The 138,842-nt window shown below is 45.6% G+C and overlaps 6 protein-coding genes across 14 annotated transcripts; 1 reads left to right on the forward strand and 5 right to left on the reverse strand.

Annotated features, from left to right (window-relative positions):
• Positions 1 to 1,020: 1,020 nt before the first annotated feature.
• Positions 1,021 to 15,765, reverse strand: LOC311145313 (116 kDa U5 small nuclear ribonucleoprotein component). Of its 2 annotated transcripts, none has more exons than XM_084181547.1 (26): positions 15,634 to 15,765; positions 15,049 to 15,176; positions 14,752 to 14,914; positions 14,560 to 14,638; positions 14,382 to 14,457; positions 14,203 to 14,268; positions 14,011 to 14,046; positions 13,818 to 13,908; positions 13,596 to 13,678; positions 13,217 to 13,383; positions 12,840 to 12,964; positions 12,592 to 12,655; positions 12,399 to 12,489; positions 8,726 to 8,861; positions 7,530 to 7,657; positions 6,888 to 7,081; positions 6,061 to 6,415; positions 5,822 to 5,904; positions 5,420 to 5,506; positions 4,891 to 5,017; positions 4,242 to 4,329; positions 4,035 to 4,153; positions 3,533 to 3,627; positions 3,180 to 3,333; positions 1,838 to 1,945; positions 1,021 to 1,705 (listed from the first exon to the last, which is right to left on the reverse strand). In XM_084181547.1, the coding sequence occupies exons 2-26, from the start codon at positions 15,148 to 15,150 to the stop codon at positions 1,610 to 1,612; spliced, it is 2,913 nt and encodes a 970-aa protein (XP_084037673.1). In that variant the 5' UTR covers positions 15,151 to 15,176; positions 15,634 to 15,765; the 3' UTR covers positions 1,021 to 1,609. The 2 variants fall into 2 exon arrangements, with proteins under 2 accessions (XP_084037673.1, XP_084037672.1); XM_084181546.1 differs by having other exon boundaries at positions 15,049 to 15,161; positions 15,634 to 15,762.
• A 5,663-nt stretch (positions 15,766 to 21,428) lies between these two features.
• LOC311150374 (putative phosphatase phospho1) lies at positions 21,429 to 25,025 on the reverse strand. 3 transcript variants are annotated; one of them, XM_084187812.1, is made up of 2 exons: positions 24,703 to 24,843; positions 21,429 to 23,278 (listed from the first exon to the last, which is right to left on the reverse strand). In XM_084187812.1, the coding sequence occupies exon 2, from the start codon at positions 23,232 to 23,234 to the stop codon at positions 22,464 to 22,466; it is 771 nt and encodes a 256-aa protein (XP_084043938.1). In that variant the 5' UTR covers positions 23,235 to 23,278; positions 24,703 to 24,843; the 3' UTR covers positions 21,429 to 22,463. The 3 variants fall into 3 exon arrangements, 2 of the variants coding, with proteins under 2 accessions (XP_084043938.1, XP_084043937.1); XM_084187811.1 differs by having other exon boundaries at positions 21,429 to 23,419; XR_014615105.1 differs by lacking the exon at positions 21,429 to 23,278 and adding an exon at positions 24,237 to 24,309 and having other exon boundaries at positions 24,703 to 25,025.
• Positions 25,026 to 27,704: 2,679 nt separating this feature from the next.
• On the reverse strand, positions 27,705 to 50,626 carry LOC311145737 (zinc finger protein 652-like). 2 transcript variants are annotated; one of them, XM_084182023.1, is made up of 6 exons: positions 50,371 to 50,626; positions 39,482 to 40,988; positions 38,800 to 38,947; positions 36,983 to 37,098; positions 32,987 to 33,131; positions 27,705 to 31,679 (listed from the first exon to the last, which is right to left on the reverse strand). In XM_084182023.1, exons 2-6 carry the CDS (start codon positions 40,436 to 40,438, stop codon positions 31,069 to 31,071), a joined length of 1,977 nt encoding a protein of 658 aa, XP_084038149.1. In that variant the 5' UTR covers positions 40,439 to 40,988; positions 50,371 to 50,626; the 3' UTR covers positions 27,705 to 31,068. The 2 variants fall into 2 exon arrangements, with proteins under 2 accessions (XP_084038149.1, XP_084038150.1); XM_084182024.1 differs by having other exon boundaries at positions 39,482 to 40,977; positions 50,371 to 50,547.
• Positions 50,627 to 51,725: 1,099 nt separating this feature from the next.
• On the reverse strand, positions 51,726 to 56,905 carry LOC311145766 (prohibitin 1-like). Of its 2 annotated transcripts, none has more exons than XM_084182069.1 (7): positions 56,838 to 56,905; positions 56,108 to 56,202; positions 55,778 to 55,939; positions 55,436 to 55,578; positions 53,508 to 53,624; positions 53,196 to 53,291; positions 51,726 to 53,011 (listed from the first exon to the last, which is right to left on the reverse strand). In XM_084182069.1, the coding sequence occupies exons 2-7, from the start codon at positions 56,190 to 56,192 to the stop codon at positions 52,799 to 52,801; spliced, it is 816 nt and encodes a 271-aa protein (XP_084038195.1). In that variant the 5' UTR covers positions 56,193 to 56,202; positions 56,838 to 56,905; the 3' UTR covers positions 51,726 to 52,798. The 2 variants fall into 2 exon arrangements, with proteins under 2 accessions (XP_084038195.1, XP_084038194.1); XM_084182068.1 differs by having other exon boundaries at positions 56,834 to 56,905.
• Positions 56,906 to 58,255: 1,350 nt separating this feature from the next.
• On the forward strand, positions 58,256 to 64,430 carry LOC311145687 (uncharacterized protein). Of its 4 annotated transcripts, none has more exons than XM_084181946.1 (6): positions 58,256 to 58,359; positions 59,024 to 59,225; positions 60,003 to 60,106; positions 60,200 to 63,046; positions 63,325 to 63,533; positions 63,822 to 64,430. In XM_084181946.1, the coding sequence occupies exons 2-6, from the start codon at positions 59,042 to 59,044 to the stop codon at positions 63,925 to 63,927; spliced, it is 3,450 nt and encodes a 1,149-aa protein (XP_084038072.1). In that variant the 5' UTR covers positions 58,256 to 58,359; positions 59,024 to 59,041; the 3' UTR covers positions 63,928 to 64,430. The 4 variants fall into 4 exon arrangements, with proteins under 4 accessions (XP_084038072.1, XP_084038070.1, XP_084038073.1 ...); XM_084181944.1 differs by having other exon boundaries at positions 58,266 to 58,359; positions 59,021 to 59,225; XM_084181947.1 differs by having other exon boundaries at positions 58,287 to 58,364.
• A 5,685-nt stretch (positions 64,431 to 70,115) lies between these two features.
• On the reverse strand, positions 70,116 to 116,203 carry LOC311145754 (synaptic vesicle membrane protein VAT-1 homolog). Its single transcript, XM_084182041.1, has 6 exons — positions 115,480 to 116,203; positions 107,380 to 107,587; positions 87,902 to 88,072; positions 86,452 to 86,541; positions 74,722 to 74,963; positions 70,116 to 70,457 (listed from the first exon to the last, which is right to left on the reverse strand). Exons 1-6 carry the CDS (start codon positions 115,897 to 115,899, stop codon positions 70,164 to 70,166), a joined length of 1,425 nt encoding a protein of 474 aa, XP_084038167.1. The 5' UTR covers positions 115,900 to 116,203; the 3' UTR covers positions 70,116 to 70,163.
• Positions 116,204 to 138,842: the final 22,639 nt, after the last annotated feature.

The following is a 138,842-nucleotide window of genomic DNA, read 5'->3' on the forward strand; positions in this document are numbered from 1 at the left end:
ACAATTGACATTCAGTCAAAATGTCAAAGCTACTCTTTTAGCCCTCCCGGTCCTGTCCTGTCCCCACCATGCGTCTCCCCGTGTCCATTCTAGTAATTATGATGTGTGTACAGCTGAGATGTCGGAGTGCTCTCTAGGTGTGACAGCCACAGTGTTAGCCATACACCAAGCCATCAAGACACAACGGAATAATCCATTATTAGTCAAGTGTACTGTATCAAGCCCTGCTTCCTAACGCACATATAGTTATATTTAAGCTATTACGCAAATATGTCTTAGCCAAATTGTGTCTCTGAGCCAATTCCTTGTGAACTCAGACTTTAGTTAGGTCACAGTGGAAAAGCTTTGGGAATCATTGACGTCATACTTACTCTAACATTTATCATCAGGGCACCAAGGCAGAGGCTCAGTTAGGAATAAAACCATCAGTCTGTCCATTTGTTTTACCTTCTTTCTCCATGGTCAATTCCTCTTTCCCCCACCATGCTACCTTTCCCTGTGGCTCTTTCTCAATTCATCGTTCCTCATCTCCTTCTCAAAAACCCATTGAAGAAGGACCTAGGGGTTGGACCTTGGACCTTCTCCTCCAATACAGCTGAGGAGGAGACAAGGAGATAGAACGTGAGGGATCACAGAAAGACTAATTAAAGATAGAGGCTTTGCGCTCCATCACAGGGCAGCACACTTGTGGTGCATGTGACCCTGGTCTCGCCATCTTCCGTGCCTGCCTCTCCCCATCCAGAGGCCTGTCCATCAGTCACAGCCCACACAGCACCCCAAACAGACATGCCAATCACTCACACGGACGCCTGTGCTCCAACATGGCGCTCCGCACTGTACACACCCACTTCTGCTGGACTCCTTCCCCATATACATACAGTGCAATAACACATCAAGATTATGACGTATATACAGTAACGTCAGAAAAGGACCCTTAATGTGAACCAAACTAAACACCTGGAAGGAAGTGAAGAATAGAAAGTTACCTCGGTTGGTTATGGATCCAAATAAAACAGATTTCACAGGTAGATTCGTTTTTATTCAAAACAGGCTTACACCAGACGCAAGACATCCAATTTCATAATAAAAAAACAATCAAGCCTGCTTTCAAGTCATCTTACATCTACAAAACATTTGGGAATTTATACATGTAAAAAAATAAACAAGACATTGATGAGACGGGAAACACCTCAGCAGTATTATTAATTGTGCTGATGACGAGGTGTCAGATGTTGCTATCCCACATCACGCCAACCCCTACAACTGTAGATTATATCATAATAAAAGTCCCTCCCTAGAAGGAGAGCATGGGTGGGCAAAGTCTTAACAGGAGATCGCAGGGTCTGTTGGGTTCCATATCAATGCTTCGTTGATGAACTTAAGTCATTGATGATGGTAAGTGACCTCACCTGGTTAACAAAGTCTACATAACTCACCAACATAAAGGCAGGAAACAAAACTGGCAGACCCTGCTTCCCTCTGCGACAACGTTCACCCACCTCAGTGGGGTTTTGAGTCCCATACAGTGTGGTGTGGTGTGGTGATGTTGGTTGTGGTGCTGGTGGAGGAGGGTAGTACTTGGGTCATTGTCTCCCCTTCTCCTGACACCTCACATGGGGTAGTTGAGCACCACGTCCTGCTTGGCCAGCTCCAACAACATAGGGTCGTCGAAGAACTTGCTGATGCTCACATCCTCACTCAGACCCTGCATGGAAACAAGGGACAGTCAGTCACATTGTCGTGATGCTTTTTGGCCTGACCCTGCGCAACAGTGCATACTTAATAAAGCACACCTTCCCTCACAGACATGGTGAGGGGGGTGGGGCAGCATACGTACCTTGCGCCGGCGGGTCTTGATCATGAACTCTCTGGCCAGGTGAGGGGCAGGCTGGGGCTCCAGCGGCCTGATAACAATGCTCTTGTCCAGGGGGTCGCCAGGCACAATCTAGGAGGAGAGGAGAGTAGAAACAGGGGTCACGAGAGGGTTGAAAAGAAAAAGACGAAGGTCAGATTGAGAAATTCCACATCTAGTCTACAGCTTCACATTATCATACACACACTGACATCTAGACATACAGAAGCAGAAACCTGAGCAGAGACTTCTAATAATAAAGTCACCACCACAGTCCTTAAACCTTTCACCACTCAAATACGTGATTTATTCTCTACTAGTCAGCCGGCGTTCTCCATGTTACCGAGTCAGGGGGATGTCTGTGCCCTACAGCCAGCCAAAACTAACACGGCAGCGCCTTCTCACTTCACTCCGTCTCTGACGCGCTCTTCATCACTGCAACGCTAGCACATCTAGTTCTGAGTAGAATGGCGTTTTAAAATGATTACTTAAACCTATCATCTTCACTGGCACCTCAATCCCGCTTTCATGGGTACATGTCACATGACTGTTGGAGGGAGAGCAAGGAGGGAGGGAGGGGCTGAATCTCTTGGCCACAAATCAGGCGAGGGGCTATTTTGTGACCAACTCTGCAATCCCTCACTCCTTCCTCCATATGGGGCTGCGTTCCAATCCCAAATGGCACCCTATTCCCTATTTAGCCCTATGGGTCCTGGTCAATATTAGTGCACTAGCCTATATAGGGAATAGGATGCCATTTGGGCCACTTCCTAGGACTGTGCCATAACAAAACCCCAGGCCTGCGGGGGGAAAGATTGAATGGGAGGAAAATCAATGGAGCGTCTGCAGCCCAATCAACAGATGGAGCAGGGCCGCTAAATGGTGTCACACGACACGGTGGTTCTCCACACCACACTGGGAGGGAGTGATGATCACGCTACTGAGAGGGAGAGGAATAGCCTGCGTTTCAGTTTACAGAAGAGGAGAGACTGGAAGCAGGCTGGGGCAAATGAGGGCGAGGGGAGCAATTTAATTTTGCTTGATACAGCCAAAGAGAAGGAGAGAGACACACACAACACAGGGTGAAAGACAGAGACAACTGTAGTGTACACAATAGCTGCTGACTCAACACCCTCCTAGTCAGCATCAAAACCAATTTACTCAGTGGCAGGCATGAGCACGAGGTTCGTGACTCTGTCATCTCATTGTGTCCGAGTGTGTGTGCATGTGTATGTTAACACAGCTGGTGGGCATAAAGAAAGAGGGCACACATGTCTGTGTGTGTGTGTGTGTGTGTGCGCACGTGTGTCTGTCCGTGTGATCCTACCTGCCAGTGGTGGAAGACGGACAGGGAGAAAGCCTGTCCCTGTGTGTGTGTTCTCAGGTCAGTCTCGAAGCCAAACGAGTCGATGGCTGGGATGAAGGCCTTGATGGTATAGAGGGGAGACCCGGGGATGGGGGCGTCCTGGGTCACATGACCTCTGTAGCACAATACAAAACACAGCAGATAGAATTGTAACAAATAAAATAACAAAAACCACCACATCTGAGCAATCAGCACAATATTTCACATTCAACTTTCCAGGTGAAGGTTTAAAAATGTCAGTCAAGAAGTTATGGGTGGGGTAATTGGGATGGTACAGAGTAGACTGATAGTTATTTAGTGGTTTGTGGGCTCACCTCCGTCTGGCCAGTACGGTGTACACAGCAGACACACAGTCAGCTGGGGCCTGGACCTCTACGAAGTAATAGGGCTCCATCAACCTGGGGGTGGCCTGGGAGGGACAGGAGCGGGACAATAATTGGGACAGCCATCAGGAGAACCAGAGAGTGGGAGGGGGCAGGAGGGAGAGCCAGTGGCAGAGAAGATAGAGGTCAGGGGAGGAAAGAACTGTGGAGAAAGTCAGAGAGAAGAGAAGCTGAGAGGCGGGCAATGACGGAGGGATGCAAGGAACCAAAAAAAGAGAAAAGAAACCCTTGAAAGAGGGACACTATCACACGTCAATACAACAAAAAGAACAAGTCAGAAGAAACCAGCACTTTAATCAAGGTAATGGAACTCAGGAGAAAAACTCAGGAGGAAAAGGATAGGAAACAAGAGATGGAGCTAGAGTTAATGAAAGAGATGGAAGAAAGGAAAGGGAGAGGGAGGGAGGTAGAGAGAGAGGAGGGAGCATCTCACCATGAGGAAGGCAGAGTACACCACTCTCCTGGCTGTGGGGATGACCTGTCCTCCTCCTCTGTGTAGAGGCTCCTGTGCTATGACCGCATCCAGAATCTTAAACTTCACGTTTCTGATAGCTAGGGAGGGGATATATAGCTGTTAGGTGATTAGGTGTGTGTGTGTGTGTGTGTGTGTGAGTGAGAGATAGAGTGGTAAGACACTTACGTTCGTCACACAGGGGCCCCTCCCTGGTGCCCCACTGGAAGCCCTGGACGATGCTGTCCTTAACTGAGCCCAGCAGAGCCTTGTCCACCTACACACAACAACACGCCGTCAACTTACTGGAGACATATCACCCATGCAAAGCTACACACGTCTGTATATAAATGGACACAAAATTGCCTTCATTACACCCTACAGTGTGATTCAGTGTCATAACAATCAAAGATCAATATGGAGAGATTGATTGTTCTCATTGAGCATACATTTTCTTGACTTCCAGGTGGCATAACACTAACACAAGACAGAGGTTGTTGCGCCCAATGACCGGGCACTGCTGTCCGTGCCATTCAATGGGTCAATGTCACCATGATCACGCCGGTGTCAACAGAGGGCCAACACTCGTCCAGAACACTCGTCCAGAAATCACTCCAACACGCACTGACAGTCTGTTTACAGTTAGGCCTAGAGACAGGCAGGCTGACCCACAAAGCAGCCCAGTCTGACCCCAGAGCCTCACCTCAGAGCCTGGCCTGGCCAACCTACCCCAGCCTGACCCAAAGACCACCAGCCATCCACACCCCATCTCCCCTAGCCCATCCCTACCCAACTCTCCACATCCCAACCCAGCCTGACCCCAGAGCCCTGGTCTCACCTCAGAAGGCAGGGTGTCATCTACCAGGATGTTAGGCCCGGTGGTATCGGGCCCAAAAGCCCAGATAGACCTGGCAGCCAGCAGATCCCAGTCATACTTGGTCTGGAAAAACTCTCCTAGCTTCTTCCTGGAACCAGAGATTAAACAACAGGAAGGATTAGTGAGTGGTGTCCGTGGGGATGAGGGGGGGGTGACAGGAAGAGGAACAGAGGGGACAGAGTTTGTTTAATGGGTTGTCAAGTTAAAGTGTGTCACTGCCTTGGCACTGTGGCTCACGTTGGCAATGCCAGGCCCAGATGGGTTCACAGATGAGCAGCATACAGCGGGCCTGACACTGTCCACTTCCAAAACACACACACACAGGGCTACAGCTGTGGATAGGAGGATAGGCCTCAAGGTATGGTCAAGACAGGTGTTCTGTGATGGCTGGTGTCTGTTTGGGTTGAGACACTGATATGTGGACAGCTAGAAGGATACAGCAGGTGAACTCTTTGTATGAATAGGAGGTGTGCAGGTGTGTGTCCCGTACCTGTTCCATGTGATCTGCACCACCTCGTTCTCTATGTCCTCAGCCAGGCCCTTCTCCAGAGGCTCGGCAATCATGGTGATCTTATTCCTGTCAATCAAAACACACAACCGCCAGTCAAACAGACACAGCACTCCGTCTCCCATCCAGCTGGTCTAGACCCAGCACGCTAATATCACACCTCAACATGAAACAGAATGCGTCCCATATGGTACCCTATTCCCTATATAGTGCACTACTTCTGGCCAGAGCCTTATGAGGGCTGGTCAAAACCCTCTGGCCACTGGTCAAAAGTAGTGCACTATAAAAGGAAATAGGGTGCTATTTGGGATTCACACACTAGTCGTTTAGTGTACTGTAGGCTAGTTCAATGGTGACCCATGGGAGATAATGGTGGACGCTTACTTCTTGTTTGGCGTCTCGGCAAAGCACTTGAGAGACGATGTCTCCACTACTGTCTCACAGAAAGTCACCACGGGGTCAGCCACCTGGGAGAAAGAGGAAAGGGAGACTCAGTACTGAAAAAACTAATCAAGGAATAACACTAGACAAAGGGTATTTTGTTCAAGATGTTACAATTATAATACAGGAAGATGAGTTTGTTCCAATTGGGTGAAGGGACATGTGAGAGAGTGAGAACTGACCTTGATGTCGATCTCAGAGTACATCTTCCGCAGGTCGTGCATGACACAGTCCAGGTAGAGTTCCCCAGTACCCAAGATAACATGTTCCCCTGACTCCTCCACCTTGGTGGTGAGGGAGGGGTAGCTCTTGTTGACCTTCCTCAGTCCGTCCAACATCTTGGGCAGCTCTGACGGGTTGACTGGCTCCACAGCGATCTTGATGACAGACGCCGTGTTGAACTTTAGCGGCCGGAAGATCTGGGCTTCCTCGTTCCCTCTGGGCTCGGTGATGGTGGCTGTCTTGACGATGGGCTGGTCACAGCCCTCAATGAGAACCCAGTTACCAGCAGGCACACGGTTCACCTCTATCTGGTACCTGTGGTTTAGAACATGAAGGGGTTGGAGCTAGAACTGTTGGTGTAAAGGACCGACAACTTCTCATACTGAACACTTAGAGATGTCATATATTGACGTCTCAGGGGGAGTTGGGATAAGCAAAAAACACATTTCCAATTCACACGTGTATAATACACACTTGTACATGTGTGAAATAGGACAAATATAAGCACCCACCAAATTATTATAATAATAATATTGAGGACCAGAAACTAGAGAAGAAACCCAATAGGGGTGTTTGACTAATGAATACATAACCGACAACTTGTTATAATGAACATTCAGGCTTCACCCCAAATGGCACCCTATTGCCTATATAGTGCGTTACTTTTGACCAGGGCCCATAAAGCTCTGGTCCAAATTAGTGCACCATGTACGAAATAGAGTGCCATTTGGGACGCAGGCCAAATGATGTGTCCACGAGGTGGCATATTAACAATGATACCCATTACCTGGCGACGTTGATCCAGAGGCGTCCCACCGTGCAGACCTGTGAGTCCTCCTCGTCCTCCAGAGTGTAGTTCTCTCCCAGCACCTTGACTGGCTGGCCCGCCTGGATGGTACCGCTCAGCACTCGGCCAAACGCATGGAACTGCACCCCGTCCTCCGTACTGTACATCTTAGTGGTGTGGCACATCAGAGGACCCTGATGGGAGGAGGAGAGAAGAGGGGAAAGAGAACGAGCAATAAAGGAAGGATATAGGGAGAGAGGAAAGAGGGTAAAAGGAAATAGAAAAGGTTAATAACTACGTTTATCTAACAGAGCAGTGTGACAATTCAAAAGCAACTATTTGTTACATCTCAAGCCTCTCACTTCATTATTGGCTAGAGGATCTCTAAAGGGCATTTGGAATGTTTGTGATCAATGCCCTTCATTGTCCTGGCTTCTTCCATCTATAGTTTTTTTTTAATAACTCACTTCACTCCCAGTCAATTCCAATCACCCGCTTGCTTAATTGCGGTTCCAGTTGCAATGAGGCTATTGATTAACACTGGAAACAGATTCCACCTATTAGAAACCAGTCTTCTTCTAGCCTCTTCTCACCCCCAGCCCACATCCCCAGGGCTTGTGTTTCCCACTCTGTCACACTCACATCAGGGTCGCATTCTGCCATGGCCTCCCCCAGGTCTGAGTCCAGTCCTCCAGTGTAGCTGTGCTCTATCTTGTTCTTGGCGCCCCCCTGTGGTGAGGGGATGTGCTGCACGCACATGTCCACAAAGCCTGCAGGAAACATAACATTGTGCGCAATTACACCACTGATTATCCAAGGCTGTATGCAGCTACTAGTAGAAAGAGGAGGAAGGGAAGCGCTACTAAGGTACACAATAGTAAATGTTGGTAGACAGAAGGTGCTCTTTGGTCAAAGGGGTGAATTGGTCATCGAAAAGAAAGGAGGACCAAGGCACTCTTCATATAATTAATTTAAATGCCTTTATTAGTATGGCATGTTTAATAGAAACAATATATTTTTTTTAATACGACGCGTTTCGGCTGCATGGCCTTCGTCAGGGAGTACAAAGAAATAATACAATGTCCTCTTTTGAACAGTTTTTCCAATTAGCCCTAATTTGAAGAGGGAGTGGTTACAAAGTTGATTGGACACACCTAGTAAGCAATACTATAGACATTAAAAAGAGAAATACTGTAACTATGTTATCATACAAATACAACTCCAAATTAGAAGTATCAGAATACTTAGAAAGGTAGTTCTAACCTTTACATATGACAGGGAAAAGTGTCAAAAATAAGAAAGCAATATATTCCATAGTACACTAGAAACCAGCAAAACAATTTATTTACTTTGTCATTTAGCAGACGCTCTTATCCAGAGCGACTTACAGGAGCAATTAGGGTTAAGTGCCTTGCTCAAGGGCACATCGACCGATTTTTCACCTAGTCGGCTCGGGGATTAGAACCAGCGACCTTTCGGTTACTGGCACAACGCTCTTACCCACTAAGCTACCTGCCGCCCTAACATGAACAACAGTCTAAACATAGCTGAGGGCAATTGAGCACAATGTCCACTAGATGACAGCAAATGGACCTATCACTATATGCAGATACACTGGCCAGAGAGGTAATAGCTTAACCACATACTGTACGTTTGCATACACGATGACTCACTGTAAGAGCCTATAATGAGAACACATACAATAGAATTAGGCAGAAGATAAACATGTCTCAACTGTAAATTACCTCTGTGAATAAGATTAAACATGAGATATAGTTATTGAGCCGTATATGAGGAGGCAGTAGAGGTTAGAGAGGAAACGAGGGTGGCGTACGTACCGGTGAACTCGCCAAAGAAGCGTTTACAGACCAGCCTGAGTAGAGGTCTGATGTTGAGCTTCAGCTCCTCTTTGACCAGATGGATCCCCAGCTCATCCAGCACCCGAGGCAGAGACGTGTCACAATCACCCACCACCTGGGAGAGAGAGAGAAGGGAGGGAGGGAGAGAGAGAGAGAGAGGGCATAAGTCATAGGTGTAGTGTAATGACGAGATGTGCTAGCGCTACTTATGGAATAAATCAAATCAAATCAAATTTTATTGGTCACATGCGCCGAATACAACAGGTGCAGTCATTACAGTGAAATGCTTACTTACAGCCCTTAACCAACAGTGCATTTATTTTAAACAAAAAAGTAAGAATAAAACAACAACAAAAAAGTGTTGAGAAAAAAAGAGCAGAAGTAAAATAAAGTGACAGTAGGGAGGCTATATATACAGGGGGATACCGTTGCATTGTCAATGTGCGGGGGCACCGGCTAGTTGAGGTAGTTGAGGTAATATGTACATGTGGGTAGAGTTAAAGTGACTATGCATAAATACTTAACAGAGTAGCAGCAGCGTAAAAAGGATGGGGTGGGGGGGCAGTGCAAATAGTCCGGGTAGCCATGATTAGCTGTTCAGGAGTCTTATGGCTTGGGGGTAGAAGCTGTTGAGAAGTCTTTTGGACCTAGACTTGGCACTCCGGTACCGCTTGCCGTGCGGTAGCAGAGAGAACAGTCTATGACTAGGGTGGCTGGAGTCTTTGACAATTTTGAGGGCCTTCCTCTGACACCGCCTGGTATAGAGGTCCTGGATGGCAGGGAGCTTTGCCCCAGTGATGTACTGGGCCGTACGCACTACCCTCTGTAGTGCCTTGCGGTCAGAGGCCAAGCAGTTGCCATACCAGGCGGTGATGCAACCAGTCAGGATGCTCTCGATGGTGCAGCTGTAGAATTTTTTGAGGATCTGAGGACCCATGCCAAATCTTTTTAGTCTCCTGAGGGGGAATAGGCTTTGTCGTGCCCTCTTCACGACTGTCTTGGTGTGTTTGGACCATGATAGTTCGTTGGTGATGTGGACACCAAGGAACTTGAAGCTCTCAACCTGTTCCACTACAGCCTCGTCGATGAGAATGGGGGCGTGCTCAGTCCTCTTTTTTTTCCTGTAGTCCACAATCATCTCCTTTGTCTTGGTCACATTGAGGGAGAGGTTGTTGTCCTGGCACCACACGGCCAGATCTCTGACCTCCTCCCTATAGGCTGTCTCATCGTTGTTGGTGATCAGGCCTACCACTGTTGTGTCGTCGGCAAACTTAATGATGGTGTTGGAGTCGTGCCTGGCCATGCAGTCATGGGTGAACAGAGAGTACAGGAGGGGACTAAGCACGCACCCCTGAGGGGCCCCCGTGTTGAGGATCAGTGTGGCAGATGTGTTGTTACCTACCCTTACCACCTGGGGGCGGCCCGTCAGGAAGTCCAGGATCCAGTTGCAGAGGGAGGTGTTTAGTCCCAGGATCCTTAGCTTAGTGATGAGCTTAGAGGGCACTATGGTGTTGAATGCTGAGCTGTAGTCAATGAATAGCATTCTCACGTAGGTGTTCCTCTTGTCCAGGTGGGAAAGGGCAGTGTGGAGTGCGATAGAGATTGCATCATCTGTGGATCTGTTGGGGCGGTATGCAAATTGGAGTGGGTCTAGGGTTTCTGGGATTATGCTGTTGATGTGAGCCATGACCAGTCTTTCAAAGCACTTCATGGCTACAGACGTCAGTGCTACGGGTCGGTAGTCATTTAGGCAGGTTATCTTAGAGTTCTTGGGCACGGGGACTATGGTGGTCTGCTTGAAACATGTTGGTATTACAGACTCAGTCAGGGACATGTTGAAAATGTCAGTGAAGACACTTGCCAGTTGGTCAGCACATGGTCGGAGTACACGTCCTGGTAATCCGTCTGGCCCTGCGGCCTTGTGAATGTTGACCTGCTTAAAAGTCTTACTCACATCGGCTACGGAGAGCGTGATCACATAGTCGTCCGGAACAGCTGGTGCTCTCATGCATGCTTCAGTGTTGCTTGCCTCGAAGCGAGCATAGAAGTGGTTTAGCTCGTCTGGTAGGCTTGTGTCACTGGGCAGCTCGCGGCTGTGCTTCCCTTTGTAGTCTGTAATAGTTTTCAAGCCCTGCCACATCCGACGAGCGTCAGAGCCAGTGTAGTATGATTCAATCTTAGACCTGTATTGACTCTTTGCCTGTTTGATGGTTCGTCGGAGGTCATAGCGGGATTTCTTATAAGCGTCTGGGTTAGAGTCCCGTTCCTTGAAAGCGGCAGCTCTACCCTTTAGCTCAGTGCGGATGTTTCCTGTAATCCATGGCTTTTGGTTGGGGTATGTACGTACGGTCACTGTGGGGACGACATCATCGATGCACTTATTGATGAAGCCAGTGACTGATGTGGTGTACTCCTCAATGCTGTCTGAAGAATCCCGGAACATGTTCCAGTCTGTGCTAGCAAAACAGTCCTGTAGCTTAGCATCTGCGTCATCTGACCACTTTTTTATTAGCCGAATCACTGGTGCTTCCTGCTTCAGTTTTTGCTTATAAGCAGGAATCAGGAGGATAGAGTTATGGTCAGATTTGCCAAATGGAGGGCGAGGGAGAGCTTTGTATGCGTCTCTGTGTGTGGAGTAAAGGTGGTCTAGAGTTTTTTCCCCTCTGGTTGCACATTTAACATGCTGGTAGAAATGAGGTAGAACGGATTTAAGTTTCCCTGCATTAAAGTCCCCGGCTACTAGGAGCGCTGCATCTGGATGAGCGTTTTCCTGTTGATTAATGGCCTTGTACAACTCATTCAGTGCAATCTTAATGCCAGCATTGGTTTGTGGTGGTAAATAGACAGCTATGAAAAATATAGATGAAAACTCTCTTGGTAAATAGTGTGGTCTACAGCTTATCATAAGATACTCTACCTCAGGCGAGCAAAACCTCGAGACTTCCTTAGTATTTGATTTTGTGCACCAGCTGTTGTTTACAAATATACAGAGACCGCCACCCCTCGTCTTACAGGAGTCTGCCGTTCTGTCCTGCCGATGTAGCGTATAGCCTGCTAGCTGAATGTTGTCATTGTTGTCGTTCAGCCACGACTCCGTGAAACATAAGATATTACAGTTTTTAATGTCCCGTTGGTAGGATAACCGTAATCTTAAATCGTCAATTTTATTCTCAAAAGATTGAACATTGGCTAATAGGATTGATGGGAGAGGCAGTTTACTCGTTCGCCGCCGGATCCTTACAAGGCACCCGGATCTCTTCTCTCCGGGTGGTCTTCTGGGTAAAGTCATGTAGTCCAAACAAGAAAATGTGATGGCATATCCCATAAAAGGCCGCAACAACACTTTTTAGTTCATGGTGCGCCTATTTGTTTCAAAAGCTGACGTGTTTCGATCTCGATCGGCCTTTCTCAAAGCTTCCCTTTTCTGACAAAGACCGATCGAGGTCGCAATGCGTCAGCTTTTAAATAAGAGCACCGTGAACTGAAAAAAAAACTGCTGCGGTCTTTTATGGGAGATGCAATCACCTTTTCCTTTTTTGGACTCAGGGATACTGTGTTTGAGGGAACAGACATGTCTACACAAAAGTGCTAATCTGTGCATGTAGCGTATAAGACTTGTTTTCTAGGAGATGATTGGTTAAAGGGGTCTTACCTGGGATAGGATCTTGTACAGAGGCTCCAGCACAAACTCCACAAAGCTACGCTGGGAGTTACTAGTGGGTGCTTTCTTAGTGAATTTGCGCCTGTGGAAAGAAGGCAAAACAGGGTTATTTCTGCATTACAGACAAAAAGTCTAAATGACCCTAAATGAAAAGTCTAAATGCTCCTAAATGAAAGCCACTTACGTTTTGGGGTTGAAGTAAATGTCTCCCCACAGCCTCTTGGCAAACTCTGTGTAGTTGATGTCACCTGCAACACCAGAGAGAAGGGTTAACGGTGTAATTTGTAACAGTTATTCGCAGGGTTAAAACGAGAACCTACCAGGTCTAGTCAAGTCAGAAATGTGTTTACAGTTAGACATATCAAGAGGTGTGGGAGAAAGTGACCAGTGTGTGGAACTGTGCTTGTTTTCTGGGGGGAGGGGTCGTCTCACCATAGGTGTCGGAGTAGATCTTGGCGAAGGAGCCCAGGGTGAAGCAGACACAGTACTGAGAGCTGGCGAAACACACGTTCCCCAGGAGAGGAGACACCACCAGGTTCTCATCTGTAGAGTAGGTGCTGAGGGAAAGGGGAGAGAGGAGCCACGGTCAATGACACACACTGGACACTACAACAGGCTACTCTCAATGCTAGAAGTTTTGTTTTCACATTCATGGTTTCACTCTGCAATGGAATCTTCTTTACAAATGCTCAGTGCTCTGCTTGCTACACGTAGTAATCTCATCTGAAATTATTCCGATATTTCCTTTCCTCCACACCCCTCAGTGTTAGCCCCTAGCCATGGTTATCAGGCTCTCCCCACGCCAGTACCTGAGCATGGCGTTGACCTCGTCCACTATGTGGCGCAGTTTGTAGTAGGCGTCTGTAGGGGGCAGCTTGAGCTCCACGATGAGGCGGTCCACCTTGTTGATGCAGATGGTGATGGCCAGACGCTCCTGGACTGCGTGCTTGATCAGACGCTCTGTGTTCAACATCACCTAAAGACACACAGCGGGGCAGAGGCCTGGGTTAGGGGAGGAATGGTACATTTGACTTTTTGGGGCCAAGCCACAGAGGTGGAAACACAAAAGCCTGAGTCTTTAGGCCAAACACTGAAGCAAAGTATGATAATGGAAGTGCGACACAAGATGCAGAGGTGAATGGGGATTTGAGCTAAAAATAAAAAAGTATTAAAAGTAAGTGGACTCACTCCTTCTGCTGCGTCGATGAAAAGTACGATGCCGTCGGAGAGTCGGATGCCTGCTGTCACCTCATCTGAAAAGTTCACGTGGCCTGCAGGGATGACAAAGGGTATGAGGTTCCGCTCTGCCTTTCTAAAGCAGCCAACCTAACATCACACAGTGAGGCAGTAAATTATATAAATCAACCACCCTTGATTACTCTTTTAATCTCCCCTACGTTTCCTGCATACCTGGTGTGTCCATGATGTTGAAGAGGAAGGATTTGCCTCTGGAGTCTGGAAGTACCATTGTGACGGGGGTGCTCTTGATACCAACCCCTCTCTGTGGAGGCACCCCATAGGAGTCAACACAATGCACTTATATGGGAGATACACAATTCTGCATCAACTTGTCATAGCTCTGAATACAATAACAACAACTTACCTCCTGCTCAGTGAAGAGGATATCTGTGTAACGGAGCTGAAGCACCAAAGAAAAACACAGTGAATTAATGGCTCATTTACAGTATACAAGAGAGTATTTCAGATTACAACTGGTTAGAGGATTTCTCCAAATTAGGATGAAAGGTGAGCAGCAAGTTTGGGGCAGTGTAGTCTAGCTGGAGAGTAAACTCACATCCATGTCGTCTCTCTTCCTGATCTCTGGGTGTGTCTGTTCAATCAGGCAGTCCACGAAACATGTCTGCAGACAAGAAACAAATTCATTAAATCACAATAAGGCAAATAGTCTAGCTACTAACAGCTATGATCTAGCCTGGTCTGTTACTAAAGCAGGTCAAATGCTGAGTGTTTGACCTTGCCGTGATGCAGGTGGCCACACAGAGTGACGTTACGGATCAGCTCTGGACTGTCCATCAGGTCAGCCAGGAACCTGCACAGAGGAGGAAAGGTTAAACATCAACCATTTGTGAGAATAGACAGAGAGACAGACAGACGCAGGTCTAGTTTACAACAGTGAAACTGGTGAACGTACTCCATGTCATAAACAGTGGAAGGCAGCTCCTGTTCCATCAGAGTGAACTGCTTGTTCCTTACAGGCTTGATGATGGGTTCTGATTGGGATGGAGAGAAAATGGGAATCAGTTTAATACTACCATTTCTGAATGAATGCATCCATGTGCTTGAGTGTGTATTATTGAAACTGTGTGTATGTGTAGTGTCTGACCTGTGAGGGGCTGTGCGTCCTCTTCCTGGACTAAAGTTTCCACCTCCGGCCCATACACTTCCTCTGCTGTAGGATAGTATTTCTTATCCTCGTGCAGAACTACCTCCATCCCTGGGACATCTTCATCAGCATCAGCCGGCTCATCATCATCATCCTCATCAGCCTTCACAGAGCAGAGAGGGACACAAGCATGTCATGAATTGACCAGACATTATAAACACCCCTACTTAATTTTGGTTAGGCTGTGTTGTAATGTGCATTAATGTCTATGCGGTCTGTTGATTTCAGTAAACAAACCTCATCCACATCTCTGTTGTCTGCCTCCAGATCGTCATCCTCGTCAGAGTCTAGTTCTGGACCAATGTAGTTCCCAAACTCGTCATACAGATCCGTCTCCATTGTGAAAGGGACTGAGTAAGGGGAAACTATAATGGATTAGCATTTTAATTGCATCACCCACCCGCACATGATTTAGTTTTCTGCAAAGAGTACCTTCTACAAACCAATGAATGTTGTCTACTCCAATTCTGCAATTAGTTAGCTGTGTTATTGATTCAGATGTTTATGTACAACGTTTCAGGTACATACACACAGGAACTGCACGTTAATGTTAGCTAGATACTGCACGCATTGGCAGGTAAATTGAGATAATAATGAAAAATAAACCCATCAAACTCACACCTCAAAAACAATGCTTCGCTTTGAAAAGGCCGAACATGTGCAACTTCATAAACAGATAGCTAATAGTTACAGTAATCTCTTAGCTAGCTAGTTAGCGGCTAAATGAATGACATCCAACGTCCAGGCTGCGTTGTGGTTGATGTTTCGCTTTTCTACCATAAAGTAGCTAGCTTGTTTTGGAGAGTATGTCAGCACACTTACCTTTATGTGCAAAATGAGCGGTAGTTTCAAATTTGTATCGCTATTTTCCTAGTTACTTTAACTATTCACAATGTTTTTCTCTCCTGTTTCCAACCCATGCACATGTAGGACCCCTCAATTCAAACGCACGTCGAGCGTAGGTGACGCGCAAATGTAGACTATCTTCATATTGCCTGATTGTATATTTTCGTTAAAGTACAAATGCATTAAAAATATATATATAAAAACAATGTATCGATGGTTATTTATTTTAGCAAATAATGTAATATTTACAGTCCACAAATATTTTATTTGCTAATATATTTGGAAGAAAATGTTAATGCGCGCGAAGTTTCTAGTCTAGGCGATATTTTTTTGTGCAGGCGCATATTTTACATAAGCAACAAGCGGATCTTTTTTTCTCTCAATTTATTTATCTCTTATTTTTGAAATTATAATTTCTTTTTTGAAATCGTTTTATTAGTTAATTACATATATTTTATTTTTCATCTCCAAGGATGTCAAGAACAAGATTGTAGACCTACACAAGGCTGGAATGGGCTACAAGACCATCGCAAAGCAGCTTGGTGAGAAGGTGACAAAAGTTGGTGTGATTATTTGCAAATGGAAGAAACACAAAATAACTGTCAATCTCCCTCGGCCTGGGGCTCCATGCAATATCTCACCTCGTGGAGTTGCAATGATCATGAGAATGGTGAGGAATCAGCCCAGAACTACACGGGAGGATCTTGTCAATGATCTCAAGGCAGCTGGGACCATAGTCACCAAGAAAAAAATTGGTAACACACTACGTCGTGAAGGACTGAAATCCTGCAGCGCCCGCAAGGTCTCCCTGCTCAAGAAAGCACATATACAGGCCCGTCTGAAGTTTGCCAATGAACATCTGAATGATTCAGAGGAGAACTGGGTGAAAGTGTTGTGGTCAGATGAGACCAAAATCGATATATTTGGCATCAACTCAACTCGCCGTGTTTGGAGGAGGAGGAATGATGCCTATGGGCGATGGACAGGGACGATGGACAGGGCCATGTACCGTCAAATCTTGGGTGAGAACCTCATTCCCTCAGCCAGGGCATTGAAAATGGGTCGTGCATGGGTATTCCAGCATGACAATGACCCAAAACACACGGCCAAGGCAACAAAGGAGTGGCTCAAGAAGAAGCACATTAAGGTCCTGGAGTGGCCTAGCCAGTCTCCAGACCTTAATCCCATAGAAAATCTGTGGAGGGAGCTGAAGGTTCGAGTTGCTTAACGTCAGCCTCGAAACCTTAATGACTTGGAGAAGATCTGCAAAGAGGAGTGGGACAAAATCCCTCCTGAGATGTGTGCAAACCTGGTGGCCAACTACAATAAACGTCTGACCTCTGTGATTGCCACCAAGGGTTTTGCCATCAAGTACTAAGTCATGTTTTGCAGAGGGGTCAAATACTTATTTCCCTCATTAAAATGTAAATCAATTTATAACATTTTTGACATGCGTTTTTCTGGATTTTGTTGTTGTTATTCTGTCTCTCACTGTTCAAATAATCCTACCATTAAAATGATAGACTGATCATGACTTTGACAGTGGGCAAACGTACCAAATCAGCAGGGGATCAAATACTTTTTTCCCTCACTGTATATATATATATATATTATACAAAGGACAGTTGGGCTAGGGGGTACAATATCACATTACGCAAAGACCTTAAGGGACATACACACATTCATAATTCTAACAGCTTTTTTGTTGGGAGAGTATTTAATTGTCTTAAAATATAGTTCAATGTATTTTTGTAAGGTAAGAAAATGTCGTGTTTTGTTTGTAAATTTACATTTGTGAATAAGCATCAGTTGTCAGAGCACCTTATCGATCACTGCACCTGTACATAGCCCATCTGAAATTAGCCCACCCAACTACCTCATCCCTATATTGTTATTTATTTTGCTCTTTTGCACCCCAGTATCTCTATTTGCACATAATCTTTTGCACATCTAGCATTCCAGTGTTAATACTATTGTAATTATTTTGCACTATAGCCTATTTATTGCCTTACCTCCATAACTTGCTACATTTGCACACACTGTATATATATTTTCTGTTGTATTTTTGACTTTATGTTTTTTTACCCCATATGTAACTCTGTGTTGTTTTTATTGCACTGCTTTGCTTTATCTTGGCCAGGTCGCAGTTGTAAATGAGAACCTGTTCTCAACTGGCTTACCTGGTTAAATAAAGGTGAAATAAAAAAATAAAAAAATATGGCCAAAATAATAATTACATTAATTACATACAAATGTTCTACTTATTTCTATCATAGGTAAAGAATCAAAGCAATACATCTCTCCATAATAGTGTAAAATCTTCATAAATATGTTCAATTATTAATCCACTGATTTCTTGCCACATATTCCTTACATGAATACAATGCCAAAAAAGATGCAATTACAATTACCCAGGATCCATATTTCTGTACTGAAAGCCAATGCATGTGTTAGATGGATTTGTAGGCTTATATCCCAAGTGGCGCAGTTGTCTAAGGCACTGCATCGCAGTGTTAGCTGTGCCACTAGAGATCCTGGTTCGAATCCAGGCTCTGTCGTAGCCGGCCGCGACCGGGAGACCCATGGGGCGGCGCAATTGGCCCAGCGTCGTCCAGGGTAGGGGAGGGAATGGCCGGCAGGGATGTAGAGCATGGCGTTTGCAACGCCAGGGTTGTGGGTTCGATTCCCATGGGGGGCCAGTATAAAAAATTTATGCATTCACTAACTGTAAGTCGCTCTGGATAAGAGTGTCTGCTAAATGACTTAAATGTTATGCTTTAAAGGCCCAGTGAACAAAAAATTCAGTTTTTCCTGTGTTTTGTATCATACTGTATAACAGCTGATGAAACTAACACTGTAAAAAATATTTTATCAGTAGCTAGGTTTCCATCCAATTTGAGACAGATTTTCATGCAAATATTTTAAAATCTGCATAAAACAATATGAGCATGTTCCTACTAGAGATGTGTTTCCATCAAACTGACTTTTTGCGGAAAAAAGGCTGTGCGTGATGACATAGTGCACATTAAAATAACTTTTGCCATTAAATTCACATGTACCGAATGAAAAATACAAGTGAAATGGGTTTCCATCGCATTTTCATCTCTACTGATGATTTTTGTCACAAAAACGGTTGCGTTATATAGCAAATGTGCCCACTCTGGTCTTGGCACATGCACACTTGCCAACAGCTCACAGATACAGTGTGGTTGGATACCTACATAATGAGATTATTACCTGGGGCGGCAGGTAGCTTAGTGGTTAAGAGCGTTATGCCAGAAACCGAAAGGTCGCTGGTTCTAATCCCCGAGCCGACTAGGTGAAAAATCTGCCGATGTGCCCTTGAGCAAGGCACTTAACCCTAATTGCTCATGTAAGTCGCTCTGGATAAGAGCGTCTGCTAAATGACTGAAAAAAAAAAAAAAAAAAAAAATATTAATTAATTATGAGAGGGATATTATTTGTATTTGTCCAACGGCAGCACAGCATCGATCATCATGTCACAAGAATAAGACCCTTGATATCTATTGGAAAGGAGCATCAAGCTCATCACCGTGCACGTTCACCACCCTGTGAAATTAATCATAATTTATTTAATCTGTAGCCTAATAAACTGCATGCTTTCCCGAGTTGTAGTGGGAGGACCGCACAATATATACTGCTCAAAAAAATAAAAGGGAACACTAAAATAACACATCCTAGATCTGAATGAATGAAACAATCTTATTAAATACTTTTTTCTCTACATAGTTGAATGTGCTGACAACAAAATCACACAAAAATTATCAATGGAAATCAAATTTATCAACCCATGGAGGTCTGGATTTGGAGTCACCCTCAAAATTAAAGTGGAAAACCACACTACAGGCTGATCTACTTTGATGTATTGTCCTTAAAACAAGTCAAAATGAGGCTTAGTAGTGTGTGTGGCCTCCACGTGCCTGAATGACCTCCCTACAACGCCTGGGCATGCTCCTGATGAGGTGGCGGATGGTCTCCTGAGGGATCTCCTCCCAGACCTGGACTAAAGCATCCGCCAACTCCTAGACAGTCTGTGGTGCAACGTGGCGTTGGTGGATGGAGCGAGACATGATGTCCCAGATGTGCTCAATTGGATTCAGGTCTGGGGAATGGGCGGGCCAGTCCATAGCATCAATGACTTCCTCTTGCAGGAACTGCTGACACACTCCAGCCACATGAGGTCTAGCATTGTCTTGCATTAGGAGTAACCCAGGGCCAACCGCACCAGCATATGGTCTCACAAGGGGTCTGAGGATCTCATCTCGGTACCTAATGGCAGTCAGGCTACCTCTGGCGAGCACATGGAGGGCTGTGCGGCCCCCCAAAGAAATGCCACCCCACACCATGACTGACCCACGGCCAAACCGGTCATGCTGGAGGATGTTGCAGGCAGCAGAACGTTCTCCACGGCGTCTCCAGACTCTGTCACGTCTGTCACGTGCTCAGTGTGAACCTGCTTTCATCTGTGAAGAGCACAGGGCGCCAGTGGCGAATTTGCCAATCTTGGTGTTCTCTGGCAAATGCCAAACGTCCTGCACGGTGTTGGGCTGTAAGCACCACCCCCACCTGTGGACGTCGGGCCCTCATACCACCCTCATGGAGTCTGTTTCTGACCGTTTGAGCAGACACATGCACATTTGTGGCCTGCTGGAGGTCATTTTGCAGGGCTCTGGCAGTGCTCCTCCTGCTCCTCCTTGCACAAAGGCAGAGGTAGCAGTCCTACTGCTGGGTTGTTGCCCTCCTACGGCCTCCTCCACGTCTCCTGATGTACTGGCCTGTCTCCTGGTAGCGCCTCCATGCTCTGGACACTACGCTGACAGACACAGCAAACCTTCTTGCCACAGCTCGCATTGATGTGCCATCCTGGATGAGCTGCACTATCTGAGCCACTTGTGTGGGTTGTAGACTCCGTCTCATGCTACCACTAGAGTGAAAGCACCGCCAGTATTCAAAAGTGACCAAAACATCAGCCAGGAAGCATAGGAACTGAGAAGTGGTCTGTGGTCACCAACTGCAAAACCAGTCCTTTATTGGGGGTGTCTTGCTAATTGCCTATAATTTCCACCTGTTGTCTATTCCATTTGCACAACAGCATGTGAAATTTATTGTCAATCAGTGTTGCTTCCTAAGTGGACAGTTTGAATGACTTGGAGGTACATTGTGTTGTTTAAGTGTTCCCTTTATTTTTTTGAGCAGTGTATAAACGCGTGACTCCAAGTTTACTTAGATATAATGGTTATTATATCAATATTTGCACATAAAGGCATTTCCACCGCCATTTCTCGCATAATTAATTTTACCGACACAGAAAGATCCCACCATGTCGAACGAACAAATTGTCTGTCTGCATTTTAAAAATTGTACCGGCATTTCATGTTTCCATCAGCCCGGTGGTGACTTTTTTCATACATCAGGTAATTAATCCACATGAAATGGTTGGATGGAAACGTGGTTAGTTAGGCTACTCCTCTGTAATTCAGTAGGCCTTGTAATATGTCGAAACAAAGTATGCATCTTATCAGTGATTGCACAGAATAAATTCATAATCTCTTTGGTGTTATGGTGAAGAGAGGAAGGGGTGTGGCATTGTGGTGGGAAATTATCTAAATGGTGTTCAAGTCTATTGTGCTGCTGCCTTACTAAAGAAACACTGTTTCCAGTGGAACGTATGTGTAGAGAGAAACATAGTGGGGTGCAATTATAGGGTGTTAGGATAGGACATAATTAAAGTACAGACTCAAGTTTAGTTCATGGCTTTATTTTCCTGCTGGTAGTGGAACATGTTGGTACAAGTACATGGTACATATTAAAAACAGACATACATAAATAATAATACATACATATGTTTTAAAATGACACAATATTTAGTTATATAGCTATGTCATATGGTACAGGACATTTTTAGTTCCATTTCAATTTATTTCCCAAAACGTTAAAACTGGTCCCCAGTTGCAATCTGTAGATCTGCCAGTAGATGGCGATGTTGTCACATTCATTTTTTCCCAGATCAGCCATCAATTCTCTATTTCACAAAGAACACGTAAACAACACCATTTATTATTGAAAATAAGATTTAAGAATTACACTGGAATAGCCACCCATTCATTTAGCATCGACAATGCCATTGGGTGGACTGGAGAGGGCTATAGTCAGAGTACGGGCCACTAATTAATAGGATCTGCTGCGCTACTGACCAAGTTTGATTGTTAATAAACCAACTAAGCTCAGTGTCAACAAAGGAATACAGGTAATTTATCAGTCCTACATGCATCACTGCAGAACGCCCAATTCAGGCAATGATTTATGTTTGTTCCTCTTCCTTCTCAAATCAAGAGTAAGAGGATCAATCCCTTTAAAAGCTTGACTGACAAAATACTGGCCTGATTGGTAGGGTATCAACCAAGGCATAGGTCTCTGTAATGACTAACAGAGTTGATTCTGTTATTGGGTTGGTGTCTCTGATTGACCTTTAGCCCAGTGTGAGAGGAGGTGGGCTGATAGACTACAGTATTTCTAGCTCTATGGCTGAGTCAGAGTAAGACAGATGGACTGACTGGAAGGGTGACACTGTCTGTCGCAGGCAATATATCAAAGGACTGTTCAATTGGCATGCTCTATTCTTGAGCGGAGAGTGTTTTTTCATTGATGTGTGTCAGTATGTGGTTTTGTGGGTATTTGATTTGCCATTTGTGTACGAGTGTGTGTGTGTGTGTGTGTGTCTCTGAATATTTGTGTGTGTGTGAGCAGGCGGTTTACCCCCGCGCCCCCCCCGCCCCCTAGCTTCATCATTTCTCCTCTGCGTGCTTCCTGAGTCGCTCCACCACATCATCCCCACTGGCCCAGGGCACAGTGACAGCCTTGAACTCCCCCGGCCTGGCCTCGTGGATCTCAGTGATCAGCCGGTGCATGGGGTAGTCCCGCCGGGCGAACGCAGTGTCTCTGGGGCCCAGGATCAGAGATGGGCAGAAGTCGTTGGCCCCATCGCCCACGTAGAATACCCTCTGGAACGGCCGCCCGCGCTCCTGCGTCCGTCGCATCACATAGTCCCTCAAGATCACCTGCTTGCACATGTTCTCTGGGCAGCGCAGGCAGCTGTGGGAGTGGAAGGGGCGCAGCACCAGCCGGCCATCCTTGTCGAAGGTGGCAGGGTTGGTGAAGATCTTGACGAAGAGCTGGCGGGCCCCAACGCGGCGGAGCCAGGACTCGATGAAGAAGGTGTTGGCATCAGACACCAGCACCACCTCAAAGTCCTGCGGGGGGCAGTGGCGGAGGAACTGGAACAGGGCCAGCATGCCGGGAGAGGCGGGGATCTTCTCGATGACGGAGCGGATGGCGCTCTCGTTCACGCCCTTCTCTGCCATGTAGGCCAGCACGCGCTGCATGTACTCGTTGTAGTGGCCTGGCCGGTAGGTGTCCTTCAGCCAGGTGGGGAGGTTCTGGCCTGGGGCCGCCTGCACCACCACGTCATCACTGCTTTCATCCACAATGGTCTCGTCAAAGTCGAAGAAGATGAGGAAACGCCTGTCAGAGGGGGGCGTTGCTGAGTTGGCGGCCATGTTGTTTGAGGAGCGTCTGGAACGTGGGGGGGGAACGTCCTCGCCTGGGGGAGAGCCAAAGCAGTTCATGATTGGCTTTGCCACAACCCCTTACTGAGAGGAGTGGTACCAAAATCCCGCTCTTTTGCACCTTTTGGTCTCTCGTTCACGACGACGCAGGTCGGAAAACACACAAGGTAGGGGTTCTGGGAAGAATTCGTGTATAATAGGACAGGGAGGAGGAGGAGGAGAGGATGAAGCAGAGTAAAAAGAACAGATTGAAGAGGAAAAGACAAAAAATCCAAACATTGAGAAAAAAATGTTTTCAATGCACCTGAATTAGAAAGATTAGAGGTGGTATGACAAAGAATAATTGTGCCAATATCAGCGTGGGTTGCATTTCTGCTTGGTAGCCACCCAACATATGTACTAAAACATCAAGCACATTTCTACCCCTGAAACCACATTAAGTCCAAGTATGTCCCAAGTCCCTAGTGTTCGAGTTGAGTCCTTTATAGTCATGAGTTGAGTCACAAGTCGCTTGCAGTGCTAAGCTGCCATCTAACCATTTATTTTATATACTAAATGCTGTTACATTGTTGCACATTGTAGGGATATCTAGATCATTTAGCTCTAACATTTGCTGTTGTAGCTAGTATGTTAAATTCTTCAACAAAGAGAGATTTTCGAAGTCACTATTGGTCGAGTCCGAGTCCCCACTGGTCGGGTCCGAGTCACGTCCGAGTCCTGGACTAGAGTACTACAACACTGATTTTTATCATTTGAAATGTCATAATCTAAAGTCACATTGTTATGTAAGTGATAACTGTGCAGCTGCAGCACATTGAATCGGGAAATGTAATAAAACCAAGTAACACACGATGAGTCAACAGCATGCAAAATAAACTGATATCTTAAATCAAGACATTTTCAACGCCAAACTACATGTAATGCGAGCAGCAAGGAATCAGTTAAAGTGAAAGAACGGAACATACTGTACTGACCTTCAATGTTCCGTGCTGTAGGTTCCTAGAACACTATCAACCAATAAATGGGATCTGTAAAGTGAGGAGGATAATTCAGGTACAGGAAAACCCTGTAAATAACCCAAGATACGGACACTGTTCAATGTTGTAATTATCTACAATGGCAGAAAGTGCAGCGCGCGATGCAGCACTTATAGTAGGCTAATAATGTAATGTAACCATCATCATACAATATCAGGTTACAGACAATATAGTACAGTTGCGCATTATATTATGCCATTTCACAGGAATATAAATTATCCTATAACAATTTGTTCCAAAAACCGAGTAGACTGATGAACATCTACTAGATAAATTAGCCTTTATGCAAATGTTTCCTAATCCACGAGTGAACGCGCTGTATTTACGCACTGGAAAACGACCTCAGGCACTCGCTTTTTAAGGTTAGTTTACTAAATAATTAATCTTATTTGCACAGCAAATGAACCATAGCAAAAATGTACCAGTAAGAATGTATGTCCACAAACAGTATACCCGATGCCACTGTTGTCCCGCGCGGTATCCCTAAAGTTGGCTATGTTCTTGAATTGGTCACCGGCATGCTGTACTTTGTCCAGTCTTGAACTTAACCATTACTTGGTTACGTATGAGTTTGATTGTCGAGGAACAGGGTGCTTTCAGCTCGTTTTATTGGCTGTCAAAACCACTGAGCTAGCTACCGCTATGACGTCATAGGCTACACAACACCGGCCAATTTCGCGCCCACCTCCAAGATCCTGTGTAAGTGATCCCATAGTGCAGTAGACAGGCTGGAGAGGTTGGTTGATTCTGGTTTGAATATCACTCAGCACAGCCTCCACAGAGAACATGGAGAGATTCCGTTTGTTGTGTTCTCTCAATGTATGCATAACAAAACTGCTTTGTGGTATGTACACAAGATCTGTTATGTGACATCATTTACAGCCTTTTTGCTGTGTGAGCAAACCACACATCCCTAATTGACCCAAGTGTGACACCAAGAACACAGAGCACAATGTTCAAATGTATGACAAAATAAACTATGGTTTACAAGTGGTTTAGAAAAAGGTGAAAGCAAGACATTTGCACCCCTGCATGCTCAGCCACTTCAACCCAGCAGGCTACCCTCCCTCATGTCTTTATCTCCTCTCAGACACAGCCTCCTTTCCTCCTGCCTCTCTGCCACAAGAGCCAATATTGCCTAGTAGTTGGGAGGTGACTATTTCTGAACGCAGATGGGAGTGCAGACATATCTGGTGTTGTGTTATCACCCAGCCCTCTCCCACTCACAGTGCAAGTGAATGAAGCTGACCACCCCCTCACATATTCACAGACAGCATCAGTGCTGTGGTGAGTCAGTCACTCACACCTTCCCCTGCCACTCCCAGCAACCACATAACATAAATGAGGACCATGTTTCTTAGAGCTTGATGAGAGCTTGGTTGTCCTATGGTTATTTTGTATACAACCTTCCCACAACTTTCTGGGAATGGTGCTTTGTATATGTAAAAAATATGGCACACTAGCTCCATCCTGGTGGTGCAGTGGACTAATTCCATGGATAGAGAACAGAAGATTATAGCTTCGGATCTCAAAGATGCCATGTCATAATAAAAAATAAATGTGTTTGCATGATTAAAGCCTAAGGAAACAAATGTCCATGTGTCCTATCTGTGCTTGGAGTACAAAAAAAAGTTAACCCAAAACAAGCTAGTAGTGTTAAAAGTCTTAATGAAACATTCATTTAAACGTTTAAGATGGTGACTAAACCAGCCGTGTTGCTTGCAAAATAAATGTACATATACATGCTATTCAATCATTTCATCCAAACTGCTCATGCGCGCGCTAAAATAGAACTTGCCTCTAATTTAGACACTTGACGCGCCACCTCTCCCATCTACTCATGTTTTTTTAAAGAGCATACTAACCCACGTGGGTGATTGAAAGATGAACGAGGTCCACACTCCAGTCCAGTTGGTGGAGGTAACACACCTTAAAGTTGGTTGCCAACCGCCATATAAAATCCACAGAAGAAAAAGAAGAAGAAAGCTGAATGAGGAGAGAAAACGTACTAAAATCTAACTAGGTTTCCCATTTTATCTTTGGATTAATTGTCAGAGTAGAGAGCACATGATTTTGTATGACTCAAAATGGGTCAAAATTCTACAAAGATCCAGCTAAAAAAAAGGACCATATGCATTTAATCTCCCAGGACAAATAAGCTAGCAGCAGCAAGCTAGCTAAATGTCCATGAATGTTTCATTTGTGTTTTGACCTGTCAAATTAATTGGTATTTTAACCTGGGTGTCATGAACGCATCTGGTGGGGATAGACAAAATCAACATGCGCACGATGGCGCACACACGCACAAAGACTGTTTGGTCAAGGTGCAAGGAAGTTATTCAACAACCTCTAAATAACCAATAATTTCCATTCTCAGAGCGTTAATAAAACCTCCCAGAAAAAACTTTGAAGGAACCAGAGTAAAATGCTCCCAGAACCTCCCTGCAGCCATAAAATGTACATTCCCAGAATAGGCTAAATGTTTACTTCCGTTCTCAGAACATTAAAAAAACATTCAGTTTGACCGTTTAGGAAACGTATGGCTTTGTTCCCAGAACCCATTACGAAACCAAAAACACACATTCCCACAACTTCCAAGGAACCAAATGTGCTAGCTGGGCGCTCTAACTCTTTCTCCCTCATCTGCATAGAACACAAACACTGATTCACATCCTCTATTCTAACCCTATGATGTCAACAAGGCACTGTGATGCGAGATTTCAGTATCAGTAATTAACTTCCTCTCACATCAAGTTCTTGAAAATAAACTTTGTTAGGTCTTGCTCAAATAGTCTGCTCTGGCTACAGGGTCTCTACAGGATTACAAGTAAACATCTGCAAGCACTTGAACACAGACACGAACACTCATGAAGACAAAAACAGACACTAGACACGGACAGCTAGACACACTCACTCTAGGGACTAATGGGTGGGGTGTCCTTCAACCTGGTTGATGTGGCGTGGACTCACCTCTTTGGCACGTGCACTTTATGATCTTCACTTCCCCTTTCCTGAATCAGACAGACATTTCAAACTCTCATGAATACATACACACAAACCTTGCAGCCAACCATACTGCTGTAAGAATACTTACTGTTCCCATTGAGAGCTACTTTAAATAGCTTGATTGTTTTGCAGATCAAGTGTTGTCATATGATTTATGTGGCGTCCTCCATGACAAGGTAAACCTTCACTCCGATTCAATGCTTGGTGTAGTTTGGCATGACAACTAAAGAACAAGCAAGGTACAGTAAAAGTTGTTGTGACAGGGTAGGAACCAGTGTTGGTCAGAGTTTCCCAGGGGACCCTTATTACATTTGAACGTTACATTCATGGCGTTTAAGAATAAATTGCAGCCTCTTGCGATATGCATATTGCACATGTCAATATTGCAATTTCGATAATAATTTCAATAGTGTGCAGCCCTAGCTGAGACTGTGAAATTTTATTCCATTAGCTGTGAGAACAGGATACCATTACTGCAAAGATCATTTTCAAATGCACATGAAGTTACCAATACCACATAGGATATGACAGAGAAGAACACATGACAGCACACAAATATGTGATAATTATGGCTACTCATTTTTTACTTCTGAAAGTTAGCAGTCTGTTAAATGTACATTATCAAAAAAGGCCCAACATTTAAACTTCTCCTCAATCTCCAAAAACAAATATACAACCCCCCCCCCCCCCCCTCCCACCACAATTTTGTACCAGATACTCACAATAATAAAATATGCAATGCTACATTAAGTGGTTAAAAATACATGAGGGGAAAAAGTATATAGATATTTTTTTTAAAGAACAGGATTTTAGTCAAAAGTGCATTCTATATAACAAAGATGAAAGGAGGAGAATCATACAGCAAATCGGAAGAGAAAATGTTACACAACAAAGAGGAAACTGGATGAGGCAGACAAACACCTCAGCTCAATAACATGAATGTATTTCAGATCAGATGAAGCAGGGAGGGGCTAGTGTAAAATCACCAAAGCAGGAGGAACAACACTACTCCGTCTCTCTTTCGGAGTCCATATTAGAGGCAAAGTCTATTTCCTTACAGGAAAAAATAAACTAAACAAATATATGAACTAAACAAAAAAAGAAATGTCCTTATGCCATGGTCCCTTCCACACTATCCACCTCCAGATTGATTCTCCTCCTTTTCCTTGCCCAAACAGCCACTCACCAAACCAATCACCACCTCCCTCCCTTCTCCATGCACCCGACACATCACTCACTCCCACAATGCATTGTCAGTCCCTCCCTTCACTGCGCCTCACTCACGCAGCAGTAAAGTGCAGAGGATACACACAAATGAAAAGGCTTTTCAAAACGAATGTAAAAAAAGCCTCGTACTGAAACATCTTGAAAAACAGTAGGTAACGCATGGTTAAGCTGATAGAGGCCCAACTAACAGACCCACAGTAATCGCAGAACGGTTGTAGCTCTCTAGAGGGTGGGTCTCTCTGTCCACTGTTAAACCAAATTAAATGGGCCAAATACCATCAACTCAAGGTGGTACAGGGTCTTGCTAATGGTCTGCGATTGTTCCTCTTCAGTTTCTCATATACATAGTAGTCATCTCAGCCTGATCCACTACTATGTTATACCTATTATGTGTTAATCCACAGAAACATGTAAGACATATTCTTGTGTCTACAAATCCCCCCCCAGAACCCTGTTCAACAGATGGAATGGCTTTAGCAGGGTGTGCATAGAGGGAGAGACCCAGAGAGGTGAACGACAGAAAGAGAATATGGCCGGGGCCAGACTATGTAAAAGCAGCTTTTGTTACAACAGCACCAGAGGGGTTCCATTTTGCCATTACTGAGACAAACACACACCTTAATGTTGCTCCTCAACACTCAGTCTGATAACAGTACCAGACAGGGTGAAGGGGGGCGGACAACATCCTCCAACCCACTCCCAACCATCCGACACGCCAGAATCTCTCTCTGTCATTCATCAATACTAACAACCTGACTGTCAGAATACCATACATTGGGACAGCGGAACATTCACACACACAAAAAAAGGTTACATTTACAAATGTGATTTCTTTGAGTAAATGTACAACTTGAGTAAATGTATCTATACAAGACATTTAAATGCATGTTAGAAATATCCTCCAACCTTTCCTATGACTATCACTCAACAGTATGTTTAGAGCGAGATGAGAACAATTCTTCAGTCTGAAACTGAATGTAGCATATTTCCAGAAAATATTACTAGAAAATAACATATTTGATTGCTAAACCGTTAGCCCATATCACTCCATCTAGACAACATTCAACATGTTTTGATTCATCATTATTTGCCAAAGTGTGTGATAGGGCCTCAATGTTTGTGTAACCTTATACAGTATAAGTAAAACTAAGAGAACAAACCGTTACATTACAGAAAAAGCGTCCTGCTCCACACCAAGCTGTGGAATATAGGCTGGTTGGAAAAACACATCTTTTTCAGTTAAGAGTTGTGCTGAAAAAGTCAGAACTTCTGAATCTTGTGTTTTAATGACCTTTTACAGGGTGACCGGCATTATCTCAGCAGCAGCAGGAGAGAGAGAGGAGTGAGCAATAGATAGAGAGAGAGAGAGAGAGAGAGAGAGAGAGAGAGATAGAGAGCGAGATAGAGAGCGAGAAGAGACACGCGAGGTGCAGGTTGGGTCGTATGCGATGACCCGTCACAGTGGCAGTATTTAACTGTTTTGATGACAGAAGACCAAAAAAAACAGCAGAATCCCTTGTCAAGCATTTTGTGTGAAGCGAAAGGAAAAAGAGACCAGTGATGACATACTGCTTTTTGAAGTGTGTGTCTGTGTGTATACAGGACGGCACGTTCAGGTTCATCAGGGTTGTTCTGTTGGGAACGTCTGACCTTACCAGCTCTAAGATAAGGCTGTAAGTCAGTCAAGAAGACATATCCCAGAACTGCATCACAACAATGCAACCAATCCCACACTGTTAAATTACACTGAGAAACTCCAGATGTAATGAAATCTAGCCTGTGTATAGAACTGTGTGTAGTACTGCACTGGAAAGCACCAATTAACCAGAATTAGAATCGCTGTTGCAGCAGACTAGTAGTAGCACTAACAGGTGTTTTCTAACCTCCCCACTGTGACCTATGGCAGTGATTCCTGACCTACTGCTGGTAGAACCAGTATGGAATGCCTCAGGAGACAGTGGGAGGCCTAGTTGGAACCAGGATGGTAACCATTCAACAAGACCTTGGTGACCCCATGGTTCAACGGGTCAGCCTTAGGATCAGGACTTACAACTCCCCCGAACTGTGCAACCGTTGTTTAAGTCAGTCGACATGAAGGACTAAGTTGATTAAATGGATCTGTTCTGATCCGCTACCTGGATAATGAACTACTAGTAGAATAATTACATCAGCAGCCGTCAGTAGAGAGGATACAATGTACACAAACGAGGGATAACTCACATACCGGTACACACACAGCCTTCTACCATGGGAGGCAGGTTGTCTAAGAATTCAGGATTTACTAAGAATATTTTCTCAAGAAAATATCTTAGCAAGAGGTTGTAAAATCTGTGTCAGTTGACTTGGGTCTCTAGCTAAGTGGGTCACTCACTTATCTAAAGTGTAGACTGAAAGTGTACCTGTCTGTATCCCTCACACTCTCCCACACACTGGTGTGTCTTGTTCATATCAGTCTTTGAGAGGCCGCTCTACACCAGTGGCCAGGTACAGGGAGAGTTGGGGTGGGGGTATGGAGGTGTGACAGGCAGGCCTGCAGCCCAGGGCCCACATAGGGTTCAGTGATGCTGGGGGGCCCCGGGGCCCTTGTCCTGCGGTGCCATGTAGCGCAGGTAGCTGCTGTCCTCCTGCCCACAGTGGTTGAGGGGCTCGCTCTTGAAGAGGGCGGGGGGAGGGGAGACAGGGGGCACAGGCAAGTGGTGGTGGTGGGGGAGAGGGGGCGCTTGCAGGGGCGTGCCGGGGTGGTGCTGCTGCTGTTGCGACGTGTGGTGGTGAGGGAGATGGTGAGAGGGGGACAAGTGCAGGTGGGAGAAGGTGGCGTGTCCCACGGGGGTGCGTGGGGGAAGAGCCCCCCCTGCCGGGCTGAGGCCCAGAGGGGCGGAGGTGGTGGCAGCTGAGGGGGCAAGGCCCGGGCCGGGGCCAGAGGAGGAGGAGGCATTGGCAGAGAGGTGGAGAGGTAGGGGGAGGCCGCTGGCCTGCAGGGTCACAGGGCTGGTGACCCGGAAGCACTTCTCCTTGTGGGCCTTGAGCATGTTGGAGAAGCGGAAGCGCTGGCTGCACAAATCGCAGGGGTAGGGCTTCTCTCCTGTGTGGGTGCGGCGGTGGCGCTTCATGTTGGGCCGGCTGGTGAAGCTCTTCCCACAGATCTCACAGATGAACGGCTTCTCTCCTGCAGGGGACCAGGGACAGAGAGAAAGGAGAGAGAGAGAGGTGATAGATAGGAGTCAGGGACTAGATCACCCTAATTAGTTTAACTTTCACACGTCACAGAACTTCACGCATGAGAAGAAGAATATAACCTGAATAACCTGGCAACACTTGTCCTGCGCTAATTAAATCTCTCTGAACTACATGAAGAAGTTAACTTTTCACTCAGACAATGTCCCTGTAGGAGAGTACTAGGGGTCATTGCTGTCAACCCACCCACTCAGCGATGCCAGTTTACACTTTGGGATGAGAGGAGATGTGAAAATGAACAGCGGATCTCCATTCGAGAGCTGCTCTCATTAACCTTTCATTCAATGTGCCCATTACCACCCCCGTACACTCATTCACAGCATACTCAAAGCATCACTCGGCTTTAATCTGAGCTACATGTTTTCTGAGAGGCACCGGTAAACCACTTACAGTATGACAGCGAATAATTTAATTGTGACAAATTATACTGGAGCCTTTTGTTAATGTTCTGCAACTTTTGTGAAGTAGGTACGTTCCAGAGGAAAGGATAAACCTTGGGGGGAGGAAGAAGAAGAAGGAGGAGGAAGGAGAAGATGAACAAGAAAGGAGAAGAAGAAGTGTGTGCCAAGGCATCACTGGGTGTGTCTCCGACCACAGGAGGCTAAATTGGTCAGCGGCGGCCGGGAGAGGAGAGGGGTAAAATAATTCCAACTTACAAAAAGAACCACCAGGGCAGAGTGCAGGGAATCCACCCACACTAGGGAGGGAGAAATTAAATAAAAAAGACTGAAAAAGAACAAGGCCTGGTCCCTATGTTTTGCTTTGGAAAGGAGAAAAGTGGCAGGGGAGAAAACGTAAGATGTAATATAGCATGTGTCAGGGTAGTCATTATAAGTAGACATGGAGGAGAGGCACCACCTCTCATTATATAGACTGGGAGAGGTCTCAGTACTGCTCGTCTTGGGACGCCCTGTTTCTTTCCTTTTATAGAGCATCTACGGAGAATCACTGGCTGACTAGGGATCAAGACTGAAGGCCATGCACTCCCCAGTAAATGGGATGGCTTTGGTCAGGGAGAATTTCCGAATGTCGAAGAATGAAGAGGTCTGGCTTCTAACATTATTGGAAGACTAGTTTCTGAATATTTGGTTTCAAACATTTCTATGACAGGAAAAAGTTCAAGGCTTTCATAGGAATAAGTCCTTGAAGGTGTGCTTTGTAATTGCACGTTTGTGTCACACTCAAATTCCTCAGTGAGTGTGTGAGAGTGTAAACAGGTATGTGTTCACTGTGTCTCACCTGTGTGTGTTTTCATGTGCTCGTCAAAGTACTGCTTCATGTTGAAGTCCTTGCCACACCACTGGCACATGAACTGCTTGTGTCCGATGTGGATGCTCATGTGGGAGCGTAGCTGGTACTTATATTGGAACCTCTCAGCACAGTTCTATAGAGAGACAGGGAGGACAGAAAGACATTTAGGGTGTCCCAAACAGCACCCTATTCCCTAGTAAGTGCACTACTTTTGACCAGGGCCCCCTAAGTAGGGCACTTTATATGGAAATAGGGTGCGATGTGGGACGTAACCATTTAGACTACATAGCACATACACTATCATCCCTGGAATGGAAATTCATAAGGGCTACTATATAATAACACTATAATAATAATAATAATAATAATATACACATAATACCTACACACAGATGCAGTGGCAGAAGGAGCCCACTATGCCAGTACTGGGTCTGCAGTACTATGTAATAACAATGTAATGACATGTTAGTGGAGTTTCTTCATTTAATCACATGGAGCCCCACAGCTCCAACCAACCAACCACATGTTCCCCGACAACACTCCTCCCTTTATGTGCTTGGTCACACAGAGGCCCCCCTGGGGGGAGGTGGTACCTGCTTCCTACAGAATGTCCTATAGACCAGAATGCTGGGTATGCAGACTAACACCTGAGGTGAGTTTAACAAGGGTTCTGTTTGAGGCAAACATGTTACTGAGTAACAATTTCAGTTGAACAATTTGAATGAACTTTCCAAAATGTTACTGTGAAGCAGCAAATGGCTCCTTTTTGTAAGGATTACTGTGGCTTTTTAAAGGGCAATATTCAAACTGAAAATGACTTTGCTCTTAATCCTACTACATGTAATTGAACGCCTACATGGCCACTTGATTATTTGTAGTGGCAGTTTAGACCCGAAACAGGCACATATGTTCGCCACACACTACCTTCTCAGACAGTTAGCTAACGTTATACAACGGGTGGGTCTAATGCTGATTGGTTAAAACCGCATTCCAGACAGTATCTATTCCACAAGTTACCAACGGCTAAATCTATGACGTTAAACATGCCTATTTACGCTGTTCCATTTGACTGTGCAATCCACTGTCTCACCAGCCCAGCCAGGCAATTTATAAACTTTAAAAAGCATCTAGACATTCTCACATTTCATTTTCAACAGAGGAGATTTGTATAAACCTTGCTGTCTGTCTCTCCGACATTTGCAACATTGTTTCAATATTCAAATTAGATCTCCAGCTGTCCCATAGTAATGAACGTGTCGGGAGTCGGGACGAGACAGACAGGCAGGCAGCGTTTCTCAGCCAGCCGAAATCATGAATCAGCTGGCATAATTTCTATTGATATATACAAAGAAATGTCAATTGAAAAAAGGTAAAACGAAACAAAGTGCAGCTTGTTTGCAGTCTTTCCAGCTTCCGTTTGAAGTGATTGTGTTAACTGTGTTGTTGACTAGCTCCTCTGAACAAGTGTCCTGACGAGAGAGCAAATATTCTATGCCAGGCGAAATTGTGCCTCATTAGCTCATTGTTATGGATGTGTCCAAATAAATGCCACTAGAAAACAGCTTAAACAAATGCAAATGCAGCTACCGTTGTTATTCTGGCTGCACTGTTTGATGTGACTAAGTTATCCGTAGTTGGCTAGCTAGCAAGCAAGGGATAAGAACGTTGCCATCCAGTATGGCAATGGAACAAAAAGACTGAACGACTGGGTTGCGTCTCTGGCAAACGAACCGATAGAACGAACGACCAGCCGGCTTGGGTAGCAACCCTAGATTTGTGTCGGGACTATATCTTGTGGAAGGATGAAATAGTATGAATAAATTCATCAAAATAACATTTTTAATGAAAATATGTCAATCATTATTTGAATATGTTGGTAACCCGTTGTATAAAAGTGATAATGCCCTCGAAGCCGTTGTTTGGAGGATATATTGGCACGGATCGCCAATATATCCTCCAAACACCGGCTTCTTGGGCATTCTCACTTAATTAGCGAATGTTAGAACTCTGTTATTGGTCTATTAACTTATACCACCTAGTGATAACACCAGGCAAACCAAAACTCCACCCATGCAAAACCTGAGGGGTATACTACAAAGGAAGCTAGATCTACTCAGGGTTTTCTAAGGCTAGCCAGCTTCAATTAGCTTCACATTCCAGCTCAGGCTTAATCCATACTACGATGGCGGATATTGCTAGTCCGCCTGCCACTACCTCTAGCAGGCTTGTAACTGCGTGTGCATGTCGCACATGGCTAGTCGAATACCAAACTCTTCATTGAGACCATGCTGAAACATCAATCCATGGGCGAGTCAGTACCACATTTTCATTTATGCCAAATTCTAAATGAAAGAAAAGTTTGCCTGCAAATTCAGCAGGCTATGGTCCGAAATGGGCTTTAGAAGTGCATTCTGTCATTACTAAATGTGTAATGTGATAGGTATTTTAACATTACCATTTTTTTTAAACTCAAAAAAACATTTCATTAATAAAATATTTAAAATCAGTCATCTTCCTCAAATGAAGGGGATGATGATGCAATCTATGTGAGAGGGAAGGAATCTGATTTTATTGGTCCTCAACTTGAGGCTCAGACACTTCATTCAGTACAAATGGAGTTACTTGCCCCGGGGCAGGTAGTTATGAAGGATTCCTTACCATAGAAATGTACCTGGCTAAAAGTTTAGCCTCGTTGTACCGGTAGTATAGGGCTCTGCTGATTAGAAGGTCCTATGTAGATCGTTTTTTTTTCAACCAGCAACTATCAGGAATTAACACTGATCAAATGTTTTCACACTTTTAAAGTGTTAGTTTCATCAGCTGTTGTACAACAATATTATACAAAACACAGGAAAAACAGCATTTTGAAAAGAAAAACAGTCCAAAGATCCAACTTCACCCGTCTGTATTTTTATTCCAGTTATTCTGTATACCATGTTTATTCATGGTCTGCTAATGTTTGACATGGACATGTTGCATCTAGACCTGGTTGCTTACACCAGCTAGCCCTTGCTCCAACTGTGTGACCATAGACATTTAGGGATAGTTTATATGTAGTCAAGTGTGCCTTGGTTCAATAGTAATCACCATTTTGGAGCAGTCACAGTACAGCAGGCCATATTCCTCTGTTCAAACAACCCATAGTTGTCTGAATCCTGCCCAGTTTGTCTGTGTTAGCCATTCAAACCTCACCAGCGATAAGTCAATATTCAAGGATTCTAACACAAATATGAATACATTAAAATGAATACTATTCATACTCTGTTAAACACTGTCCTTATAAAACGAATATTCATGAAGATGTGTGTGTATATACTCTATAAAGTAATCTTGAACTTAGTCTTCTCCAGACTGAATGCAGGTGGATGTTCCATAAAAAAAAAAAACTCTCCACCCATCAGGCATGAATGAACAATTGTTTTTGAAGGGTTTCTGTAACTAGTATATTGCCACTTATCGGTGTTCCATACCCCCATCTAGTGGTCTCTAGCGCCCTACTCTATTACAATCCTGTGTTATATATTCTGAGGAAATGTTCACATAGTATATGTAAAAGCAATAATTGATGATAATTCTTTGTTCGCTTTTGTATATAATCTAGATCATGCATTCTATTGTACTAGGTACAGATTCATAGATTTTCTGATGCGTTTTCTTGCTTGATCATGTTACATATGCAATTATCATTGAAATAGAAGCCAGATGTGCGTGCTGACGATTCCCACTGATGATGGCCTGAGGCCAAAACGTTTGTTTTGTTTTCACCTTTCATTTATGCACTGACTTTGAAGGGCACCATGATGTTTTAATAAACATCTTTATATTGCTTTCAAGCCTCAGTTGGATTTCTTCTTCTTCTTTTTTTGACAGTGTGCAGATCTCCATTTCCTCCAATACTATATAAGGGGAAATCAATCTTCTGTTTCAGTCGGTGTGTGTTTGAGTGTGGGAGGGACAGTGTGACTACAAGTCTAAACAGCTCACCTCACAGCGGAAGGGCTTCTCCCCAGAGTGCTGCAGCGAGTGCACCTTCAGGGACATGCTGCGCTTGAACGACTTGCCACAGGTCTCACAGGTGAACGGCATGTCCTTAGTGTGGGCTGCAGAGAGAAAGGAACAGGTTAAAGAAGTGCACCTACCAGAGAGGGACAGGGGATAAATATTGGGGCGTTAAAACAGTGTTTCATGAGAGATCTGAATGTTGCTCCATGAATGTACAGAGTCTTGCAAAAGTATTCATACCCCTTGGATTTCTTCACATTTTAATGTTACAAAGTGGGATTCAAATGGATTTAATTGTCATTTTTTGTCACAATCTACTCAAAATACTGTAATGTGAAAGTGGAAGAATAATTCCACGTAGATAACTAAAATATAGTCGTTGCCTAAGTATTCAGCCCCTTTGTTCGGGCAAGCACAAATTAGTTCAGGAGTAAAATCTGGCTTAACAATACACATAATAAATTACATGGACTCTAAAATAATAGGGGTTGACATGATTTTTGAATGACTAACTTTTCCTCTGTCCACCATACATACATCTGTAAGGTCCCTCAGTCAAGTATTGAATTTCAAGCACAGATTAAACTACAAAGACCAGGGAGCTTTTTGAAAGCATCATAAAGAAGGGCAGTGATTGGTAGATGGGTAACAATAACAAATCAGACATTGAATATATCTTTAAGCATGGTGGAGTTAATAATTATGCTGTGGATTATGTACTAAACCACCCAGACACATCAAAGATACAGTCTTCCTTGTGAACTGAGCTGCAGGACAGGAATGAAACCACACAGGGATGTTACCATGAGGCAATTGGTGATTAAAACAGTTAGAGTGATGGGAGAAAACTGAGGATGGATCAACAACATTGTAGTGACTCCACAATAATGACTTAAATGACAGAGTGAAAAGAAGAATACAAATATACAGAATACAAATATTCCAAAACATGCATCTTGTATGCATCAAGGCACTAAAGTAATACTGCAAAAAAACATGGCAAAGGAATACACTTTTTGGCCTAAATGCAAAGCCTTATATTTGGGGAAAATCCAACAACACATCACTGAGTAACTGCCTCCTTATTTTCAAGCATGGTGGTGGCTGTATCATGGTATGGGTATGCTTGACATTGGCAAATACTGGTGAGTTTTTCAGGATAAAAAGAAACGGGATGGAGCTAAACACAGGAAAAATCCTAGAGGAAACCCTGTTTCAGGTTTTCACCTTACAGCAGGACAATAATATACAACACAAAGCTAAATCTACAGTGGAGTTGCTTACCGAGAAGACAGTGAATGTTCCTGAGTTGCCAAGCGACAGTTTTGACTTAAATCTGCTTGAAAATCTATGGCAAGACTTCAAAAATTGCTGTCTGGCCATGATCCCCAACATCTTGACAGAGCTTGAAGAATTATGAAAAGAATAATGGGCTAATATTGCACAATAAAGGTGTGTAAAGCTCTTAGAGACTTACCCAAGAAAACTCAGAGCTGTAATCGCTGCCAAAGGTGTTATCTACCATGTATTGACTCAGGGAGCTGAATACTTATTCAACAACTATATTTAACTTATATTCATCTTTTTTTTTTATCAACATTTTCTTCCACTTTGACATAGTATTTTGTGTAGGTTGTTGACAAAAATGAAAATGAAATGCATTTTAACCCCACTTTGTAACAATAAAATGTGAAGACATCCAAGGGGTATGAATACTTTCGCAAGGCACTGTATATACTATTAGGGGCATTTGGAAGTTACTAGGGAGAGCAGGAACAGACAAACTGGGGTCCACCTACCAACCATGTGCTTGCGGACATGAGCCATTGTGTAGAACTTCTTTTCACAGATCTCACAGGCAAACTTCTTCTCCGCGTAGCCGTGCACAATCTTGATGTGCTCGTGCAGCGACCACAGCTTCTTGAAAGACTTGTTGCAGGAGACGCACTGAGCAGCAGAACAACACACATAAATAACACATTAAGTAACAGGTGATGATTGTTGTTGATTTGTGACATTGATTACCCTGATCCACCCTGACAGAATCCAAGAACAGGAGGTAGCAGCTGAGATGATCACAGCGTCTGGAGCTTCAGATGGTGTTTCCCCACACTGCTGTAACAGTATCTGTCTAGGCTGGTTCCTTATGCTCCGATTCCCTCTGCTGGACAAAACGTTACTTACATCCTTCAAAGCCCAGAAATCTGGCCCTGATGACAGACTGAGATTTTAGTTTCACTGTACCTGGTACGTAACTGTAGCCAATGTACCTAATCAATGGAGTTGTTTTGATTGCTCATGTCAAAAACATCTTGTACATCTGTTTAAACAGCCGAGACCAGGGCTGCGTCCCAAACGACCCCATATTCCCTACATAGTGTACTACTTTTGACCAGGGTCCCCATATGGCTCTGGTCAAAAGTAGTACACTGTATAGGGAATAGGGGGCCATTTGTGATGCACTCCAGCTCTCCTCCTTACCTGGATGTTCTTTTCACAGTCGGTCTGCTGGTGTAAGGCCAGCTCACTCTCCAGGACAAACTTCTTGCCACACTTGTCACAGATCTGCATGCGTCTGTGTGTGACGTTCATGTGTTTCTCCAGGTACCAGCGGGTGTTGAAGACGCGTGGGCACTTCTCACACGCCAGCGTCTCCCTCTCTTCCCCATCCGCTTTATCCCCCGTGGCAGAGACAGCTGAGGAGGGGGTCCCCTTGCCCTCCCTGGCAGTCCGGCGCGTCCTCTTGGGCGGCTGGGTGGTCTTCTTCCGTCGGCCCCTGGTGGTCATGCCGGTGGTGCTCAGAGCGGTGCACTGGGTCTTCCTCCGGGGCTGGCTGGTAGCAGGGGCCACCCCACACCGAGCCCTCTTGGCTCTCGTTCTACGGCTCTCTATTTCTTCCTCCTCCTCCTCTTCTTCCTCTTCCTCCTCCTCCTCATCTTCTTCCTCCTCTTCCTCATCTTCCTCCTCACTGCAGTGTCTCTCTGAGGTGTCGGTTTGGGGTGCGGACTTGTCCCCCTTTGATACATTAAGGGTTTGATTGTTCAGGTTGACCTCCACGATGATCTGCTCACGCTTGAAGGACTCCTCCTCCTCCTCAGAGTCCTCGGAGGTGCCCCCATTGCCTGCCTGGTGCCCCTCCTGCCCTACTGTACCCTCTCTGTAGTACTGCTGCTGGGGGGAGGTGACGTGCTGCGGGGGCAGCTGACCGGGGGTCTGGTCACCCATGGGGGTCTTGGCTGCCATCTTGTTGTCCACTAGCACAGAGTAAGGCTTGCCCCCGCCCTCCCGCTTGTACAGCTTGCCCGCTAGGTCCAGGTCTGGGGCGGGGGAGTGGTAGTAGGACTGGGCCACCTGCTGCGTTCTGCGCCCCTCCTCCTGGGACATCCCACCTGGGCCAGGGCTGGACACCTCTTCCTTCAGGCTCTGGCAGGATTTCATGTGTGGGGGAGGGGAAGACTGTAGTAGTGCTAGTTGAAGCACTGCCAGAGGTTTGTTAGCAGTGTTTGTATTCTTAAAACTGTGAGAATACCCTCGCTATGCTGTAAGGAGGGGCAGGGGGAACGGAAGCAATCCCCCACCCCTCCCGCCACTGAGGAGACAGGAAGGAGGAAGGGGTGAAGGGAAGAAAGCTTCACCCAGATTCAAACAGGGCCTCCATGCTCACCACAGGACAAAGACTGAGGACAGACCGGAGTGAGTGACATTCTGCTACAGCTTTGTTCCATAGGCTTCTGTTGAGCTTGACTCTCAAAGCTTCTCTGGAAGTTAGTGTGTCTGCCCTTCAACCTCGATGAGGTTTCGGTCTCTCCGCAGATGAAGCCTCTCAGGTTAGTTTCTTCCGTGAGGCAGTCAACGCTATATTGTCCGTCAGGGCTTCAGTCTTTAAGCTTCTGTCTTGAGGGTGAGCTTCACGTCGAACTTGGAGCTGCAGTCAGAACTTCTGTGCCTCGTTTCAGGAGCCATCTACAATCTGCCGCCTGTGAGATGGCTAGAGTAAAGGGAGAGCAAGAGAAAAAAGAGAACAAGAGAGATTAGGCTCAATTGTGTGACTAGCGTGTGGTGCTGCCTCATAGAGCAAGTGTGTCTGATGTGAAACTACAACCTAGGGAAGGCGTTGTGAACTGAGACTAAGCCATGCTTCACCGCAACCGTTTCACTGCCGTGTGTTAACATCCAAACCACACGCATCAGAGCTCTTCACAATCTATTTCTTCTTTCAGGTCAACCATCTTTCATCAATCTCACCATCTTGTTAACCAGACTTGATATATACCATCATATCATCCAAAAATTATACGGTCACATTTAATCATAAAACCCATCTTCCATCTCAGCTACACAACTGGCTTTCAAAAACACCAGTTTCACATCTCAATACCTCAAATCTCAGCTTTCACATTTGAATAGCAGTCACATTTAAAACACTGACATATATAACAATATTCGTAAGCTGGTATGAAATATACAATATAGTTGTATTTATTTTGCCTTTATTTAACCAGGTAAGTCATTGACAACATATTCTCTTTTACAATAACGACCTGACTAATGACGGAGCAATGAATATTGCAATCATGCAGGCCTATCTTTCAAGAAACGTATTGAAAAAGTAAGCAATATGCTTTTCCAGGTATTTTCCTATTTCAATTGGCTTCTTGAACTCTGATTAGGGGGAGTGCTACTTCAATGCATGTATGATTTGCACTCGTACTGTAACCCTATAAATGTCCCCCCTCCCCCCCATACACCTATTGTGGCAGTTACAGAGCACAAAATAACCACAGTATGGGAGCTGTAAAGCGAGCTCAACCACAGGAAACTGTACATCAGAGACTGCAAAGCGTGCGAATGATCAAACATATACTGTGTATATGAGAGAGTTTGTAAATGTAAACTAAGCTCTTGCAATATTCTTGTTACTTGGCTTTTGAGGGGTTGTTTACTGCCTGCCTCTATAACACTGTCACGGTAGTGACCCTCGAGGCACAGTGCTTGACGATATGACACCAGTATTGAAATTCAGACATGGCTACAACTTTAAGCTTTGTGTTATTTCCACGTTTAACCCCAGATGGGCACGGACGCTGACTCAGCACTGGGGTGGGTTTCTTGACTTGCAACGACTTCGAGAGCCACTAGAAAAAACATTTCCTCTCTCATAAACAACAAACATCCTCTGCTCAACGGCCAAATATAGGCTAACCGTCACATAACCTATCTCCACCTAACTTGAGCTACTACTGAAGTCTTAGCAAACCACCCTCTAACTCAAAAACTAAATACAGGGAGATTCCACAGCTGCTTTCAAATCAATGCAATAATCAAGACAGATATTGATATTAGAGAACACACCTTTTATACCTTTCAAGCGATGACTTCATAACTATTCTGCTACAGACAGTCTACAATAGTGATGGGGGAGAAGAAAATAAAAATCGATAGTTACATATCGCAATATTATTTTGGACGATATTATGTTGATACTTTGACTCCACGTATCGATTTGCTATTAAAAAAGTATATAATAATAATAATAAAAATAAAAATACAAGAAACCTGCGCCAAAACTCTGATATTTTTCATCCTATAGCTTGTTCTCCATCTTCTTTTTAAACAGTGAGCCAACATGTTTTCAGCACTTTTATTTCCATGACTGATCAAAACAAATGTTTTCATGCGCTCTCGTCTCTCTGCAGCAGACATATAGTGAGTAACATGTTTGGAAAGTCAAATTGCAATAATATAGCAGTATCGAATCGCAATGCATATTGAAATCGCAATACATATCGTATCGGTACCTAAGTATCGTGACAATATCGTATCTTGAGGTCCCTGGCAATTCCCAGATCTAGTCTAAAAGCAGCCTGTTCAGATGATGTGGAGTGTGATTCGGAGACTTTTCAAGCCAAGGAGGCCCTCCAATAACAGATACTAGGCCGCTGGACTGTGTCTGAGGCGGAGATCCACACAGAGCCCCAAACTCTCTGGTTCCACCTCCTCCTCTATCCACTACACTCAAGTTGCGAGAAGTACAATTCTGGAACAGAGTGACTCAAATACACAAACAAATACAAATACACACATGCAAGCACACAAACAAAACGGCTACTGCTATGTGTTGACAAAAACAAAACAAAAATCAGAGGACAGACATGCGTTTAGAAAAAAGCAAAACAATACACACCCCCCCCACCACCTTTCTTCCTGTGCATGTTTACTGTCTGATACTTTCTGAGAATTGGACCGCACTAAGTGCATTACAACCACAAGAGGAGGGAGTGGAGGGCACTGCGCTCCATAGAGCACCTCGTCTCACCTACTGGAGCATTAAAAACTACCTCAGATGCTCTCCTGCCCCGTGTGCAGATGTGATGTTAGATCTGCCAGAACCAATCGAATAGGCCCTGTTCTCGCTTAACAGCTGCTTATGATGCACATGTACAGGAATGTAGTAGGGTGAAGAAGACAGAGGCCTGTACATTGTAGAGCATGGCGTTTGCGACGCCAGGGTTGTGGGTTCGATTCCCACGGGGGCCAGTATGAAAAAAAAATGAAATAATGTATGCACTCACTAACTGTAAGTCGCTCTGGATAAGAGGGTCTGCTAAATGACTCAAATGTAAATGTAGGCCTACCCTTACACCAAGGGTGTCAAACACATCGAAGGGCCGAGTGTCTGCAGGTTTTAGTTTTTTCCTTTCAATTAAGACCTAGACAACCAGGTGAGGGGTGGTCCTTACTAATTAGTGACCTTAATTCAATAAAGTACAAGGGTGGAGTGAAAACCCACAGACACTCGGTCCTCCGTGGAATGAGTTTGACACGTGCCGTACACTGAAGACTGAGAGTTCGTTCTGCTCAGTGAAGATTTGCAAAGAAATTACTAGACCAGAACTTATGACAACTTTGCACAAACTTAGTGTTGTTCCATTCATTAACATTATCAAACAGAGAGTGAGATATGGGGGGGGGGGGGGGGGATCATGTGCGCAAACATTCCACAACCACACAGGACAGCTGAGGTTATGCAACTCGTATTTAGTAAAATCCTTACTTAGATGAGTCACAGTAGAGTTTCACTCACAATGAGAGAGCAAAGCCCTTTGATGTGGTGAGCAGGAAGAGAGCAGACTTCAAAATATCAGTGGTAATTGCACGATTACCTTGTCAGATCTCGAGGTTAAATTCAGTGCAACGTTGATCGTTTGTGGCTCCGCTTTTTTCGGTTTGGTAGTGCTGAGCGATTCATGCTTTTTGAGGTTGGTCCTGCTTCAGCTCGATTATGAAAAATAATGTGTTTTCTATTTCAACATTTTTTAAAATACATTAAATGCACTATGTGGGTTAAATGATGTAACACAGAATAAAACAATTAATAAAAGTCCCATGATGGTAGTGACTGCCAATTACTGCTTATCACTTATCAACCATCATTTATTTACATTACTTTAATAAAATATTGATGTTGTGTATATTACATTTGTTTAATTGATGACTATTATCTCATTCTAAGTCATCTCTATAGAGCTGCTGCCTATGCCGTCTGACAAAAATCACTATTTTAGTAGTTCTTCAAAGTAAATATGGCATACTGTTATGACTGCTGAATCCCAACAATCAAATCACTTAGATCATGTACACTACCGGTCAAAAGTTTTAGAACACCTACTTATTCAAGGGTTTTTCTATATTTTTAAAAACTATTTTCTACATTGTAGAATAATATTGAAGACATCAAAACTATGAAATAACATTACATTTACATTTTAGTCATTTAGCAGACGCTCTTATCCAGAGCGACTTACAGTTAGTGAGTGCATACATATTTTTATTTTTTTCATACTGGCCCCCCGTGGGAATCGAACCCACAACCCTGGCGTTGCAAACGCCATGCTCTACCAACTGAGCTACATCCCTGCCGGCCATTCCCTCCCCTATCCTGGACGACGCTGGGCCAATTGTGCGCCGCCCCATGGGTCTCCCGGTCGCGGCCGGCTACGACAGAGCCTGGATTCGAACCAGGATCTCTAGTGGCACAGCTAGCACTGCGATGCAGTGCCTTAGACCACCGCGCCACTCGAGTGTTAAACAAATCAAAATATATTTTATATTTGAGATTCTTCAAATAGCCACCCTTTGCCTTGATGACAGCTTTGCACACTCTTGGCATTCTCTCAACCAGCTTCATGAGTTAGTCACCTGGAATGCATTTCAATTAACAGGTGTGCCTTCTTAAAAGTTAATTTGTGGAATTTATTTCCTTCTTAATGCGTTTGAGCCAATCAGTTGTGTTGTGACAAGGTAGGGGGGCGTAAACAGAAGATAGCCCTATTTGGTAAAAGACCAAGTCTATATTATGGCAAGAACTGCTCAAATACGCAAAGAGAAACGACAGTCCATCATTACTTTAAGACATGAAGGTCAGTCAATACGGACATTTCTTCAAGTGCAGTCACAAAAACCATCAAGTGCTATGATAAAACTGGCCCTCATGAGGACCGCCACAGGAATGGAAGACCCAGAGTTACCTCTGCTGCAGAGGATAAGTTCAAGTAACAGACGCATCTCAACATCAACTGTTCAGAGGAGACTGTGTGAATAAGGCCTTCATGGTCGAATTGCTGCAAAGAAACCACTACTAAAGGGCACAAATAAGAAGAAGAGACCTGCTTGGGCCAAGATACATGAGCAATGGACATTAGACCGGTGGAAATTTGTCCTTTGGTCTGGAGTCCAAATTGGAGATTTTTGGTTCCAACCACGTGTCTTTGTGAGATACAGTGGGGAGAACAAGTATTTGATACACTGCCGATTTTGCAGGTTTTCCTACTTGCAAAGCATGTAGAGGTCTGTAATTTTTATCATAGGTACACTTCAACTGTGAGAGACGGAATCTAAAACAAAAATCCAGAAAATCACATTGTATGATTTTTAAGTAATTCATTTGCATTTTATTGCATGACATAAGTATTTGATCCATCAGAAAAGCAGAACTTAATATTTGGTACAGAAACCTTTGGTTTGCAATTACAGAGATCATACGTTTCCTGTAGGTCTTGATCAGGTTTGCACACACTGCAGCAGGGATTTTGGCCCACTCCTCCATACCTTATCCAGATCCTTCAGGTTTCGGGGCTGTCGCTGGGCAATACGGACTTTCAGCTCCCTCCAAAGATGTTCTATTGCGTTCAGGTCTGGAGACTGGCTAGGCCACTCCAGGACCTTGAGATGCTTCTTACGGAGCCACTCCTTAGTTGCCCTGGCTGTGTGTTTCGGGTCGTTGTCATGCTGGAAGACCCAGCCACGACCCATCTTCAATGCTCTTACTGAGGGTTGTTGGCCAAGATCTCACGATACATGGCCCCATCCATCCTCCCCTCAATACGGTGCAGTCGTCCTGTCCCCATTGCAGAAAAGCATTCCCAAAGAATGATGTTTCCACCGCCATGCTTCACGGTTGGGATGGTGTTATTGGGGTTGTACTCATCCTTCTTCTTCCTCCAAACACGGTGAGTGGAGTTTAGACCAAAAAGCTCAATTTTTGTCTCATCAGACCACATGACCTTCTCCCATTCCTCCTCTGGATCATCCAGATGGTCATTGGCAAACTTCAGATGGGCCTGGACATGCGCTAGCTTGAGCAGGGGGACCTTGCGTGCGCTGCAGGATTTTAATCCATGACGGCGTAGTGTGTTACTAATGGTTTTCTTTGAGACTGTGGTCCCAGCTCTCTTCAGGTCATTGACCAGGTCCTGCCGTGTAGTTCTGGGCTGATCCCTCACCTTCCTCATGATCATTGATGCCCCACGAGGTGAGATCTTGCATTGAGCCCCAGACCGAGGGTGATTGACCGTCATCTTGAACTCCTTCCATTTTCGAATAATTGCGCCAACAGTTGTTGCCTTCTCACCAAGCTGCTTGCCTATTGTCCTGTAGCCCATCCCAGCCTTGTGCAGGTCTACAATTTTATCCCTGATGTCCTTACACAGCTCTCTGGTCTTGGCCATTGTGGAGAGGTTGGATTCTGTTTGATTGAATGTGTAGACAGGTGTCTTTTATACAGGTAACGAGTTCAAACAGGTGCAGTTAATACAGGTAATGAGTGGAGAATAGGAGGGCTTCTTAAAGAAAAACTAACAGGTCTGTGAGAGACGGAATTCTTACTGGTTGGTAGGTGATCAAATACTTATGTCATGCAATAAAATGCAAATTAATTATTTAAAAATCATATAATGTGATTTTCTGGATTTTTGTTTTAGATTCCGTCTCTCACAGTTGAAGTGTACCTATGATAAAAATTACAGACCTCTGCATGCTTTGTAAGTAGGAAAACCTGCAAAATCAGCAGTGTATCAAATACTTGTTCTCCCCACTGTGCGTGTGGGTGAACAGATGATCTCCGCAAGTGTATTTCCCACCGTAAAGCATGGAGGTGGTGGTGTTATGGTTTGGGGTGCTTTGCTGGTGACACTGTCTGTGATTTATTTAGAATTCAAGGCACACAACCATTAAGGCTGCCACAGCATTCTGCAGCAATACGCCACCCCATATTAGTGGGACTATCATTTGTTATTCAACAGGACAATGACCCAACACACATCCAGGCTGTGTATGGGCTATTTTACCAAGAAGGAGAGTGATGGAGTGCTGCATCAGATTACCTGGCCTCCACAATCCCCCGACCTCAACCAAACTGAGATGGTTTGGGTTGAGTCGGACTGCAGAGTGAAGGAAAAGCAGCCAACACGTGCTCAGCATATGTGGGAACTCCTTCAAGACTGTTGGAAAAGCATTCCAGGTGAAGCTGGTTGAGAGAATACCAAGAGTGTGTAAAGCTGTCATCAAGGGAAAGGGTGGCTATTTGAAGAATATAAAATATATTTTCATTTGTTTAACACTTTTTTGATTACTACATGATTCCATATGTGTTATTTCATAGTTTTGATGTCTTCCCTATTATTCTACAATTTAGAAAATAGTAAAATAAAGAAAAACACTTGAATGAGTAGGTGTTCTAAAACTTTTGACCGGTAGTGTATTTTCAGGTAGAGACACCTCGCGAAGCAACTGCTCTCTATCCCTCTTTATCTCGCATTCTTCTGTCTCTTATGTAGCAGGAGTAAAAGAAACATAGACCTGACAGTTGGCGAGCAAACGATTACGGTCATTGTAGTTAATTCCAACGTTTTCTGCATTAAAACTTTGTAGAATATTGGCCTGTTGGAAACTACAACTCCATACTACATTGCACAGTTCGGGCTTGATCTGATTTATCTCAGGAGAAACTGCGCAATGTCCGCATTGAGCTCACAGAAAAAAAAGGAACAAAATGGAATTCAAATATTTGAACGGACATTGGTCAATTAGTTGTTTAAAAAACGATCGCTCTGCACTACTGTTTGGGATGATTTCAAATACAAACTTTGCTCCCTCTCGTCTAAAGTGTCTGAAAGATGGGGTTCAAATCCTGTGCAGATGGTAATCACAAGTAGATAGTGACATGTCAAGGGTGTGCATCACAGTGTGTCAGGTGAATCCTTCCCAGAGGTTTAGTTTCACTCACCACCATTTCAATGCATTATTCTGCAGCATTAAATTCCACCCGCCCTCTGTCTGTGGAATTTATTGAGCTTTCCCTTTGAGGCAAATGTGTGAGGGTTCACATTCCTGACTCCAAACTCATAAGACTTTAACCAGCTCACTGTGTGGCGCACAGTAGGGGAGCCCCATGCTCCTGTAGGTATTTGTGCCTAAGCTTTCTAGAGGTATAGATAGAAGGGAAGCAGTGGTAGGCGATCAACATGCTTTAAAACCTCCACAGGCATCTGCTCTCTCCTAATCTCTATCCGAATGCATGGGCTACGTTTCTTTCTCTCGCTCTTTCCCTCTCTGTGACAACACATGAAAGGAAGAGGGGGAAGGAAGGATCGGATGATGAAATGCTACAATGTAGGCTAATGAGATGGTCCATGGTGAGTCTCAGTTTTGACAGGAGAAGTCTGTCAACCTTAAAGTAAAAACACTAATAACAAACACTAATACTGAAAGCCCTTAAAATACATGTCACAGTCATTAGTGAGAGCTTGCCATTTAGCCACTATTGACAAAAGCATTTATCTATGAAGTTGGGTCTGACAATGTGATATGAAGGAACTGGAAGCTCAATGTCTGAATGTGGTTTTAGAAATGAGGCTATATTCAACACAACGAACGTGTGCAAGGCAAAGGCCACTTCATAAAAACGTCTGCACAACCGACATATTGTGCTCAATAAAAGTTGACTTTTTGTTTCGCAATAATTGTCAATGCTGCAGCTGGGCCTAAATTACGGCTGACACTGCACTGCAAAGCAATCCTTTGCCCCCTTCTCAAACATAACAGACTAGCTAGTACGAATGCTAACTCTGCTTCGCTTGCAATCAATCTGGCCTAGCTAGCTATTTCGCCAGCTGGCTAGCTAGGTTAACTTGCTAGCTACGTCAATTTGGCGCTAACGTTACCCAAAACGCGATATATTTTCAAAATACTAAACGATTGATAGAAGTCGGATGGCTATATTAGTTGAATACTACAAATTCCAAAACAACGCATATTAACAATAGTTACACGATTGTATGCAGTTTTGTTGGTAACAACCAACTTAAAAAAAATAGTAGCAAAGAAAGGGTTAAACAAAAAGGAAACATTGGTTGGTCAAGACGGTCGGACGGAAGGCCGTTCAGCTAGACAATTTATTAGCTTACAAACTAGGAAGGTAGATTCAATTTACAGTAGTTATCTAAATACAGATGATTTTATTTTACATTGGTTGGACATCGACATACTAACAAATTACATCAATAATATGAACGTATCAAACTCGCCACGCACTGTCCGTTTCACCAAAAATAATACTAGTTAGCATAGCTAGCGCAAATGTGAATTACCACCATGGCACACGGCTAACGTTAGCTAGCAAATCCTAGCTAATCAGACGACTTTCACTTTTTTTAACCCAAAACCTCCCAGATATAAATCGGATAAACCGAGATTTTACACCAATATGCAATCTTGCAGAATCAAATATTATACATAGTGTACACAAATCAAGGTTAAACATGTCAATATTTGTTAATAAAATGGTTTAACAAATCATAGCTACAAGAATCTTTTAAAAAATGCTCTTCCCGAAGAAAAACCTAGCTTGATAGCACACAGCTCATTACATACTCAATTCGACCGCTTTGACGGTTTGTCAGCAGTCTAGCTTGATAATAGACAAGAAAATCACTAAGAAAATCCTTCATTTGCCTTGCATTGTAGACAAATGTCATGTTTGTAAATACATGAAAAAATATACAATAACTTGTAGAGAAATGTTGTTGCCTTACCCTCGGTGAGAGCGCCCTCTTTCTCATTTCGTGCAATCAGTTACAGGAATTCTGGAGTGCTACAGACGCACAAAAAGAGCCAGCTACTGTTGCAGTTCACCACTGTTTGATAATCCTATTGCATGCGCGATTGCAAATGTGTTTACTAATGCATTTTCAGAATGTATGGCACTGATATGTTTGCAGTAGATCCATCGCTACGTGGCCCAGCCAGAGTCTCGCGCGCACTAACGTTACCAGACCCACGCTCATCACTGCGAGGCAGGCCGCTGTCTGGGTTGGGTAGCCGCGCCACAATTTTTTCGTCTCCTCTCCAAACCAGACAGGGCACGATGCGCGCACTCGTGTCTGTCCCCCATCTTTAGCCGGGAAATTATAAGAAAACCAGAGCTGGATTGGACACGGAATCGGTTACTGGAAAAAGCGAACTTCTGCATGAAATGTAGATCTAAATGGCAATGCCCAGATGTTGAAGGAGATTTCTGTTGAATACAGTATTTCACCTTATACATTTTTTTATTGCCCATTTCCTGGACATAAATTATATTAGTAGAAGCCTATATGGATGCATGTCTGTACTAACCAAACACAGGACAGACTGCTCCGTTGTTCCCGTCTCTAACCACTCTTCTTAAATGAAATGTGGAATAATGTGCTACTGTATATTTAGCAACTTTCCGCACTTTGACCTAGGTACTGAAATGTGTCATTGTCATTTCAAGTATGCCAATTACAGTCATGCGAATAAGTTAATTATATTTTCATATTTACTGTAGTGCCCACAATTGTGACTGTGTTGGTAAAACAAACAGGAAATCAGACTTACATCCTGTGTAAGCGAGACAGAATGATGCACTGTTTATAAAACTCCATTCTGCATTCTTCATATCTGTGCTAAAATGTCTACAACCTATATCAGGTTGTTGGGCTAGGAGGTGAAATGCAATATAACCAAGCATGCACAAAAGCATCTGATATGAAACATAGCCAGGTTTATATTTCTAAAACTACCACTACTTTAGTTATCAGTGTATAAACTACATTGTATGTATTTAAGCAATGGTAGCCTAACAATGTTTCTGTTCTCTGCCTCAATGTATACCTCATAACATCGGTTGCTTAGGGAGTCCTTTCAACCCCTATACAGACTTTACACAATGGCAGACATAAATTAAATCTGGTCTAAGTATGATATTTATGCCCTCAAGTACAGGTATTCACAAAATCGGACGCAAAACACACAATATATTTATAGGGCCCTCTTGTGGCTATAAATGAGAAAACCATAACTTGAACATCAACCGTGTCACATTTCACAGAGATTTGGTACACAAAAAAGAGCTGTCACTATGATGTAGAAATAAGACAATTTTATTGTTAAGTTGAGACATTGAGTGGAATGCGGGGGCTTGCACATCCTCCCACCAAAATAAAGACACGGCGACAAACTTTAAAGAATGAGGGAAGGTTGCTACCCATGACCATCTGACAGGCACGTTTCATACCACTGGGCTAGGAGGGACATGTCATTGAGGACCATAGATGGGGTGGGGTGGACAACGTGCTAGTAAACCAAAGATGATTCTGTAGAGGATCCAACCTTGCAATCAAGTAGGGGGAGTGCAGTGCTGGGACTCTATGGCAATCAAACTGGGATGATTTTAGGAAAGCCAGCTGTGAGAGGACATTTGACAGGCCATCTCTGCACAATAGACTCAGTCAAAGGGATGGGTTGATTCAGAGTCATATATTCAGAATATATGGCTCTGGGTAGATTAGTTCAGATAATTTGTTTGTACGAGGTAATTTAAAGTTATGAGTGGAAAAACAAGGGTGCTTTGGATCCCAAACTACTTTGGTGTATAGCAGCAGTATCTTATTCACCCATGGAAGTTTGTGCTTGGCTAAGATTAATGTAAATGCAGTTGATTAAATAGCTTGTCCTCTCAGATCAATAAATGCCCAGGATTGTGATTGCGGTGGTGGTTACAATAGTGCTAAAATGTTCCATCTTTTTCATGACATTCCAAACAGCTCTTTCCCTAAATTAACATAATTACAACTTCTTCATATCACAAGCCCCTCACAGTCACTGCCCTGAATTTGTCAGACAAATCCAAGATAATTTACTGCATCACCAATTTTGTATTTTTGACAGAACTTACTATATGTAGTTTACCATAGATCAAGCCTCAGGCTCCCTCCTCTTCCCCACACACTGCCCATACTTCAGAACCCTATCATGGACCTTTCCACACTCCCAAGCCGCCATTATTTCACCAGTCCATAGTTAGTGGAAGTGAGAGGAGATTGTGTGAAGGTGGAGGACCCCCATCCCTTCACCCTCTCCTCTCCCCCCCCTTCCCCCTCCATGGCCCATGCATTGGCTGGTCACAGGGAGGGGTGATTAGGTCAGGGTGTGTGGGTCTCACTGGGGCAGCTGGAGGAGTGTGCCCTGGCCGGCGGGCAGGTAGGTGACATTGCGGGAGCGGGACAGCTGGAAGGCGATGTCCTCGGCAGCCTCGAGCTTACGCAGCTCTACCAGGCCGTCTCCAGCCTCCTGCAGGGAGTTAGCGATAAGCAGGGCGGCCTGGGAGTCACCCTCCGCTGAGATGATGGCTGCCTGTTTCTGTTGCTCGGCCTGGTGAAGTAGAGAACAAATACACTGTTGACTTCTATTCATCCTTTATAAAAAGGTGCGCAAAGTCAGAATCACTTGGTTGTTAAGGGTCACTTCCAGCTTTAAGTGTATTAAATGCATGCCTAGTATTCTTATCACCTTACAAAATTAATCTCTGTCAATGTCTCAAACCCTTTCTCCTTACCTTCTCCACAACGAACCTGGCCCGCTCGGCCTCCTGCTGAGCCACCTGCTTCATCTCAACAGCCTCTGTGAACTCCTTACCGAACGTCAAGTGTGTCTGTGGAAGAAGGAACATGAGGTCTTCAATTAAAAACACGTACAAGTGATGACCAGGCCCACAGAGTAAAACGCTCGCTTCCTTACTTATTATAACGATAAAATCAAACATTTGTGCACAAATATAATGTCCTCACATGTTAGCGTTATTCAACATTGTAAATCATAGGAATTAGTAGTTTTGAGTGTATTATTCCTTCAAACAACATCAGCTTACCAGTGAGACGTCATCCAGGATCAGGCCGAAGGTGTTGGCTCTTTCTGTCAGGTCATCACTGACCTGCCGAGACACCAGCTCTCTCTGGGTGATGAGCTCACCGGCATCAAACCGGGCCTGTGAGGCACACACACAAACACACCCATATAAACACACACATACATACAGTGAGGGAAAAAAGTATTTGATCCCCTGCTGATTTTGTATGTTTGCCCACTGACAAAGAAATTATCAGTCTAGAATTTATTTGAACAGTGAGAGACAGAACAACAACAACATCCAGAAAAACGCATGTCAAAAATGTTATAAATTGATTTGCATTTTAATGAGGGAAATAAGTATTTGACCCCCTCTCAATCAGAAAGATTTCTGGCTCCCAGGTGTCTTTTATACAGGTAACGAGCTGAGATTAGGAGCACACTCTTAAAGGGAGTGCTCCTAATCTCAGCTTGTTACCTGTATAAAAGACACCTGTCCACAGAAGCAATCAATCAGATTCCAAACTCTCCACCATGGCCAAGACCAAAGAGCTCTCCAAGGATGTCAGGGACAGGATTGTAGACCTACACAAGGCTGGAATGGGCTACAAGACCATCGCCAAGCAGCTTGGTGAGAAGGTGACAACAGTTGGTGCGATTATTCGCAAATGGAAGAAACACAAAATAACTGTCAATCTCCCTCGGCCTGGGGCTCCATGCAAGATCTCACCTCGTGGAGTTGCAATGATCATGAGAACGGTGAGGAATCAGCCCAGAACTACACGGGAGGATCTTGTCAATGATCAAGGCAGCTGGGACCATAGTCACCAAGAAAACAATTGGTAACACACCACGCGGTGAAGGACTGAAATCCTGCAGCGCCCGCAAGGTCCCCCTGCTCAAGAAAGCACATATACAGGCCTGTCTGAAGTTTGCCAATGAACATCTGAATGATTCAGAGGAGAACTGGGTGAAAGTGTTGTGGTCAGATGAGACCAAAATCGAGCTCTTTGGCATCAACTCAACTCGCCGTGTTTGGGGAAGGAGGAATGCTGCCTATGACCCCAAGAACACCATCCCCACCGTCAAACATAGAGGTGGAAACATTATGCTTTGGGGGTGTTTTTCCTGCTAAGGGGACAGGACAACTTCACAGCATCAAAGGGACGATGGACGGGGCCACGTACCATCAAATATTGGGTGAGAACCTCCTTCCCTCAGCCAGGCCATTGAAAATGGGTCGTGGATGGGTATTCCAGCATGACAATGACCCAAAACACACGGCCAAGGCAACAAAGGAGTGGCTCAAGAAGAAGCACATTAAGGTCCTGGAGTGGCCTAGCCAGTCTCCAGACCTTAATCCCATAGAAAATCTGTGGAGAGAGCTGAAGGTTCGAGTTTCCAAATGTCAGCCTTGAAACCTTAATGACTTGGAGAAGATCTGCAAAGAGGAGTGGGACAAAATCCCTCCTGAGATGTGTGCAAACCTGGTGGCCAACTACAAGAAACGTCTGACCTCTGTGATTGCCAACAAGGGTTTTGCCACCAAGTACTAAGTCATGTTTTGCAGAGGGGTCAAATACTTATTTCCCTCATTAAAATACAAATCAATTTATAACATTTGACATGCGTTTTTCTGGATTTTGTTGTTGTTATTCTGTCTCACTGTTCAAATAAACCTACCATTAAAATTATAGACTGATCATGTCTGTCAGTGGGCAAACGTACAAAATCAGCAGGGGATCAAATACTTTTCCCCCCCTCACTGTACATACATACATACATACATACACATAAAGACACTGGATAGCATAGACTTCACTGCAACCCAATGCCACTCAGACTTTTTTTGGGACAAGGCCTCAGAGGTGGAAATGCAAAAGTCTGTTTTTAGGCCAAACACCAGGGTAAAACCTTATAATGGAAATGCAGCATTAGTCTAACACTCACCACCACGGACTTGAGGACCTCTGTGGTGATGGATGGCAGTACCCTCTCGTCGTAGTCCTCGCCGATGCTGGTGAAGATGCGTGGGAGCTGGCTAGTCACCGGCCGGAAGAGGATACGCAGTGTGATGTTTACATTCTGCAGATCTGTGGGGTGGGGAGAGAGAATTAAGACTTTACAAAGAAACTACAAGAGGACAGTTGAAGAAGTAAAAAAAGGAAAACACTCTTGGATAGAGCTTGAAATGAAACGACAGAAAGATAGGTAGGTAAAAGCTTTTAGTATACCAGAGAAAGACTAAGTGTGAAGATTATTGTGCCGGTCCTCGTGACTCATGTTAGTTACCTTTGCTGCCTGTGATGACAGGCACGTTGCGTGGACGAGAACGGCAGTCAAAGATGATAGGCTTCTGTACCCAGGGAATGAGGAAGTGAGTTCCCTCGCCAACTACGGCATCTTGCACTCCCCGGAACCTGTCGAATATAACTGCCCGATGACCTGCATCAACTGAAATGTGAAGAAATATTAGGACAATTCAGGTTGGTAGTTTTATGGAATTCACAACTTTAAGCCTTAGATATGTTGTTCAGAATTTCTAGTATTGCATCCAGGTGTTTCCATAGCCTCCACTGATATCAAGATCCATTGATCCATTTACAGAGGTCAATGTCTCACCATTGAAGAGGGCTGAGTTCACAACACCTCCACCAACAGCGAGTGCCAGCCCCAACTTCCCGATGGATTCAAATAGTTTCGCCATGTCTGCAGCCCTGAAAAAAAATAATTAAAGACTAAAATGCTATTCATTGATAGATACATTTACTTTCATTTCTATGTGAGTTCACCAGATAAAACTCTAGCTCTTAATTATATAATTGAGTATGTGGTATAATACATCTACATGTAGGTAAGTAGCTACTAAAGCTATCCAAATAAACGTGTTTTTCGTTTTTCCAGAGCTCTTAGTTATTCCCTTCTGACGTGATGGCCTTGGTTTGTCAATGATGCCAAAGCTGCATTAGCCACACTAGCTAGCCAAGCAAGCAGACCTTGCAACAAAAACGAAGAAGACTATATTTAACTAGCTATGTGAATTGAAACATAAAATACGCAATGTCACACCTGGACCTGTCATGCCAAGCGATAGCTCTAGATCAGGGTAACAAACACTATCATGACAATCTGTAGTTAAGTTAACGTTACATGCTCACGCAGCGACATGAACTTGCAAATCGGTCGCTCGTGTCCATGTTACTCAATGCGTACCTTCCCGGTTTACTAAATAATTACCCACATAACAAGTCACACACCATTACAATAGCAATATCTGACTATTAGGGAGTTTTATTAATTATATATTGATACATGTATATGGTCATAACGAATTAAATTAGCACTCACCTACTGTTTTGTCAGATCTGTCTATGACCTCCACCGTAGCCGACGTTAGAACGCATGAATTTTTCTTTCTGCAGAGCATGCGCATCAACTTCTAACAAACTCCTCTCTGATTGGATAAATAGTGCTCTAGGACTTGTTTATTGATGCAATTCATTGGCTAGTGAGAATATCGCTGAGCATTCTGGTTGCCGAAGTTCACCAACTATGATAATAGTAATATTATGATATAATTAACCATAAGGCACGAGGGGGTGTGGTATATGGTTGTTCTCTTTGCGCGACGCAACGCGAAGTGCCTGGATACAGCCCTTAGCCCTGGTATATTGGCCATATACCACAAACCCCCGAGGTGCCTTATTAAGCAATAAGGCCCGAGGAGGTGTGGTATATTGTTACCGATGGTTACGAATGTAATTTGAGCAGAAAAAAATACATGTTTTGTCATACCCATGGTATACTGTCTGATATACCACGGCATTCAGCCAATCAGCATTCAGGGCTTGAACCACCCAGTTTATAATGATAATTAGATATTTCTGTCATTTGAACAGGGTTGACTCACAGAGTTTCTAAACCCTGAGACGCAACATCGCGAGACTTCCAGGAACGCTTGCGAAACAGACCATGCAGACCAGGTCGGGGTTTGAGAAGTCAACGAGAGAAGTGAAAAATTATTCATTAGTTGTTAATTTTCTCGAAATCTAAAGGCACAACCTATATATGAGCCAATGTCTTAATTAGTTGAACATGTTATTACTCTAACCTCGTAAAACTGACAAACTAAGACGTTTTTAATTTCGTCAAAAACAACTTTATATCGAATAAGTGCCTTTGATTTGATGGTCTGCACATGCGCAGTTCAGCGCGAGACAACCCGTTAGACCTGATGAAGTGTTTCTGCGCATGACATCGCCTACAAGTGTGATTCTTTTGGAGAAGCGGTTTCAGCCTATCTTCATACTGTACTGTCTTAGGTTGAATTAATCATGTCCTTGGCGAGAATAATGCCTAGGCATTTTTCTTTTTAATTTTTCAAATTTTGAGAGGTTAGTGAGACATATTATGAAAATAAAGTTGAACTTACTGTATATAATTTCAGAACGTTCAGTTGACTGTTTCTTCTTAATTTTTCAAATGTTGAGAGGTTAGTGAGACATTATGAAAATAAAGTTGAATTTACTGTATATAATTTCAGAACGTTCAGTGGCTGGCTTCACACACACACACACACACACACACACACACAGAGACACACACACACACACACACACGATTTGTTGAAATACAAATGTATCTCATTATTGGACAATTCTAATCTAGGCCTTGAATTGACCAATGCATTGATTCATTTTTGGACCTGTGAACCAGGCCTTATGTTCGCCCCCTGGCGTTTGAAATGAAGAACAACAACACTCCAGTTCCTACTTCATACAGTTTCACTTTCCATCCATGTTTTGAACAACATGCAAGTGAAGTACGTCCACGTCTTTAGTGCGAGACGAGAGATATGAGAGGCATCTAAACAGGTAAGGTAAGGATATTTGCGTTGATGTCGTTGTGAAAAAAGGCAATGCCTTGAAGAAATCTACTTTGAGGTCATTTTAGATTGTGTCGTTTGTGCACTTCCTTGAAGTTTCATTTTCTCAGTCTCCGCAGTCTTCACACTTATCCATTCCTTTGATTTTCACAGATTTTGTGATTTGATGGTTAAAGTGATCGTCTCTTTTATAGAGCAGGGAAGGGAATGGATAACTATACGCACTAATCTTTCTGAAACAGCGGATTAAAGTGATATGACGCCCACCGCGCAAACTGGTCGATTGTTCTTTGTGGACCTCATTTGAACCTCAAGTAGTCAGTGCGCATGTCATGTGAACAGTTAGCACATCATCTTTACAGTATACTATCAACATCAACAGTATCTCAAGCTGTTTCCATAGCATTGACCTCCGTTGACACAGCAGTTGAATAAAAAAACGTTTCTGTTGATTATGTTGATGAAGTTTCGTGGCAACGTCCAGCACAGGGTGTAATTTTATCAAATATCCAGATAACCCCCACAAAAAAATAGTTATGTTGGCCTATTACATGGCAATGACAAATGTATTGACAATTTACAATCAGTGGTTATGGTTGAAGTGAGACTTGGCTTGGTATACCCACCAATGTATTCCTCCTGTATGTCAGTAGCCCAGTTTTGCCCAGCAGATGGCGGAGCAGTGCAGGACAGTGAGGGTGAGTGGCCTGCCCACTGATATAAAGGAGGACCGGCTGACAGACAAGCTATACATCTACTTCCTGAGGGCCAGGAATGGAGGAGGGGAAATAGCATCTGTCACCATTGTCAAGGCAACACCCGGCTCTGCCCTCATCACCTTTGAGGACATTGGAGGTGTGTGTGTGTGTGGACGTGTTTAACTATTCTTGTGGTGACCAGAAGTCCCCACAAGAATAGTAAAAAAAAATTGGGGGGACCAACTGGGGACATTGTGTTAGTCCCCACAAGGTCAAATGCTATTTCTTGGTGGTTAAGGTTAGAATTAGTGTTAGGGTTAGAATTACGTTAAGGGTTAGGGTTATGAGCTATGGTTAGGGTTAGGGTTAAGGGTAGGTTTTTGGGTTAAGGTTAGGTTTAGGGTTAGGGGTTAGGGAAAATAGGATTTTGAATGGGACTGAATTGTGTGTCCCCACAAGGTTAGCTGTACAAGACTGTGTGTGTGTGTGTGTGTGTGTATGTGTGTGTGACTGTGCATAAAATGTGTCTGAGGCTCCTGGGAAGAGTGGGCTGGTGGGGTGCATAGGGTATGGAATGTGAATGATGAATTGGTAGAGAGAAGAGATCAGGAGACTGGAGACTTGATGGTGATAAATGGACTGTTTCACCATAACGTAGAGGCATAAAGTAACAACTACGGTACATCGTTGCCACTGCTAAGTTCCTTCCTTCCTAGTTGACCATAGCCACTCTTTTTAAACTTCATTTTGCATCCATTTGCAAATTAACTATGAAATGCAAGGTATTATGCTTCATGGCCTGTCACCATCGATTAACTGTGAGCTCGGGTGTTGGCATACATTTCAATGGAGAGGCCAGGTGCAGGAGTGCTTAGTAAGGGTATTTCTCTGACTGAGATTGATTTAGCTCTTGTACTCTGGTGACCCCACACAGTGGCAAGGAGCGTGCTTCAACATGGCCGACACATTCTGAAGGTGGACGGGAAGAAGTATGAACTCACCTTGAGTGAACCTCACAAAGACCTGGACCCAAATAAGGTATGTTGTTGACACAATATTGGGAAAAAGTGACACATTTTATTTAGACTTACATATTCTCCCTCTTTCTCCCCCCCTCCCTCTCCCGTTCAGGTCATCTTGAGCATGTCTGTTACAGTGGACTACAGCCAGCTACCTGGAGGAAAGGCAGCAGTGACCAGCCTTGACAGGAGTCATGATGTCCAGATCCACTATAACAACCCAGAGCAGCTCTGCACCCTGCAGGGCCTCTACTCCCAGGTCCAGGCTGCACTGGCCCAAATACTGGGGCTCCCTGGGGCCCTGGCCTCCACAGATACATCCCCACCTGGGGCCAATGGTGTTCTGGGAGTCCCTACTAGAGGCACTAGTGACCAAGCTAAGAGGACTCAAACCCAGGAGCCAACAGACCATCACAGGAAAGGTGATGAGCAGAGAGAACAAACAGAGCAGGCCATAGGTCTATTCTCAGGTGATCTAGGCTCAGGCCCACATAGGGACTTTACGTCTGGAGATCAGGGCCTTGAGGGGGAGGGGACAGCCCAGGCAGAAGGGGGTGCTGTGGGTCTGTGTCTGTCTCAGGAACCCTCTATGTTGGAAGAGGACCTCTCCCTGATCATGGATGCAGACATTTTCCTCTACCTGCAGAGGCACTGTGGAGAGGAGTACCAGGAGATCCTCACCCAGCATGGGGTAGAGGTGGTGGACGTGACCGCTGAGGGGGTGACCACCCTGTTCCTACAGAGAGTGCCTGGGGTGGGGGACATTGGGCAGGAGCTGGAGCGTCTGAGGGGGGCTCGTGGGGACCTGAGCCGGCTCTACCAGGAGAACGAGGCCAGGCTCCGGCGAGCCCAGCTGCCCAAGAGCGTCCTCTCTCCCAGGGGAGGCCTGTCCAAGGCCATGGAGAGCCTGCGGGTCAGGCTGCCCAAGCTGCTGCTCAGTGAGGATGACAGGAACGTCTACATAGTTGGCAACAGCAGCGATGTGTCCGAAGCCAAACAGTTCCTCCTCCAGGGGGAGAGAGAGGAGGCGGTGGAGGATGTAGCCAGCTTGTTACGATCTCCCTCATCCACATCTGGTTCCTCCAAGCCAGGGGAAGAGGAGAGACTCACACCCACTCTCTCCTCCACAGCAGGAACACCCCTGGACGGCAGGATAGATAAGCTGCTAAAGCAATATGAGACAGAGAGAAGGACAGAGGGGGCCCGAGGGTATAAGTTTGCCCCCCGCTTCAAGGCATTAGGGCCAGCTGGGCTAGGGACCAGACCTAGGGACACAGTGACGGTAGGGGACCCATCTCTAAGTATACGACCAGGCCTTGGACCCATGTTAGGCCATGACCTGTTTGGCTTAGACAGAGCAGGGTCAGGTGTTGGGGGACTCTCCAGGCCAGGTACACAGAGTAGTGGAGAGGATATCCTGTTCAAGAGATGTGACCCCCTGTTCACCCCCTCCTCTATGGAGAATGGACTCTTCCTGAGCTCAAAACCAACAGACCTTAGGCAGCAGGGTGAGACAGCCCCATTCACCTCAACTCTGAACACCTTGTCAGGGGGCAGCACCACCACCATCTCACCCTCCGGGTCAGGGTCCACTCTAAAGCGGGCCAGTAGTTTCTCGGGGCGGGCCAGGTCCAAGGTCCAGGACCCAGGACAAAGTGAGGCTGAGAAAGCCACAACCAGAGCCAGGCGGTCCAATAGCTTGGACAGGAGAAATGCCTACTGTGCAGAGCTAACCATTTCCATGGTGATATGGAATTACATGAAGGAGGCCTACGCCACCCGTATACAGGACATGACCTCTGACCTGCAGATGAGGGAGAGCCAATCAGACAAAAGCAATGACATCACTGTCATCCTTAGTGGAGCAGAGTCATCTGTGGTGAGCACCTGTCAGTTGGAGATGCAGAAGCTGGTTGCCATGTTGAAGACAGACTTCTGTTTGCAGGAGTTGCGTCTGGCTGAGTTAGGCGTGTCCGACCCAGCAGATGAGACTTTAGAGGTGTGCTGTGCTGAGGTGAGGCGACGGTTCAAGAAGGTCTCCATCCAGACGATGAGAGATAGTGTGTTTCTGATCGGCCCCAAGCAGCTGTGCTCTCAAGTGGGGGCAGCACTGAGGAAGGTGTTCCCTGGAGAGACAGGCCAGAGGGGGGGACAAGAGGACTTCTCTGTCCCCTCTACCTCCACTTTGAATCAGTCCAGTCCATCTCAGGTGAATGGGGTCCAGAACTCCACACAGTTTCAGACCAATAGCCCTCAGCGGATGTCTGAGACTCAGAGAGGGGGAGCGGAGGGGCCTGGTGCCAGCAGGGAGGAGAAGAAAAACATCCTAAGGAACAGCGAATCAGAACACAAGAACACAGTTGTGAGCCAATCACCAGCGAGGAAAGACCCTGTCATAAAGGAGAAAGTGGAGAGGGGAGGGACCATGGAGGCAGACGGGAGCAAGACTGACACATTTCTCAGCCATTCAGCGATAGGCAACGGAGGAAGGCCGGGAGCAGTGAATGGTGGCGGGTCAATGTTCCCGTCAACATCAGCAGCACATACCAATCAAGACATGGTCACGCCCCCAAAAGAAAGCAACCTGAGATCCAGAGTGACCCAGAAGGACAACAACAGACAGTCTAGTGGAGCAGAGAACCAGGAAAGGTCAGGGTCAGGGGGAGCTCTCACACGCCATGGCTCGGGAAGGTCTAGTCTGTCTGGGGCACGGACACAGATCTGTGTGTGTGGGGAGAGTGGGCCGTCACTGAAAAGGACAGGGTGTGGGGTGACCCTGTGTCCACAGTGCCTTCTCAAAGTCCACGTCCAATGCAGGGTTTGCCCCAAGGCTGAGGTGGCAGTTCCACAGGGCATCCAGGGTAACATGAACTACTCTGAGATGCCCTTCAGCCTGCCAGGCCATGGCAGAGACACCGCCGTTAAAATCACCTACTGCATCCCAGATGGCATTCAAGGGGTAAGGGCAGGACTTCTCTACCACGCTATCTGATGGGCTAATTACAGTTGACATTTTAAATGTGTCATGTCATTCATGTGCTATTTTTTAAAACTGGCAAATGCGCTCTTGGCGTTATTAAATCAGCTTATATTAAAATGTTATGTCTAAGTATCCCTTGTCAGTAATTGCTTGCTTTGCATTTATAATTTCTGTCATGTTTAGCTCCTAACACTGTCTGGTGGCTATTACAATCTTGAACATCCCATTATCTGCCACATTTCCCTCTCCTGTTGTAGGAGGGCCACCCCTCGCCTGGCTCTGCGTTTCGGGGGGGAGTATTCGAGGCCTACCTTCCCCTATGTGAGAGGACCAGGAAACTTCTACCGCGGCTGGAGAAAGCCTTCAGGCTAGGCCTCACCTTCACTGTCACGGGCAGGGAGCCAGGGGCCAGGGTCAGCTGGGACAGCATCCCCCACAAGACCAGCCTGCAGGGGGGCAAGTCTGGGTGAGTACTGGGGTTACAGTACCCATTAGTGGCTCTCGACTGAAATAGCAACAGTAAAGAGCAGAAAGTCAGGGGTCAATGTTATGTGCTGTTCATTTTATTACCTAGGGTGTGTCCCAAATAGCACCCTATTCCTTTATAGTGCACTACTTTTGGGAATATGGTGCCATTTAGGATGTAACCTATGTAAGAAAAGCCCTATAGAGCTCTGGTCAAAAGCAGTGCACTATATAGAGATTAGGGTGCCATTTGAGATATACTCTATAATGTTATTTTGTGTCCACTCAGGAATGGTTATCCAGACTCCACCTATCTGAGTCGCCTGTCTGAAGTACTGAGGGCTAATGGGATTGAGGAGGCACCTGCCAAGTCTCAAGACACAAACAAAACCTGACAAGGATAGTCTGATCTATGTTTTTATAAAGGTGTTTGTTTCTATCCCGTTTTGTAAGAATTGAATCTGTATGGGAATGTCTTTTGCACTGTGTTCGTAGAAATCTTGAACGCGTGTGTGAGTCTGTATAATAATAAGCCAATGAGTTAAGTTATTTTGGTTCTTAGAGTTTTATAGTTGTACTGTTGTTCATGCTTAATCAGGACCAACTGATTTACACAGACATTTTACGGATGATAGTAACAGGATATACTGAAAAAGTATTTGAGCTACTATTTTTATTGGACCAATATTAGTCCTGGCAGCTATTGTTTATTTGATCTTGCTGGATGCTGTACTGTGTTTTGAATCTCTTAGAGATTTCTGACAGTGAACATTCCCATCTTTATCTTACTGTAACCGTGTTCAGTCCATATCTTTTCTGTCCTCCCACAGCTGATAGCATTCACATTCATTATGTAAACACACTCAAAACATGAGCCATAAAATATCAAGTAATTGCAGTTCCATATTGTTTCCTCACAGTAACATCCTAATAACGCAGTAACAAAGCCACAGCTCCGGGTCAAATCTTTTTTTCCGTTATGCTTTTTTATTAGTCCTGGAAAACATGTAAGGCATATGGTAACATTACACACTGAAGCATTACAAGCTCTAGAGCCCATACTGTGGACAGCATTGCACCACGTATTCAGTAAACCCAGAGTCAAGCACAGAAGCAGCATCAATTCAAAGGGTTTAAAAAACAAAGTGGAGACAACTTAGTAGAAGAGTGGAAAACAACACTATAGAGAGAAGGAGAGAAGGAATGAAAAGCTAGCAAACAAATCAACCTGTAGGTAGAGTAGATGTCGCACAGTAAACCATGTGTGGAAACTGAGCTGTCTGGACGGAAAGTGACAATGGACCTGTTTTTCTGAAGCGTTCCTATAGATGGGTTAATGTGCATCTTGTTATGAGGCTGACTTGACAGTGCCAGATGGGGAAGAGCAGGGGGGCTGGGAGTGGGTATGGGTGCAGTGAGGAGAGGCGAGGGGAGGGGGGCTGGAGCAGGTATAGGTGCAGTGAGTTGGCTGCTGTTGGCACCATGATGAAGAGGGTGGAAAGGGTAAGGGACTCCCTCTGCACAGAGCCACTACTGAACTATACAGTGGAAGTAATTGTGAACTATACACACATGCCTTTTTTCCTGGTCACCTACACACAGATTCTAGTGTCCTGTACATATTGTAACAAACCTAGCCAAATGCACCAGACACTCACAGCATTTCTACAAAGTTGTGGAATATGTTGGTAGTTGGCACATAGCAACAGTTTTTAGTGATTGCGAATGAAGAGCCAGAGACAGCCAGAAGTGGTTGGCTTGTTTTCTTTTAGGGAAGGGTGTGGGGTGGATGGCTCTGGATGTGGCAATAATCTCCAGACTGTCTGGGATTATCTTTCTAACTAGGAATACACTCCACCAAGCACTGAGATTGACATGAGACTGGAAAGGAGAACGATATAGTGTGTGTGAGTCAGAGAAACAAAGAACAAATGTGCTCATGAGGTGGATGCAAAGGTAATTATTTCTGATCAAGAGTAAAGTAAGCTGTTTGGAATGACCTGTGAGAAACCATGTGAAACAGTGATATTACGACTGCCAATCAAAGGAAACCTGTTTTTTACTTCCAGAAACAAATCAGCACGTTATCTAGAACAATATAGCTGGGCGCTGTGATGTTTTCCAATGCAGAAAATTCCCTAGTTTCTTGAAGGATCATCTCTGGTTTTAGAGCTCTTACATAAGAATGTGTGTCTGGCTGGAAAATCAATTCAAGCTAACATACAACGTAGATTCACCAAGCTGGAAAAGCAATCGGGCGCTAGGGGTTGGGAGGAGTGGGTTAGGGCTCAGGCACAGCCAACAACAGATTCATCCTCCCCTCTCTGACACCCAGTTACACCCCTTGCCCTAGCCAGTCACAACACCCACCCACCCGTGTGCTGCAGCTGAGTTCATCTAAGAGACCTTTGGGTTCAATCAAACAGGAAGAAAAACATTGAATCAAATGTCATATAATCTCTGCACCACATGCCATTGGATGCATGCAATTTAATTCCAGATGTTAATGTGATGTGTGTGTATGGAGAGGGGAGAGGGCGGGGCTTTGGCTAACTGATAATTGACTAGAACCAAAGAGCTCTTGAGGTGCAATAGAGGATAGCGGAATGTCTGAGACCAACAGGCCGTATGTGAACTGGGATCGGCTTTAGGGCGGATATGTTGCGTCTGGGACAGGCCAGGCCTGAGCTGAGATCAGAGGTAGAGCTGGGTTTCCATCTGTGCAGCTGTGCCATATGGCCTCGCTATCTGTCTGTGTGGACACATCTGCTACCTCACTCTCTCTCTTCCCATACAAACCATTTGGAATCAGGCTAAGAGAAACAAAAAAAATGTATGGTGGTGTTCACAAAGCTAAGCTAGAGAGAGGAGAATGAAAGAAATGCTCCATGATTCAATGATTCACCTGGTCATGTATATTTTTGAATGGATCTGTTTTATTTATCTTTTTCGTTTTTTGTGGTTGCAATTCTAAGAGGATTTTAGTTTGTGTGCTGTGCTGTGCAGCCTAATCGTCCATGCACCTTGTCCATGCACTCTTCACTGGGATGGAGTTATGGAGATTATACGGTATGGTTGTAAACGCATAGGCCTATCGACTGATGTGGGATTAGTTTGTTGTAGTAGATGTCTGAGGCCTGATAATACTTAACACATTTCACTGATCTGAGATCAGCACAGTGATGAGTTTGGATATGGAGGGAGGTGCCTCTCAACGCGGTAGTGTGTGTGTGTGTGTGTGTGTGTGTGTGTGTGTGTGTGTGTGTGTGTGTTAGGATCGAGGCACGAGAGCAAGACCCCAACCAATCAGAAACAACTAGAACCTTTCGTAAACTGTAGCAAAATTCTATCAGCACCCATAAGCATTTGGAACAGAAATCATACACAGATTAACACATTTTTGTGGTTTTGTTCTTCTACAAGGTCATAGGAAAAGTATCCAGAAAAGTTTTTTTCTTCTCTTTTTCATTGAATGCACCGTTGTAGTCAAGGCATTGACAGAGGAGTACATTCAGTTTGGCACAAACAGAAAGGCTCATCACATTGAAAAGGAATGTAGTTAGGCAGGTCCCTGCGTAAAGAGTATGAACTTTGAACTTTAAACCCCTTGGAAAACAAAACAAAAAAACATAGGTCAAACAAACTAAAATAACATATTAAGTAAAACATCCTTTTACTGAAGCATTAGCTTCTCACATGGCATTCTGAAAACAGAAGCACCATCCACAGGTTCACAGAAGGAGCCCAGCAGATCAGAACAGAACACTAACCAGAGCCTGACAGAACACAGTCACTCCCCACACTGGCATGGCACTCACACTCCGTCCCAGCCCCACTGCTGTCCCCGCTACACCGGGTTTTCACTTTCGCAGCCCTGGATGAATTAATGGTTTGATTTGAACTGCCACCCAGGGTAGAGGAGGAGATCTGTGTTTGTGTTTTGCGTGCATGCAAAAGTGTCACTTCCACTGTACTTCCAGTGAGTTTCAGCAGATACAGTATGGTCTCTGAGTGGGGAAGGAGCGGAGTCAATTCAGAGCCAGTGGGACTGGAGTGGGACTGCCATGCCTGGAAGTGCATTAAGATCAGTGAGCGGAGTGCAAAATACCTATTCCAACTGTCCTCTTAACATTGGCCTCATCAGAGAGGGGTAGAGAGAGAGAAAGAGAGAAAGAGAGGATTAGAGCTAGACAGCTGTGAAGCAGATAGAGAGTGCAAGGAAGGGGAGGTTGTAATGGCGGTGAGGAGGGGCAGGTGGGAGTCTTTTTTTAACCTGACAAACGACCTGAGGACACACACATCTTCACACACAATGACTGACACACAACACGAGGGAGGCCACTCATACTAACACAACAACTTCTTTACAAAGTCACTAGTCACCATCTGAGACTCTTCACCAATGGTCCGACTCACAGACAGACAGGCAGACAGACAGGCAGGCAGGCAGGCAGGCAAGTGTGTGAAGAGCATGGATTCTCACATCTTTCCAAAGGGGATAGTAGTGGTGTGTTTTTGAAGTCCGTACTGCAGGACTCCTGCTCATAACAGGTTTAGCTTCTGTCCCTGGTTTATTATAGACAATTAATCTCTGACATAAGAAGAAATATCAGATTAATTCAATATAATTTAGAGGAGGACAAAAACAAAACCCTGCTTAATTGATACAAAGGAGTCCTCTATAATCACCTTCTGAAAACCAGTCTTCCTGTTCTACATTATGTCCACAAGGGGCAGCAGTGCATTCGTATGGGAGAGGCCAATTACTGATTGTGGTCCTAGGTGTGCAACCACCACACAGACTATATGGGATTTAAATGTCCTGATAATATACTGATACAAATATAAATATTTCTGGAGTGTAGTAACTAGGATGTTAGCCTGATTTTACTGCTCTGTACTACAGCTTTAATACTAAAGCCTGGGTTTCATTAGACACTTTACAGCTCTATAATACTGCTCACTCACTCCCTCCAGATAGAGAGAGAAATAGACCACAACGCTATCTCTGACGAGCCTGGTGCCTGTTGCTATGCCGACCACAGAGACAGAGAGAGAGAGAGAAAGAGATGGCGAAAGGAGAAGGGGGAGGGACGGGTGAGAATGCACGCCAGCAGGATTTTATTTACCCTTCTAAACTCCCCTGTTCCAGATCAGGGCGAACGACAGGCGAGCGGTCACTGTGAAAGGAGTGGAATGCCATGGAATGTCAGGGCAGGATCAGGGAGGGATAGGGTCTGATATCAAGGAACTGGGTGGCATTCACTCTATTTTATTCAGTTCAAATGTCTAAGTGTCTCTACACAACACTGCCTCTTTGACCACATCGTCCTGTGTGTGTGTGTGTGTGTGTGTGTGTGTGTGTGTGTGTGTGTGTGCGCCTTGTTTGAAGAGAAACATTTTTCTCTCCTAATTGGCACTGTGCACTGCTTGCCAACAGTTGGTTCATTAGAAACATCAGTGACTATAGAGCACCAAAACTAAGCACTGATTTCTCCCTTCCTATTTAATACTGGACCAAATGGCTCATTAATTCTCTGTCTGGAGCTTCATCCTGTCACACACTATTGTCTGGTCTTGTTTGTCTGGTATACCTAGGATTATGGGATATGTAGTGTGGGCTCAGCTGTGAGGTGGAGCTGTGTGATACTAGAAGTGCCATGGCATTTAAGGGATGTGCCAATACCCTCTCTTTATATACATAAATAAAGAATGGGTAGTGGCTATTGACAAAGGAGTTCTGTAACCACTGGCCTTGGAGTCAAGCATCACACAGCCATGCAAACAAAGCACTGGACCGTTTGTGAGATGGTGGGTGGGTGTGGTTCTGTCTGTCTGTCTGTCTGTCTGTCTGTCTGTCTGTCTGTCTGTCTGTGGGTTTATACCATAGGGAGAGGGGGAGGCTAGGGGGAATTCAGTAGAGGGAGAGGGGAGGAAGGAGAGGTGGCAGGTGGAAGTCAGAGCAGGGCAATCTAGCACAGTGGGAGTCGACATGGAGAGGGGCATGGAGGGAGGAGGGGCACTGTGTGAGTTGGAATGGGTCAAATTATCGTTGTCAAGGGAACAGTGATGCGCCCCAGGCCTGGGCATTATACCCACACCGTCCCTCTGTGTCTCTCTCTCTCTCTCTGACTCTCTCTCTCTGGGGTCTCAATAGGCAACACCTTTAGACTGTGGTCATTTTCCCATTGTGGCGAGGTGAGGGCGGGAGCTGTTTTGTGAGCTCGGCTATCGTTAAGGTGCACTGGGGATGAGGGGGCATGAGGGATTCAGAAATAAAGTGACCCATGCTTGAGTGGTGGAGGAGAGAGAGGGGAGGGGGGGGGGTATAGGCCCAGGCCTGAGTATTCGCTGTCAGAGTGGACTGGGGAGGGGAGGGGTCTGAGAGATGATGGTAGGGATGACAGATTGACTGCTGTGCAATGAGTCTGTAAAGCCCACACCCATCCCCCGCTCTCCCAACTCCAACCCACACACACCACACCTCCCTTTCCCACCCTTTCCCTCCCCCACCACATTTCCCCTGCCCTGTCACCCCCTCCCAAACCAAACCCCTGCTCCCAGGACGAGCTCCCCGATGGTCTGTCTGCCTGACTATCCATCCATCCATCCATCCATCCCTCCCTCACTCTCACTTCTCCTCCTTCTTCTCCTCCTTCTTCTCCTCCTTCTTCTCCTCCTTCTTCTCCTCGTTTTTCTCCTCCTCCTTCTTCAGCTCTTCTTTCTTCTTCTCTTCTTTCTTGTCCTCCTTCTTGGAGTCATCCTTCTTCTTCTCCTCTTTCTTCTTGTCCTCCTTTTTCTTGTCCTCCTTCTTCTCCTCTTTCTTAGGCTCCTCCTTCTTCTCCTCCTCTGGCATAGGCTCAGTGATGAGGATCACCTTGCCGATGTTGTTTCTCTCCTGCATTCTCCGCATGGCATCGCCCACCTGGATAGAGAAGCAGAGGCAGAGAGAGAGACATGAAAGAATGAATTATGGATAGTGGGAGAGGGGCAGGGAGAGTAGATATCCATCTATCATCATTTGTCCAGGACTGTTGGTTTGTCTTTCACACAAACATGCATACATAGCCACATAAAACACACACACACACACACCCACACACTAAATTCCTCTCCAAACCCTTAGAAGAAGATGATGCCAGGCACCGCAAGCATAAATTGCCCAGTCTATCACTCCTTAAACATAAACTACAGGCAAGTATCAGCACGTGGGAGAGAGAAGTTTGTAAAAACTTTAGTGTCAGGATGTATTAATAACTGAGAGAACGGGAGAATGATGGAGAGGTAGAGGTAGTGTGCCTGAGTCAGTGATTGACGGACAGAAAGCAAGAGCCAAAGCTGTAGATGGAGAATCATGTAGATCGAGAGAAAGGAAAACTTGTGGAATTATTCATCATTATTCTGTGTTTAAACACCATTATGAAAAATTCAAATGCATTGCTAAATTATACATTTCTTTCATTTGAAAGTACTTCAGTTTAAAACTGTCTATGCCATCCCCATATGTTTAATTAAACCACAGGATAGATACCACATAGGGTCTCATTGAGAGCTGGACAATTTACTGATCATGTCACATTACCATTATTGACTGGCTGGTTCCTAGGTGCCTGTCACAGTGTCACGTCAGAGGCCGGTACCCAGGGTTGTGCCACAGCCAGTGTTGATTGACCCATAGGTTTCTTCCTGTCCTGTCTACCTGTCAATCATAGTGACAAAGGGCCGGTCCTAGACAGGCCAGCCCCACCCTATACTGACTGCTTGCTCTGTCTAATGTCTGTGTATGTCTCTCCATCAGTGGAGGCTGGTGGGAGGAGCTATAGAAGGATGGGCTCATTGTAATGGCTGGAATGGAATAAATGGAACGGGGTCAAATGTGGTTTCTATATGTTTGATACTGTTTCATTAAATCCATTCCAGCCATTACAATGAGCCCGTCCTCCTCTAGCTCCTCCTACCAGCCTCCTCTGCTCTCCACCCCTCCCTTCTACCCCCCACCCACGCCAGCCCGGCGCAGGCAGGCAGACCACCTAACGACCAATGCCACAGCAACAGAGGGCCATCTCCTAGCAACCCAAAGCCTTGTCAAAGCTTGGTCCTGACGACTGAGACACACATACACAGACAGAGAGGGGGAGTCATGTCAGAGTTAAAGAGGGAGAGGGAGAGAGGGAGGGAGAGGGGGAGGGAGAGAGGGAGGGAGAGGGGGAGGGAGAGAGGGAGGGAGAGGGGGAGGGAGAGAGGGAGGGAGCAACTGGTGATATTCAGATGGACAGAACACTTAAAGATGCAGTTCGGGATCTTAAGCACTTACACATTTTTTACATATTGAACGAATTGGAATTCGTAACATATCATACGAATTGCCAAAAAATGCAATATATATGTATATATATATTTTTTTGCAGGACGTAAAATATAATAAGAAATGGATGACCTACTACACAATTGTGCATCATTTCCAGGGACTCGTTTTGACTCAAGAATACTACTTTCAAAACTACTGGCTGAAATTATACAAAAGCTCTGGAGCATCACTTTAATGAAAAACCAATGAAGGGGAGGAGGAGGAGGAGGAGGAGGAGGAAGAGGAGGAGAGAGGACTGAAACTATGGAAGTGTGGTAATTAGGGCTGGGGACGCCAGGGATTTGTAAGTGTAGCTTGTGTGAATGAAACCACAACATGCCCAATTACTGAAGCCTTCAATCACTCACTGCTCCGCTCTCTCTCTCTCTGAAAGTCTGCCTCAGCCATCTAACTCTGAGTGTTCTTACAGTGAGTGATTCCCTACCTCCCTGCAGTGTCTGCACTAATAATCACAACTAGAAGCACTGTCTGTCTGTCTGAGAACGGTAAGACCCTCTAGACATCAGAGCTGATATGCTCTTCAATACAAAGCCCTGACGGAGTTGCTCAATATGAGGCACCAGGCTCTTATACATCCTGTGTTATGTTCATTGATTAATAGTGCAGACATGGAGAGGGACAGGATAGGTCACAGAGGAGGGGGGGGGGGGGTGATAGATAGAGTCAGGGTGTGGTATATGGGACCCTTAGGTCACATTCACCGATATACCATCTTATTAATTCAAGTTTAAGAGCTGTTTTATGATATGGGATATATGATTATGATATGTAATATAATTCACACCAAGAGTAATTGTATCAACTATTACTATATTATACTTTCCCTAAACTCTATCCACCTCATTTCTCTAATCTTCTCTCATCTCCCCGCTTCAATCCTCCACTCCTTCATCCCATTCTGTCTCTCGCTGTCATACACACGGCCCCTCCCTGAGACAGAAGCACTGGCAGACCAGTGGAGGTTACCATGGCAACAGGGGAGAAAACGAAAAAGAACCACAGAAAGAAAGGGAGGGTGGGAGCCGGAGAAAGAGAGAGTACAGAGAGTAAGTGAATAAGCTGTGGATACAGACAGAAAGAGAGAGAGCGAGAGACAGAGAGAGACAGAGCGAGGGACAAAGAGAGAGAGAGAGAGAGACAGAGAGAGACAGAGAGAGAGACAGAGACAGAGAGAGAGAGAGAGAGAGAGAGAGAGAGAGAGAGAGAGAGAGAGAGAGAGAGAGAGAGAGAGCTATACAAATTGATGGAACATATATATCAACAAATTGGCGAGGGCACTAGAAGAGTCTGCAGCACCCGGCCTCACCCTACTAGAACAAATGTCTACTGTCAGTTATAGAACCCATTGCCCTTTATGGTTGTGAGGTCTGGGATCCGCTCACCAACCAAGAATTCACAAAATGTGACAAACACCAAATTGAGACTCTGCATGCAGAATTCTGCAAAAATATCCTCAGTGTACAAAGTAAAACACCAAATAATGCATGCAGAGCAGAATTAGGCCGATACCCGCTAATTATCAAAATCCAGAAAAGAGCTGTTAAATTCTACAACCACCTAAAAGGAAGTGATTCCCAAACCTTCCATAACAAAGCCATCACCTACAGAGAAATGAACCTGGAGAAGAGTCCCCTAAGTATGCTGGTCCTGGGGCTCTGTTCACAAACACAAACAGACCCCACAGAGCCCCAGGACAGCAACACAATTAGACCCAACCAAATCATGAGAAAACAAAAATAGAATTACTTGACACATTGGAAAGAATTTACAAAAAAACAGAGCAAACTAGAATGCTATTTGGCCCTAAACAGAGAGTACACAGTGGCAGAATACCTGACCACTGTGACTGACCCAAAATTAAGGACATATTTTACTATGTACAGACTCAGTGAGCATAGCCTTGCTATTGAGAAAGGCTGCCGAAGGCAGACCTGGCTCTCAAGAGAAGACAGGCTATGTTCACACTGCCCACAAAATGAGGTGGAAACTGAGCTGCACTTCCTAACTTCCTGCCAAATGTATGACCATATTAGAGACACATATTTCCCTCAGATTACACAGACCCACAAAGAATTAGAAAACAAATCAAAGTTTGATAAACTCCCATATCTATTGGGTGAAATACCACAGTGAGCAATCACAGCAGCAAGATGTGTTACCTGTTGCCACAAGAAAAGGGCAACCAGTGAAGAACAAACACCATTGCAAATATAACCTATATTTATGTTTATTTATTTTCCCTTTTGTACTATTTGCACATCATTACAACACTGTATATAGACATAATATGACATTTTAAATGTCTTTATTCTTTTGTGAGTGTAATGTTTACTGTTCATTTTTTATTGTTTATTTCACTTTTGTTTATTATCTATTTCACTTGCTTTGGCAATGTAAACATATGTTTCCCATGCCAATAAAGCCCTTAAATTGAATTGAAATTGAGAGAGAGAGAGAGAGAGAGAGAGAGAGAGAGAGAGAGAGAGAGAGAGAGAGAGAGACACTTCTCTCTGGTCAAGAGAGAGACACTTCTCTCTGGTCAGTATCACAGGCCTAACCATTGACTGGCCCTGGCATTAACCAACGAACATATCAGCCCCCTCTTTCTTTCCCCTCTCTCCCTTTCTCTCACTTTCCCTCTATCGCTCTCTCTGTCTACAGTATCTCTTTCTTACAATCGGATTCTGTCTTTCACTCAAAGAGACATCTGCGTAATCTCATCCGGTCTCATAGAGCCACGCCCAAGCACACACACACACGCATACACACAAACGCACACACACACAGACCCCCCCCCCCCCACACACACACACACACCCACCTGTTCGAGGTGATAGGTGGAGTCGATGCGTGGTTTGATCTTGCCCTGCCTGTAGAGGTCCAGGATGGTGGTCATGGCCTGCTGGATGACCTCCACTTCTCCATCCAGGTAGCCCAGGTGGAAGCCACACACTGACTTGTTGTTCTGGATCAGGCTGAGTGTGTGGATGGAGAACTGGTGGTACCAGGTCTTAGCCACCGCCAGAAGGTTCTTCTTCTGACCAGCTAGCATGTTAGCCGCACCTGTAAGGGGAGAAAGCACAAAGGGTTAAAGGGTGTTAATGTGTTAAAACGGGTTGCCTGTACTTGTGTGTGTGTGTGTGTGTGTGTGTGTGTGTGTGTGTGTGTGTGTGTGTGTGTGTGTGTGTGTGTGTGTGTGTGTGCGCGAATGGGGAAGGGGACCTGGGGTAGGTTTTATTCTCAGTGTAGGGTCAGTTTGGGTCTGTGTATAATTGATTCACTGATCAGCCATTGTTCTCTAGTCCACTTCATTTACTGTCTCATTAACTGCCCCAACTCCCTCTTTCTCCCTCTACCTCCCCTCTCTGCCCTCAACTTTTTTCACCGGGTCCCTCTCTTTTATCTCCCTTTTACATTATCTTTTCAGTATGTCCCATTTTCAGTGTCATTTTCTCGAAGGACAGTTCTACTGCCAGGCTGAGGTCCTGGCAGGTACCACATAGCCTACAATCCTCACCCACTCACTCACTCCTCTCTTCCTATTTTCTTTCTCCATTCTGCCTCTCTTCCTTTATGCTCTCAGTCTCTTTCCCATTCCCTCTATCATTTCTGTCCTCGTTTCGCCCTCCCAGCCACACTTTCCCATTCCCTCTATCATCTCTGTCCTCGTTTCTCCCTCCCAACCACACTTTCCCATTCTCTCCATCATCTCTATCCTCGTTTCGCCCTCCCAGCCATACTTTGCCATTCCCTCTATCATCTCTGTCCTCGTTTCAACCTCCAACCCACACTTTCCCATTCCCTCTATAATCTCTGTCCTCGTTTCGCCCTCCCAGCAACACTTTCCCATTCCCTCTATCATCTCTGTCCTCGTTTCGCCCTCCCAGCCACACTTTCCCATTCCCTCTATCATCTCTGTCCTCGTTTCACACTCCCAGCCACACTTTCCCACTCCCTCTATCATCTCTGTCCTCGTTTCGCCCTCCCAGCCACACTTTCCCACTTCCTCTATCATCTCTGTCCTTGTTTCTCCCTCCCAACCACACTTTCCCATTCTCTCCATCATCTCTGTCCTCGTTTCGCCCTCCCAGCCACACTTTCCCACTCCTTCTATCATCTCTGTCCTCGTGTCGCCCTCCCAGCCACACTTTCCCATTCCCTCTATCATCTCTGTCCTCGTTTCGCCCTCCCAGCCACACTTTCCCATTCCCTCTATCATCTCTGTCCTCGTTTCGCCCTCCTAGACACTCTTTCCCATTCCCTCTATCAACTCTGTCCTCGTTTCGACCTCCAAGCCACTTTCCCATTCCCTCTATCATCTCTGTCCTCTTTTCGCCCTCCCAGGCAATCTTTCCCATTCCCTCTATCATCTCTGTCCTCGTTTCGCCCTCCCAGCAACACTTTCCCATTCCCTCTATCATCTCTGTCCTCGTTTCGCCCTCCCAGCCACACTTTCCCATTCCCTCTATCATCTCTGTCCTCGTTTCACACTCCCAGCCACACTTTCCCACTCCCTCTATCATCTCTGTCCTCGTTTCGCCCTCCCAGCCATACTTTCCCACTTCCTCTATCATCTCTGTCCTTGTTTCTCCCTCCCAACCACACTTTCCCATTCTCTCCATCATCTCTGTCCTCGTTTCGCCCTCCCAGCCACACTTTCCCACTCCTTCTATCATCTCTGTCCTCGTTTCGCCCTCCCAGCCACACTTTCCCATTCCCTCTATCATCTCTGTCCTCGTTTCGCCCTCCCAGCCACACTTTCCCATTCCCTCTATCATCTCTGTCCTCGTTTCGCCCTCCTAGACACTCTTTCCCATTCCCTCTATCAACTCTGTCCTCGTTTCGACCTCCAAGCCACTTTCCCATTCCCTCTATCATCTCTGTCCTCGTTTCGCCCTCCCAGGCAATCTTTCCCATTCCCTCTATCATCTCTGTCCTCGTTTCGCCCTCCCAGCCACACTTTCCCATTCCCTCTATCATCTCTGTCCGCGATTCGCCCTCCCAGCCACACTTTCCCACTCCCTCTATCATCTCTGTCCTCGTTTCGCCCTCCCAGCCACACTTTCCCATTCCCTCTATCATCTCTGTCCTCGTTTCACACTCCCAGCCACACTTTCCCACTCCCTCTATCATCTCTGTCCTCATTTCGCCCTCCCAGCCACACTTTCCCATTCCCTCTATCATCTCTGTCCTCGTTTCACACTCCCAGCCACACTTTCCCACTCCCTCTATCATCTCTGTCCTCGTTTCGCCCTCCCAGCCACACTTTCCCACTTCCTCTATCATCTCTGTCCTTGTTTCTCCCTCCCAACCACACTTTCCCATTCTCTCCATCATCTCTGTCCTCGTTTCGCCCTCCCAGCCACACTTACCCACTCCTTCTATCATCTCTGTCCTCGTTTCGCCCTCCCAGCCACACTTTCCCATTCCCTCTATCATCTCTGTCCTCGTTTCGCCCTCCCAGCCACACTTTCCCATTCCCTCTATCATCTCTGTCCTCGTTTCGCCCTCCTAGACATACTTTCCCATTCCCTCTATCAACTCTGTCCTCGTTTCGACCTCCAAGCCACTTTCCCATTCCCTCTATCATCTCTGTCCTCATTTCGCCCTCCCAGGCAATCTTTCCCATTCCCTCTATCATCTCTGTCCTCGTTTCGCCCTCCCAGCAACACTTTCCCATTCCCTCTATCATCTCTGTCCTCGTTTCACACTCCCAGCCACACTTTCCCACTCCCTCTATCATCTCTGTCCTCGTTTCGCCCTCCCAGCCATACTTTCCCACTTCCTCTATCATCTCTGTCCTTGTTTCTCCCTCCCAACCACACTTTCCCATTCTCTCCATCATCTCTGTCCTCGTTTCGCCCTCCCAGCCACACTTTCCCACTCCTTCTATCATCTCTGTCCTCGTTTCGCCCTCCCAGCCACACTTTCCCATTCCCTCTATCATCTCTGTCCTCGTTTCGCCCTCCCAGGCAATCTTTCCCATTCCCTCTATCATCTCTGTCCTCGTTTCGCCCTCCCAGCCACACTTTCCCATTCCCTCTATCATCTCTGTCCGCGATTTGCCCTCCCAGCCACACTTTCCCACTCCCTCTATCATCTCTGTCCTCGTTTCGCCCTCCCAGCCACACTTTCCCATTCCCTCTATCATCTCTGTCCTCGTTTCACACTCCCAGCCACACTTTCCCACTCCCTCTATCATCTCTGTCCTCGTTTCGCCCTCCCAGCCACACTTCCCCACTTCCTCTATCATCTCTGTCCTTGTTTCTCCCTCCCAACCACACTTTCCTATTCTCTCCATCATCTCTGTCCTCGTTTCGCCCTCCCAGCCACACTTTCCCACTCCTTCTATCATCTCTGTCCTTGTTTCGCCCTCCCAGCCACACTTTCCCATTCCCTCTATCATCTCTGTCCTCGTTTCGCCCTCCCAGCCACACTTTCCCATTCCCTCTATCATCTCTGTCCTTGTTTCGCCCTCCTAGACACTCTTTCCCATTCCCTCTATCATCTCTGTCCTCGTTTCGCCCTCCCAGCCACACTTTCCCACTCCCTCTATCATCTCTGTCCTCGTTTCGCCCTCCCAGCCACATTTTCCCACTCCCTCTATCATCACTGTCCTCGTTTCGACCTCCCAGCCACACTTTCCCATTCCCTCTATCATCTCTGTCCTCGTTTCGCCCTCCCAGCCACACTTTCCCATTCCCTCTATCATCTCTGTCCTCGTTTCGCCCTCCTAGACACTCTTTCCCATTCCCTCTATCATCTCTGTCCTCGTTTCGCCCTCCCAGCCACACTTTCCCATTCCCTCTATCATCTCTGTCCTCGTTTCGCCCTCCTACACACTCTTTCCCATTCCCTCTATCAACTCTGTCCTCGTTTCGACCTCCAAGCCACTTTCCCATTCCCTCTATCATCTCTGTCCTCGTTTCGCCCTCCCAGGCAATCTTTCCCATTCCCTCTATCATCTCTGTCCTCGTTTCGCCCTCCCAGCCACACTTTCCCATTCCCTCTATCATCTCTGTCCGCGATTCGCCCTCCCAGCCACACTTTCCCACTCCCTCTATCATCTCTGTCCTCGTTTCGCCCTCCCAGCCACACTTTCCCATTCCCTCTATCATCTCTGTCCTCGTTTCACACTCCCAGCCACACTTTCCCACTCCCTCTATCATCTCTGTCCTCGTTTCGCCCTCCCAGCCACACTTTCCCATTCCCTCTATCATCTCTGTCCTCGTTTCACACTCCCAGCCACACTTTCCCACTCCCTCTATCATCTCTGTCCTCGTTTCGCCCTCCCAGCCACACTTTCCCACTTCCTCTATCATCTCTGTCCTTGTTTCTCCCTCCCAACCACACTTTCCCATTCTCTCCATCATCTCTGTCCTCGTTTCGCCCTCCCAGCCACACTTACCCACTCCTTCTATCATCTCTGTCCTCGTTTCGCCCTCCCAGCCACACTTTCCCATTCCCTCTATCATCTCTGTCCTCGTTTCGCCCTCCCAGCCACACTTTCCCATTCCCTCTATCATCTCTGTCCTCGTTTCGCCCTCCTAGACATACTTTCCCATTCCCTCTATCAACTCTGTCCTCGTTTCGACCTCCAAGCCACTTTCCCATTCCCTCTATCATCTCTGTCCTCGTTTCGCCCTCCCAGGCAATCTTTCCCATTCCCTCTATCATCTCTGTCCTCGTTTCGCCCTCCCAGCAACACTTTCCCATTCCCTCTATCATCTCTGTCCTCGTTTCACACTCCCAGCCACACTTTCCCACTCCCTCTATCATCTCTGTCCTCGTTTCGCCCTCCCAGCCATACTTTCCCACTTCCTCTATCATCTCTGTCCTTGTTTCTCCCTCCCAACCACACTTTCCCATTCTCTCCATCATCTCTGTCCTCGTTTCGCCCTCCCAGCCACACTTTCCCACTCCTTCTATCATCTCTGTCCTCGTTTCGCCCTCCCAGCCACACTTTCCCATTCCCTCTATCATCTCTGTCCTCGTTTCGCCCTCCCAGGCAATCTTTCCCATTCCCTCTATCATCTCTGTCCTCGTTTCGCCCTCCCAGCCACACTTTCCCATTCCCTCTATCATCTCTGTCCGCGATTCGCCCTCCCAGCCACACTTTCCCACTCCCTCTATCATCTCTGTCCTCGTTTCGCCCTCCCAGCCACACTTTCCCATTCCCTCTATCATCTCTGTCCTCGTTTCACACTCCCAGCCACACTTTCCCACTCCCTCTATCATCTCTGTCCTCGTTTCGCCCTCCCAGCCACACTTCCCCACTTCCTCTATCATCTCTGTCCTTGTTTCTCCCTCCCAACCACACTTTCCTATTCTCTCCATCATCTCTGTCCTCGTTTCGCCCTCCCAGCCACACTTTCCCACTCCTTCTATCATCTCTGTCCTCGTTTCGCCCTCCCAGCCACACTTTCCCATTCCCTCTATCATCTCTGTCCTCGTTTCGCCCTCCCAGCCACACTTTCCCATTCCCTCTATCATCTCTGTCCTTGTTTCGCCCTCCTAGACACTCTTTCCCATTCCCTCTATCATCTCTGTCCTCGTTTCGCCCTCCCAGCCACACTTTCCCACTCCCTCTATCATCTCTGTCCTCGTTTCGCCCTCCCAGCCACATTTTCCCACTCCCTCTATCATCACTGTCCTCGTTTCGACCTCCCAGCCACACTTTCCCATTCCCTCTATCATCTCTGTCCTCGTTTCGCCCTCCCAGCCACACTTTCCCATTCCCTCTATCATCTCTGTCCTCGTTTCGCCCTCCTAGACACTCTTTCCCATTCCCTCTATCATCTCTGTCCTCGTTTCGCCCTCCCAGCCACACTTTCCCACTCCCTCTATCATCTCTGTCCTCGTTTCGCCCTCCCAGCCACATTTTCCCACTCCCTCTATCATCACTGTCCTCGTTTCGACCTCCAAGCCACTTTCCCATTCCCTCTATCATCTCTGTCCTCATTTCGCCCTCCCAGGCAATCTTTCCCATTCCTTCTATCATCTCTGTCCTCGTTTCGCCCTCCCAGGCAATCTTTCCCATTCCCTCTATCATCTCTGTCCGCGATTCGCCCTCCCAGCCACACTTTCCCACTCCCTCTATCATCTCTGTCCTCGTTTCGCCCTCGCAGCTACACTTTCCCATTCCCTCTATCATCTCTGTCCTCGTTTCGCACTGCCAGCCACACTTGCCCATTCCCTCTATCATCTCTGTCCTCGTTTCGCCCTCCTAGACAAACGTTCCCATTCCCTCTATCATCTCTGTCCTCGTTTCGCCCTCCCAGCCACACTTTCCCACTCCCTCTATCATCTCTGTCCTCGTTTCGCCTTCCCAGCCACACTTTCCCATTCCCTCAATCATCTCTGTCCTCGTTTCTCCCTCCCAGCCACGCTTTCCCATTCCCTCCATCATCTCTGTCCTCGTTTCACCCTCCCAGCCACACTTTCCCATTCCCTCCATCATCTCTGTCCTCGTTTCGCTCTCCCAGCCACACTTTCCCATTCCCTCAATCCTCTCTGTCCTCGATTTGCCCTCCAATTCACACTTTCCCATTCCCTCTATCATCTCTGTCCTCGTTTCTCCCTCCCAACAGCAATTTCCAATTCCCTCAATCATCTCTGTCCTCGTTTCGCCCTCCCAGCCACACTTTCCCAGTCCCTCTATCATGTCTTTCCTCGTTCCGCCCTCCCAGCCATACTTTCCCATTCCCTCTATCATCTCTGTCCTCGATTCGCCCTCATATCCACACTTTCCCATTCCCTCTATCATCTCTGTCCTCGTTTCGCCCTCCCAGCCACACTTTCCCATTCCCTCAATCATCTCTGTCCTCGTTTCGCCCTCCCAGCCACACTTTCCCAGTCCCTCTATCATCTCTTTCCTCGTTCCGCCCTCCCAGCCATACTTTCCCATTCCCTCTATCATCTCTGTCCTCGTTTCTCCCTCCCAGCCACACTTTCCCATTCCCTCTATCATCTCTCTCCTCGTTTCGCCCTCCAATCTACACTTTCCCATTCCCTCTATCATCTCTGTCCTCGTTTCGCCCTCCAATCCACACTTTCCCATTCCCTCTATCATCTCTGTCCTCGTTTCACCCTCACAGCCACACTTTCCCATTCCCTCTATCATCTCTGTCCTCGTTCCGCCCTCCCAGCCATACTTTCCCATTCCCTCTATCATCTCTGTCCTCGTTCCGCCCTCCAATCCACACTTTCCCATTCCCTCTATCATCTCTCTCCGCGTTTCTCCCTCCCAGCCATACTTTCCCATACTCTCCATCATCTCTGTCCTCGTTTCTTCCTCCCAGCTACACTTTCCCATTCCCTCCATCATCTCTGTCCTCGTTTCGCCCTCCCAGCCACACTTTCCCACTCCCTCTATCATCTCTGTCCTCGTTTTACCCTCCCAGCCACACTTTCCCAGTCCCTCTATCATCTCATTCCTCGTTTCGCCCTCCCAGCCACACTTTCCCATTCCCTCTATCATCGCTGTCCTCGTTTCGCCCTCCCAGCCACACTTTCCCATTCCCTCTATCATCTCTGTCCTCGTTTCGCCCTCCCAGCCACAATTTCCCATTCCCTCTATAATCTCTGTCCTCATTTCGCTCTCCCAGCCACACTTTCCCATTCCCTCAATCATCTCTGTTCTTGTTTCTCCCTCCCAGCCATGCTTTCCCATTCCCTCTATCATCTCTTTCCTCGTTCCGCCCTCCCAGCCATACTTTCCCATTCCCTCTATCATCTCTGTCCTCGTTTCTCCCTCCCAGCCACACTTTCCCATTCCCTTTATCATCTCTGCCCTCGTTTCGCCTTCCCAGCCACACTTTCCCATTCCCTCTATCATCTCTCTCCTCGTTTCGCCCTCCAATCCACACTTTCCCATTCCCTCTATCATCTCTGTCCTCATTTCGCCCTCCCAGCCACACTTTCCCATTCCATCAATCATCTCTGTCCTCGTTTCTCCCTCCCAGCCACAATTTCCCATTACCTCTATCATCTCTGTCCTCGTTTCACCCTCACAGCCACACTTTTTCATTCCCTCTATCATCTCTGTCCTCGTTCCGCCCTCCCAGCCATACTTTCCCATTCCCTCTATCATCTCTGTCCTCGTTTCTCCCTCCCAGCCACACTTTCCCATTCCCTTTATCATCTCTGTCCTCGTTTCGCCTTCCCAGCCACACTTTCCCATTCCCTCTATCATCTCTCTCCTCATTTCGCCCTCCAATCCACACTTTCCCGTTCCCTCTATCATCTCTGTCCTCGTTTCGCCCTCCCAGCCACACTTTCCCATTCCCTCTATCATCTCTGTCCTCGTTTCGCCCTCCTAGACACTCTTTCCCATTCCCTCTATCATCTCTGTCCTCGTTTCGCCCTCCCAGCCACACTTTCCCACTCCCTCTATCATCTCTGTCCTCGTTTCGCCCTCCCAGCCACATTTTCCCACTCCCTCTATCATCACTGTCCTTGTTTCGACCTCCAAGCCACTTTCCCATTCCCTCTATCATCTCTGTCCTCGTTTCGCCCTCCCAGGCAATCTTTCCCATTCCCTCTATCATCTCTGTCCTCGTTTCGCCCTCCCAGGCAATCTTTCCCATTCCCTCTATCATCTCTGTCCGCGATTCGCCCTCCCAGCCACACTTTCCCACTCCCTCTATCATCTCTGTCCTCGTTTCGCCCTCGCAGCTACACTTTCCCATTCCCTCTATCATCTCTGTCCTCGTTTCGCACTGCCAGCCACACTTGCCCATTCCCTCTATCATCTCTGTCCTCGTTTCGCCCTCCTAGACAAACTTTCCCATTCCCTCTATCATCTCTGTCCTCGTTTCGCCTTCCCAGCCACACTTTCCCATTCCCTCAATCATCTCTGTCCTCGTTTCGCCCTCCCAGCCACGCTTTCCCATTCCCTCCATCATCTCTGTCCTCGTTTCACCCTCCCAGCCACACTTTCCCATTCCCTCCATCATCTCGGTCCTCGTTTCGCTCTCCCAGCCACACTTTCCCATTCCCTCTATCCTCTCTGTCCTCGATTTGCCCTCCAATTCACACTTTCCCATTCCCTCTATCATCTCTGTCCTCGTTTCTCCCTCCCAACCGCAATTTCCAATTCCCTCTATCATCTCTGTCCTCGTTTCGCCCTCCCAGCCACACTTTCCCAGTCCCTCTATCATGTCTTTCCTCGTTCCGTCCTCCCAGCCATACTTTCCCATTCCCTCTATCATCTCTGTCCTCGATTCGCCCTCATATCCACACTTTCCCATTCCCTCTATCATCTCTGTCCTCGTTTCGCCCTCCCAGCCACACTTTCCCATTCCCTCAATCATCTCTGTCCTCGTTTCGCCCTCCTAGCCACACTTTCCCAGTCCCTCTATCATCTCTTTCCTCGTTCCGCCCTCCCAGCCATACTTTCCCATTCCCTCTATCATCTCTGTCCTCGTTTCTCCCTCCCAGCCACACTTTCCCATTCCCTCTATCATCTCTCTCCTCGTTTCGCCCTCCAATCTACACTTTCCCATTCCCTCTATCATCTCTGTCCTCGTTTCGCCCTCCAATCCACACTTTCCCATTCCCTCTATCATCTCTGTCCTCGTTTCACCCTCACAGCCACACTTTCCCATTCCCTCTATCATCTCTGTCCTCGTTCCGCCCTCCCAGCCATACTTTCCCATTCCCTCTATCATCTCTGTCCTCGTTCCGCCCTCCAATCCACACTTTCCCATTCCCTCTATCATCTCTCTCCGCGTTTCTCCCTCCCAGCCATACTTTCCCATACTCTCCATCATCTCTGTCCTCGTTTCTTCCTCCCAGCTACACTTTCCCATTCCCTCCATCATCTCTGTCCTCGTTTCGCCCTCCCAGCCACACTTTCCCACTCCCTCTATCATCTCTGTCCTCGTTTTACCCTCCCAGCCACACTTTCCCAGTCCCTCTATCATCTCATTCCTCGTTTCGCCCTCCCAGCCACACTTTCCCATTCCCTCTATCATCGCTGTCCTCGTTTCGCCCTCCCAGCCACACTTTCCCATTCCCTCTATCATCTCTGTCCTCGTTTCGCCCTCCCAGCCACAATTTCCCATTCCCTCTATAATCTCTGTCCTCATTTCGCTCTCCCAGCCACACTTTCCCATTCCCTCAATCATCTCTGTTCTCGTTTCTCCCTCCCAGCCACGCTTTCCCATTCCCTCTATCATCTCTTTCCTTGTTCCGCCCTCCCAGCCATACTTTCCCATTCCCTCTATCATCTCTGTCCTCGTTTCTCCCTCCCAGCCACACTTTCCCATTCCCTTTATCATCTCTGTCCTCGTTTCGCCTTCCCAGCCACACTTTCCCATTCCCTCTATCATCTCTCTCCTCGTTTCGCCCTCCAATCCACACTTTCCCATTCCCTCTATCATCTCTGTCCTCATTTCGCCCTCCCAGCCACACTTTCCCATTCCATCAATCATCTCTGTCCTCGTTTCTCCCTCCCAGCCACAATTTCCCATTACCTCTATCATCTCTGTCCTCGTTTCACCCTCACAGCCACACTTTTTCATTCCCTCTATCATCTCTGTCCTCGTTCCGCCCTCCCAGCCATACTTTCCCATTCCCTCTATCATCTCTGTCCTCGTTTCTCCCTCCCAGCCACACTTTCCCATTCCCTTTATCATCTCTGTCCTCGTTTCGCCTTCCCAGCCACACTTTCCCATTCCCTCTATCATCTCTCTCCTCATTTCGCCCTCCAATCCACACTTTCCCGTTCCCTCTATCATCTCTGTCCTCGTTTCTCCCTACCAGCCATACTTTCCCATTCCCTCTATCATCTCTGTCCTCGTTTCGCCCTCCCAGCCACACTTTCCCCACATCCCCTTTCCTCCCTCAATCTCTATTCTCATAACCCTTTCTGCCCTCCTCTTTCTCCCTCTTTTCTCTTTCTCACTCTGTCTCATCCTCTCTCTTTCACTATCTCCCTCTCTCTCCTGTGGACGGGGACACAAAGCGTGCTCAGAGAGAGAGAGGAGAGGGAGCTGGAGAGGTATCCAGTCTGCTACATTCAGACATTCCAGGTTCTGTGCGGATAGAACGGCCATTGTTCCGCCATGCATACTTCTGAGAAACTGGAAGAGGAGCAGCAGGGAGGGAGGGGGAGGGTGGGCGGGGGGAGTGTTGGGGGATGGGGGGGTAGAGAAGGTTTGAGCGGGTGAATGGATCAGGGTGGGGGCACCATGCTGGGTAGTCTTTTTTGCAACATGCAGAAGGCAAGGCCCTGTTCTCCAGGCATGCCTCCCCAGCCCACTGTCCCATGCATGCCATGCCTGCTGCAAATTGGCATCATCACAGAGAGAGACTACAGAGACCTTCCCACGGACAACACACACACACACACACACACACACACACACACACACACTGAGGCCATGGACCTCTGTAGGGAAGCAGTGCGCCCAGGAAGTGCCTAATAATTCACAGCCCATTCTGTATGTTTTGTGCACACTGTGCTATTTGTGTTCTAAACCACTGGTATTGATACGTGTTGAAATAAACAAAGTATGATTGAGGTCTTTTGTCCTTCCTGTCTCACCGTAGGTGATGAGCTTGCCCATGGGCTTCAGCAGGTTGTAGGCCTTGTGGGTGTCTGAGCCTCCCAGAGGATCCAACACAATATCCAACCCTGGAGGAGAGAAGGGGAAAGACAGAGAGAGGTAGTCAGTACAGCTCAATGTTGCTTGGTTGGTATCATATTAGGAAGAAATCCTCCTACATCCCAGAATGCCAGTGGTGTAGAGGGAGGAGGGAAGGCCTTGCTATGTTTATGTAGAGCAGTCCATACATATGCCAAACAACGGGAGAGAACGCTGGAATTCTACTCATTTAAATGTCACTGATAAGGAATAAACATTCTCCTATCCTTGTCTGTTGGAGTTCCATTCCATTTCCAGGTAGTGATGTCTTGGAGAGAATGAATAACAAACTAAAGCTTGAGACCCAGGCTCATCCAGTTTCTCTGCTACGTATTAATTATCTTTGCTCATGCTGCCTCGCTCTTTCCTAATTATGTTTTTTTTTCAGTGAATGTGGGGCTCCTTAAAGTGGGTTAGTCCTCCTCTCCTCTCCTCGGTCCATTAGCTGATAGGCCCGTTGATTTCTCAAGGCTCTCAGCAGGACCCTGCCCTAAATGAGCCACAGTCACACAGACTGACAGACTGACAGCCTTCTCATCGATCCCTGCCGCTAATTTGACATGTTCTTCTGTCCAAAATGTCAGTTATCCCCCCCCCTCTCTCTTTCTCACTCTCTCTCTGTCTCTCTCTCTCTCCCTCTCTCTCTCTCCCCCTCTCTCTCCCTCTCTCTATCTCTCTCTCTCTCTCTCTGTCTCACTGAGGCTGCTGGGAGGGGTACTACCAAATTAGGTCCTAGTATAAAATCCTCCACCTTGCTTCTATGAACCCAGAGGTAAGTGAGTAAAGAGAGAGGAATTGGAGGACGTTCTGTTTCGGTGATGAGCGATGAATTTAATGTCTCCTAAGGCAGAAAGCGGGACGGATCTTAAGTGCCCTGGCCCTGGGGATATGATCCACACTGAGTCACAGGCTTCTCAAATACTTTGTCTGAGTGGAAAAGCACTTTTCTGTCTAGTGCTTATTATACTCCCAACCGTCTCAAATGCACCCCAGCTATCAGGGCTGAGAGTCGTGACACAGCGAAATGGACATATAAATCAGTTTGTTATCTTTAAATGGAAGACAAACACAGCTTTACGAACACAACACTGCAGCTACAGAGTATTCCTTAGGACCAACGGTTGCATGACTAAGGGCCCATTAGCCATCTCAGTATACTTATCTCATGGATCATATTGTGGATATTATGGGTCACATCATGCTTGTGTCCCAAATGGCGCCCTATTCCCTATGTAGTGAACTACTTTTGACTAGGGCCCATAAGGTGCACTATGTGGGTAATAGGGTGCCATTTGAGACGCAGGCCATCTCAGTGCTGTAAGATAGGTCAGATGACCCTTGACCTCTCACCTTTGGGGCTGATCTTGCGGACCTCCTCCACGTAGTCCCGTGTACGGTAGTCAATGCAGTGCGTGACTCCACCCTGGCTGATGGTCTCATGCTTACTGGCCGACGCCGTCCCGAACACGGTCACATCCTTCACTGTCTGACACAGCTGGGTGGCCGCGATGCCCACACCACCTGCAGAGAGAGAGAGATAGTTTGTTAGGAGAAAACGTACAGACAGTAGATTTTGCTGCAGGTTATCCTGGCCTGTTATAATGTAACAGAGACAATAGCTCCCACCATGTCATACACATACACCCTTGTAGATTACATTTCTCAATTGTTGCTTTTGTTGTGTATTATTTTCCATGTATAATTGTTTTTGTTGATATATTATTATTGTTGCTCAAACGTATTGTTCATTTACTGTGTGTAATACTTCATATACATTGCTTTGGCAACAGTGGCAACCACCCATTCATGCCAATAAAGCAGAGAGAGTGGATGGGGAAACTAAGAAGGGTGGTTAAGATGAGCTCAGCTGGAGATCAGACTTGTATATGTATCCCTTAGTTTTCTACCTAGTTGTTTCTCTAAACAGGGTAACTATGGGGAGAAAGTATAATACCGAATCAATTCTATCCAAGCTTCACTAATTTTTTACCTCAAGAGAGATACTCACTCAGGGAGACACCTCCAACTAAATTCAACTCAGCTGATATAAATATGTCTTGAGCCACCCATAAATCCCATTATATACATCCATTCTATTGCAGGGAAATGTGATTTGTTTTGTTTACTGTGACAGGCCAGGTCAGTCAATAAGAGGCTGGCTGTGTGTGGCTCAGGGGTAAGCAAGGAGAGCATTAAACACACATCACATGACCTCCTACCCGCTGCCCTGGGCAAAAAGGAACACCCACAAATAGACGTAGAGACACAAACATCCACAACTAGAGAAAGTAGCCATTGTACGTCAGATGACAATGGTTGACTTTAGCTTCATGCAAGATGACTGACTAAGAATCTAGGGTCATTTTAGTTGGGGTATTTGTTTTTGCTATGGGAGCAATGTGTGACATGGGGTCAAGAAAATAAGAAAACATAGTTTCGTAACTGTGCCAGTTGAAGCAAAACCTTCTCATATGGGAATAAATCTTTGAAACAATGAACAATGTATTGTCTATGATCACCTTTGTAGACAAAGTGGCAGTTGTGTGAGAGCATTTCTTTCTGTAGGTGTAACTTACATCAGCATGGCTGTTTGATGTAGTATTGGTGTGTGTATGATTCACTGTTTTTGAACATACTGTATGTGTGTGTGTGTGTGTGTGTGTCACTGTGTGTGTCTTAAACCAGGTCTCAATAGGTTACTGTTAAGTAGTGGGGCAGAACAGAGAGAACGGAGGGAGGCTGACTGGATGGAAGATGTGAACTGAACATGTCCCATAAAGGTTACTCATGCCTGACCAAGTAAAGGCCACATCTTATCTGAGGCCAGAGCCAATAGAGCAACACAAACAGAGCGTTCACAACATGGACATTTACATTCAAACAGACGCCTGTCTCAACACTGGCATATTTCAACTGCTGTGGTTGACTGTGGTTATCATCAGCAACATGTTGTGATGAAGTTGTGGTCCACTGCCTTGGTCACACTCACACTCACACACCATAAGCTTGAGTAGACAGAGACAAAAGTAACCAAGGAGAAGTTATACTTTAATCTATTGCAGTCGCTGGTTGCTAAGTCGTACAGGCAGACCTCCTCTCTCCTTTGTCACTTACAAAGAAAGCTAGAATGAGAACAATTCCCTCCTGGCTCTGCTCTGAAGAGACCTTGAGCCTATGGGAACTCAATAGACATTTCTCACTCACTATATTCAAGCCTGACAAGAAAAAAGAGAGAAGGTCTGCGTCCCAAATGACACCCTATTCCCTATGCAGTGCACTAGTTTTGATCAGGGCCAATATGGCTTTGGTCAAAAGTAGTGCACTATGTAGGGAAGAGGGTATCATTTGGAACGTAGCCAAGAACTTGATGAAATAACAAGAGCAACGGTGTTGCTGTTGGATGGCAGTGTCAGTGAGTCAGCCTGCCTCCTAACAGCTAGCACTATCTCTCCCTGTCTTTCTGTCCTCAGTGAGAAACCAAGTTTGCGTTGCCAAGGAAACCCAGGCCAAATTGGTGGCGACGACTGAGCAAAGGAGCCATTTTGTTTCATTGGCTGTTTTTCCTCCAGGCAAAACAGGAGGCATTTGGTGACAATCGGAAGCTCATCCGGGGATAATATGTGACAGATCAGCCAGTAACACCCTCCCAATAACCACATAACGACTTACCTAGAGCCAGCTGAGAGTAGATGAGTGTATGTAGCCTCCCATGTAGCTCAGTTGGTAGAGCATGGCGCTTGCAACGCCAGGGTTGTGGGTTCGTTTCCCACGGGGGGCCAGTATGAAAAATGTATGCACTCACTAACTGTAAGTCGCTCTGGATAAGAGCATCTGCTAAATGACTCAAATGTAATATATGTGGGTGTGAAGTTGGCGAGATGAGAAATTGCTTACCCTGAAGGATGCCAAAAAAGGAAAGCCTTTTTATATGCTTCCTCGCCACATGGACTTCTGCTCACAAATATACTTTGATATTGCAAACCAGTAATGTGTATGGTCAATATGAAGTGTTTAGACTGTTGGGGTAGGACATAGGAGTGCTGATATTTACAGTTGGTGCCTGCCTATATCTCCTGACCACTCTGTTCCACTCCTCTACCTGGAGGAGGAAGGGGGAACCTGTGTCTGGCTGGATCCCCCTGAGAACCAGAGAGCCAGGGCCAGTCTTCCGGTCTTGTGACTGAACCACCATCACAAGACCCAGGCCAGCACTGCCAAGAGCCCATCCCCCCCCCCCCCCCCCCCCCCCCCCCACATACACACACAGAGAGAGAGAGAAGCTGAGGTAGGAGGGCGACTGGTTGCAGGAACAGTCTGGATCGAAAGTCTGTTCATATCTGCTAATCTTCACAAATATGTGTTCAGATTAAACCGTTAACCCATCATTAACCCATTGTTTTGGTTCACATTGCTCTCTTGGTATTTCTCTCTTTCTCCCGCTCTCCCCTGCCAGTGCCCCCTCTCCATCTCTCTCTCATCTGCTGTAAATGTGGACTAGGGCAATCTGTCTCTCTTTCCATTCCTTGTCTTCCTTTTCTTTCTTCCCTTCATTCTCCTGGCAACGTGACGTGGGTTCGTCCCCTGAACACTAACCCGTCCCCTGAACACTAACCCGTCGCCTGAACACTAACCCGTCGCCTGAACACTAACACGTCCCCTGAACACCAACCCGTCGCCTGAACACTAACCCGTCGCCTGAACACTAACCCGTCGCCTGAACACTAACCCGTCCCCTGAACACTAACATGTCGCCTGATCACTAACCCGTTGCCTGAACACTAACCCGTTGCCTGAACACTAACCCGTCCCCTGAACACTAACCCGTCCCCTGAACACTAACCCGTCCCCTGATCACTAACCCGTTGCCTGAACACTAACCCGTCCCCTGAACACTAACCCGTCCCCTGAACACTAACCCGTCCCCTGATCACTAACCCGTCGCCTGAACACTAACCCGTCGCCTGAACACTAACCCGTCCCCTGAACACTAACCCGTCCCCTGAATACTAACCCGTTGCCTGAACACTAACCCGTCCCCTGAACACTAACACGTTGCCTGAACACTAACCCGTCCCCTGAACACTAACCTGTCGCCTGAACACTAACCCGTTGCCTGAACACTAACCCGTTGCCTGAACACTAACCCGTCCCCTGAACACTAACCCGTCCCCTGAACACTAACCCGTCGCCTGAACACTAACCCGTCCCCTGAACACTAACCCGTCGCCTGAACACTAACCCGTCGCCTGAACACTAACCCGTCGCCTGAACACTAACCCTTCCCCTGAACACTAATCCGTCCCCTGAATACTAACCCGTCGCCTGAACACTAACCCGTCCCCTGAACACTAACCCGTCGCCTGAACACTAACCCGTCCCCTGAACACTAACCCGTCGCCTGAACACTAACCCGTCCCCTGAACACTAACATGTCGCCTGATCACTAACCCGTTGCCTGAACACTAACCCGTTGCCTGAACACTAACCCGTCCCCTGAACACTAACCCGTCCCCTGAACACTAACCCGTCCCCTGATCACTAACCCGTTGCCTGAACACTAACCCGTACCCTGAACACTAACCCGTCCCCTGAACACTAACCCGTCCCCTGATCACTAACCCGTCGCCTGAACACTAACCCGTCGCCTGAACACTAACCCGTCCCCTGAACACTAACCCGTCCCCTGAATACTAACCCGTTGCCTGAACACTAACCCGTCCCCTGAACACTAACACGTTGCCTGAACACTAACCCGTCCCCTGAACACTAACCTGTCGCCTGAACACTAACCCGTTGCCTGAACACTAACCCGTTGCCTGAACACTAACCCGTCCCCTGAACACTAACCCGTCCCCTGAACACTAACCCGTCGCCTGAACACTAACCCGTCCCCTGAACACTAACCCGTCGCCTGAACACTAACCCGTCGCCTGAACACTAACCCGTCGCCTGAACACTAACCCTTCCCCTGAACACTAATCCGTCCCCTGAACACTAACCCGTCGCCTGAACACTAACCCGTCCCCTGAACACTAACCCGTCGCCTGAACACTAACCCGTTCCCTGAACACTAACATGTCGCCTGATCACTAACCCGTTGCCTGAACACTAACCCGTCCCCTGAACACTAACCCGTCCCCTGAACACTAACCCGTCCCCTGATCACTAACCCGTTGCCTGAACACTAACCCGTCCCCTGAACACTAACCCGTCCCCTGAACACTAACCCGTCCCCTGATCACTAACCCGTCGCCTGAACACTAACCCGTCGCCTGAACACTAACCCGTCCCCTGAACACTAACCCGTCCCCTGAATACTAACCCGTTGCCTGAACACTAACCCGTCCCCTGAACACTAACACGTTGCCTGAACACTAACCCGTCCCCTGAACACTAACCTGTCGCCTGAACACTAACCCGTTGCCTGAACACTAACCCGTTGCCTGAACACTAACCCGTCCCCTGAACACTAACCCGTCCCCTGAACACTAACCCGTCGCCTGAACACTAACCCGTCCCCTGAACACTAACCCGTCGCCTGAACACTAACCCGTCGCCTGAACACTAACCCGTCGCCTGAACACTAACCCTTCCCCTGAACACTAATCCGTCCCCTGAATACTAACCCGTCGCCTGAACACTAACCCGTCCCCTGAACACTAACCCGTCGCCTGAACACTAACCCGTCCCCTGAACACTAACCCGTCGCCTGAACACTAACCCGTCGCCTGAACACTAACCCGTCGCCTGAACACTAACCCGTCGCCTGAACACTGACCCGTCCCCTGAACACTAACCCGTCGCCTGAACACTAACCCGTCGCCTGAACACTAACCCGTCCCCTGAACACTAACCCGTCCCCTGAACACTAACCCGTCCCCTAAACACTAACCCGTTGCCTGAACACTAACCAGTCCCCTGAACACTAACCCGTTGCCTGAACACTAACCCGTTGCCTGAACACTAACCCGTTGCCTTAACCCTAACCCGTTGCCTGAACACTAACCTGTTGCCTGAACACTAACCCGTCCCCTGAACACTAACCCGTAGCCTGAACACTAACCCGTAGCCTGAACACTAACCCGTTGCCTGAACACTAACCCGTCCCCTGAACACTAACCCATTGCCTGAACACTAACCCGTTGCCTGACCACTAACCCGTCCCCTGATCACTAACCCGTCCCCTGAACACTAACCCGTTGCCTGAACACTAACCCGTTGCCTGAACACTAACCAGTCCCCTGAACACTAACCCATTGTCTGTGCAAAGATGGCAACTTAAGCACCTTCCCGCGCCTAATTCCATTCGTTCTGCTTGGGATTCAATTGAATTGGTTACACTGAGAAAATTTAGGCCCGTCAAAAGCGTTGTTTTCTCTGTCTCGTCTATTGACCAGGGTGTGTAGGGAGGAACAGCACACACGGTGGACTCCTATCTCTCTGCATACACACAAACACACACACACAGATTTTGGCACCAAATACACTCTGGTTCTCAATAACACGCTCTTCTAGAGTGAAGAGGAATTTTGTCCAAAACACTGTGGAATTCACTTTACTATTCAGTCCAGTATGATGTGTGTCCACACCCAGAGTTCAACGTGAGGAGAGGGTGGGGACACTAAATGTTGTTGAGATTTCACAAAGGGAAGGAGGACACTCAAACCTCCTACTTCTGTACATACTCATACCATAGTACAGTCAGTGCACACAAGCACTTTCTCACAGTCATCCACACACTGACCACATCTGTGTGAATGGTGCTTAAGAGGTAGGCCACTTCCTCATAGAGAGCTAGTTTCTTAGCATAACTCAAACGGAGAAGCTAACGCACCTCAGATCGTGCTTACTGTAACTTCTAACCTAAAAATGTTATGTTATGTTTTGTTTTACCCCATATGTAACTCTGTGTTGTTGTTTTTAATCGCACTGCTTTGCTTTATCTTGGCCAAAATAAAAAGGCTAGGTTGTGGTTATAGGTAAGGGCCTTAAGGTGCTAGCAACGCTAACATTAGCCATGTGCTAATGTTAATCACAGAGAGATGTGTGGCCACTAATGTCATGTCATTCTCTGTGTCTCCACTCCCCAATCTTACCCTCTCCGACACCCTATCATTAGCCTGTGGTGTCTGTGGCTCACAAAGAATGGAATAAAACCATAAACCCAAGAATCCTTATTTACCAAAGGGACGGTGAACAAGATCAACAAGTCGGACGTGATTTAGCAATGTTTCTTTCTCTGTTATTGTGCAAATCTTACCTGAGGCTTACATGAGTAAGTGAGCATAAAAAGGCATTGGGTGTGTGTCTGTGTGTCTGCTATAAGGAGCGATGACTCTGTGTTACATAACATAGTGTTTTCCTCTGCTCTCTGTGTAGCTTTGAACTCGATGAGTGTTTTAATATGCTTTCTCGTATGGTAGGTTCCTCTCTGTACCACGTATAGGATACAGATTTTTTGTTACTGGGTGAGTGAATTAAAAACATCCTGTGTGAGAAGGCAGAACCTGCGATTTCCTGAGTGAGAATTCACACAATGCTAACACACACAGAGACACTAACACACACACATACACTCATTGTACACACAAACACAAACAGACATGTTCTCATAAAACCCACTGATAACCATGCACAAACAAACACATTCTTCCTAACACAAACTCACATTGTACAAAAATAAATACCAACTCAAATGTACAGACAGACACACCTGTGTGTGTGTTTGTGTGTGTGTGTGTGTGTGTGTGTGTGTGTGTGTGTGTGTGTGTGTGTGTGTGTGTGTGTGTGTGTGTGTGTGCATGTGTGTGTGTGTGTGTTTGTGTGTGTGGAGGGGCTTAAGTTCAATGGGGTCATAAGGCAACGGTTGTGAGTGAGAGCGTATTCTGATTGGAGGGTGGTTTGGCGGTTGGAGCGGAGGGGAGGCTGCATGCCCTGGTTTTCCTATGCTATCAGTGCAGCTGATCTGCATCTGGGTATGATGCCAGCCAGCCAGCTAGGCCCGAAGAACAAACACAACCAGGTCTCCTCTCCTCTCCAACAGTCAGCCCTTATTAGCATTCACTGAACTAGGGTAAGACCTACAGCACAGCATAGTTAGACAGCGGGGAGTCATTGTAGACTGTTAAAGGATATGCTGAAGTAGAGATGTGATTTGACTGAAATTCTAGGATAAAATACCAAAGCGATATTCTGTCTGTATCTCATACTGAGCGATATCTTACACTCTTAGAAAAAAAGGTGCTATCTAGAACCTAAAACGTTTTGGCTGTCCCCATAGGATAACCCTTTGAAGAACCATTTTTGGTTCCAGGTAGAACCCATTTGGTTCCAGGTAGAACCCCTTTGGGTTCCATGTAGAAACCTTTCCACAGAGGGTTCTACCTGGACCCAAAAAGGGTTCTGCTAAGGGGACAGCCGAATAACCCTTTTGGAACCTTTTTTCTAAAAGTGTAGAGTGAGCAGGTAATATCAACATCTCTGTACTTTTCTCTATACTCTGTCACCTCTCTCTCCACTTCCATTATCGTCTTCACTCTTAATCTGTTTTTCATCCACACTCTTCTCTTCTTTTCTCTTCTCTTCTCTTCTCTTCTCTTCTCTTCTCTTCTCTTCTCTTCTCTTCTCTTCTCTTCTCTTCTCTTCTCTTCTCTTCTCTTCTCTTCTCTTCTCTTCTCTTCTCTTCTCTCACTAATGTTGATACAGGGTAGTGTTAGTCAGACCACACAGGCCTAGGCCCAGTCAATTGTGTATGTATGTGTGTGCACGTGTGTGTGTGTGTGTTAGTGTGCATATGTGTGTGTGTTAGTGTGCGTGTGTTAGTGTGTGTGTGTGTGTTAGTGTGTGTGGTGGCATGCAGGGCTGCTGGCCAGACCTAATCCATAAACACAGGGTCCAGTTCAGGGAGAGGTTGCAGGAAAAAGCTCTTGGCCGGGCACAGTGGACGCCCGCCCCCCCCAAACACATCCAAATGTCACTGCTCTCCTTCCCTTGTCCTGTCCCTCTGGAGAAAACAAAGGGGGAAATGTATGCACGTTCCTCGATGACGAGGTATCAAGCACTGATACACCATGGTCATGAGGAGCCTCCCCGGTGGGGGTCGTGTGGAGGGGGGAGGAGGGGAGGTGGAGGACGGGAGGATGCAGATGTGTGAGCCCAGCGGACAGAGGGGGCGGGATGGGAGGAGAACAACATGCCATTGTTTGGGGAGAGGGGACGGGAACGGCCGGCCCACAGGCCCACGAGAGAGAGAGAGGCAGTTGGGGTCAGTCAGCGGTTTACGGCTCACACACAGCCATGACACTGACACACCAGGGGAACTCTCTGTATTAAACTCTATGACAGAGGTACCTTTGACTTCGGCCTCCTTAGCTGAGGTCTCTTCACTTGGGTACAAGGAGAGAGAAGGCCTATGTAATAAGCTCCAGAGAGCTAAAACATTGACAGTGGCAATTATCCTGGAGAGGACATACAGTATGTGTCCTTGTCATGAGGTGGGTGGGGGGTGGTCCTGCTACTGCAGGCAATGAGCTAGACACCTCTCTGCCTGGGTCCTCACAGTGGGAGCCAACAAGTTAGCAGCCTGTTGACAACACGAAGCAGCACCCCCATAGAGCCACATAGAGCCATAGACAGAGCTCTAATAGTCTCTTATTCACCAGCATGGCTCTACGGCACCACAGGTCGCTAAGAGGGAAGAAACTGAGTAACATTGATGAAGAGACTGATGACAGCGGAAGCAGAAGATTGCTCATCAAACAATGACCCTATGGTTGCCACGATAAGAAGCTGGCTGTTGATCTATATATTGATTTATTGCCAATAAAAATGACAGACAATTAAAGCATATCTGTCTAGCCATGCCCTGCGATTTGATATGAGAAATGGCTCCTTGTGTCCTCATGCAGTACCACCTGCTGTTTTAATATACAGAGCTGTACAAATGGAGTCACTGAATCTTATTAAAACGCTGACTGGCTTGTCTGTGTCCACTATTAAAACATGTATCCGTGTACACTGAAGTTCTGTACACAGAATTGTTTCGTTAAGCCAACACTCTTACAGTAAACATTTGAATAGCATAGCAATGTTTTTGAAACAGCTGAAATGTACAGACATTTTCCTTATTTTATTTGCTTGTTTTATTGAATTTGTACCTGAAATTGTAGTAGTAGCCTGTTCCATTCTGATATTGTCGCCGTAGCTTTATATCTCAACAGTGTATTTTTTGTTGTTGTTGCTTGACTGCATTGAGGTCCAGGCAAGAAGCTACTCCCCAGGGAATTATCAACGTTTTCAGTCGTAATTTGCTTTTAATGACTTCCATGATGTTGATAAAATGAAGCCTGGTTTGTTCTAAGGTAACTTTAATATGGTGGCTAGTGTAAGCCTAAGAGCTCCTGTCTAGCTATGGTTCAGCTAATCGTCAGCATATAGCTACAGTCATCACGTTTATGTGAGGATGCAGAAATTATTTTGTTTAGCTAGCTAGCTTACTAGCTAACGTTACCTAGCTAGCTGTGTAGACTATATTATAATATGAATGACACTGTATGATAACGTTACTGTGTTTTATATTCGTATGGGACGGGTAAACATGTATTATTGATATGCTAATGTTACTTGAGTCAGTTGTGTATTGTCAGCACTTTAATATGTACATGTAGCGGACATGAGTCGGTCATGGTTACGTGATGAGTTGGCGCCACCTGCGAACTTCAAAACTAGTGTCCGCCCTCAGCCCAAGAGGGAATTTTCTCTTGGGTTGCATTCCAAACACAAAGTAGACAGCCCTCGGCCCTATACCCTCAGCCCTTGAATGACGTGTTAAATCGTCACAGCCGAGTGTAACTTAAATGTCCCTTGCCCAAGCAAGGGAGAGTGATGATCGGAGAGGCGACGTCCTTGGTGGAAAACTTGAAGTTGAAAAAACAACGAACCTAAAGCTATTAATGTACCTAGTAAGCTAACGTAGCTAGCTAGCACTCCTGTCAGGTAGCTAGCTACAATTACCCATAGATGGCTAGCTAGTTTTATAGTATGGCCATTTATTCCAATACATTTCTGAATTACCAAAAATATGTTTATGAAGCTAGCTACATTTTATAGTCTCCTTACTACAAGACTAAGCCAATTTGAGCATCATTCCCATTTGCCAATACTAAAATCAATGTAATCTATATACAGTTGAAGTTGGAAGTTTACATACACTTAGGTTGGAGTCATTAAAACTCATTTTTCAACCACTCCACACATTTCTTGTTAACAAACTATAGTTTTGGCAAGTCGGTTAGGACATCTACTTTGTGCATGACACAAGTAATTTTTCCAACAATTGTTTACAGACAGATTATTTCACTTATAATTCACTGTATCACAATTCCAGTGGGTCAGAAGTTTACATACACTAAATTGACTGTGCCTTTAAACAGCTTGGAGCATTCCAGAAAATGATGTCTTGGCTTTAGAAGCTTCTGATAGGCTAATTGACATCATTTGAGTCAATTGGAGGTGTACCTGTGGATGTATTTCAAGGCCTACCTTCAAACTCAGTGCCTCTGTGCTTGACATCATGGGTAAATCAAAAGAAATCAGCCAAGACCTCAGAAAAACAATTGCAGACCTAGTCTGGTTCATCCTTGGGAGCAATTTCTAAACGCCTGAAGGTACCACGTTAATCTGTACAAACAATAGTACGGTAGTATAAACACCATGGGACCACGCAGCTGTCATACCACTCAGGAAGGAGACACGTTCTGTCTCCTAGAGATTAACGTACTTTGGTGCGAAAGTGCAAATAAATCCCAGAACAACAGCAAAGGACCTTGTGAAGATGCTGGAGGAAACAGGTTCAAAGGTATCTATATCCACAGTAAAACGAGTCCTATATCGACATAACCTGAAAGGCCGCTCAGCAAGGAAGAAGCCACTGCTCCAAAACCGCCATAAAAAAGACAGATTACGGTTTGCAACTGCACATGGGGACAAAGATCATACTTTTTGGAGAAATGTCCTCTGGTCTGATGAAACAAAAATAGAACTGTTTGGCCATAATGACCATTGTTATGTTTGGAGGAAAAAGGGGGGGCCTTGCAAGCCGAAGAACACCATCCCAACGTGAAGTACTGGGGTGGCAGCATCATGCTGTGGGGGTGCTTTGCTGCAGGAGGGACTGGTGCACTTCACAAAATAGATGGCATCATGAGGAAGGAAAATTATGAGGATATATTGAAGCAACATCTCAAGACATCAGTCAGGAAGTTAAAGCTTGGTCACAAATGGGTCTTCCAAATGGACAATGACCCCAAGCATACTTCCAAAGCTGTGGCAAAATGGCTTAAGGACAACAAAGTCAAGGTATTGGAGTGGCCATCACAAAGCCCTGACCTCAATCCTATAGAACATTTGTGGGCAGAACTGAAAAAGCGTGTGCGAGCAAGGAGGCCTACAAACCTTACTCAGTTACACCAGCTCTGTCAGGAGGAATGGGCCAAGATTCACCCAACTTATTGTGGGAAGCTTGTGGAAGGCTACCCGAAACGTTTGACCCAAGTTAAACAATTTAAAGGCAATGCTACCAAATACTAATTGAGTGTATGTGAACTTCTGACCCACTGGGAATGTGATGAAAGAAATAAAAGCTGAAATAAATCACTCTCTACTATTATTCTGACATTTCACATTCTTAAAATATAGTGGTGATCCTAACTGACCTAAGACAGGGCATTTCTACTAGGATTAAATGTCAGGAATTGTGAAAAACTGAGTTTAAATATATTTGGCAAAGATGTATGTAAACTTCCGACTTCAACTGTATATATATATATATATATATATATATATATATATATATGTTTTAGCAAGCTAGCGTCATAATTTTGTTTCACATGCCGAAAATGCAGCCATGTTAATTCAATTTGACACTTCGCGGCCACCGGAGTTTGACACATGAATGCAGTTTGCATTGAATTGTGGGTCATATCAACCCCACAAGTGATCAAAGTTCTTCACTCGCTCCCTCAAGCTAAATCGAGGGCCTAGGGGGCAATGTTTGTGAATTGGACCTCCACTTAAGATGGCAATCAAACTGCATCCGGTTTCGACGCAGATTCCCCCGAGGGAAAGTGGCTAGCGCAAGGTTCTGAGGGGGTAAAATGAATGTGTTTGGAATGCAGCCTTGGTCTAAGACGTTGGTTGCTCCCGTGGGAGACCCGAGCCCGTATCCACCAAGCATCACAGAGTATAAAATTGGTCGTAAGTGCTGAGAATAGAGACATTTTACTCCTACTCTTATGGGTAAAAATAAAAGCTATGCATAAAGCCTCTTTAGTCATAAGAGTCACACCTAGTCGACAGATATTTAGGACATCTCATGAGCTGCCCTAACCCGTTAAGAATTACCAGCAGGTGTCTAGATAATAGAAAGATGCAGCGAGTCAGTGGTTCATGTGCCACATGCAATTGTTTTGGAGTTATTCAAATAATGTTTTGATAACTCTATATAATCAATCCATAAATAATCTAGATATACATTTATCTCTTGTGCCGTTGACAATTATTTCACGTGGCCTATTTCACATGATATGCCTAAATACTTATAACAAATAGGCTAATATATAAACATGTTTTTCTTTCGACTATTTAATTACCTACATTATGTTATTTCAAGTTATCCCTTTGGAGAGCAATATCACGTTGTTAAAAAATATGCCTAAATTGGACATGCCTATAAATTGGGCAATTGAAGGCATCTAGGGCTTATGTTAACTTTGATTGTGTTCGATGAAAGTGATAGACCTTTCAAACGTTGTATGCAACGTTGTTTGCAACATTATCGGCAAGTGACTTGAGGCCGACTGTGCCAATGCGATGTAGAGTTGTTAAATGGCAGTGACGAGTGTGTTGATATTGTATTGCTTTTAACAATCATCAGAATTGGTTAAAAAAAAGGTTATGCATGCCAACATATTAGGCGAAAATTAAGAGAAGTGATCGTGTCAGGAAAAATTATATCAAATGTTTTACCATTGCAACATTTGATGTACAGTCACATTCACCGTGGTTGTCTGAAGTATGCTATAGAGTTCACAGCTGGCGATGCCTCATTGCGATTGGTTATTCCCGATTATTTGCAACAATGTCAATGAGCGTCATCACTATTTTTCCTTTGCGGTACCTCAAACTGTCGTGATTACCAGCTGAGATAAACGTTTATGAGTTGATTTTACTCATGTCTCAGAGTTTGTCTGGGCAGTGTCTTAACATCATCCTAAAACACTCTGAGCTGGGAGTTATTTTTGTCTTAAAAACGGTTTTATCAGGATTCCTAGGATATTTTCTGAGATGCTTTGTGGATACGGGCCCCAGGTTTATATCCCGCCTGTTACAATGGCGCCCAAGTGGGGCGGTCTCTCATAGGGGAGGAGGTCAAAGGGGGGTGAATGTCCCATGATGAGGTTGCCCCGCCTGTGAACTTCCAAACCAGTGTCTGCCCTCGGTCCAAGAGGGAATTTCCTCTTGGTCTGAAGGTCTAAGACGTGGGAGACCCTGTTCATATCCCTCGTGTTACATACGGACAAGAAAAAAACCCTTTCATTGTCTGTACATGCTTGTGGATTGTTGCATTATTCAAGAGTGTAATATGGTTTGGTTGCATTATTCAATATTGTAATATATTTTAGAAGAAAAGTTGCTCGGATTGTTGAATACTTTTTGCTTACTGGCTAGTGGCTACTGTGATATTTCGGTCAATTTGAGCTGCGGACCAAGAATTTTGCGTTGCCAGCCACAACGAAAGGTGAGGCAAGAATGTAATGTGAATTGAAAAGTAGAAATCTCTCCTCAAACTCTCCTTCATCTCTCGTAGTGGGAATAGGGCCTAAATATGTGTACTCAAAAGAAATGCATATAAAAGTACCACTGCTGCTGCAGCTAGTGTAACTACTGCCTCTAATGTTACAAACACAATAACTGCATTTGAAACTAAATTGCCTCTACAATCAGTGAAGAATATAGAAATCTATAGATTGTTTCATAACCCTGAGTGGGTGTGTGTAATATCATGAGGGATTTCAAAAAGAAAGAAAGAGTGAAGAAGAATGATGCTTCAGGCAAAGAGGCTGTTAGGCAAATGTTTCTGTCATGGATTCAGTAATCCTTTGCTCTAATCCTTATGTCTGTACAGACAGCTGGAGAGCCAAGAGCTGGCTCACTGAGAGCCATGAGAAACCAGAGGTCCAGCCCTGCGTAGACTGTGTCCGAAATGGAACATAATTCCCTATATAGGCTCTGGTCAAAGGTAGTGCACTATGTAGGGTGCCATTTGGGACTACACTACACTCTACCAGACCAGAGGGAACACTTAGTGTCGCACGCCCCCTCTTCTATGGAAACCATACACTTTTACAGTGCACAAAACCCCAAGCAAACTGAGTTCCACTTCCACATCAAGTCTCCAAGGTCCAATTTGATGAATGACATCAGCTAAATAATAGTAATGAAAATAAACACCTGTGAATTCCACGGTGACCTTTCACTGAGTGATTAGCCTGACTCATTAGCCTCCGCTAGCTCTGAAACACATTTGTGTATATTACAGTAATACATTCATCTCATACTCAATCTCGTAATTATTGTGTTCCATGTCAAGGGGCACACACACCTGCACTGACTGTCCCACGGTACTCAGTGTAGAGTGACGTGGTTCCTCTCTAACATACACAGATGGATAGTTCATTTGTGCTTCTCATAGCCATATCTATCCACATACTGTCCCAAACGCAGTGTAGTGTTGCCGGAGCGCGGGGGAGAGAAAGGGGAAAGGGGGATTCCTAGTCAGTTGCACAACTCAATGCATTCAACCAAAATGTGTCTTCTGCATTTAACCCAGCCCCTCTGAATCAGAGAGGTGCGGGAGCTGGCAAAACTATTTCTGGAAAATGTACTCTGATCAATTCGAAATAAATTATGTTGAATTACTAACAGAAATTCCAATAAGAACCCTAGAATGACAAACCAAATACTGTAAACATGTATAGCAGCCTAGAGGTAAACTACATGACCAAAAGTATGTGGACACCTGCTTGTCGAACATCTCATTCCAAAATCATGGGCATTAATATGGAGTTGGTCCCCCCTTTGCAGCTATAACAGCCTCCACTCTTCTGGGAAGGCTGTCCACTAGATGTTGGAACATTGCTGCAGGGATTTGCTTCCATTCAGCCACAAGAGCATTAGTGAGGTCGGGCGCTGATGTTGGGTGATTAGGCCTAGCTCACAGTCGGCGTTCCAATTCATCCCAAAGGTGTTTGATGGGGTTAAGGTCAGGGCTCTGTGCAGGCCAGTCAAGTTCATCCACACCGATCTCGACAAACCATTTCTGTATGACCTCGCTTTGTGCACGGGGGCATTGTCATGCTGAAACAGGAAAGGGCCTTCCCCAAACTGTTGCCAAAAAGTTGGAAGCACAGAATCGTCTAGAATGTCATTGTATGCTGTAGCATTAAGATTTCCCTTCACTAGAACTAAGGGGCCTAGCCTGAACCATGAAAAACAGCCCCAGACCATTATTCCTCCTCCACCAAACTTTACAGTTGGCACTATGCATTGGGGTAGGTAGCCTTCTCCTAGCATCCGCCAAACCCAGATTCTTCCGTCGGACTGCCAGATGGTGAAGCGTGATTCATAACTCCAGAGAACGCGTTTCCACTGCTCCAGAGTCCAATAGCGGCGAGCTTTAAACCACTCCAGCCGACGCTTGGCATTGCGCATGGTGATCTTAGGCTTGTGTGCGGCTGCTTGGCCTTGGAAACCAATTTCATTAAGCTCCCGACAAACAGTTATTGTGCTGACATTGCTTCCAGAGGCAGTTTGGAACTCGGTAGTGAGTGTTGCAACCGAGGACAGACAATTTTTACGCGCTATGCACTTCAGCACACGGCAGTACTGTTCTCTGAGCTTGTGTGGCCTACCACTTCGCGACTGAGACGTTGTTGCTCCTAGACGTTTCCACTTAACAATAACAGCACTTACAGTTGACCGGGGCAGCTCTATGAGGGCAGAAATTTTACAAACTGACTTGTTGGAAAGGTGGCATCCTATGACTGTGCCATGTTGAAAGTCACTGAGCTCTTCAGTAAGGCCATTCTACTTCCAATGTTTTCCTATGGAGATTGCATGGCTGTGTGCGTGCTTGATTTTATACACCTGTCAACAACGGGGTTTGAAGGGGTGTCCACATACTTTTGTATATATAGTGTAGATAAATGGTGGTTTCATCCCTGTTTTCACTCTGGCGGTGGTGAGAATGATGAAGAAATGTAGTAGGCTACGTGTGTGCACTGCAGAGGCCTGTCGGAGGCTAAATGTCTCATTCCCTGCAGCTCTGCGGAGTTTAGCCACATGAACCGTATCACTCCAGCGAGATGTAGGATCCAAATTCACCCTGTGTCTGCATTGATGTTCAGAAAACTCCACGGACCCCCTCTTGCGCAGTGGAACCCAAAACGATATGCGACCACTTGGTTACGTTAACACCGTTCTGCCAAGAACACCCAAACAAGACTGGCCACCGCAAACCCCAAGGAGCCTGACACTCTCTGGAAGTTGCTGTAGCCTGCTTGGGATATTTAGACTATATTGGCTATTGGTTGAGACTGATGCAGCTCTAGCTTGGTTTGTCAGGGTGGGCAATTGTAATTGTGAATTGGGCCAAGTTGGAGGTAATAATGCATTTAGGTTATAGTTTATTGAGATGCATGAATACACCACACCAAAAGCTTGATTTTATGGCTGTTTTAAAAAACGAATTTCCTGCAATTCTACGTAGTAATGATTTATGTTCACTACTTGGTCAATTGATTTGATAGCATGTTTAATCTATATAACTAAATTCTAAAAGTGATAGTTCACCTCTGTTTTCTTTTATCCTGTAATAGGGTATATTGTAACCATGAGTTCAAGCTTATCAAATCAACGTTTATTTATGATACAGTGTAGTGTAAGCTACACAGTACAATGAAATGCCTACTCACAACTAAAGCTCTCCTCGCAAACAGTGCAATGATATTAAGCTATATGTATTTGTATTTCCATTAGGCTATAGCCTACAAATAGCTATATCACATAGTCGTAGGCCTATCAGGCTATGCTGCAAATTATTGTTGTTTGTTCCTGAACTGGCCGAATGACAGAGCTATCCTTCAGCACCACAAGTTAGTTCAACTTCTTTAACATCATTGCGCAATCCTGGCTCTGTCCTTTCAGCACCAGGAAGGGCGCTCCAATTACTTAAAATAACACTCTACGCCTAATAGTCCTTGTCATCACTTATTATTATTATTACACATAGAAGATTATCGCTTCTCACAATGGTGCTCGTTTAGTAAAGTTAGATCTAATTAATCTAATCTAATCTGTAGCTCAATTGGTAGAGCATGGCGCTTGTAACGCCAGGGTAGTGGGTTCGATCCCCGGGACCACCCATACGTAAAAAATGTATGCGCACATGACTGTAAGTCGCTTTGGATAAAAGCGTCTACTAAATGGCATATTATTATTATTATTATTATTATATTATTAGATCAAAGCTGAATCAATGTCTCACAAGATCATATATTGATTAATTTGTATTTTACAGATGCAGATGCGGTTTGGTTGTTTCAATGGTAAAACGTGAAGAATTATCATTCACGATTGACAGTGATGATGGCCTATTTTGAAATTAGGTATGCCTAACTTGGTGTTTGAGGGTATTAAAAAAAGAACATTGTCTTGAGACAATATGTGTGGGCATAGACAGACGTTGCAATCGGAGGATGCATTTTATGCATAGGCCTATTCTACAATGACATTCAATAGGCTACATTTGTCGGTACAAACTTTGATTGAGGAAATGATGACGTCATTTAAATATATTTTTTGCGCTCCCTTACCTAAAAACAATTGCATTACACCTCTACCCAAACAGCACATGATACCTCTCTGATTCCCAATGCAACCACACTACATAATGTGTTGACATACATACACAGATGCACACTGCAGGCATGCATGTACTGTACACACAGGAAGACTAAAAAATAAGTGTCTTCCATTTTGACCAGCTGGCCTTGTCCTTGACACCGAGACACTCACGCTCTTACGCTCAAAAACACTCAAAACCTCAACACACCCATACCCAGGTGCTTACACCCCCTCACTCCCCCATTCCCTATTCCTCCACCCCCACACAGTGCACTCTGACCCCCAAAGCCAGGTGACAGGTGCTCCTCCAACCCCAACTCTCACCACTTCTCTGCTCTACTCGGTACTGACATACACAGGGTTGGATCTTATGTAGTATCTACAATACTGTACTGGATTATCTACAATACTCTTAAATAGTATCTACAATACTATTCATTCTCATAATTATCATAGTTACAATACACAATCATAGACAGGAGCTATGGAACAATACAGATTGCCAATCAGACTGATGCATTTCCTTGTGTTCATAATACACAACATTCTTGACCTGGACTGGACTATGGGTTTAGCACTACACACCATTCAAGACTTATCACTGTGTTTTCCCAATGAATGTTTTCACATTCACAATGTATACATTAATGTTCCTTTGAATGGCAGAGACCCCCCTGCTGGCCTGCGGGTGTATACTAAAAAATGAGTGTGTCCTTGGATTAAAATTACAATAGTACATACTCTAATTCTATGGGTCATTCATGGGTCAATTTTATGGGGTGTGTGCCTGGTTTTGTGTTCTGTCCCTATACCAGTGATGGTGATTGGTTCCTACCTACACAGTGTCTATGGTGATTGGGTCCTACCTGCAGCAGAGTGAATGAGGATGCTTTGGTTGGGCCTCAGGTTGCCAAAGTCAAACAGCATCATGTAGGCGGTGATGTAGTTGACGGGGAGGGCGGCTGCCTCCTCAAAGGTCATGCCCTCTGGGATGAGGAACGTGTGGGTAGCGGGCACCACGGCCACCTCCTGCCACAGCCCACAGCGGTTCAGTACCAGCACCTTGTCACCCACCTGCATGGACAGGAAGTGACATCACAGAAGGGGGGGGGGGGGTAAGTCATGGTTTACTATAAGGTTACAAAATCCCAGTACATTTCTGACAATTCCCAGGTTTTCCAGGAATCCTGGTTGGAAGATTCACGGAATCAGGAGGGAATAAGCAGGAAATCCTGGATCCTCCAAACAGGATTTTGGGAAAACCTGGGAATGTGGGTAAGGTTACTGGAATTTTGCAACCCTAACTATTGTATATCTACTGTAATGTCATTTAGTTCACAAGATACAAGTGGATATGTTTATGGAAAGCAAGGGATCAGTTGTTTTGTGGTTTGGTGTTGGGCAGAATTTTACAGGTCTGTTATTTTCCCATTTGTTGTTTACCTTATAGGTTAAAACATTCACTCTGACCACACACTGTGACAACAGTCAACAACATAACATGATGTGGCATTAGCCGCCACTGCTACTCCTCTCTCTCTGATAATTATCACCTCCCTCTTTATCACCCCAACCCCCCTCCCCTCCTCTCCCCTGCTTGTCATTTTGGGCGCCGTGTCCCCATTCTGACTTATCAGAGCAGCAGGAACCTCCGACCCTCTCCTGTCTGTTCAGGAGGAAGAGCCCCACTGTAAACTTCCCCCCGCCGAGGGACTGGCCAATCAGGGAGGAACACACAAGGGACACAGGAAACAGAGCCCACCACTGCATTCAAACCCTCTTCCTGTTTTCTCCCTCCTCCCTCCTCCACCCCACCTCTACATCCATCTGACTCCTTCCTTCCTTCGCTCCACTGCTCTCCCTTTCCCTCAACCTGTCACTCTTCCTCATTGTCTCTCCCTCTCACTCCTTCAGTATCTCTTCTGATTGTCTCTCTCTCTCACTCCTTCAGTATCTCTTCTGATTGTCTCTCTCTCTCACTCCTTCAGTATCTCTTCTGATTGTCTCTCTCTCTCACTCCTTCAGTATCTCTTCTGATTGTCTCTCTCTCTCACTCCTTCAGTATCTCTTCTGATTGTCTCTCTCTCTCACTCCTTCAGTATCTCTTCTGATTGTCTCTCTCTCTCACTCCTTCAGTATCTCTTCTGATTGTCTCTCTCGCCATCTCCCTCTGTCTCACTCTATCTGTATTGTACAGTATCTCCTCTACCCCCTCTCTTTTCATCTCCCTCCCTCCTCCCGTCTCCCTTTCTCTATCTCCCTCCCTCCCTCTCTCTTCCTCCCTCCATGGGCCCTGTGCGAGGAGTTGCCCGTTTCCCCTCTTCCTCATCAGTGAGACAGGACAATGGGTCCCATCGTCTCCCCTGGCCGCTCTCCACTCATCAGCGGCCCTGCCAGATTCTTCTCCATGGCTGAGCACAAGACAAGCTCTCTCCTCCTGGGAACAAACTCACTCCTCCCGCCCCAACCTCCCCACCATCCTCCCGCCCGCCCGGGCCTCTCTAATGGTCTGGAGGGAGCGATGTGCCTCGCTGTCTGTCTATCCACTCCAATTAGAGAGATCTCCCTCTTCCCTCTCATTCCCTCTCCCTCTCTTTATATCACCGTCTCAAGCTGATGCGTTTTGAGTCTTTCCTCTTTCTCTCTTTCACTCCTTTTTCTATCAGTCTTCATCTTTCACTGTCTCTTTCCTTCCCTCTGCAAATCCTTCTCTCCATCTCACTGTGGCTGTAGTGAAACTCATTGCCCTCAGTCTGTTAATTGGAGCTCCAGTGTGGCAGGTAGCATCAATAGGCGGAGGCGTTAGAGCCGAACAGGAAACACACTGATGACTCAACCATCACATTCAACTACATCGGCAAGTATTGTGTGCCCATGTAAGGCATGTGAGTGGCCGTCACACACACACATGCACACACACACACACACCAGAAGAACGCACACACATGCACACACGCAATCAGAAGAACAACACACACAAACACACTCAAACACACTCTAGGCCAAAGTCCTTCTTGTGACTTGCCTATCACAGCACCTGTTACTGTGTGACCCCCCTCCTACTTCTCTCATGTCCTTTCCCCCCTTGACTCTCCAGCCTCCAATGAAGTCACCGCACAGTGTATGAGGGGGAGCTTCTCAAAGAGCCTTGTGGTCAGCTGCTGTACAGCAATGGCCTTTATCAACTAGTGATTCAGGTTTGGGGTATGTGGGCTACAAGTCAGAGGTTATGTGGTTTGACGATCTCAGCAAATTTTGCCCCCAATTGGTTAGATCATGGATTCTAGTCTCAACCGTAGGAGTAGCTGTGAACTCAGTATGGCACCTTAATGTTCTCATGGGGCCTAGATTAGATTAAAGGACAAAGGACAATGTATTCATCCTACTGTTGTGTCAGCAGTGTTGTCCTCTAACATTGTTAAGCGTAAATTATAGGCGTCCCATTGTGACATAGCTACACGGCTTTGCACCATCACGGGTGACACTCAGCCCGAACGTGCACTTCCCCACAATTCCCGACGAAGGCATCTCCGGCACGCTTCCTCTATTCATTTGAATGTGTTGACAGTTGGAGAAATTGCTTGAGCTGTGCTGAGAATTCAAAAGTATAAAAGCCAACGGTCCAATATTCTAGAACACTACTGTGTGTATGCGTACATGTTTTGGACAATTATAAACCCTTTAGTCTGCTAATGTGTGAACTGTGTGAGACTGAGACGGTCATACATGGAGCATTACATGTGTCAGGATCACGGCCCCGCCCTTTTCAAGAATGGCACCTACCTTGAGTTTTACCTATAATCTGTGCTTTCAGCCTGCTCTTTCTACCATTGCAGCTGTTACCATGACTACGGCACTACAATAGCAAATATTGTTACTAATAGGCTACAACTGTTCACAGTAACATAATAGTTGTTATAACACTGATGAAAGCACACACTCAAAAAACCTCTACAGAACCGAGAGGAACCAAGAACGACAACTCAGAAACATGATGTCTGTTTGTCTCCAAGTTTCAGGCGTCTGATTTTCTCCTCTCTTCGTGGTTTATGGCCGACTATGAAGACAGACTGTGCAAAACGCATGCTACGAGTGTGCTTCCCATCTGTAGCGAAAAGGAGGACAAGAGGGACGGATCGGAGCGAGGTAGGAGGGACGGAGGAAATACCAGACTGACAATGTGGGCCGGAGGGAGATAATTGAGAACATATGGGTCAGATCCTACCAGAGCTCAGCTAAAGCTTATACTCTCAAAAAAGGAAAAGGGTTTAGTGAAGAAAGTGCTGATGTTGATTGTCAGTAATGGTACTGAGTGTAATTTGGGATATTTCCCTATTTTTGTCACTTACTCACTCTTCCCCTTTCCCTGCACTGCTAGTGCGGTTATTCGGGGTGATGTCACTGTAGTATTAACCCACATTACATTTACATTTTACATTTTAGTCATTTAGCAGACGCTCTTATCCAGAGCGACTTACAGGAGCAATTAGGGTTAAGTGCCTTGCTTAAGGGCACATCGACAGATTTTTCACCTAGTCGGCTCGGGGATTAGAACCAGCGACCTTTCGGTTACTGGCACAACGCTCTTACCCACTAAGCTACCTGCCGCCCACATCCAGTCACTGTGTCACTGCAGACTCAGTGACAGTGTGTGTGTGTATGTGTGCATGTGTCTGTGAGAGAGAGAGAGAGAGAGAGAGAGAGAGAGAGAGAGAGAGAGAGAGAGAGAGAGAGAGAGAGAGAGAGAGAGAGAGAGAGAGAGAGAGAGACCCAGTGAGGTCAGAAGCCTCCCAAAAACAGTGACTACAACTAAGGTCAGCACATTCCCTGTGAGCTCCCTCCTGCCAAAACACAGAGATCTCTATCCATTAGGAAGATTGGCTCTTAATTTAGGGAGTTGGAGTTGGGGGAAGGTAGGGGTAGTATTGGGACTGCAGTGTGTGTGTGTGTGTGTGTGTGTGTGTGTGTGTGTGTGTGTGTGTGTGTGTGTGTATGTGTGTGTGTGTGTGTGTGTGTGTGTGTGTGTGTGTGTGTGTGTGTGTGTGTGTGTGTGTGACCTTCTAATCCAATCTGCATGACTAACAAAGTGCAGTGAGGCCAGGGAAGTATCTAATAGGACATGGGTCATATCATATATTATGCTGTCTAGTACCATTGTGCTGTCAAAGACCAACACAGAACCAATAACTCTGGTATATAGATGCTTCTATATGCTCATCTCATCCCTACGGATTCTTCAGGTCCAGTGGATGTCAGGGACATGACCACTCCCTGCTGAGACAGAGGTGCACTGATATTATTAGAGTGCGTCCAAAATGACACCCTATTCTCTATATAGTGCACTACTTTTGCCCAGAGGCCTATGGGCACTGGTCCAAAGTAGTGCACTACATAGAGAATACGGTGTCATTGGGACGCAGACTTAGACTGATCTGGCACCTTCTCTTTTGTGCTTTAATGGCTCTTGCTGACATGGTCCAAATGCAACATCAGCACAACTGCAGAGTATTCTTATTTTAATTAGTCTAGACCTGGGTCAATTTGTCTTCATGTCAATGAGTTTTGTAATGTAAGGTTAATCAATTGCTTAAGAGCAATAAAGGTTTATAACAGGGTTATAACATCAGAACATATGATTGGTGTGGTAAAAATGGCAATTAATATACATCAAGTCTTTGTGCTTAGTGAACATTGTGGTTTTCTCATAGAGTTTTATCTGTGATGGTTTTCGGTCTCAGGTTCAAATAATATAACAAAAATATCTCTAGGCTACTATATGTCTAAATCGCAATATTATTAAAAATGTAACACATTTAAGGGGACGTTAGGCACAATATGTTGCTATTAGCTCCATTGAAAGGATGTGGTTGGTGTTGCCATGCCGTCAGTAATGTAACTGTCAGTCAAACATGACTCATCACACTATTCAAACAAGGAGAGGTAGCCTGGAATGATCAATGCATAGGCGATGTTATTATCATACAAGTAATGCTGATTATATGACAACGGATTTATGTGAAGATATAAGATAGATAAGCAGATAAGCAAAATAATACAGTTATTTCAACATATTCATAGTATGGAAATACACTGAGTGTACAAAAAATAAAAGAACACCTGCTCTTTCCATGACATAGACTGACCAGGTGAAAGCTATAATCTCTTATTGATGTCACTTGTTAAATCCACTTCAATCAGTGTAGATGAAGGGGAGGAGACAGGTTAAAGAATGATTTTTAAGCCTTGAGACAATTGAGACATGGATTGTGTATGTGTGCCATTCGGAGAGTGAATAGGCAAGACAAATGATTTAAGTGCCTATGAATGGGGTATGGTAGTATGTACCAGGCGCCAAGAACTGCAACGCTGCTGGGTTTTTCATGCTCAACAGTTTCCCGTGTGTATCAAAAATGGTCCACCACCCAAAGCACATCCAGCCACCTTGACATAACTGTGGAAAGCATTGGAGTCAACCAGCATCCCTGTGGAACGCTTTCAACACCTCGTGGAGTCCATGCCCCGACGATTGAGGCTGTTCTGAGGGCAAAAGGGGGTGCAGCTCAATATTAGGAAGGTGTTCCTAATGTTTGGTATACTCAGTGTATACCCTAAAAGGAGATGCTGCTTAATTTTTTTTATTTTTTTATTTCACCTTTATTTAACCAGGTAAGCCAGTTGAGAACAGGTTCTCATTTACAACTGCGACCTGGCCAAGATAAAGCAAAGTAGTGCAATAAAAACAACACAGAGTTACATATGGGGTAAAAAAACATATAAAGTCAGAAATACAACAGAAAATATATATACAGTGTGTGCAAATGTAGCAAGTTATGGAGGTAAGGCAATAAATAGGCTATAGTGCAGAATAATTACAATAGTATTAACACTGGAATGCTAGATGTGCAAGAGATTATGTGCAAATAGAGATACTGAGGTGCAAAAGAGCAAAATAAATAACAATATAGGGATGAGGTAGTTGGGTGGGCTAATTTCAGATGGGCTGTGTACAGGTGCAGTGATCGGTAAGGTGCTCTGACAACTGATGCTTAAAGTTATTGAGGGAGATAAGAGTCTCCAGCTTCAGAGATTTTTGCAATTCGTTCCAGTCATTGGCAGCAGAGAACTGGAAGGAATGGCGGCCAAAGGAGGTGTTGGCTTTGGGAATGACCAGTGAGATATACCTGCTGGAGCGCAGACTACGGGTGGGTGCTGCTATGGTGACCAATGAACTAAGATAAGGCGGGGATTTGCCTAGCAGTGATTTATAGATGGCCTGGAGCCAGTGGGTTTGACGACGAACATGTAGTGAGGACCAGCCAACAAGAGCGTACAGGTCACAGTGGTGGGTAGTGTATGGGGCTTTGGAGACAAAACGGATGGCACTGTGATAGACTACATCCAATTTGCTGAGTAGAGTGTTGGAGGCTATTTTGTAAATGACATCGCCGAAGTCAAGGATCGGTAGGATAGTCAGTTTTACGAGGGCATGTTTGGCAGCATGAGTGAAGGAGGCTTTGTTGCGAAATAGGAAGCCGATTCTAGATTTAACTTTGGATTGGAGATTCTTTATGTGAGTCTGGAAGTTGAGTTTACAGTCTAACCAGACACCTAGATATTTGTAGTTGTCCACATACTCTAGGTCAGACCCGTCGAGAGTGGTGATTCTAGTCGGGTGGGCGGGTGCTAGCAGCGTTCGATTGAAAAGCATGCATTTAGTTTTACTAGTGTTTAAGAGCAGTTGAAGGCTACTGAAGGATTGTTGTATGGCATTGAAGCTCGTTTGGAGGTTTGTTGTTAATGGGCGGTGTATGCAAAATATAACAATATTAATTTCAAATACATTTAAAAAATCACAAGGTTGGTGATTTGTGACTTTCCCAAAGACATGTCTGTTGACAAAGAGCGCGAGTAATCATTTACATTTTCGTCTTCTCATGGTCTCGCGCCTCGCCCTTTCCCTTCGCTTAGTGCGTGCGCCACTCTCGCTCTCCGTAACAAAGGCAACCGTGTCACTACGGCGTGGCGTCATCCTCCTCCTCCTCCCCTTAAACCCCCCTCCCTCCCTCCCATCCCCTCACGGCGCTCTAACTTGCTAAATGCGGAATGTTTTTTAAAAGGTTTAATTATCTCGATGTTTCTATCCCCTAGACGTAGAGATAACATTGCAATCTCTCCAAATCCACAGTACAGTGCTACCCCTTTCAGCAGGTTAGCTGTCTAGCCGCTGGCGCGACTCCCAATTTGGAGCTGTCAATCTCCCGTGCTCAAACCAACGCATTTTGATTATATGTAGACGAGGGGCGCTGGCTCGTTGAACTCACTGCCAATTAGACAATTGGGTCCTTAGCTGGAAGCATAAAAAAACAAATGCACTGCTCGGCTTGTAACTTTCCACTCAGAAGACTGAGTGAGTACTCTGCTGCTATGCTCTCCATTTACGCACCAGTGTCAGGGATGCAAAAACCCTCCAAAGCAGTCAGCAGGGGAATTAGGCTACATTATTCTTGTGGGCTGTCATTGTTCCAACTCTCTGGTCATTTTGAGACTGTGGACAAATAGCCTGCCTTATTTTGAAATCAGATATCAGTCAAATTCCAATGTATTGGTCTAGGCTTTTAGTGTTGAATGTGGAGATGATGATGGTGATGCTGGTAATAGATTACTAACATGAACACATGAGACAGGATTGTCAGTTCAAATCAATAGCAAAGACTGACACGCCCTAAATCAAACAGCAGCCTGATATAAACCCAAATACCTCAAGAAATGAGTTAACCAAATGTGCTTTATTTGGAACAAAGTAGCCGACAAAGTAGCCGACAACATATTCTTGGTCATGGAAATTGTCAAATGGTTTACTAGGCAATCATAATAGTAGGCTAAATAATTTCTACGACAATGGCTTCAGAAGCAGGTGAAGTGAGAGAGATGGAGAGGAGAGAGCGGAGAGGATGCGGCGCGCTTACTTTTCTATCCGTCACCTCTTCTCCCACAGCCTCGATCTCCCCGGAGCACTCCATCCCCGGCGTGACAGGCGGGGACGGCAGCCGGTCGTACAGACCCTGCCGGGCCAGCAGGTCGGCAAAGTTCAGCCCACATGCCTTGACCCGCACCATGACTTCTCCGGCCTTGACTGCCGGCTTCCCCTTCTTCACCTGCAGTTTTACCTTATCATAGCCCCCGTAGCCGGAAAGTACCAGGGAGCGGTAGGTGAACTGCTCTTCCTCGGGGACCTTCTCGGTCGCCGCCGGTGTGGCTGCCGCCTCGGTGGCACTGGCTGGTGGTGACTCCGGCTTGGACTCAGCTTTCGGCTCCTCGCTGGGTTTATTCTCTTGCTTTGTTTCCTCAGCGTTTTGCTGCTGAGCAGGTGCATCATCGCCAGACATTGTGAAGAGTATTAGTAGACAGTGACAAGTCTTGAAATTAAACGTTCACTTATTTTTTATCCGTATTGTCTTTAGGCGCTTTGCTGTAATGACGCGTTGATGAGTCGGCTCTGAGTTAGTCAGGAGCAAAGAGAGAAGTAAAAACCTGATTCTCAGAGCTTCTTCAGCAGCCTTGCATTAGGACACAGACCCGAGTCAATGAGAGCTTCAGCTGAGGAAAGAGCAGGCTGCCTCGCAACAGCTACAGTGGCCAGAGGTTGTCAACTCCGCGCTCTGACAGTGTGTGTGAGTGGGACAAGAAGGAGGCGAGCTACAAAACCCGGAGAGCAGAGTTTCTGAGGAGGAGGAACGACAAGTGGATTTTATAGACAAAACTGACTGGGTCCGCCTATACATTTCGGCATAGCCAGGGGCGGACTGGGACAAAAAATGAGCACTGGCATTTCACACCAGCACACATCCCCGTGACTTATACACACAGGCAGTAATGGTAATGACAAATAACATAGGCAACTATAGTACAGCGTTTCTCAACCTTTACTGTACTGTCTGTCTGTCTGTCTGTCACTCCTAAGTGTTAATTGCTATTATATATAGAGCCAACATATTAAGGAACTGGCAGTACATCTGTGTCTCTCTGTTTTCTTCCTTCCTCCACTGCACTCACTTCTGAGCTGTCTCTGCTAAGCCTAGCATCCTTTCCCACAGCACTGGTACCAGAAGACCATGGGACCACACTGCCTGTGCTGGGCCCAGCAACATCCTAGTTGTGAATGAATAAACACATTTATTAGATAAAGAAGAAAGATTACTGAATACATACCTTATAGATATAATACTTTGTGAAAGCCTTCCTACTTATATTGCAAATACAAGTGTCTGGCTGTCATACATGTTCCCCCCTATCCTAATGGTTAATTACTATTACATACAGTGCCTTTGGAAAGTATTCAGACCCTTTGACTTTTTCCACATTTTGTTACGTTACAGCCTTATTCTAAAATTGATTAAATTAAATTGTTCATAGTTAATCTACACACAATACCCCGTAATGACAACGTGAAAACAGGTTTTTAGAAATGTTTGCACATTTATAAAAAATAAAAAACAGAAATACCTTATTTACATAAATGTCACGGTTTCGGCCGAGGCTGCCTCTCTTCCTTGCTCGGGCAGGCTTCGGCGGTCGTCGTCCCCGGAGTACTAGCTGCCACCGTTGTATGTTTCAATGTTCGTTTGGTTTTGTCTTTATGTTGTACACCTGTTATCGTTTAGCGCTCATTATTGTCCTATAAGTTCTCGTTGTGTTTTGTCATGTGTTGTGTGTGATTGCGCTACTGTTGGTTGTCTGTGCTTCGTTGTTTCCTCCTCTGTTTGGAGAGGGTTCTCGCACATGTTAGTGCGCATTTTGTTATTTACGCCTGTGTGCGTATTTTCTCGCCTCCGGGCTTTTTTGGCTCGTGTTCTAAGTGATTGTTCACTAAAGTCTTTTGGACTAAGTTTCTGCGTCCTGCGCCTGATTCCTGCACCACACCCACCTACAGCACCCACTGACAGAATCACACACCCTAAAGATGGAATCAGCAGGAGCCGCAGCAGCACCTGAGTCTCTGGAGGAACGGGTCCGTGAGCAGAACGATCAGATCCTTCGTATCGGGAACGCCCTTCAGGACGTGATCAACACCCTTCAACGCTGGGAGACCAGAGGGACACCCACAACTCCACCTCCCGTGCCATCACCATCGGCCAGTCAGCCCGTTCAAGCTCCGGAACCCAGGGGAATTCGGCTCTCGCTCCCGAGGGCATATGATGGGACCGCTGCCGGGTGTCAGGGCTTCCTTCTGCAGGTGGAACTATACCTGGCCACCGTACACCCGGCGCCCTCGGGACACGAGAGCGTGTCCGCCCTCATCTCCTGTCTTACCGGCAAGGCGTTGGAATGGGCCAACGCCGAGTGGAGGAGAATAGACGCCTCCACTATCACCTACTCTGAGTTCTCCCGCCGCTTCAGGGCTGTGTTTGACCATCCACCTGAGGGGAAAGCGGCCGGGGGAGCGTCTGTTCTACCTCCGGCAGGGGAGGAGGAGCGCCCAGGAGTTCGCTTTAGAATTCCGAACTCTAGCGGCGGATGCAGGGTGGAATGAGCGGGCCCTCATAGATCACTACCGCTGTAGTTTACGGGAGGACGTCCGTCGGGAGCTGGCCTGCAGGGATACCAGCCTCACTTTCGATCAGTTAGTGGACATGTCCATCAGGCTGGACACCCTGCTGGCTACCCGCGGACGTTCCGAGGGGGGTCCGTCCATTCCATCCTCCAGCACCTCCGAGCCGAGCCCGATAGAGCTCGGGGGAGCTGGCGCTAGAGAGAGGAGGGGTCGGAGCACGAGGGGGGCCGTCCCCTGCACCAACTGTGGCCGTGGAGGACACACCGCGGCCAGGTGCTGGGGAGGGTCTCCTAGGGGAGAAGACGGCAGGCTCCGCACTGGGGAGTCCTTCCAGGTGAGTAGGCGCCCCACTTACCCAGAGCTCTCTGTTGCGCACTTCTGTCTACCTGTGCGTTTTCCACAGGTTGCACCTCATTCCCAGCATAAGGAGCTAGTAGATTCAGGCGCGGCTGGGAATTTTGTTGATCGTAAATTTTGTTTAGAATTAGGGATTCCCCTTCTTCCTGTTAATGTCCCATTCCCCGTTCATGCCCTAGATAGCCGTCCGTTGGGATCGGGCTTGATCAGGGAGGTCACAGCACCACTTAGGATGTGTATGCAGGGGGGTCATGAGGAGATTATCCAACTGTATCTGATCGACTCTCCTGCGTATCCGGTGATGCTGGGAATTCCCTGGTTGAGTCTCCATAATCCGTCTATTTCGTGGCAGGAGAGGGCTCTGATGGAGTGGTCTGCCCAGTGTGTGGGGCGATGTCTAGGTGTTTCCGTGGGGGCGACCTCGGTGGAGAGTCCAAACCAGGTGCACGCACTGCACATTCGCCCCGAGTATGAGGATTTGGCTATCGTGTTCAGTAAATCGAGGGCGACGCAGTTGCCTCCTCATAGGCAGGGAGATTGTGCGATAGACCTCCAGGCAGGAGCAGCGCTCCCACGGAGTCATGTGTATCCTCTGTCTCAAGAGGAGAAGAGAGCTATGGAGACATACATAGACGAATCTCTGAGACAAGGATACATACGGCCATCCACTTCCCCTGCGTCCTCGAGTTTCTTTTTTGTGAAGAAGAAGGATGGAGGGTTACGCCCGTGCATTGATTACCGTAGTCTCAATCAGATCACGGTGAAATACAGTTATCCACTCCCGCTGATTGCGACCATGACGGAGTCATTGCACGGGGCGCGTTTCTTCACAAAATTACAACTTGGTACGCATTAGAGAGGGCGATGAATGGAAGACAGCGTTTAGTACCACCTCGGGTCATTACGAGTATCTCGTCATGCCATACGGGTTGATGAACGCTCCTTCAGTTTTCCAATCATTCGTGGATGAGATCTTCAGGGACATGCAGGGGCAGGGGGTGGTCGTGTACATAGATGACATTATTGTGTACTCTTCTACCCGAGCCAAGCATGTAGCCCTGGTGCGCCGAGTGTTGAGGAGGCTGTTGGAGCACGACCTGTATGTCAAGGCAGAGAAATGTCTGTTCTTCCAGGAGTCGGTCTCCTTTTTGGGTTATCAGTTGTCTGCGTCAGGGGTGAAGATGGAGGTTGACCGGGTGTCAGCCGTGCGTAATTGGCAGACTCCAACCACTGTTAAAGAGGTGCAGCAGTTTTTGGGGTTTGCAAATTACTACCGGAGGTTTATCCGGGGTTTTGGACAGGTGGCAGCTCCCATAACGTCTCTGTTGAAGGGGGGTCCGGTGGGTTTGCAGTGGTCAGCCGAGGCGGACAGGGCTTTTGGGAGACTGAAGGACCTGTTTACTTCGGCTCCGGTGCTGGCGCATCCGGATCCCGCTTTACCATTTCAGGTAGAGGTGGACGCGTCCGAGGCCGGTATAGGGGCCGTGCTTTCGCAACGGTCCGGCACGCCACCTAAACTCCGCCCCTGTGCCTTTTATTCCAAAAAGCTCAGTCCGGCGGAGCGAAATTATGACGTAGGGGACAGGGAGCTGTTAGCCGTGGTACAGGCCCTAAAGGTGTGGAGGCATTGGCTTGAGGGGGCTCAACACCCTTTTCTCATTTTGACTGACCACCGTAACCTGGAGTACATCCGGGCAGCTAGGAGACTGAACCCTCGCCAGGCGTGGTGGAACATGTTTTTAGCCCGGTTCGTATTTAAGATCACGTACATCCCTGGGTCACAGAACGGTAAGGCAGACGCACTGTCTCGGCGGTATGACACGGAGGAGAGGTCCGTGGAGCCCACTCCCATACTGCCGGAGTCTTGTCTGGTGGCACCGGTAGTGTGGGAGGTCGATGCTGAGATCGAGCGGGCGTTGCGCACCGACCCTAGTCCTCCTCAATGCCCGGAGGGTCAGACGTACGTTCCGCTCGAGGTTCGGGATCGATTGATCTATTGGGCTCACACGTCACCCTCCTCTGGACATCCTGGTATTGGCCGGACAGTGCACTGCCTTAGCGCTAAGTACTGGTGGCCAACGTTAGCCAGGGATGTGAGGGTTTATGTCTCCTCCTGCTCGGTGTGCGCCCAGTGTAAGGCGCCTAGACATCTGCCTAGGGGTAAGTTACAACCCCTGCCCGTTCCACAACGACCATGGTCTCACCTCTTGGTGGACTTCGTCACAGACCTTCCCCCCTCGCAGGGGAATACTACCATACTGGTCGTTGTGGACCGGTTCTCTAAGGCCTGTCGTTTGCTCCCTATGCCGGGTCTTCCTACTGCCCTACAGACCGCCGAAGCTCTATTCACCCACGTTTTTCGGCACTACGGGGTACCCGAGGATATTGTGTCTGATCGAGGTCCCCAGTTCACCTCCAGAGTCTGGAGAGCGTTTATGGAGCGTTTGGGGGTCTCGGTGAGCCTGACCTCGGGTTACCATCCAGAGAGTAATGGGCAGGTGGAACGTGTGAACCAGGATGTGGGTAGGTTTCTTAGATCATACTGCCAGGGCCGGCCGGAGGAGTGGGCAAGGTATGTTCCCTGGGAAGAAATGGCCCAGAATTCCCTACGCCACACCTCAACCAACCTATCCCCTTTCCAATGTGTGTTAGGTTACCAGCCGGCTCTGGCACCGTGGCAGCAGAGCCAGATCGAGGCTCCTGCGGTGGATGAGTGGGTACGGCGCTCGGAGGAGACGTGGAACGCTGCACACGTCCACCTGCAGCGGGCCATCCGTCGTCAGAAGGCGAGCGCCGATCTCCACCGCAGTGAGGGGCCGGTGTACGCACCTGGTGATCGAGTCTGGCTCTCTACCAGAAACCTGCCCCTCCGCCTGCCCTGCCGGAAACTGGGTCGGCGGTTTGTGGGGCCGTTTAAAGTCCTGAGAAGATTGAACGAGGTGTGTTACAGATTACAACTGCCTAGTGACTATCGTATTAACCCCTCGTTCCATGTGTCTCTTCTCAGGCCGGTGGTAGCTGGTCCACTCCAGGAAGATGAGATCAGAGAGACTCCTCCGCCCCCATTGGACATCGAGGGGGCACCGGCGTACACCGTGCGGTCCATCTTAGATTCGAGACGTCGGATGGGGGGTCTCCAATATCTCGTGGAGTGGGAGGGGTACGGCCCGGAGGAACGGTGCTGGGTGCCGAGGAGAGACATTTTGGACCCGTCTCTCCTGACAGAATTCCACCGTAGTCATCCGACACTCCCTGCTCCGCGTCCTCCTGGTCGTCCCCGAGGCCGGGGTCTGCGCACGGCTGGAGCCGCGCGTCAAGGGGGGGGGGTACTGTCACGGTTTCGGCCGAGGCTGCCTCTCTTCCTTGCTCGGGCAGGCTTCGGCGGTCGTCGTCCCCGGAGTACTAGCTGCCACCGTTGTATGATTCGATGTTCGTTTGGTTTTGTCTTTATGTTGTACACCTGTTATCGTTTAGCGCTCATTATTGTCCTATAAGTTCTCGTTGTGTTTTGTCATGTGTTGTGTGTGATTGCGCTACTGTTAGTGCGCATTTTGTTATTTATGCCTGTGTGCGTATTTTCTCGCCTCCGGCCTTTTTTGGCTCGTGTTCTAAGTGATTGTTCACTAAAGTATTTTGGACTAAGTTTCTGCGTCCTGCGCCTGATTCCTGCACCACACCCACCTACAGCACCCACTGACAATAAATTGAGCTCAGGTGCATCCTGTTTCCATTGATCATCCTTGAGATATTTCTACAACTTGATTGGAGTCCACCTGTGGTAAATTAAATTGATTGGACATGATTTGGAAAGGCACACACCTGTCTATATAAGGTCCCACAGTTGACAGTGCATGTCAGAGCAAAAACCAAGCCGTGAGGTCGAAAGAATTGTCCGTAGAGCTCCGAGACAGGATTGTGTCGAGCCACAGATCTGGGGAAGGGTACCAAAAAATGTCTGCCTCATTAAAGGTCCCAAAGAACACAGTGGCCTCCATCATTCTTAAATGGAAGAAGTTTGGAACCACCAAGACTCTTCCTAGAGCTGGCCGCCAGGCCAAACTGAGCAATCGGGGAGAAGGTCCTTGGTCAGGGAGGTGACCAAGAACCCAATGGTCACTCTGACAGAGCTCTAGAGTTCCTCTGTGGTGAAGGGAGAACTTTCCAGAAGGACAACCACCTCTGCAGCACTTTTCAGTAAAAGGCACATGACAGCTCGCTTGGAGTTTGCCAAAAGGCACCTAAAGGACTCTCAGACCATGAGAAACAAAATTATCTGGTCTGATGAAACTAAGATTGAACTCTTTGGCCTGAATTCCAAGCTTCACGTCTGGAGGAAACCTGGCACCATCCCTACAGTGAAGCATGGTGGTGGCAGCATCATGCTGTGGGATGTTTTTCTGCAGCAGGGACTGGGAGACTAGTCAGGATCGAGGAAAAGATGAATGGAGCAAAGTACAGAGAGATCCTTGATGAAAACCTGCTCCAAAGCGCTCAGGACCTCAGACTGCGGTGAAGGTTCCCCTTCCAACAGGACAACCCTAAGCACACAGCCAAGACAACGCAGGAGTGGCTTCAGGACAAGTCTCTGAATGTCCTTGAGTGGCCCAGCCAGAGCCCGGACTTGAACCCGATCGAACATCTCTGGAGAGACCTGAAAATAGCTGTGCAGCGACGCTCCCCATCCAACCTGACAGAGCTTGGGAGGATCTGCAGAGAAAAATGGAAACTCCCCAAATACAGGCGTGCCAAGCTGATAGTGCCATACCCAAGAATACTTGAGGCTGTAATTGCTGCCAAAGGTGCTTTAACCAAGTACTGAGTAAAGGGTCTGAATACTTACGTAAATGTCATATTTCAGTTTGAAAACGTTTCTAAAAACCAGTTTTTGCTTTGTCGTTATGGCATATTGTGTGTAAACTGATGAGGGAAAAAAAAACAATTTCATCAATTTTAGAATAAGGCTGTGATGTAACAAAATGTTGAAAAAGTCAAGGGGTCTGAATACTTTCCGAATACACTGTATATAATACAGAGTCAAAATATAAATAAACTGGAAGTACATGTCTCTCCCTCTCTCTCTCTCTCTCTCTCTCTCTCTCTCTCTCTCTCTCTCTCTCTCTCTCTCTCTCTCTCTCTCTCTCTCTCTCTCTCTCTCTCTCTCTCTCTCTCTCTCTCTCTCTCTCTCTCACAGACACTCACATACACAGACACATGCACACATACACACACACACTGTCACTGAGTCTGCAGTGACACAGTGACTGGATGTGGGTTAATACTACAGTGACATCACCCCGAATAACCGCACTAGCAGTGCAGGGAAAGGGGAAGAGTGAGTAAGTGACAAAAAGAGGGAAATATCCCAAATTACACTCAGTACCCATGACTGACAATCAACATCAGCACTTTCTGCATATTGTGTGTAAACTGATGAGGGAAAAAAAAACAATTTCATCAATTTTAGAATAAGGCTGTGATGTAACAAAATGTTGAAAAAGTCAAGGGGTCTGAATACTTTCCGAATACACTGTATATAATACAGAGCCAAAATATAAATAAACTGGAAGTACATGTCTCTCCCTCTCTCTCTCTCTCTCTCTCTCTCTCTCTGTTTTCTCCATATGTCCACTACACTTGACTGCAGCAGCAGCTGAGCTGTCTGTTCTGTGCTGGGTAACACTTTATTTTAAGAGTCCATAATAAATAATGTATAAGTCATTAACAACGTTTGCTCACCGTTTATTAATCATTACTGCCCCATTTGTAAATATTAGTAAGCTAGTTATTCACACATGTATATATTTCCTTAAACATCCTGTGTTGTGTGCTTGTTATTTTACCAGGGACTGCAAAAATACATTTTTTTAAACTAATGATTAGTAAATGTTTTATTATTGTGGGAGTAATGATTAATAAATGGTGAACACACAATTTATAAATTCCTTATAAATGGTTTATTATGGACCCTTAAAATAAAGTGTTACCCATCCTAGTTGTGAATGAATAAACAAATAAGAAAATCACTGCCTTATAGATGACCATTGGCTTGTTTAATACCTTATAACAGCCTAACTACATATTGTAAATTAGTGCATGTCAAGTGTTCCCCCCTACCCATTTAGCTAAGTGTTTAAATATTAGGCGACATATAATTCAATAGAAGAAAATGGAGAGAGACAAAGAGAGAGAGAGAGACTGCCAGTTCCTTCATGTTTTGGCTGTATAATACAGCCAAAGACTACATTAAGGAACGGGCAGTCTCTTTCTCTCCCTCTCTCTCTGTTTTCTTCTATTGAAGTCAATATTCAACCTTCTCTGTTTGTCAAAGAACGATGCCGGGACTAGTTTATGTGGATGCAAATAGATTTCCAGCGTTGGGCTTCGTTTGACAGTGTCGTGCATGTATGCATATATTTCTGCCAAGAAGTGACAGGCCTTTCAGCGAATGAAATAAAGGGGATATAGGTGGGACTTTCCAGCCTTCAGTGATGGTGGCTGTGTAATGTAATCCGACACTAGAGTCACTAGTTACTACAGCTCATAAACCCACCAGCTGGGCTGAAGAGACTGCGAATCAGAATCGAATAAACATCGATAAAATAATTTAAATACACTGCCCCCGAATTGACCTTTATTGTAATACATGATGACTTGTGTTTAGTAAAACGCACTGTATACAGTATATGTCTAGTAGATGCTATTGCCTTACCTATGTGTTATAAAAGCCAATCTAACAACTTGTTAGTCTATATCCTAAGTAGCCTATTGTCTAAATGTTCCCCCGAATCCCCCTTCCCTAATTAGCCTACTATAGTAGGTATGAAATATATTCCATACAATATACAGCCAATTTTAGGCCTAACTGGCAGCAGTTTGCTACATGAGCTGTGTCAGTGTGCGTGAGTGTGTCTTTCTCGGTTTTCTTCCTACCTCGACTGCACCACAGCAGCTGATCTGTCATTTTTCAGACACAGACACAGCACTCGGACCAGCAGAACCAGAACTTTTAGCAAATAAATTGGTTAATTTCACACATTTAATTGTATTGGTCCCATACACATATTTAGCAGATGTTATTGTGGGTGTAGCGAAATGCTTGTACATTTAGCAGCATTGGCCTCAAGAGCCCTTTTTTTTGGTCTCAAACTTTTTTGGCACCACCTTTCCATTTTTATTTTTTGACTGAGTGACTGACAGAGAGTCAGAGCGGGTATCATTCTCTTTGATGATGTGCGTTTGATGATGTGCGTGACTTTGAATGTGAATTTGTGCCACCTCAGCTCAGCTCAGCTCAGATGGCGCAAATTGATCAACAAAGAGAGTGAGACCAGCTCTGACTCTCTGTCAGTCACTCAGTCAAAAAATTAAAATGGAAAGGTGGTGCCAAAAAAGTTTGAGGCCAAAAAAAGGGCTCTTGAGGCCATCTTGGTAGGCAGGCCGGCCGTTGCCCACTGGTCAGCCAAATGCTCAACATAGATGATTATGACAACAGAGAAATAACGCAAAAGTCATGAAAAAACAGGCCCATGGGCCGCCAGCCATGTCCATAATTGTTTTGTTTATATATATATATATATATATTCTTTGTGTGAATTTTGACCAGCCCACCTCAATAAAATATGTCATTTGCCAGAACTGCCAGACGGCCAATCACATGTGTTGCGAAGCAGAGATCACAGGTTCGAGCCCAGTGTGGAGCAGTCGGACAGTGGAGGAAGCTAAGCTGTTTGCTGCACACTGACCCCCATTACATTAGCAAAGAACAATTTCTCTAGCTAGGACAGATTGGGAGTGGTCTGAGTGGGGAGGGGAAAACTGAAAACTAGCTGTTTTCGGTTTGGAACTCTTTCTTATTGGTCTATTACCTAATTTACTGCCTGGTGATGGCGGTAAAAACTCAATTCCACCAAAACGAGGCTGAAATTTCAGGCTGTCTTTTCAAACAGCTCTTACACAAAAAGGGCATTATCATAATTTTCACAATTTCACAGTATTATTCCAACCTCATAGTGTGGAAATATACAGTATACAGTGGGGGAAAAAAGTATTTAGTCAGCCACCAATTGTGCAAGTTCTCCCACTTAAAAAGATGAGAGAGGCCTGTAATTTTCATCATAGGTACACGTCAACTATGACAGACAAAATGAGAAAAAAAATTCCAGAAAATCACATTGTAGGATTTTTTTATGAATTTATTTGCAAATTATGGTGGAAAATAAGTATTTGGTCAATAACAAAAGTTTCTCAATACTTTGTTATATACCCTTTGTTGGCAATGACACAGGTCAAACGTTTTCTGTAAGTCTTCACAAGGTTTTCACACACTGTTGCTGGTATTTTGGCCCATTCCTCCATGAAGATCTCCTCTAGAGCAGTGATGTTTTGGGGCTGTCGCTGGGAAACACAGACTTTCAACTCCCTCCAAAGATTTTCTATGGGGTTGAGATCTGGAGACTGGCTAGGCCACTCCAGGACCTTGAAATGCTTCTTACGAAGCCACTCCTTCATTGCCCGGGTGGTGTGTTTGGAATCATTGTCATGCTGAAAGACCCAGCCACGTTTCATCTTCAATGCCCTTGCTGATGGAAGGAGGTTTTCACTCAAAATCTCATGATACATGGCCCCATTCATTCTTTCCTTTACACGGATCAGTCGTCCTGGTCCCTTTGCAGAAAAACAGCCCCAAAGCATGATGTTTCCACCCCCATGCTTCACAGTAGGTATGGTGTTCTTTGGATGCAACTCAGCATTCTTTGTCCTCCAAACACGACGAGTTGAGTTTTTAACAAAAAGTTATATTTTGGTTTCATCTGACCATATGACATTCTCCCAATCCTCTTCTGGATCATCCAAATGCACTCTAGCAAACTTCAGACGGGCCTGGACATGTACTGGCTTAAGCAGGGGGACACGTCTGGCACTGCAGGATTTGAGTCCCTGGCGGCGTAGTGTGTTACTGATGGTAGGCTTTGTTACTTTGGTCCCAGCTTTCTGCAGGTCATTCACTAGGTCCCCCCGTGTGGTTCTGGGATTTTTGCTCACCGTTCTTGTGATCATTTTGACCCCACAGGGTGAGATCTTGCGTGGAGCCCCAGATCGAGGGAGATTATCAGTGGTCTTGTATGTCTTCCATTTCCTAATAATTGCTCCCACAGTTGATTTCTTCAAACCAAGCTGCTTACCTATTGCAGATTCAGTCTTCCCAGCCTGGTGCAGGTCTACAATTTTGTTTCTGGTGTCCTTTGACAGCTCTTTGGTCTTGGCCATAGTGGAGTTTGGAGTGTGACTGTTTGAGGTTGTGGACAGGTGTCTTTTATACTGATAACAAGTTCAAACAGGTGCCATTAATACAGGTAACGAGTGGAGGACAGAGGAGCCTCTTAAAGAAGAAGTTACAGGTCTGTGAGAGCCAGAAATCTTGCTTGTTTGTAGGTGACCAAATACTTATTTTCCACCATAATTTGCAAATAAATTCATTCATTAAAAATCCTACAATGTGATTTTCTGGAGAAAAAAAATCTCAATTTGTCTGTCATAGTTGACGTGTACCTATGATGAAAATTACAGGCCTCTCTCATCTTTTTAAGTGAGAGAACTTGCACAATTGGTGGCTGACTAAATACTTTTTTCCCCACTGTATATAACACTGGAAAATCTAGATTTTTACTCCACTGGGCCTTTAACAAATTGTGTGCTTTTATCAATTCAGGTCAACAGCACAGACAATGATATCTCAATTAAATTCATTACATTGACACATGTCCCCAGTTAGAAGTGTTATGATGCTAAGAGTGGTTCATTGTTGCCTCTATCTCCCTGCATGTCCCTCTGATTGAACATGCTCTGTTTATACCTGAGGTGCTAAATCAATTAGGGAAATATTATTTTCATTACACTCAATTAGATTTACTTCGTTTTATAAAGCAATCAATAATCCCACAGCTCAGTGACTCTGTCACACACACACACACGCACACACACACACACACACACACACACACACACACACACACACACACACACACACACACACACACATACACACACACACAGGTCTGAATGTCGGAGGGAACACAGCAATTAATGTATCCTTTCTTCTCACCCCGGTTATCAAATCAAATCCTTTCCCTTCTCCCCTACTCTCCCTCACTACCTATGCTCTCCTCATCTGTCCTCTTTACTCGCCTGCTATCCTCTTTCTCCCCTTTCTTCATCTCATCTGCATTTATCCTCTGGGTTCACCACTAATGCCTTAGCCTGTAGAACAGAGAGAGTAGTGGAACACGAGGAGTTCAGAGGAAATGTCTGTTTATGCCGCCCATTCTATTGTGTGATTGGCCGGAACCCACAGGATGCTCAGGACTCAATGTTGCTACTTCCCAGTAAAGTACAGGCGCCTCATAAAAATGAACTGCTTGTCTTTCGATCCTGTCACCCCTCCATTGTGTGGATATGTTGACTGACATTATGAAATTGGCTCACCTGCCAGACCTAATAATCAGAAAAACCATGTTCTGCCCCTGTGCTGTCGCGGGCTTAGAAAGGTTTGGAGCCATACATATTTGTCGCCAAACCCACTGGCTCCAGGCCATCTATAAATCACTGCTAGGCAAATCCCCGCCTTATCTTAGCTCATTGGTCACCCACCCGTAGTATGCGCTCCAGCAGGTATATCTCACTGGTCATCCCCAAAGCCAACACCTCCTTTGGCCGCCATTCCTTCCAGTTCTCTGCTGCCAATGACTGGAACGAACTGCAAAAATCTCTGAAGCTGGAGACTCTTATCTCCCTCACTAACTTTAAGCATCAGTTGTCAGAGCACCTTACCGATCACTGCACCTGTACACAGCCCATCTGAAATTAGCCCACCCAACTACCTCATCCCCATATTGTTATTTATTTTGTTCATTTGCACCCCAGTATCTCTATTTGCACATCTATCATTCCAGTGTTAATACTAATTGTAATTTTTTTGCACTATGGCCTATTTATCGCCTTACCTCCATAACTTGCTACATTGCCTCCATAACTTGCTACATTTGCACACACTGTATATATATTTTCTGTTGTATTTTTGACTTTATGTTTTGTTTTACCCCATATGTAACTCTGTGTTGCTGTTTTTATTGCACTGCTTTGCTTTATCTTGGCCAGGTCGCAGTTGTAAATGAGAACTTGTTCTCAACTGCCTTACCTGGTTAAATAAAGGTGAAATAAATAAAATAAATAAAATACTGGTGGTCAATAAGGCCTGTGTCCTGGAGAGACCTAGTGGGTTAGGTTATTGATTTGCCAAAGTGCTACCTGGCACTGACCTCAGATCAGTAGAGCAGCACTTAACAGGCGGAGCCCCTGAGTGGATGTTGAGCTGGATGCGGAAGTGAAACAAGCTGGATGGACAGCAGAGCCAAAGGTACTTCTGTCTGTGAGAGACATAGATGTTTAACGGGATGCGAGGACGTCTCCGTCAGGGAGAACCACTGCTCAACTGGATGCTCCTCAACTGGACGGATTCCATAGTGATTACCATTTTGCCTGTAAATTTAATAATAAATGTTTTGTTCTAACAGGCTTTTATGTTGTTTTGGACGGTTGTTTAAGACATTCGCTAAGATTAAACTCAGCTATTATTTTTGCAAACACAATTATTCTGAATGTAGCAGTTGGGCTAGCTAGCATGCTAGCTAACCATCATAATAGGTTTGGTTAGTTAGCTAGCTTAGCTAGCTAGTGTTGTCAGCCAGATTAGCATCTGAATTCAAATTATTTTGAGTGTAATGCATTTGATTGGTGACAATGGTATGAACAAATATTCAGCATTATATTCATGCGAGCATTACAATATGATTATAACCCAAAAGTAATGTGGAATATATATTTAAACTTCGGCTGGGCTTGTTAATTGCTAACGTTAGCCAGCTAACTAACAGGCTTAGGCAGAGCATTGTATCCTGGGAGGGGAAATGCAGTCTGGTAGTCGTAGTATAACTGGTTATATTATAAAGTGGTGGAATTTAAAAAAACATATTTTTAACTCTTGACCTCAGAATGCAATTAGCTGCGCTTGTATGATATAAACTCACTGGTGGTATTGTATTTGGTAGGCTTGTGTTCCACACACTATCAAAACTAGTTCCGTTTAATTTACAAAGACTATGAGTGGGGCTTTTTTATTGGTAATTCGTAGGCTACTGTTTCAATATTTATTTCAAAACGCTCACACTAACGATACATTTCTTCAATGTGATGTTTAGAGTATTCATTAATATGTATAGCCTATTGAAGGCAATTAGCTATGCTTGTATGATTTGTTGATGCAGATGCAACAAAGTGTAAATTGACTGGTTTGGTTAGGTTCACCAAGTGTCCAGTAGAGGGCGCAGCTACTCCAGGAATTCACTGATGCAAAGCCTCCTGGCTTCACAACTCATGAAGCCTATACAGTAAAAGACACTAATCTGATGGTGCTTTCCTGTCAATTAATTTCAGGTCTGTATCAGCAAGTATCCCCCACAAATGACATGTAAACGAAGACATAAGCATGTGAATGCTAGCTAGCTAGCTAAAGGACATTCAGGCTGGTAGCTCACTAGCTGTTGTGACAGTAGACCTTTCGTGTTTAGCCTGTATTACATGTCTACAGTTAAGATGCTTATTGATAACCTTTTAGTTATGTTATGAACTTGTTATGAATTTCATGTCTAAATGCAGCTTCATATGTATGTGCTGTTTTGGAGTTTGTAACTACATTTAGCTAATCGTTTTTCTAGCTAGCCACTAACTCATTCATAGATGCTAACTGTTTTATCGCCTATTGACGATAGTATCTTCTGGCCGGGGGAGTTTTGTTAAGATCCCCGACGCTCGCTCTGATCATTAAAATGCATTGCTTGCTGTATGGTTTTGGAAACGTAAAGAACGTATCTTTCATGTCAGCGATAAATCATTTTCAAAAACCAAAAGGTTAAATTACTACACACCTTTATAGGTTTAGGGTTAGTGTTCCAACACTGCCATATCTCCATGATACATCACTTGTTTATGGAAGACATAGGCAGCCACCTGTGCTAATTAGCTATCTAGCGTGCTCAGCACACCTGTGTGTAAGCGTAACTGGGGGGAAGTGTAGTTCGTCAACCGGAAGCACACACAGTTTATGGATCTGTGCAAAACTGCTACAGTAAGTATTGTTTTGTTGTTGAAAGATTATTTCTCGCTGATATGAAAGATAAGGGGTATATCAGCATATGTTTTCAAAAACGTTCTGCAAGCGATTATTATTTACGTTTCTAAACGTTAAAACAGCGTCGCAATTGTAGTTCACACACAGCCAACCGTGGGTGAAGCTAACCGCTGAAAATCCCATGGATAATTAGAAGGGTTTTAAAGAGTTAGCTAGCCACCATAGTAACTGAAGTTGTTTATCTTTATGGCTAGCTAGCCTAGCTATCTGTATTCCAGTCTGTCTATGTAGCCAGTTGGCTCTTTGCTATGTTAAATGTGTTAATTGTTCTAATGAATGTCTCCAATTCATTCATGTTGAATGTCAAAAGTGAATCTGATAAACCACTGACGGGGCAGTTACCTACTCAATTCAACATGTATTTTTTCCAATATTAGGGTACGATATAACTTTACAATGATCACAACTGTAGTTACCATGTTGATAATTTAGCATTTATCTGTTACCAACTTTAAAGTAGACGGACAACTTTTGTTTTATCTGGACAACATTGCAAAACATGTTGATGCTCTCAGTATCACTAAAGGTCTTAAATGTATTACTGGTTAGTTTTTTTCCCTTTGCATGGGTGAGCTGGTGGATGCCACACACCACTAACTCAAGCTGAACTGGAAGAGGTGGCTGCAGCTATTGGTCCATGTTGTGTCTACAACCGTCTCCACACTGACAGGAAAATACATGCACCGCTGTGAAGGATCCTGCCCATCCCAAATGCTTCAAATGGCACAATTACCTAAGAGGTTGTCTGTTTGACAGGTGTTTATCAAACATTATCCCTCACAAGACAGACAAAAAACAGTGAATAAAGTGATTGTTTGATTGAACCTGTTTTATCATAAACTAATGATTGATTATGTGTTGACTACATATTTTATGTAACCCTTTCCTGATATGATTTGATACATCCTAACTGTTACCTCTAGGTTAGTCTTGTCTTGCACAATCACTTGTTAGCTGAATGCATTGCTAATACCCCCCCAAAACAAATGCCATTCCCATGCTGTTATATACTGTGTATCTCATTAATCATTTACATAAACGTCTGTGTGTGCTACATTGTATTTCCCCCCCAGGTGTTGACAGTTGCAATGGTCAAAATAACAAGCATTACAAGTGTATTTATACATTTCATTTATTTGATATTGGTCTAGGTGCCAGTTCCCACATCATAAGTTGTGTATACAATGCCAAATACACAGGAGTCTCTTACCAAGACAACATTGAATGTTCCTGAGTGGCCTAGTTACAGTTTTGACTTAAATCGGCTTGGAAATCTATGGCAAGACTTGAAAATGGCTGTCTAGTAATGATGGCCCTATTTGGTAAAAGACCAAGTCCATATTATGGGAAGAACAGCTCAAATAAGCAAAGAGAAATTACAGTCCATCATTACTTTAAGACATGAAGGTCAGTCAATCCGTAAAATGTCAATAACTTTTAAAGTTTCTTCAAGTGCAGTTGCAAAAACCATCAAGCGCTATGATGAAACTGGCTCTCATGAGGACCGCCACAGGAATGGAAGACCCAGAGTTACCTCTGCTGCAGAGGATAAGGTCATTAGAGTTACCAGCCTAAGAAATTGCAGCCCAAATAAATGCTTCACAGAGTTCAAGTCACAGACACATCTCAACATCAACTGCTCAGAGTGGACTGTGCGAATCAGGGCTTCATGGTCAAATTGCTGCAAAGAAACCACTACTAAAGGACACCAATAAGAAGAAGAGACCTGCTTGGGCCAAGAAACATGAGCAATGGACATTAGACCGGTGGAAATTTGTCCTTTGGTCTGGAGTCCAAATTGGAGATTTTTGGTTCCAACTGCCGTGCCTTTGTGAGACGTGGTGTGGGTGAACGGATCATCTCTGCATGTGTAGTTCCTACCGTATAGAATGGAGGAAGAAGTGTTATGGTGTGGAGGTGCTTTGCTGTCACTGTCTGTGATTTATTTAGAATTCAAGGTACACATAACCAGCATGGCTACCACAGCATTCTGCAGCGATACGCCATCCCATCTGGTTTGGGCTTAGTGTGACTATCATTTGTTTTTCAACAGGACAATGACCCAACACACCTCCAGCCTGTGTAAGGGCTATTTTACCAAGAAGGAGAGTGATGGAGTGCTGTATCAGATGACCTGGCCTCCACAATCCCCCGACTTCAATCCAATTGAGATGGTTTGGGATGAGTCAGACGGCAGAGTGAAGGAAAAGCAGCCAAAAAGTGCTCAGCATATGTGGGAACTCCTTCAAGACTGTTGGAAAATTATTCTAGGTGAAGCTGGTTGAGAGAATGCCAAGAGTGTGCAAAGCTGTAATCAAGGCAAAGGGTGGCTATTTGAAAATATATTTTGATTTGTTTAACACTTTTTGGGTTACTACATGATTCCAATGGCATATTATTATTATTATTATTATTATTATTATTATTTCATAGTTTTGATGTCTTCACTATTATTCTACAATGTAAAAAATAGTTAAAATAAAGAAATCCCTTGAATGAGTAGGTGTGTCCAAACTTTTGACTGGTACTGTATATTGTCGTGGAAATTCTACACCATGTCATGGAAATTACCACTAGGGACACTCAAAGTAAATCTTAAATTAGTCATTGTTTATTGTCAGCGCGCTGTCAACCAGGAGCTCTGCTGGGGCAGTCCCAGCAGTTGTCTTATATACGGCTACACACAGACAAGTTATATTTGCATGATTTAGCATAATTAATTCATCATTACAGTTTTGTTCATTCATGTGACCGACCAATACTGGTTCATAACATGTGACAGACCAATACCTCACAAGGCTTCTTCTCTTTAAGCTGAGACCTTGGAACTGAGATATCTTTTGTTCTCAAAACAAAGGTCTGGCCGGTGATTTGTCAACAAAAGGGATTTGTCAATTAAATGTTTGCTGTCATTCAACGAGAGACTAATCGTATAATTTTTTCACTTGAAAAATGCTTAGTTAGAGGTAAAAGTGCGTGACTATGATATTCTATGCAAAAACGTTATCTTAGATTAATTCAGTTTTTTTTTTTTTACTTGACTTGTCAACTGCGTCTCAAGTTGGACAAACAGTACTATTTCCGTCTTTGAAGGTAGTATGCAAGCACACTCATTCGGTTTGCGTAGCCAAGTTCGACTAGGTGCCAGCCGGACCGAATCATGCTGAAGGCTTAAGCCTCCCCCTAACCAGTTTGAATACAATGAGGACGCCATCAACTATCAGCAGTCTCTCTCTCTCTCTCTCTCTCTCTCTCTCTCTCTCTCTCTCTCTCTCTCTCTCTCTCTCTCTCTCTCTCTCTCTCTCTCTCTCTCTCTCTCTCTCTCTCTCTCTCTCTCTCTCTCTCTCTCTCTCTCTCTCAATTCAATTCAATTCAATTCAATTCAATTCAATTCAATTCAAGGGCTTTATTGGCATGGGAAACGCGTGTAGATAGTAAACAAAAGTGAAATAAACAATAAATATTAACAGTAATGTCACGGATTCTGCCGAGGCTGCTCCTCCTCCTTGCTCGGGCAGGCTTCGGCGTTCGTCGTCCCCGGAGTTCTAGCTGCTGCCGATCGATGTTTCGGTGTTTGTCTAGTTTAGTCTGTATTGTTTACACCTGTTCCCCATTATGTTTGATTGTATGCCATATATTTACCCCTGTCTCTCATTTGGATTTTGTGTGTGATTGTTTCTTTGTGTCGTTGGTGAGCGGGTTAGTTCCTCCCTGTGTGGAGGTATTCTGTTTCGTGTTCTTTGCATTCTGAGTAAAGTACGTTTCCGAGAGTTCTGTGTCCTGCGCCTGACTTCTTCCACCGCATTTCACTGACACTCGTGACAAGTAAACATTACACTCAGAAGTTTCAAAAGAATAAAGACATTTCAAATGTCATATTATGTATATATACAGTGTTGTAACAATGTGCAAATAGTTAAAGTACAAATGGGAAAATAAATAAACATAAATATGGGTTGTATTTACAATGGTGTTTGTTCTTCACTGGTTGCCCTTTTCTTGTGGCAACAGGTCACAAATCTTGCAGCTGTGATGGCACACTGTGGTTTTTCACCCAGTAGATAAGGGAGTTTATCAAAATTGGGTTTGTTTTCGAATTCTTTGTGGATTGCTGTAATCTGAGGGAAATATGTGTCTCTAATATGGTCATACATTTGGCAAGAGGTTAGGAAGTGCAGCTCAGTTTCCACCTCATTTTGTGGGCAGTGTGCACATAGCCTGTCTTCTCTTGAGAGCCAGGTCTGCCTACGGCGGCCTGTCTCAATAGCAAGGCTATGCTCACTGAGTCTGTACATAGTCAAAGCTTTCCTTAAGTTTGGGTCAGTCACAGTGGTCAGGTATTCTGCCACTGTGTACTCTCTGTTTAGGGCCAAATAGCATTCTAGTTTGCTCTGTTTTTTTGTTTGTTCTTTCCAATGTGTCAAGTAATTCTCTCTTAGTTTTCTCATGATTTGGTTGGGTCTAATTGTGTTGTTGTTGTTGTTGTTGTTGTTGTCCTGGGGCTGTGTGGGGTCTGTTTGTGTGTGTGAACAGAGCCCCAGGACAAGCTTACTTAGGGGACTCTTCTCCAAGTTCATCTCTCTGTAGGTGATGGCTTTGTTATGGAAGGTTTGGGAATCGCTTCCTTTTAAGTGGTTATAGAATTTAACGGCTCTTTTCTGGATTTTGATAATTAGCGGGTATTGGCCTAATTCTGCTCTGCATGCATTATTTGGTGTTTTACGTTGTACACTGAGGATGTTTTTGCAGAATTCCGCATGCAGAGTCAATTTGGTGTTTGTCCCATTTTGTGAATTATTGGTTGGTGAGTGGACCCCAGACCTCAGAACCATTAAGGGCAATGGGTTCTATAACTGATTCAAGTATTTTTAGCCAGATCCTAATTGGTATGTCAAATGTTATGTTCCTTTTGATGGCATAGAAGGCCCTTCTTGCCTTGTCTCTCAGATCGTTCACAGCTTTGTGGAAGTTACCTGTGGCGCTGATGTTTAGGCCGAGGTATGTATAGTTTTTTGTGTGCTCTAGGGCAACGGTGTCTAGATGTAATTTGTATTTGTGGTCCTGGCAACTGGACCTTTTTTGGAACACCATTATTTTTGTCTTACTGAGATTTACTGTCAGGGCCCAGGTCTGACAGAATCTGTGCAGAAGATATAGGTGCTGCTGTAGGCCCTCCTTGGTTGGTGACAGAAGCACCAGATCATCAGCAAACAGAAGACATTTGACTTCAGATTCTAGTAGGGTGAGGCCGGGTGCTGCAGACTGTTCTAGTGCCCTCGCCAATTCGTTGATTTACAGTTGGGAGAACAAGTATTTGATACACTGCCGATTTTGCATGTTTTCCTACTTACAAAGCATGTAGAGGTCTGTAATTTTTATCATAGGTACACTTCAAATGTGAGAGACGGAATCTAAAACAAAAATCCAGAAAATCACATTGTATGATATTTAAGTAATTCATTTGCATTTTATTGCATGACATAAGTATTTGATCACCTACCAACCAGTAAGAATTCCGGCTCTCACAGACGTGTTAGTTTTTCTTTAAGAAGCCCTCCTGTTCTCCACTCATTACCTGTATTAACTGCACCTGTTTGAACTCGTTACCTGTATAAAAGACACCTGTCCACACACTCAATCAAACAGACTCCAACCTCTCCACAATGGCCAAGACCAGAGAGCTGTGTAAGGACATCAGGGATAAAATTGTAGACCTGCACAAGGCTGGGATGGGCTACAGGACAATAGGCAAGCAGCTTGGTGAGAAGGCAACAACTGTTGGCGCAATTATTAGAAAATGGAAGAAGTTCAAGATCACGGTCAATCACCCTCGGTCTGGGGCTCCATGCAAGATCTCACCTCGTGGGGCATCAATGATCATGAGGAAGGTGAGGGATCAGCCCAGAACTACACGGCAGGACCTGGTCAATGACCTGAAGAGAGCTGGGACCACAGTCTCAAAGAAAACCATTAGTAACACACTACGCCGTCATGGATTAAAATCCTGCAGCGCACGCAAGGTCCCCCTGCTCAAGCCAGCGCATGTCCAGGCCCGTCTGAAGTTTGCCAATGACCATCTGGATGATCCAGAGGTGGAATGGGAGAAGGTCATGTGGTCTGATGAGACAAAAATAGAGCTTTTTGGTCTAAACTCCACTCGCCGTGTTTGGAGGAAGAAGAAGGATGAGTACAACCCCAAGAACACCATCCCAACCCTGAAGCATGGAGGAGGAAACATCATTCTTTGGGGATGCCTTTCTGCAAAGGGGACAGGACGACTGCACCGTATTGAGGGGAGGATGGATGGGGCCATGTATCGCGAGATCTTGGCCAACAACCTCCTTCCCTCAGTAAGAACATTGAAGATGGGTCGTGGCTGGGTCTTCCAGCATGACAACGACCCGAAACACACAGCCAGGGCAACTAAGGAGTGGCTCCGTAAGAAGCATCTCAAGGTCCTGGAGTGGCCTAGCCAGTCTCCAGACCTGAACCCAATAGAAAATATTTGGAGGGAGCTGAAAGTCCGTAGTGCCCAGCGACAGCCCCGAAATCTGAAGGATCTGGAGAAGGTCTGTATGGAGGAGTGGGCCAAAATCCCTGCTGTAGTGTGTGCAAACCTGGTCAAGACCTACAGGAAACAAATGATCTCTTTAATTGCAAACAAAGGTTTCTGTACCAAATATTAAGTTCTGCTTTTCTGATGTATCAAATACTTATGTCATGCAATAAAATGCAAATTAATTACTTAAAAATCATACAATATGATTTTCTGGATTTTTGATTTTAGATTCCGTCTCTCACAGTTGAAGTGTACCTATGATAAAAATTACAGACCTCTACATGCTTTGTAAGTAGGAAAACCTGCAAAATCGGCAGTGTATCAAATACTTGTTCTCCCCACTGTATATGTTGAAGAGGGTGGGGCTTAAACTGCATCCCTGTCTCACCCCACGGCCCTGTGGAAAGAAATGTGTCCGTTTTTTTCCAATTTTAACCACACACTTGTTGTTTGTGTACATGGATTTTATAATGTCGTATGTTTTTCCCCCAACCCCACTTTCCACCAATTTGTATAGCAGACCCTCATGCCAAATTGAGTCAAAAGCTTTTTTGAAATCAACAAAGCATGAGAATACTTTGCCTTTGTTTTGGTTTGGTTTGTTTGTTTGTTTGTCAAT

Source organism: Coregonus lavaretus, assembly GCF_964263955.1.
Source record: "Coregonus lavaretus genome assembly, chromosome: 2".
Lineage (NCBI taxonomy): Eukaryota > Metazoa > Chordata > Actinopteri > Salmoniformes > Salmonidae > Coregonus > Coregonus lavaretus.

Bases quoted from the DNA above. Each gene is read 5' to 3' on its own strand.
- LOC311145754 (XM_084182041.1), bottom strand. From the start codon at position 115,899: ATGTCTGGCGATGATGCACCTGCTCAGCAGCAAAACGCTGAGGAAACA. The intron at 88,073-107,379 runs GTAGGACCCAAT...CTCTCTCTGCAG, and splicing joins CCTCATTCACTCTGCTGCAG to GTGGTGTGGGCATCGCGGCC. The intron at 70,458-74,721 runs GTGGGTGTGTGT...TTCTCTATCCAG, and splicing joins CCACCTATCACCTCGAACAG to GTGGGCGATGCCATGCGGAG.
- LOC311150374 (XM_084187811.1), bottom strand. From the start codon at position 23,303: ATGAACTGCTTTGGCTCTCCCCCAGGCGAGGACGTTCCCCCCCCACGT.
- LOC311145687 (XM_084181946.1), top strand. From the start codon at position 59,042: ATGGCGGAGCAGTGCAGGACAGTGAGGGTGAGTGGCCTGCCCACTGAT. The intron at 60,107-60,199 runs GTATGTTGTTGA...TCTCCCGTTCAG, and splicing joins AAGACCTGGACCCAAATAAG to GTCATCTTGAGCATGTCTGT. The intron at 63,047-63,324 runs GTAAGGGCAGGA...CTCCTGTTGTAG, and splicing joins TCCCAGATGGCATTCAAGGG to GAGGGCCACCCCTCGCCTGG.
- LOC311145766 (XM_084182069.1), bottom strand. From the start codon at position 56,192: ATGGCGAAACTATTTGAATCCATCGGGAAGTTGGGGCTGGCACTCGCT. The intron at 55,940-56,107 runs GTGAGACATTGA...TTCACATTTCAG, and splicing joins GAACTCAGCCCTCTTCAATG to TTGATGCAGGTCATCGGGCA. The intron at 53,625-55,435 runs GTGAGTGTTAGA...TGTGCCTCACAG, and splicing joins AGGTCCTCAAGTCCGTGGTG to GCCCGGTTTGATGCCGGTGA.
- LOC311145313 (XM_084181547.1), bottom strand. From the start codon at position 15,150: ATGGAGACGGATCTGTATGACGAGTTTGGGAACTACATTGGTCCAGAA. The intron at 13,384-13,595 runs GTGAGTCCACTT...GTGTGTCTTTAG, and splicing joins TCATCGACGCAGCAGAAGGA to GTGATGTTGAACACAGAGCG. The intron at 12,656-12,839 runs GTGAGACGACCC...CTGGTGTTGCAG, and splicing joins GATCTACTCCGACACCTATG to GTGACATCAACTACACAGAG.
- LOC311145737 (XM_084182023.1), bottom strand. From the start codon at position 40,438: ATGAAATCCTGCCAGAGCCTGAAGGAAGAGGTGTCCAGCCCTGGCCCA. The intron at 33,132-36,982 runs GTGAGCTGTTTA...GTCTCTCTATAG, and splicing joins AGAAGCCCTTCCGCTGTGAG to AACTGTGCTGAGAGGTTCCA. The intron at 31,680-32,986 runs GTGAGACACAGT...GGTCCCCTGCAG, and splicing joins GCACATGAAAACACACACAG to GAGAGAAGCCGTTCATCTGT.